Source organism: Coenobita brevimanus, chromosome 8, assembly GCF_032717465.1.
Source record: "Coenobita brevimanus isolate Jiangsu-jjx chromosome 8, ASM3271746v2, whole genome shotgun sequence".
Taxonomy (NCBI): Eukaryota; Metazoa; Arthropoda; class Malacostraca; order Decapoda; family Coenobitidae; genus Coenobita; species Coenobita brevimanus.
Genome location: NC_136961.1, coordinates 43,030,548 through 43,174,726, shown reverse-complemented (window position 1 = coordinate 43,174,726; position 144,179 = coordinate 43,030,548). Strand labels below are relative to the sequence as shown.

The following is a 144,179-nucleotide window of genomic DNA, read 5'->3' as shown; positions in this document are numbered from 1 at the left end:
CATGTATGAGAGGAGTAAGATGAAATGCTCTATAAACACTATATGGATGAAAATCATATCCACATCTGCCCTTCATTATCAGATTCAGGGGAAAAAAAATAATGCATGGAGTTAAGCTTCCATCCTATAGACTTCATCATCTGTACCATAGGCAGCCCCATACAGCATTGCTTTATAATACAGAAACCTTTGGAATTATAGGAATGTTTGCACATACAGTATAAATAGGCCTGAAATGCAAATCACTATTCTGCATTGTCTGTATGAGCAATAAACAGAATATTTTGGCAATAGTTTGTTAAAGTTTATGCAAATTGGAACCATATTTTTATAATGTAGTTGGCTGTGTCATAAGTACAGTTTTCCAAATCACTTAATGTTAATTGTTTGTAACTGCTCATAAATCAGATGTAAAGTGTTGATTTCATACCGTAAGTTGTACAGCTGCTCTGCTGCCATCTCAAAAAAGCACTAGCTCTAAGCAACATATATAATTAATCTCAGTATGGGTACATGACCATAACCCACAGACTGGAAAGGTGCATTACCATAATCCACAGACAGGAATGGGTATATTACCATAACCCACAGGCCGCAATGGCAACATTACCATAACCGACAGACTGGAATTGTATTTTACTGTATATGATTAAAGTAAACTGCTTAACTAACCTACTTGTACAGCACATATCTCTGTAAAATGTAACCTTATTTACTAAAGAGAGGTGGATCACTCTTGTAAAGAAGATGTATCTGGTACAAACGTATGTATATCTTTTGCACCCTTTTGTGTAAATATTTCCCCAGAAAGACAGCTTCTAACTTCTGCAGGGTGACAGCCAACTGAGAAGGGATCCTGAAAGACATTTCATTATAAAGGATCATCATGGCATTACAGACAAGCATTTTCAGGGATAATGATTGCTTTCATTTCCCAAGTGTAAAGAATGCATTTTGCTTCACACGTTGTTTTACAGATTTATAAAGAAAGCAAAAATTCTCACTGTTCTGATAAGTGACTAGATCCTTATTCATATATTACTGGCTTACTTTGGACTTGCTGCCTAGTTCCTAAAGAGCAGTTTCTGTATGACTAATTAACATAAATCTTAGACATTAATTTGAGCAGAATGAGGAAACTAATATACTGTAAATAGTGGCTAGGGAGCTCCATCACATTGCCTTGACTTTTTCACAACCTTATCAGAATACATTTTTTTTGCCATCATTGACTTTGATAGCTTGAAAGCAGCTCAGTACTAATCTGTTTCTGTCCATCCATCCATCCATCCATTTTTGGCCCATCAGAAGCATAGGCACTGACATATGGATGTGAGACTGTGGTGTGGCATGAATGAAAAGTCAAGACATAGAGAGGAGACAAGATAATAATATGACACATAAAAGGTATATAGTAAAAAGTGTGTTGACATGAGGGTCAAAAAGTGTTTTTAGGTGGTGGAGAGAATAGGTGTAGGGTATACAGTAAGTGAATCTGTCTGAAAGTGAGAAGCAGAGTACGTCAAGAAGGAGGTGTCTAGTAAATTAATCTAGGAGGAGATAGTTAAATTTTTGTTTTGAGTTAGTTTTAATCAAAGGATCATACAAATACTGAGACAGAAATGTCGAAGTGCTGAAGATATATTCAGACTGAGATCCAAGTTTATGTCAAAGAATTAACAGTCTCATCCTGTCTTTAAGAAGTTTATGTGTCCGCAGATTCTTTGTGTAAATGGGAGGCCTATGGCCAAATTTTAGATAAAGATTTGCTATCAGTTGAATACATCTTGGAAACATACAGTTAAAGTCAGATGAGAAAATTGGAAGACAGGGCTCTTCACCACAAGAAGCAAAGAAAATTTAATGGTGCAGAGTGCACTGTAACTGATAAGCAAATGTACTGTTGGAGTGGTATGCCAGGGGATCCTGATCCAGGGGTGTTGGTAGATGATGGGAGCAATAAATGTTACTTGGAAGTTTTAAGGTGCATACATTAAAGGGAGTTTTTCACACATAAATTTTATCCATTTTTGTTGTAAAAGGAGTCTTCCTGACCTCTTCCAAGCACCTTTGGATGTGACAGACTACTATAGTCTTCCTAAAGAGTATCCCCTATAAATCAGGATAGAGAGAAGAAGGCATCCCAGCATTCTCCCCAACATGAATGAAAAGGAAGGGTGACCAAAACAAAGCAGAACACTGGATATAGGTGAAAATATGCAAGGGGTCAAAAGTGATGCAACAGTTACTAATTAGAGATTGTGGAATGCTGATACTGAGGTTAAAACATATTTGGAAAAGTTTCCTAGCCTTTCTCTGGCTTCCTGGTGAAAGTACCACTTGTTTACTCAGCCTTTCACGGTATTGAGGTATGTGCCTCTTATGCCATTGAGTCAAGGTTGCCAAGCTGCGGGTGAGAAAGAAACTTCCCATGATTGGCTGCAACAAGTGATGGCAAATTGAAAACAGGTTTTTGTGCCATGCATTCCTCATTTCATATACTTCTTGATCATATGGAAGTCCAAGTCTAACATGGATCCTTACTGTCTGTTGTTTTGCACTAACAGGTATTATCATCCATTGCATGCTAGCCAGTAGGTGCTTTGAAGTCCCATACAGAAAAAGTTTAGTTCAACAGAAGCTAATATTATATGCTGTGGGTCTATTTCACATAATTAAATCATCAGTACTGAAGCTGAGAGAATTAAATTCAGGGAGAAAGTTGACAGATCCAAATGGATAAAAGGCATCTTTATTGCTCTAATGTTATTTATGTGCTCCAGTTGTGAGGTGACTAATGCTCAGTTATGGTAGTTGACTTTAAGTTTGTTAGTATGTAGCCATCATTGCAGTGTCCTGCTTGATAGTTACAGCCTGCCTTGTCTGCATCCTGCTTTCATAGAAGCTTTAAAAATATTTTTCTATTGTTTAAGTGTCTTTTATGCTTCATAGAATGAAGATGATGTGATACAGATGGATATTACAACATCTGTCTCTTATACCAGTCATTGGTTAGCCATGACAAATAATGGGCATTTTGTTAGCATTAAATGTTTCCTGCATCAGACACTAGATAGTTAAATCAGTAAGCAATTTTAACAGCTTTAAATGTTCCCTCATTCCTCCCCCCCCCCCTCGTGATGCATTTGTCGCAACAGTGAGTGATGACGAGGACTTAGTGAACACTGAGGAAGGTTCAGGAGTGCTTCTGTACCATCCCTTCCATCCAAGTAAGCAAATGGACTGCTCAGATTTTTTTAGCATTATCCATTTTACCTCTTTAGCACTAATTTTGTTGTACTGTACTGTAATAGTTTTTAGAGCATTTGTGTTAGTGGTGGCTTTATCATATAACACATCATTAACTTTGATCTAATGGTTCATAGCAGAAAAACAGTGTTGCATGTGAGACAGTTTCAGTGTGATTCATGCCTCACTTCACCATAATGTCTGCCGTTTCGTGAATAAATGTCTGCCATTTCGTGAATAACATCTGACACTACAGAGGAAGGGCGAGGTCTACGTGGCCCCCCTGGCCCCCCAGGACCCCGTGGACCACAGGGGATAGAGGGAATACAAGGACTGATGGGTCCCCCCGGAGAACATGGGGAATCAGGATCTCCTGGACTTCCTGGACTTCCGGGACAAAAGGTAGCAAATTTGAAAAAAATTTAGATCTCATGTTGTTGTATACAATAAGCTAGATTTTTAGCATAATGTATAGCACAGTTTAGAGTAGTACAGTACTGTAAGGCTGGTGGGGTTGTGTATGACATGAGAATTCATGCATTGCTGACATACAGTACTGTACAATGTACTATGTGTTAATCTCTGATTTTGTGCTATATTTTGCTAATTTGCTTTGGGATTTTGAATAGTTTTTGTTTATTTTAAACACAAGAAACATACTTATTTTATATCATTGAACTTTGACTATTGCTGGACTGTTTTGTTCAGCTTATGCACTGTGTCATACTCAAGGAATGTAGACAGTCTTACAGTAAAGTTGTTGTTAGTCCTAATCTCATGTGAGAAGGGACCCTTTAATGCTGAGGAATTCTTATGTTCATTTTACTAATGGTCTGTATATGGTTTAATGTTTGTTATAGGGTGAACCAGGGCAGCCAGGGAGCCCTGGCCTACGTGGTGCAGTGGGACCTGCTGGGCCACGAGGGGAAAAGGGTGAAAGAGGAACTCCTGGCACACCCGGCCAGGTGACAACCCTTGTGTTGCCGGATGGGACCAATGTCACTGTGGTTAAGGTCAGTTAGAGGTTAGAGGGCACTTCCTTCTGGTATCTGATTGACTAAAATTACAGAGAAAGTAAAGTATTGTATGTAATCACTAAATTACTTGTGTCTGTTGGTAATTATATCTTGAAGGTTTCATAAATATGGCTAACCAAATATTTACATGGGTTACACCACCAGAATGTTAGTGATACTGAAGGGATCAGAACTTTCATACTCATACACAAAAAGGCTCTTGACTGTTTCCTTCAGAAGCCACTGCAGCACTATGATGGACTTTATTCTCTGGCCGTTGCTTATTTTGGAAATGATGAAAAACAGAGGTATTCATAAAAGTTTTGAAATCATACATACATCCTGTTACTATTACACATAGTTTGCTATAGCAGCAGTTCTTTTCAGTGGAATACTATGCTGTATATTTTTGGCGTGTAACTACGAACACTCATACATACATCATCTAATCTCATAATTGTAGAAAATACAATTTGTATATACTGTTACTGTAATTGCTGTAGTGTGCTTACTTGTATGCCAGATTTGTTGGACTCTTACCCATTGTGGCTGCCTGAAATATCCAGGTACGGTGTACAGGGCTCATGGTCATTGTTTTACAGGGGGACAAGGGTGATCGGGGCAAGAGAGGAAAGAGGGGCAAGCGGGGACCTCCTGGTCCTTCTGGACCCACAGGGGACCTTGGCCTTCCGGGATGGCCGGTGAGTCAGATTAGATTGTACTCAGGTGAAAAGAAATTTTGGTAACTAGATATGATAAACACTTTTGATGTTTGTTTAATATGATTTTTAGTTACAGTACTAAGAAACCAAAACTTTCTAAATTAAGTATAATTACCAAAAAATAAGAGGTTTGATTATTATTTGATGTGTCGGATATGAAATACTTCACTTGCTATACGTGAGGCATAAATAATACATTTGACTATGATATACAATATTTCTACCCCTGCATGTCTGGTGATCAATCTAGAATGTTACAACTGTGAGTACAATTAAAACCAGCTGCTATAGAATGTGTTAAGTCATGCTCATGTTTATGTATTTTCTTTGTTGTAGTTCAGTCATTCATTCTTGTAGATACAGTAAACTCAATTATCCGTTGTAATTCAGACAAGTCCTACATCAAATAAAGTGAAATGCCGGATATTGCATAGTACCCCCCCCCCATCAGCCAGTTGACTACTGCATACAAGCCAGTTGATAGCCTCACATCCTGATATTGCATGGAACTGCTGGTTATTTCCCTTTTTGGCACCAGATGTTGCATAATTTTGCCGGATATTGCTTTAATAGAATCGAACCAAAAGCACTGGATATTGCTTTGGGCTGGATATTACAACGACAAATAATTGAGAGTTTACGTGTATACTGATGTTGCATTCATTTTGTGAAAGTAAGTGTAGCCATTAATTATAATTTTTGTGCATGTCTGCAAGTGGCATGGTGTGACAGTAAATGAAGATTAAGTGTAATGTGATACTTATGGAGTGAGATAATGACACAGTGTAATAAGCTGGTAAATGGTGAGAGACTTGAATTGATGGAAGAGTTTAAATAGCTCTGGGCAATAAATGAAAGAGAAAGAATGTAAATGTGCAATGGAAGTGGAAAGTAGAGTGGCTTAAGGAAGAAATATGACTGGTGCTATGAAGGGCTTCATATGAATGAGGGCTGAGTATGATGATTGTGGGACGATTTTATGAAAATTTGTTTATGCCTGCTTTTCAGTACTACAGTACAGTACTGTATATACATTCATGGGATTTTGTTGTGGCATGAACCTAGAAAGCAGCAGAAATTAGATGGATGTGGAATATTAGTGAGGCACTTATTTTAGACAAGATGAGAAATGGAGATATTCATAAATGATGTCGAGTTAGAAAGCCTGTTTATAAAACTGGGAAGAGAGTATTCTTGAATGGTATGATCACAACCAGGGAATGTATGTAAATTGAATGATGAAAGGAGTATAGATTAATGAGTTTAAATGTGAGAGGAGTCATGGTAGGCTGGGAGGAGGAAGGATGGATGTGGTGAATGAGTATAAGGAGAAGTTGAGGAAGCTAAGATTGATGGGATTGAGGCAAGCGAGTGATGTGTATACAGAGGTGCACATGATAAAAGGTTATTCCTCATTTTTTTATTTACTTGGAAAGCAACTGAATGACTATTAGACAAATTTATATGAAGTACACATGCATCTAAAGAGAGAGAAAAAAAAATACAGAGAAAAATGTGTTGATGGTTTTTGCGTGTGTGATGGAACCAGGATTTTGAGGGATGGTTTGGATGATATTTAAATAATTGGGTGGCCCATTTCAGTGGGTATACTTTTGTAAGTTTGTTCTCCTTTTATGTTTTCTAGTTTTTTGTTCCTGGAAACTACCTCATACTGTCTTTTAGGTGGGAATTGAGTATGTGATGATGGTTGTGAATTTTGGTGTACAATTTTGAAATATATTAATTTTTGTTTTGGATTATATTTTTTTCTTATTATGAATTTCTACTTTCTAAGATTTGCTGCACAGCTGTACTTATTATTTTAATTACCAGGGGGTGAGTGGACGTCCTGGCCCACCAGGTCCCCCAGGGGTGAGTGTAAAGGGTGAGCCAGGTCTGCCAGGTCCACCAGGCCCACCTGGACCACCAGGTCCTTCTGGACCCACAAGTCCTCCTTCAGAAGGAAGTTTCTTCAGTGGCATGATGGCAAGTCTTAACTCACAATTCAGTCCATATCATACATATTACCTCAGTATCGTGGTGGATTTTGAAGAAAATGTTCACATTTTCTTATTTTGTATATCACTGTAATATGAGTTTGCTGAATAAAATTTTAGTGAATTTGGTGTTGACAGGGCAGCAGCAGCTCTGATGTATCCCAGGGCCACACCACAAGTGCCCCTGTGCATGTGGGTCCGCCAGGCCCCCCAGGGCTGCCAGGACCACCTGGACCTCCAGGAGAACCAGGACCCCCTGGTATCCCTGGCACTCCAGGTTCTCCAGGACCTCCAGGCAACTCACCAAGTGAAGACAACCAGATGTACATCCCTGTGCCAGGACCTCCAGGACCCAGAGGGCCACAGGTAACCACTTTATTATGTTACACAAATAACACAGTCCCATCATCTCCACATGGATCATATAAAAATTGCATTGGGTGGCTGAGGACACAATGATGGAGGGAAAAATGATGTATAGTGATATGCAAGTGTACTAGGGTCTAAGGTCACTCTTATGGCTTTGTCAGGGACCACAGGGACCACCAGGCCTCACAGTAGAAGGACCACGAGGACCCAAGGGATCCCCTGGGTCACCAGGGCGTGGTGTTCCTGGTGAGCCTGGACCCCCAGGATCCCCAGGACAACCTGGCTTTGGCCCCCGGGGTGAGTCTTTGTGTTGTGAATCCAGCTTTTGTCACACTTTTCAATATACAGAAACATCATACCACTTGGTATGTTTCCTACTCTTTGTATAGTGGCTATTAATTCATTAATCCATGAACCCCTTCATTTATGATAATGTATTTTGTGTTTCATTCTTGCCGTTTCCAGAGTATTTGATGCAGTTGCAAAGAAACTTTTGGAACTGCAGGGTTAGATATAGCCTTGTTTAATCTGTTCAGTACAAGAGGTCTTTTCCTTGAATAAAATAATTTGAAGGTAGCGAGACTAAAATGAAATACATCGTTAGATTGAAGGGGGTTATGCAGAGTACAATGCGCATAGTTCATTAGTATTGCTTTTTGTCTGTTGTCCACAGTATTTTGCTACAGTAAGTTGCTAAAACTAGTTGCTTCTTAATGATATTGTTGAATATTTTTGTTAGAATTTTGTCTTGATTGTACAGCTAATAGTAATAAGTTATCCTGTTGGTAATGCAGCTGATTTTTATACACCTATTTTCCCCATCTGTGTAACTGCATTGTGATTTTTAATGATTGAGATTTCAAGTGTAAGTTTGGTTGCTAGTAAGTAATTTCTTCAGGTTTCTCTTTCAAGCCCAGACTATCTTCTCTAATAATTTGTTGTACTTCCTTTGCTGCCCTTTATTTGACTAACCAGTTTCTAGTGGGTCAGCTGCAACCTTGTGTCTCACCACCATCTTCTAACCAACAGAAGGCAGTTACGGTGGAATAGACAGGCTTAAGCAAATGACCGGACTCCTTGGAAGCAGAGGTTGTGTATCCAGTTTCCTTTTGTCATCTTTAATGCTTTTTCTTTGTCAAAAGAATTGGCTGATGTAACTTATGTTTTATGTAATTAACCCTCTTCAGCACGCTGATGCTTTTATCATTATGTTCTTGTTACCCTCATATGATTTTACGCAGCTGAGGTGAGACCTCTTTTAAGGGTGGGATTGTTAACCCGTATAGCAGTATGATGCCCTTATCATATACAGCATTCATGTTAAAGCCATATCTTGATATTCAGCTTACAGGAAACTTCTTTCAATGACAGAGTTGGGTTTGAGGTATTATTTGTGCCCAGTAATTTCTGGCACCTCTTGTACATCTGAGTGGGTTCATCTTGACTTTTGTTCTATTGTCAGTTGCTCTTGGCTTCAGAAATCTTTAAAATAAAAAAAAGCATTAGGAACAATAGTTCATTGCATTCACATAAATCCCAACGGTAATAAAAATCCTCATCATGGACTGTTATAATTGCATGGTATTATCATTGTAATCTGTTAAAATAATTTTAGCCTTCTAGTTATTAATAATTTTATTGTGTTTGGGTTGTACTGTATAAATATGGATGTGTCTTGCACATTATCTTTACACATTGTGTGGTGCTGATGAGGACCCTACTCATGGTTGCACTGTGCACACTGGGTAGAGCTAAACAGCTGTGGTGTCCACTTACACATGATGACACTGTGCAGAATGAGTAGAGCTAAACAGCTGTGGTACCCACTAATGCATGGTGGTACTGTGCACACTGGGTAGTGCTAATCAGCTGTGGTTTCTATTTATACATGGTGGCACTGTTCACAATGGGTAGGGCTAAACAGCTTTGGCGTCCACTCAAGAGCTAAAGCTTCGTATATTTCCTTGCACTCTGCCATAGAGAAGGACCCTGGTTTGACCCTTATGAGGCACTGTCTACCACAAGGGGGCACTGGTTCCCTGCATGATGTACTGGTATATACTGTACTTTACCAACAGAATGGTCCCCCCAGAAGCATTTGCTTACATGTGGTCAGTGGATCTGCTCAGCCAGACAGATTGGGGTTAAGCACCATCAGCAACAACACCACACTGTGTTTTCATTCATTTGTTACTGCATATATGCAGAACCTGCTGATGTCTTCTGGCTACCATTAATAATCTCTCATTAGTTTTTCTAACCTTTGTCTCCCACCCCTCCTTACACCTTATCCAGGTCCCCCTGGACGACCAGGAAAAGATGGGATGCCTGGGTTTGGTCTGGGCGGTGGCACCATCCGGGGGGCCATCACTTTCCCCTCCAAGACTGCCATGCTGAAGGTCAGAATACTTCCAGTGTCATGCAAGACCTGCATTGCCACTGAGACAAATTAAGATTTGTTACTGTTAGTTGTCTTGGAAAAAAGATAGAAGTGACTAGATTCAATGCAAGAAGAGTGTTCAGATGAAAGAGGAGAATGTTTTAAAAATCAACACATGAAGAGACTGATGAAGAAAAAAAAAAAGAGAGAAGTGAATGATGATATTTGAAGATAATGAAAACTACTCTGAAAATATATTGTATTTTGGAATGAGGTGAAAAAATTTAAAAAGGAAGGTGGAAAATTGTGTGAAAGTGTGAAGAATGAAAGTAAGAGAAAACTGACAAATGGAAATGATGTAAGGAACTGGTTCAACGAATATTTTGAAAGGCTAATGAATGAGAATTGTGTGGCCAAAGTTGCAACAAACATGATTAGTTGTAGTGGTGATGCATAAAAGAAATGGAGTAAGGAAGTTTGTGAATAATAGCACTGAAGAAAGTGCTCAGATGGTTTGGTCATATGGAGAATGGCCATAACAAGGATAGTGAATAGGATGTATCTGCGTAAGTCTGAAGATGGGAGGAAATATGATAGGCCAAGAAGAAGGTAAATTTTTCATTCATTCATTGCCAGACGCCATGTATCCCAAACGGGGTGGCCAACGGCTTAGAGTTAGTTGTTTTACAGGGAGGGGCACTAATCCTCCACCAACCCCACTTGACATGTAGGGATGCCAACAGCATCTGGTGTTCCCAGGCGGTCACCCATCCAAGAGTAAATAAGTATGTAAGAAAGCATGGAGGTTGAGGCAAGGTTTCTGACAAGGTTGAACTGGTTGGAAGAATTTTGTATGGAGGAGTGTATTGCAAGGGCTTGACACCCCAATTTTCCCCAGTGGATTGACTCTAGCTGTTAGATAATGTGAAGCATAGAAGTGATGGACGTTATACCTGTGAAGTGGAGTCAGGATTCAGGGAACTTGAATGGTGTGTTAATGAAAGTGTGGTCTTAATTGACCGTGTTGTTGATTAGTTCTCACTGTGTCAGTTGAATGATTCTGATGGGATTTTTTGTTACCTGCAGTGCATAATACCAGTGCACAACATTGTAATCCTCCATGATGCTTTTCTGTTAACTGCATTATTAAATTCTAAAATTTATTGTTTGATTATTCTGTATGTCACTTGACATTTGCAAATAAGCCATATATTAATATTAATTAATTTGGTTTTAAAAATAGCAAAAAGAAAAAAAAATCTTTTCTAGTTCAAGTTGCCAGTCTATATAGTAATTTGATATGATACTGCACTGGTTTTATCCCTTGTTATATGTAGTGTTGTTGCCTGAGTTTCAGATGAGTGAGATGTCGCTTGTGGGAACCTTAGCATTCCTGCTGGATGAAGAAAGCTTGTTAGTGCGCATCAGTACTGGGTGGCAGTATGTTGCGGTGAGTCCTGATAACACACAAACACTTTGACATAACTAAAATTTTGACAACTGATGGTTTATCAGTTTATCCCTTCAGATTGCTAACACTTAAGTTAAATTTTGTTGTATAGGTTGTTTTTAGTTTTATGAGGATGTTAGTGAATTTTAGAAGTCCTTAACCCCTACATGCTGGGGGGTTTTCGATGTTGCACGCTCCTCCCTACAGGGGATTTCATGATTTTGAAAAAAATACACTACCTCAGACCCTAATATCTGCCAAACTATAAAAGCTAGAGAAAAAATTAAAGATACATAAGACTTACCAACTCTTCCTCTTTCAAATGAAAGTATCCCCACATCTCCAGTTTGTCCCGTTGATGAGTAAGGAAAAGTTAAAGTTCAAAGGGTGGCAAGAAGATGCTTGTGGCAATACATGTCAACCAGTGTTGCTCCTCACCCAAATTCATGACTATACATGTCAGCCAGCTTGTAGGGGTTAATGACATGTCATATTAAAGCAGTATTATGTGCATAGTCTGTGAAGGATGAGCACATGATGAAGCATATTTTAAATGTCAGATTTAGCCATTTAATTAGGCTTTTTACATTCTTTCTGCATAGAGTGAACTTAAGTTAGAGATATTTTTCCTACGTCCTTCCGCCAGTGTGCAGTCTTTCATTTTTCATCAAATGTGAGTGCCATCAAATACTTTAGATAGGGTGATGTTTTAGGATGAAAGTTAAGATGTTGAACTGCAGTAAAGAGTACAGCAGGGAAGGAGGGTTGGAGGTATGTTGAGGGTAGTGAAGAGGATTATAGAAGTTAGCATAGATGTTTCCTTTCTAAGTCATTGCATGATAGTATTATGATCCCCACTCTAACATACAGAGGTGAAGCTTTGACTCAGTTGGAAGTATAGTGAAGACCAAGAGTAATGGATGAGTTATTAGAGAGGAGCACATGGAGATATATGGAGAGATGATTAAACACACAAGGAAGTTTAAGAAATGTTGTGGTGTTGACGTGGGTGTACTGAAAACTGTTGAGACAAGTACACCAAGATGGTTTGGCCATTTGGAGAGAATAGAGAATGAGAGATTGGTTGGGAGAGTGGATGTTAATGAGGTGGAAGGGTAGAGGGGTAGGGGGAAACCAAGGATGATACAGAAGGGTGTAGTGGAGAGGTTCTGATGGACAGCTTTTTTCACTTACATTCTTTAAGTACTGTTGCAGGTTACTGTTAGTATTATGTGAAAAATTTACTTATGATTTGTACCACATTTTTATTCAATGAAAATAATTAGTGGAAAGGAATTAACAGTAAACTTTTAGGAATATGATATGGCAATATTGTGATCATTAGAGTATAGAAGTGAAACAGATTTTGTTGGAAGCACACAAGTCAGGAGTGGAATGAATGGAAGTGAGTTATCTAAGAGGAACTTGTGGAGATACTTGGAGAGATGAACAAACAAATGGTCTTTATGTGGATGTACAGTACTTAAAAGTGTTAGGAGGAGTACTCTGAGGTGGTTTGGCCAACTTGAGCAAGTGGAGATTGAGTGATAGAGTAGGAGTGTATGAATGAGATGGTGGGAGAGAGTTGTAAAGGGAGGCCAAGAATGGTGTGGAGGGGCAGGGTGCAGAGTTACGTAGATGAGAATAGTGTGAGGGTGGACTGCTGGCAGAGAACGGGGTGATGTGGAGGTGATTTAGCCATCCCCTCCTCCTTGGAAGTAAGGGGTCAGGCTGTAGATAGATAATTAGGTAGATGAAGAGCATATAAAGTTAAGTACAGTACAATAGTGATAGCCGTAAAGTGCTGTGTTCATGTATGATATCATATCAAATCATCTGCAGTATTAATGTAATGAGAATACTGTGGAGTTCATAATGTGTCACTCATCTTACAGCTTGGCTCTGTTGTGCCACTTCCTCCACGTAGCACTCGGCCACCCACCACCACAACCACTACCACTACTACAACCACCACCACCACGACCACCACCACACCCAGCACCACCATCCAGGCCACTGCCCCAGCACCAGCCTCAGCCCTGCCGCCCAACAGAGTGCCCGGCCCCCCCCCATTACAAGTGAACTCACAGCACAATACTGTGGATGGACCCAGGGTGAGATGCAGGTGGTTCACCATGTTGTGCAGCACCTCATGGATTCCAGCCACTTACTGTATTTCATATCTCACACCTGATGACACTTTGGCAGTTTGCTGTCAATTGGTGTATCTGTATTATCAGTTTGTTGCCAGATGCTGTATCCCATAGTTCGTACGGGGTGACTGGCAGATGAACCTCTAGGCTCCTCTGTCACTGCACTGGATGATCTTTTTTCACATAAAATTCAAGTACGGTAATAAATAATTTTCCTTCAGAGGGAGTGCCAATTGCTTTTAGATATATTTCAGTTCTGTAGAATAGGGGGAAGTCACATAAAGTACAGTACACAAAAATATATCTGGTAGTTATATTACAGAATTTTATCATTTACCAAACAAATGTCCTGAAGATATTTTAATAAAGCTCCGGAAGAAGCTGTAACTTACATTAAGTGAGTTTGAGCTATTCTAATGAATGAATTTATGACAGTTGAAGTACCTTGAGAAAAGGCTATTTTTTGTACTTATGTTCGTACACAATAATAAGTACAGGTATTTGCCTTCAGTTCATATAGATGGCCCATTTACCATCATACAGTGATACATATGTATACATTACTCACTGATACACCTATATATAACATCCAGTGCCCATAATGTAATTAGAAAGGATGTCTCAGACAGGACTTGTTTAGTTAGCAGGTGGATCTAATTCATGGAGAGCAGTGACACTGATATACCATACTAAAATTGAATATCCAGACTGGCCATCAAGTCAGTGCTGGGATTTGAACCCAGAATCATGAGATTGCCAGTTCATGGCCTTACAACTCACCCAAACCTTCTCCAACAGCCACAACATTCCCATTAATAAGGTTTGTGTATTTCATGTCTTTCCTCAAGGGAGAGCTAACTAAGGTGAGGAATATGAAAAAAGAAAGTATTACAAAGGATTGGAGCCAGTAGATCAAGTGTTTGGCCATTGGTCATAGATTAATGCTGCTAATGTGAGCAGGGTATTAGGCAGGATGTAGGTGGGGAAGGCAGCAGGTGTGTCTGGGTTGAGTGCTGGAGTGCTGAAAGCCTCAGGTGATATAGGAGTGGGATTAGTTACTGACTTGATAAATACGATTACAGTACTGTTTACAGTAAGGTCCCAGGTTATGTCAGAGTTCTGTTCCTGAGATGTGACATAAGTCAGTTTTGTATGTAACTCAAGTTTCTGACTGTACATTGTACATTTATACCTTATGTCAACACATGAGTTACATCAGCGCATATGTGGACTTTTTGACCATACATCGTATACTGAATACAGTATATAATACACTTATGATAATAGGTATTAAACGCAGACTTTTGAACGTATGATTTTTATTGAGTAAAAAAGATATATCGTACTCCTGGTATGCCACATCACCCCTCAAGAGCCTCTCAGTGAGTGACAGTCATGGTGGTACTGGCACATGTTGTCGTTGTCATGGCAGTGGCTGTGGTAGGTGAGTTAGGCCACTGCATCCTAACTCTCCCAACACAATAGTCTACTTTGTCATGCCCTCTCAGATTCGACTGGCTGCCCTGAACCAGAGGTACTCCGGAGACATGCATGGTGTAAGGGGTGCTGATTACGCTTGCTATAGGCAAGCACGGCAGGCTGGGCTGCGAGGCACCTTCAGGGCCTTCCTTACCTCCCGCGTGCAAGATCTTGACTCCATTGTTAAATACTCTGACCACTCCCTGCCTGTTGTCAACATCAAGGTGAGTATACGTTACAAAGATGAAAGCTGTGATGCAGAGAGGGGGTATATCAGAATCAGAGAATACAATAAGAGGGAACAGTGATTTGCCAGAGCTAAAGAAAAGAGTAAAGGTACTGTATTTGTATTATGGTATAAGAAAGCAGAATATAAAAAATTTTATTCTAAAAAGTCATAGTGTGCCCTTAGGGAGACTGCTAATGATCGAGCAACAAAGGTTTACCAATTAAAAGTTAGGCTGGTTTGGTTGATTTTATTGTTGTTTGACATTAGGGAACAGTGTAGGGAAATGGTGTTATTTGGCACATCTTTTTCACTGTTGCCATGTTACTATTTTCCTATTTTTCAATATATATATATATATATATATATATATATATATATATATATATATATATAATTACACACACACACACACACACACACAGTATTTGTCATATGGTTTGTTACTGAACATTACTTTGGGATGTTAATATTGTACAGAATGATATACAGTATTTGGATCATCATAGTCACTCTTTTAAAATTTTGACTGTCAGTTCACATTATTCCTTTCAGACACCTCTTTTTCTGCCACTCATGGATAATTTTTTTTTTATGTTTTGGTTTAGTTTCTCATGAAAAGGGCAGTTTCATTTCAGTAAAAATGTATATTACAAATCAGTATTATATCAGAATGCATATGAAGTACATAATACTATATCCAAATGGTGGATGTGTAGAAATTTTTTATGTACTAGATTTTTTTTTGTGATGTAATACTGTGTGTACAGTATTGTATGCCAGAATCATTATCAACACAATACAGCACACAGTTATGGCCTGCATTTTTCATTCACAGGGAGAGGTTCTCTTCAACTCCTGGACCAGTATCTTCACAGGAACAGGTGGGGAATTTACTCAGAAGCCTCGCATCTTCAGTTTTGATGGCAAGGAAATTCTCACAAGCCCTGAATGGTGAGTGCAATAATTATGCTTTTTGGAAGATTAACTTATTCAAATGTAACTGGCAGAGTCCATATAAATTGTGTTTGGTTAGAAGTATTTAAGCTGTGTGTGATCATTTGGTTATATGGTTACCACACACCATAGTAAATGATGTCTTGGTTTACAGGAATCCATTTGGCTTGTCACTTATTGTAGGCACCTAAAGACAACACTACATCCAGTGACCACCCAGCATAGTAAATGTTCCCCTGATTTACAGGAGACCATTAAGTTTGGCCTGTCACTTTGTGTAGAGTCACTTAAGGGTAGCCCTGCTTAGAGGGAGTCAATGGTGGACACCTCCATTCACCACTGGATGTAAAACAATAGAGGACCAGACAAATGTACAGTATAAAACTTTACTGCCTGTGAGTATGTTCACAGTTTACTCCATCATATTTAAAGATAGTTAATAGTCATGAAAATAGAAGCTAAGGTGTTTTCCATTTTTGCTGTGTGACAAGCCAAATGGTTTCCTGTAAGCCAAGAAACCATTTGCAACGCTGGGTGGTAACCATATAACCAAATCATATGTGCTCCCTACGTGTCAGCAAGTGGGTTGGTGGAGGGTTAGTGCCCCTCCCCGTAAAACAAATTACTTAAAGTCAAATGGCCACCCCTTATGGGATTATGGCGTCTGGCAATAGATAGATAGATAGACTGTGTGAATACCGGTACCTTCTGTAGATAGCATTGCATACTGAAACTTGGATGAAGTTACCTTAGATTTTTGCTGTTGTTTTATTTATCACCTTGATATATCCATCAGCACAGCATTATGCTGTGGCTATGCAGATTTATAGAGCAGGGATAAATGACTGGTCATGCCAAACCCATAGTGTAAATGGCAGAGGAAAGGCAAAGGACCACTGATCTAAACCTTGGAAGTCTTGGTTACACATAAGCAAAATCATGTACACAGAATTTTATTTATATTGTGCTTCTTATATGCTATAAATTATAAACATCAATATATAAGCTTCCTAATAAACAAATACAAGCAGTACCTTGTAACAACCAGTTTCCACCATTACACCATTGATGGTATAAAAATACTTTATGCCATTTTCTCATCACTTAAAACCCTTTAACCCCTACACCGCGGGCTTGTTTACCAATGACTTGCGTGTGCTGCGGGGTTATTTGGGCTCCGACAGACTCTCAAAAAATATTTGCCAAAAATCAGTTATTAGTCCTAGAATAATAAAATTAAATATGCTTATGGCACATACCTTCAGCTTTCTCCTGGAATGATTGTTGAGCCTTCGTCGGTTACCGTAGGACTTGTGGAGACCTCTGAAGTAGGGTAACGAAGTCTCCACTTTACACTTCCCGACAACCCGTAATATGATTACCACAGCCAGATACAAACACTATAAACACTATTCTACAATTTTCAAGTAGTTTGGGATCCATACTCAAAAAAAAAAACACTGTGAAAGCAATGGAAATTACGAGCGCGTCTGATCGTCGCACTGGCACTAGTTCGCTCATGGTAGTCTGTCATTTATTATTCATAAAACCCCTCACACTTTATATTTCTATTACTATATAACACTTATATATATCTACAGTCTTTATCCATAAGTTTCCTTCAGTAGTATTAGTTTATTGTCACTGTAGGGATTCAATTTCTTTCAGTAAAATACGTAGCATTCACTTTCTCGTCCTGTATACTGGCATTGAGAGTGAATGTCACTTTCATCTTCACTCTCATAACTCATAGCATTCAGACATGTTAGAGTGAAACTTTCACTTTCATTACTCCTAGGGTATATACTCGTATTCTTATAATACTACTCATTTACATTTCTATTTACGTTCTCTATTTTATTTACGTTATTTACATTTCTATTTTATTTACAGTGTTATGCACTGTCACTTGAAATAACTTATAAAACTATTTTCCATTGTTCACGTATATTTACATTCATTACTTTCACTTGCTGTTTACACATTATTTACACATTATTTACAATTCCACTTGCACTGTTTTACTCAATAGAAAGATCGTAGTCACTCTTTTATCAATTGTCAGCCCTTTACCTCTTTCCACATGAGGTTTAGTAGGGGGTAAAGGTCACAGAGCCATTTGCATGGGGGTGAAAAAAGGCCTTGAAGTCAGCAAGATGAAACATACGTCCTCTCACTTCGGAAGATGAGAGTACACTGATAACGCAGGGCCAGGCCAGCTAGCCTAGAGGCCTGCTTTAGGGGTTATTCAGAGTTACCAATATTACTTCTTGAAACAGCTAAGTCTAGCACTGATATGATTGGCAGGAAATCTAGACAATACATTATAAATTTGGTAGTTCCAGGTGAATGTAAATATCATTTAGGCTTCTTCCTTCCCTCCTTACATGTATATTTATTACGAAAATAGATTAGAGGCCTACTTAGGAGATATATAATCAGAGCTACCAATGTTAAATCTTGAAACAGCTTTGTGTAGCACTGATATGATTGGCAGGAAATCTAGACAATACATTATAAATTAGGTAGTTCCAGGTGAATGTAAATATCACTTAGGCTTCTCCCTTCTCTCCTTACATGTATATTTATTACGAAAATAGATTATACGGCATATTTCAAGGGGAAAAAAACAGCGAAAATTAGCGAACGAGTGCACATGAGGTGTTGTCAGGTGATAATTAGCCAATTCCAGGTGTATGGCACTCTCACTTACCTGATTTCTTTCTTGTATATATTATTTGGTATAAGAATACGATATAGGGCTTATTTCAATGGATGAAATCAGTGAAAAATTCCAGGGAAGATTTACTTAGCGTAGCATGGCCGGGCAGGCGAGAGGATAGGGTAAGGGAGGGGGGGTAGGGAGGGGAGTCAAGAACGGGGAGAAATGGCTAAATTGTCAACAATGGATGGGAGTACAGATGAGATTAGGAGTGCTGACTAGTGTTGGACATTGTCAGTACTGATAGATGATACAAGCCCCCACTTGAAAGCCCGGGTGAATTCAAAATAACACAGAATCACAAAAGCGACGCCCCGCGGTATGATCCCTTGCTCCCAAGCGTCACGAAAGTGACGCCCCGCGGTTAAGGGGTTAAAGATTACAGACTTTGTTCAGACAGTCCAGCATTGCATTGGTATTTTTGAAAATGCACTTACCCTGTAAATAATATGATGCATTTTTATGGGATGGGTCAGGATCAGGAAGCATTTAAACTATTAATACATTATGTGGATGTATCTCGATGTAATGTATCTATTTCTTCATCATCCATTCCATTGTTGTCCCTCAGGAGCATTGGAGCCAGGAGCTATGCCACTGAGTCCAGACATTTAAGAGTGATCAGTCTCTCTTCTCTAAATGGTGTAATTTTGGACTGGTTATTTATGCAAAAAGTATCTTTCAGCATATATTGACTGATCCTACAGTATACCAATCTTGAAGCATTCAAAACAGGTAAGACTTCTTCATTTATTGTTAACATGAAGAAGCTGGAGAGGAATACCTTCATGTGATGGTACCAATATAGCCATGTAGTTGTGCTGCCTAGTTAAACAAACATCCTTCATCTCCCTCACTATTCTGTAAAAGGGAGATGATGGACTGCAGAAGGGTATCTCCAGCCTGCTATCCATCTAACTCACATCCAGATGAAACAGGTGCCACAGCAACAACAAAAACAACAGGAAAAAAAAAAACAAAGTTTCGTTTCCCCTCCCCTCCCCTGACTTACCCATCGACATAAGCACTTCACTTGCAGGCCACAGAAGTACGTGTGGCATGGGTCCACTTTGACGGGTGAACGTGCACTGTCTTCATACTGTGATGCCTGGAACACGGAGTCCCGAGGAGTGATGGGTCTGGCCTCCTCACTCCACAAGAACCGCCTCCTTGGTCAGGAACGCCTAAGTTGCCATAATACATTTGCTGTTCTCTGTATAGAAGCCACAAGCCAAGCTCATAATAGGCAGCGGCGGGAAACAGTAGCGGGTAGGAGGCAGGTAAGAGGAGAGAGATGGGTGGATGTAGGAAGCAACAGGGCCCAAAAGGACTTGAGTCATACCCAGAAAGATTATCAAGACCTCTTCAATTATATTAATTCCACTATTGATTTTATAGATGGAAGGAACTTTTGAATTGGAAAGAATAAGTACTGTAGATACAATTCTTTTCAACAGAGTAAGACAAGAATTTTTTTCATGTAAAAAAACAATAAACCTGAAATGATTAACAATACATGTGAACTTAAACTAAGATAGTGGATGATGGTTACTGATCTCAAGACAGAAAATGCTCATTAGTAAAAAATAATGAAGTAGTTAATAATATCATGAGAAAACTTGGCAAGCTGTACAGTAGTGCTTTCTTAAATTAAAATAGAAAGATGTCTTTGGAATGTGCTTAATATTGTGTTCAACATGAAATTGGACACATGAGCTATCTTGTCGCCCCAGTAATTGCCTCACCAATTATATGTGGTGAGTTTGTGGCAACACTGTCATTAGAATGCCTTGTGTTTTTGTTGATACATTTAGTTATTTGTGGATGCACCACATTATAGTAACTAATTACAGTACAGTAGTAAAACTGGCTTCTCTGAAGTTGTAAATATACAAACTAATATATATATATTTTTTTCTGGTCATTGTAACTCTGTTCATGGTGGCATTATTCTGCCTCCTTGTGATGGTGGTAAGATCTGTACTTCACATTTTATAAAGGTGAGGTGCATTATAGTGTATACCAGTGGTCACTTGTCTGCATCAGCAGCAGTGGCACTGGCTTCATACTTGAGGCAAAACTGTGGATGCCAACAGGAGCAACAGTACAGGGAGTGTGTTAGCTTATTTTGTGCTTGTGTCATGTCTTGTGCATTTTTGTAGCTCTTGTAATATAAGGTAATATTTATAGTAGTTTATATTTGTAATTAATGTAATTAATTGCAGTTGCATTTGCCATGGTATAGTGGCCATCTAGGACAATGAAAGGAAGTATGATTTATCATTTGTCATTAGCTTTTTCTTGGCCACATTTACTTTGAGTGACAGGGTTTTATGTCATTATGATGGGTAGTCAAACATAAAGAGTAAATGTTCATCAGTAGTATATTCAACTATGCTTTCCCTTTTTTTTTTTTTTTTTTTTTTTTTTTTTACTAACAGAATCTTCATACGTTCTATCCTTTTTAACATTATATTAGAAAAGCTTTCTGTGTTCATGTTGGAATATTCTTTGTGTGTTTAAATTTTCATATAAGTCTTGTAATTTTGCAGTATAATTATATGCAATTCCTGTAAGTTCTCGTTACTTTGACCCTCCTAGAATGAACCACTGCAGATTGAAAGAAAAACATTTTGATGTCTGAATTTAGAAAAGGGAGGGCTTGCATCACTGTTGCGTGTAAAACAAAATGCTAGAAAGAGATGAAACTCATTTAAAACAGTTTCATACTGAATAAAACTGAATTGCTGTTATGTTAAATATGATAAGAATAATACTGTATTAGAAAAATTTTGCACATTTTTTTGGGTGCATCAAGGAACTGTAGCTTACAGTATTTCCAAAAGGTTAATATTTTGAACAGCAGGTTGTCCTCCACCCTAGCAGAGAATATATACTGTATGTTATAAACATGATTCAGTACAATGATCATTTGCACAGGCAATTCTGTTAATACTACAGCATTCTTTTGCAGGTTTTGTGGAAATAAAATCTATTAGCTCCCGTTCATATTCAGCTCATCTCTCCTAGTTTATTGTATATAGACTCAAAAATAAATAAATCTTTGTTATAAAAAACTAAAACAGTTGAATGTTGCACAACATATTTACTATTTCATGGTTTGCAATTTGAGAATGCTGGAATACTGAGAGATCAGAATCAAGAGAACTTCCTGTGTGTTGTACATAATCACAGTGTGGTGCATCACCACTAGCAAGCAAACACAACACAGTCAGAAAAGTGTGAGAATAACCTAAGCCTGCATCTACTGTATATTAATGCAGTTGAAATTTATTCATTGAATTTCTTGTACTGGTATAACATAATTTAGTTGTGTAGTATGTTCGATCAGATACAATTTGTGTGTAGGTATGGTGTGTGAACCTTTACTTATTCACAGAAGTAATGCTGCAGGCAAGGAATCACCTTGTTCGAAGTTTACAAGAAAAGGGTGAAAATGTTTACATCTCATTCATTCTGTTAAAAGTACAGTACTGTGTTGTATCAATAGAGGTCTGATGTTTTCACCAATGTATTGATTTTACAACCTTACTATTTCTATGTTATTTGGAGTGTGGTGATCCTGTTTAAATTGAATTGCTTCCGTACGTGCTGCAATGAAATGAAAATGTTAAAGATATTTTCTGGCATTAAAGCTTTAATTAAGTTAGTAATTCAAAGTCCTGGTGAGAAAAAAACAAGTGTAACAGTAGGTCTTCATTATAAGTAACTTTTTTTTCTTACCTTTAAGGTGTCTGATAGTCTAATGGTTAGATTGCTCCAGTCAGAGTGATATTCATGTATAGTTTTAATCCCGAATAGGTGACTGGAGGTTTTTTATTGTTCTAATGCCACCAAGGGAAGTAGGTTGGTCATATACCCTTTTATGTACTGTACTACATATACAGCAGCCTAGCCCTTACATCCCAAAGGGGAAAGAATGGTATTGGCTGGTATTGCTTTTTAAGTCCTTGGTAAACAAAACAAAACAAAAAACCTTATGTTCCCTTGCTGTCTGTGCAGCTGATTTGGCAGTTTCCACAGATTAACAATATCAGTTATTCAGTTGTATATATAAAGTTGTGATACTGTACTGTATTGTGGGACACTTCACTGGCTTGTAATGAGGACAACCATTTACTGTACCCTAAGTTTAAAGGTTACTGATTGTGAAGAGCATTTATGTATGGAAAAAAGTATTCATTCTTTGTTCTACAGGAATTCCTCAGCTCAGTTACTTTTTTTTTTTCTTTTTGCTCTTGCTGTCTCCAGATTACTATGTTTGGTTTTGGAGAGCAGCCTAATAGTGAAGAAGTTAACAAAGGTTATCTGACCCCTCTCCAGTTCCAAAAGTCTCCTCTGAGCTTAATAGAATCATGAGTGGATAACAAAAAAATATTAATGATATAAACCCACATCTTAAAAGGGTTATTCTAAGTTTGGCCTCAAGTGAGAGTAGTAATGTGCAGTGCTAACATCCATTCATGTGTATTGTGTACCATATGAACTTTAAGATAAACCTGTGTATATGTCATTCATACAGGTACTAATAGGCAGTTGACTGTGCTGTACGTGTAGGTGTGTTTGTTAGCTTGTAAGTTCTTATCTCGAGTTAGGGTAATAATGTAATACTACATATCCTACTGCGATCTTCCAGTTTATGCATTAAGTATCATTGTGTGTGTGTGTGTGTGTGTGTGTGTGTGTGTGTGTGTGTGTGTGAAATAGGTTTAAGCATCATCCTGCCCTGAGACAACACCAATAATTTAATGTCATTCATCATATCTACAATTTTTTACATTTGTATAAGTACTGTACAGTATTAGTGATTTAATCTTTTATTTGTGTACTAAGCATTTCTGATAGGACCTTATTTTATGCTTCGTTCAAAGCTTAAATTTGTCATACCTGAGCTAAAATTTGTGAGAGATGAGTGCATACTTTACCATATAAATGATAATTCTCTTCAGGTATGTAAATTGAGTAGTTAAAATAGGAAGTCTAGTCATTAATAATATTATACAGTACCAAACTTTTTAAAATAAGTTTTTATTTATCTGTTAGTTGTTATGTCATGTAGGTACACTTAGCAGTATATCAAAATAATGGAATGGTTTCTGTTGTTTGATAACAGCATTTTTCCATCTGTTGCACTGTTTCTGCAGCTTTCATTTACATCTGTGCCTCCATGTTTCGCAAGAAACACTTAAAGATTTCTGTATAAGAATCACAAGCCCTGTAAACTAACAATTTCTATTAATAAACTGGAATCACAAAGGTCTATAGCTGTTGTTTCAGTATTATTCCCTCATTCAGCTAATGGTTACAGAGATGGATTGGCAGGGATCTTAGAACGCTTAATTTAATGAATATCTGTAGAAATTACTCTACACAATAATTAAAGACAGAATTTCATAATCTGTGGTAGGAAAGACAAATTTTACAGGATTACAAAATTTTCTATGGGTGAGTGTTGACAGGTTGTGCTAGGTGGGAGCACCCATCATCCACTCACTTCATGTAATACTTCCTCTCTCTCTCTCTCTCTCTCTCTCTCCCCAGTTGACTCTAAGTGACAGGCCAAATGGTTTCTTGTATCCCTGGAAACCATTTACTATACTGGGTGATTATAACCAAATGACACTAGTGGTTTAGTGGGCTAAGGCAGTCCAACCATGTGAAGCCTATATGGGTTCCATCTGAAGAGGGGTCAATCACCTCACCACAACAGCCTTATTCCTAGAATATTTTAGAGGTGTGTTATATTGCACTAATTTATTGTTGCAAGGATAGCTTGGATTGCTTTTGTGAAAAGTAAAGATATGACATGCCACTACTAATCAACCATGCAGTCCATGGTTGTAAAAAGTAGGCACAAATTAAAAATCGAAGACATAGAAAATAATGCAAAGAGTTATTGTTAATCAGTCCCAGTCCAGCTGAGTAGGCCCATCCACCATAGGCAGGAAACTCTGTAGGACTGTCTTGTGCAATGATATGATCCATTGCAGCTGACCATAGTTTGGCATAGGGGAAGTTGGAGGCTTGGTTTATGGCTAGATGTCACATGTGTGTTCACCCAGGAATCCATTAATCATGTCACTGTGTAGAGCCACCTGAAGGGAAAGGGTGATTAAAAAAAAAAATTATATATATATAAAAATATATATATATATATAAATATATATATATATATATATATATATATATATATATATATATATATATATATATATATATATATATATATATATATATGGGAAAGAAAGGCTGGGTAATACTAATGTGGAAAAAAATACCGTAAATAATGTTAAATGCATAAGGATATAATTATGTATTTGGGCTTATCGAGACTTATACTTGGTGTTTGAAATTTTTCTGTAGTACTCGTAGTTTCAAACTACGCGCCAGGGGCGGAGGAATACAGGAGGCCTCAAGAAGGTACATGGCCCTTACAGGGATCATTTAATTGTTTATAGAACGTGCAACTTGATAGATACCTTTAACATCATTAGAGCAAAGAACCAGTACATCAGTAAAGTTTTTTGTAGCCTCAAATCAAAGTTGGAGGAGGGGCAGTTAAGTCTCCCGCCAAAGAATGCCCACTCACACCAATAAAGTAGTAATGCATAACCATAACGTAGTTTTATGTTTAGTTAAGACGTATAATTATACTGAAGCGGCGTATCCTAACCTATTGTAGATTTATAAAATGATAATGCTATATGATGCCAGTATTATATGTAATGTGCGAGAAAAGTCGAGTGCAGATGGTGTACATATATGGTAAATTGAATAATAACCATTTGATCACAAGACCTTTATAAGATTTCCTGAATTATACTTCAGATAGCAAATGGGGTAAAAATTTTTTTATCCGACTGCATGTGATGCCAGTATTTTAATGTGTGGGGTCTGCTGAAGGTTTTCTGATCTCGACAAGGAAGAAGAAGACGAGGAGCCGCCGTGCGTCATGAGAAAAGTGTAAACAATACTATTCCACAATGGCTACAGCAGCTTATAATTATGTTGTTACTGCCCACAAGCCAACTGCAGTAACAGCATGTGCAACAGGTCAGTGCATAATCCAAAATTATTGAGTAATAAGTAACGGAGTTTCGTCGTAATGTGGCCTTGTACTTTTGTCGGCGGGCAGCGTCTCAATGTCACGATTATAATAGCATGTGCTTCATTATTCTGTTATTACAGTAGTAGTTACCTGGGTAAATGTACGCTTTACTTGAGGCAGTAGGAGGACCATACCAGTTCAATTCGTATTCCTTCAGTTTGTTTCCTCTATTTTTCTATTTTCAGGGTGGATAGTTACCTTTTCGTGATGAAAATTTTCCACCCTGTTATTATCATCATATTCCTTAAGCCATTTGTACGATTGTTGTTTCCGGCATAATGAGAGAAACTCACTCAAGATAGTCAGGAGGAATTTGTTCCCCAGTTTCTCAAATGGAGCTTTGGTCAGGATTAATTATTGGGTACAGTTAAGCTAGGTTATGGTTTATTTTTCTGATGTTGAAAAAATACTGTTTTTATCATGATTGCAGAGGGTTTTTAGTATGAGATGAAAGTACATGTTAAAGGTATGGTTATGTCAGATTTTTGGTCAGTATCAGCAGTATTAACTTAGAGTCTTGACATGCAAGTACCGGTAGCTGTTTACATGTACTGTCAGCTTTGTTACATGAACTTCAATATCTCACATTAAGGAAAGTTAATACTGTGTGTGTAAAATGTTATGATGCAGCCCCTAAAAGCAAAAGATGTGAATGAGCATTTGTGACATATTGCAAGATTAAGCAAATGTACAGCTTCCAGTGAGTATTTGACCTGTCCATTGTATAACAGTACTAAAAATAAGTTTTTGTTTCAACACAGGTCATTTGACATCTGACATCGACCTGAACCTGGTGGTGGCTCGTAACAATCGTGTAGAACTGCATCTTGTCACTCCTGAAGGGTTGCGTCCACTCAAGGAACTTACCATATATGGCAAAATTGCATGTATGCAGCTCTTCACTCCAATGGTATGTGAAAGTTTTACGTTGATGTATCATATTTTATCTATCTATGTATTGCCAGATGCCAGAATCCCGTAAGGGATGGCCATTTGACTTTGAGTTATTTATTTTGTGGGGAGGGGCACTAACCTTCCACCAACCCTCCTGTTGACACATAGGGAGCACATATGGTTTGGTTATATGGTTACCACCCAGTGTTGTAAATGGTTTCTTGGCTTACAGGAAACCATTTGGCTTGTCACTCAATGTAAAGCCACCTGTAAAGGAAAGAAAAGCAATAAGAAGTGACAGGAAAGATGGGAGAAATAGGAAGAGAGGAGGGCAGGCACAGAAAAAGAATGATAAAGGGTAAGGAGAAAGTAGGCAGCACTACATCAAGTGAGTGGATGATGGTCGCCACCACCTGCCACTAAAGTTGTATATGTATGTAGTTTCTATCTGGATCAGTATAGGAAAAAGTTAAGCTGAATATACTCATATGGTGATTGCAGAGAAATTAAAAAAAAACAAAAAAACAAGCGGTTACGGTACGGTACTTTAGATATTTCATAATTCCTCTAGGCTATAAGCAGAGGTCCCTTATAAGCTATATGAAATAATTACCAGTTGCAAAAATAATGTCAAAAATGTTATCATAGTGATAGATTAACTTTCAGGAATGATATGTAGCCTATATCTGGTCCAAATGAATATTTCATAGTTACAGTCCATTAAAGTAAAGCAATAAGACATCTTCCTACAACATTCATTCCCCATCACTGACCCTGCCTCTGTCTGCTACCCTTTCCATACCCACTGTTGTCACTCATGCTTCACTACATCCACTCATCCCACCATTGACCCTCCTCCTCTTGTTGATTCATCAGACAAAATAATCTAGCACTTCTGTGTATGAGCAAGGAGTGTCTCTGTTTCATGTATCTACAAGTTTACATTGATTTGTGTGTTTTTTTTTCTCTCTCTCTTTTTTGGAATGAACAGTATTATTAGGACTTAGCTTATGTCTGTATCTCCTGTAGTAGAAGAAATAAGGAAATTAATTTCAGTATTGTAGTTTCATAGTTTTTCATATGCCATAATTTTGTTGACAGGTGAAAGGTAGATAAAGAATTGATTTCTCTTATTGTTTATGGTAGGACCAAGGTGCTCATTTGTATGTATGGCAATATTTCAGAATGAGACAAAAGACCTCCTGTTCATTCTAACCACCCGTTACTGTGCTATGATCCTGGAGTGTGTGGGTGATGGGGAGCAGCTTGAGATTTTGACACGTGCCCATGGCAATGTTGCTGATAAGATTGGTGGGTTTTTCTCATTTATACCTGTTCTTAGGATTTATTTATGTCACCAGACTTAAGGATAGGTATTTTTTGGCTCTTTTGTAAGCAGAATGCAATTAAGGATAGATAATTCCTGACCTTTTTGTAAGCAGAATTAGAATCTTCCTCAATTTGTAGTATGTTGGTTTTAAAAATTTTCAGTAGTTTCATTAAAATATCTGTCTATGGGTAGCCACATGATGAATTAACTGGTACAGATTTCCCCCCCCCCCCCATAAGTATGATAGATGACATGAAAAGAATGTTTAAGTTATCTAGTATATTTAAGCTTGATTTAAAATTTTCTGAATTCATGAGTACGTTTAGAAATATAGTACCGTAGGTATTAGATTTTTTCACACAGGTAGGCTATGTTATGTGACCTATGAAATGAATGACACATGTTCTTTGGTATATTTTAGCTTGATTAAAATTTATATTCATTACTGTACTACTTATGGAAATATATAATTGGTACAGATTTTTTTTCCACACAGTAATATATGAGTAGAATTGATTGTTGTCTGATACTTTTGAGACTGATTAAGAAATGCATTCAGTACAACTTTTAGCATCAATTAATTATTTCCCACGAATGTAATATATGACATGTGAGTATAATTTTCGTATTGTCACCTACGTATGAGACAGACAAGTGGCTAATTTACAGTATCTACATTCATGGCTGCATATGAATATAATAGGTACACTCTTTCTCCTCCTGCAGGTATGGTATATGACATGAACAGAATTTAAATGTTGTTTGGGACAGTCTAGCTGGTGTGCTGTGTATAGTACAGTATGTGATATATGGGAATATACTTGTTTAGTTGATTTATAGAACAGTACTGTATTAATCTGTAGTATAGCATACTTTGCATTGTATTTTAGCAGATATGGATTTTTGTTGGTGTTTTTATGGTGAGGTAAGGTGTAGGGCTGTATTCTAACACATGTAAGATTTTCTGGCACGTTGTTCTAGTGCATTATTTTGTATGTTAAGGAAGATTATTCTGTGTGATATGCATGTATATTTTATAGGGATATTGATTGTATTAATGCATACAAGGGGAACATTTACATTTCCGTAGTGCTCTTTGGATAGTGGTTAGACTTAGCTAAAGTAGAATTGTAGATTTTTAATGGATTAATTTTTTTATTTGTTGTGATGCAGGAAAGCCATGTGAAACAGGAATGATTGCCATTGTGGACCCTCAGGCACGCTGTATTGTGCTACGACTGTATGAGGGACTCATCAAGGTCATACCTCTCGACAAGGATAATAATGAACTCAAGGCATACAATATACGGTGAGCCTGAGATGTCTGTCTCTGCATAAAAATAAAATGTTACATATGCAGGCCTTGTCAGTTAGGTAACATCTGGAGCTTCCATACCCCACATTCTCCCATATTCGTTTATTTTTTTAGTGTACCACATTAGAAGCTCTTCAGGCTTTCTCTTTCATATTACCCTTTGAGTTTTCTTTTTCATATTATTCCAGATAACTAATTTTATGGTTGGGAGTAGCAACCTCTGTGTTACCCCCCCATCCTGCACCCCCAGGAGGATGAGGAATCAAGGCTTTACTCAAACTTTAGAATGCCATATTCATTCATTTTTTATTTATTTATTTATTTATTCATTTTTTTAAAATAATGACAAACACTTTGTTTACAGAGTTGATGAGCTTCAAATACAAGACATTGAATTTCTGTATGGCTGCTCCAACCCAACGATCATTGTGATATACCAGGACACTCATGGGAGACATATCAAAACACATGAAATCTCCCTCAAGGAAAAGGAGTTTTCTAAGGTAATATATCTGTTCTTTAGTTTCATTCTCTTGCTGCTCTTTTTCAGAGTAGGCAGAATGGTTTAGGAGGTTGTTTTGGGCATTTCTATTCAATTCCTTTTCATTTCTTTCTTTACATCTCAGTCATTCAGCACATCAGCATGAGCTTGCATAATTTATTTACTGGGCCTTGAACTGGCATAGTGCTGGTGTAGCATTATAATCTGTCCCCCTGTCCTGAGCTGTCCATCCCCTACAGCGCATGCACGGGGGTTGCCAGATGCTGCCACAAATATGCCATTTGTACTTGGCTTTCTGTAGGGGAAACCTGATCGGAGCCTCTCGTCCTTTGTATACAGGCGGCAAATGGTCATTCCGGCTTCTCGTATCGTTTTTCTCAAAGCTTCTCGGGTAGTTTCCACCCTTAAATTAAATTAGGTTAGGCGGGAAGTTGTAAAAATTCGAATTTCTAGGTATGAATGAATGAGGTTGGATAAACATAGTTATAATTAATTATCTGGGGACGAATTTTGTAATCTATGTTATCCCTGGAGAGATCAGAGGTCAAATGGCATGTCTGTGGCGGCCTCTGGCAACTTCCCGCACATGCGCCGTAGGGGGCGGGCAGTAGGGGGACATTAGAATGCTACACCGGTACCCAATTTTGTGTGTGTGTGTGTGTGTGTGTGTGTGTGTGTGTGTGTGTGTGTGTGTGTGTAATCCCCCACTCCTCATTAGTTGCCATGTGAAAGGAACCCCCCCTCCACCCTATCCTGGTATTTTATTTAAGGGTTCCCAGAGATCCCCCTACTGCGGAGACTTAATCCTTTGAAACATACTGTATATATATGTTTTGTATGGATCATTGCCTGTGGGTTGGAGCTAAAAGCTGTGAAAATTTGAAGGATGATTTAAATGGATACACATTGTTTTTATTTTAATAGCTAGCATGGCATATGGTATGTCAAAATGGTGTTCTTTCTTCTGTTTTCATGAAATGTGCTCATGTTGACACCCTTATAGTTTTTTTATGTGTTACGATACCGTTGACATGATCAAGGTGTCTGGAACATGTTAATCTTTAAGGACTTACTTCAGAGTGTTTGTTGTAAAATGTTTGCTATGTGTTTTACAGATGCCCTGGAAGCAAGATAATGTTGAAACAGAGGCATCAACAATCATTGCAGTACCAGAGCCCTATGGTGGAGCTATTATCATTGGACAAGAAACTATTACCTACCTTACTGGCACCGCACATGTGACAGTGGCTCCGCCTCTCATTAAGGTATTTTTTTTTCAAGTGGTAAAGTTTGTACATGTAATGTGATTTGTATTTCATGTGTAATTATTTGTTATTTGAAGGAAAAAGCACTAGTAATTGCTTGAGTGGTGAGTGACAGTTTGGCCTATTTATAACTGGGCATGTTGCATAATGGTTCTGCTTCTGTTGATTTTTTCTGCTCTTTGGACTCGGCCTTGCCTCATTCTTGGATGAGAAAAGAGGTCAAGATGATTATGAAATGTTATGTTTTTAACTTACTGACCTCATAAGGAAAATTATTATATGTTGTATAGTTTATATTTGTTTTTTCTACGAGTATTTTTTGCTGTTATGTCTAACAGCATTTGGATTGGCCCTATCAGATAAGTATGTGTGAAACCATAGAACATGGTGAAATATTTTGGGCTATCAGATGGAGCCAGGATTCCATGGGCTTAAATGACGAGTGAATGAAAGTGTGGCCCATTGAATTGCTCAAACTTTGGCTGTTTGGACGTTGCTAATCCTCACCCTGCCCAAGGGTGGGAAAGGAGGGCTGGATGATGATGATGATGTCTGCTACTCATGTAAACAGAATTTGTTATTTCTTTCCTGTGGGCAGAGAGGAGGGGTTTTGGTTCATACATATATTTCAGGTAATGAAACTATTATTCATCATTATATATCATGTAAGTGACTCGTTTCTGTGGTTTGACAGACAAGCACCATTGTATGTTATGGAAAAGTTGATGCGAATGGGTCAAGATACTTGCTTGGGGACATGTCTGGCCGACTTTTCATGTTGCTGCTAGACAAACCTGAGGACTTCTTTGAGGCTGTGGTCAAAGTTGAGTTATTAGGTGAGTCTCCATCCGTTGCATCATTTGTCTTCATTGCTCATTGTTGCTCATTTTATCTTTGGCACTCATGCAGTATATATATTGATTTTCTCTTTGTTTTCCTAATTTGTTGAATGATGATGGTGTTTTGACAGGTGAGACTTCAATTCCTGAATGCTTGACATACTTGGACAACGGTGTGGTGTTTGTGGGGTCCCGACTAGGAGACTCGCAACTGGTGAAGCTTAACACAGAACCAGATGCGGGGGGCCAGTATGTCACAGTGATGCAAACCTTCAACAATTTAGGCCCCATTGTTGACATGGTTGTGGTGGACCTGGAGCGACAGGGGCAGGGCCAGCTTGTCACATGCTCAGGTAAAGCTTACCATTCATCATGGTATAGGAAAAGACAGAGAAGCCTTATAGTTATGTAATTTTTCTGTCTTATCAGTTGCTTATGAGCTAGCTCATATCTGTTAGTAATTAGTCCCTTTAGAATGAGTAATAGATTCAGGGTATTCATATGTATTGGGATTGGTTGGTCTGCACATCAAAACTATTTTTGCACTTGGTATTGAGTGCAGTATTGATACCTTTCATTATCATCATCATCATCATCATCTTTCATTATTCATTAGTGTATGGAGGAAAGTTCATTAACTTGCATTGAGCTCCTTGTTTGCCGCCATGGTGGCACCAATATAACTTTGCGGCTCTTCTGCCCGGGAGAAGGGCAGCTTCAACCTGCAGTCTACCAGGTTTGTGTTCAGATGATCCCAGGGTCACAAAAGCAGCAGTTTCTTTATTGTGTTAGGTGGGGGCACTCACCATCCACACACTTAGTGTAGTGCATTGGGTGTCTCCATTTCCTCTCTTCCATCCTTCCACTTCCGTCTTTCTTTCCTTCATTCTTTCCTTCTTTGTTCTGCGTATGGGTGACTTTACACTCCCTCTTCCATCTTTCTCTCCTTCCATCTCTCCTCTTCCTTCTGCTTATGGGTGACTGTACACTGAGTGACAAGCCAAATGGTTTCCTGTACACCAGGGAACCATTTATTACACTGGGTGGTAACCATATAACCAAATAATGGTACCTGGTGGCTTAATGAGTAATTATGGCACTCCAGTTGGATTGAGCCGGTGCAGGTTTATATCCAAGGGGTGATTGGGGTTTATTGCTCGCGTAATGCTCCTCAGGGATGAGTGAGACTGGTCACCCTCATCGTAAATGTAGGACCAACTTGCCTAGCCCTGGGCTCTTATGCTTCTCATGGGAATACATAAGATTGGATGATGGATGGATGGATAGAAAATGTGTAAACAAAAATAATTTTTTTTCTTGCAGTACAGTAAACCTTCTGTGATTCGGATTAATTGGGGAGAACCCTATGTCGAATTTTCCAAAAATTCGAATTATTGGAGCTCATGCTTGCCCCTATCCACAGATCACACCCACGCTCACTAAAACATGGCTTTTTCACAAAAGCATTGAACAGTACAATATATTATTACTTTATACTCAAAGAGTGCACAATACAATAAATAAAATAGTGTCAGACCTTGATAATGAAGTCTTGCAACACAGTAGTAGAGTACAATACACTTAACTGTACTGAAGGTACTGTACAATTCTTAAAAATTACATTTATTACTACACTTATCACTACAAAAACTGTTCACGTTCACTTATCACTCGAACACTTTTCGGACTTGTGTCGGTTAATTTGAATTTCTATCTGAATTTAAATTATTTGTCTGGTGGTCAAAAAAGATCTGAATTAACCGATTTCCAAATTATTCGGGTTCGAATTAGAGAGGGTTTACTGTATATGTTTGTGTTTGATTATTAAAGAGATTTTCAGTTTCTTCAGAGAATGTTGTGTTTATGATATCATGGTTAGTAAGGTGTTTACCCTGCTTAATAGTACTGGTAGTTTGGCAATATATGGAACCTATTGTTGTTATTATTATCAACATTATCATCATCATCATCCAGACCTCCTTTCCCCAGGGTGAGGAGTAGCAACGTTTAGACAACCTAAGTTTGCCCAATTCAATGGGCCATGCATCCATTGACTCATCATTCAAGCCCACGAAATCCTAGCTCCATCAGATAAGCAAAAAAAAAAAAATTCACCACATTCTGTAGCGTCACATATACCCATCTGATAAGAGTCAGTCCGAATGCTGTCACGTTAAAAAAGGGTGCCAAATCCCTGGTTATGTGTTTATTCGCACCAAATTCATGCAGCCAGCTCTGTCTCTTTTCAGTCCCATAGTCTCACCAACTGCCATATCTCTCATCCTCATGCTCATCCACTATATCCTTGCACCTTCTTCTTGGCCTGCCTGGCCACCTACCCCCTTCAAACTCGCTCAGATATATCTTTTTCACCACTCTATTGTCATCCATTCTCTCCATGCAACCAAACCATCTCAGTACACTCTCTTCGATTCTGGTATTATCATCATCATCATCGTCCAATCCTGTGGCGCCCCATGAGGAGCGTAGGTTCCATGGGCTAGGCAAGTTGGTCCTGACATTTAAGATGAGAGTGACCAACCTCACTCATCCCTGAGTGGCATTATATGAGCAATAAACCCCAATCACCCCTTAGATATAAACTTGCATAGGCTCAATCTGATTGAGCGCCTTAATTACCCACTAAACCACCAGCTGCCATAATTTGGTCATATGGTTACCACTCAGCATAGTAAATGGTTTCCTGGTGTACGGGAAATCATTTGGCTTGTCACTCAGTGTAGAGTCACCCGTAGGCAGAAGGAAGAGGAAAGAATGACAGAATAGGGAGTGTAAAGTCATCCCTAGGCAGAAGGAGGAGGAAAGAATGAAGGATGTATGGTACTTACCTGTTTTAAAGATTGAAGATTCACAAGTTTACGTTTTTATATTTAATTCATTTTTTATGTAATGAGACCTTTTTTGCCAGAACTGTAACTGTAGATATACAGAATATGTGTTTTATACTGATTTGAGTGCAAGGAATAAATTAGTCACATATTATTTTTCCAATTCTAGGGTCATTCAAGGAAGGTTCATTGCGAATCATACGCAATGGCATTGGCATTCATGAGCAGGCGTCTATTGAGCTGGTGGGCATAAAAGGGATGTGGTCATTGAGTGTGAATTCTCCAAACTATCACAACACAATTGTCTTGTCATTTGTTGGTTTAACAAGGTAAGCTTTTTTAAGTACTGCATAATTGTTGCTAAGTTTTTAATATGAAATTTTTACATTAAAATGGTAAGGACCATGTAAAGTGCAAAATGTTAAATCGAAGGTCAGATGTTCAGTACTGATTTCTTGAAAATGGATTACTAATTTAGATAATCTTTCATGATACTTGACTATCCAGCAGATGGGGGGAGAGGAAAGACACATGTTCCTTGTGTCTTGTTCATGCAACCAGAAGTAAGGGAGTAATTTGGTCTGGTAATCCCACTACCTCCAAACAGACAAAAAGTGCTACAGAAACTGATATGAGCTTTGATAGTCTAGCCATTGTTCCCCCTTTGATGCAAGAGGATAATGTAGGTTTGGCCGTTACTGTTATTTCTTAACCTGTTCAGTGTGTTTACATTCTCCATATTTAATTCTTACTAGCTCCAAGTGATTTTATGTACCGTAATTGAGGGGTGAGTTTGAGTTAGAGGAGTTATATATATATAGCATTTGTTAATCCCTTCACTACTAGGGGCTCTTATCATCATCATCGTCTAATCCTGTGTTGCCCCATGAGGAGCGTAGGAGCCCAGGGCTAGACAAGTTAGTCCTGACATTTAAGATGAGAATGACCAGCTTCACTCATCCCTGAGTGGCATTACGTGAGCAATAAACCCCAACCATTCCCTGAATATAAACCTGCACCGGCTCTATCCGATTGGAGCACCATAGTTACCCACTAAACCACCAGGCGACATAATTTGGTTATATGGCTACCACTCAGCGTAGTAAATGGTTTTCTGGTGTACAGGAAATAATTTGGCTCTTCATTTAGAGTAGAGTCACCCATAGGTAGAAGAAGAGGAAAGAATGGGAATAAATTTGCCTAGATGTAGCAAGATTAATATAAAAATTTGTTGTTGGATTGTAGGGACCAACACCTGTCTGTAGGCATTCCAGTCATCCTTGTCATGTTTTCCCCAGAGCAAGCAGACTAATTGCTGTATTTCTTAGTTTCTTATGAACTGCTATTTCTGCAATTCATTAAAAAAAAAATAATAAGTACCGTATATAAATTAAGTTCATCAGCCACACTGACGTGTGCAAGCATGTTGGAGCCTTTATAAGTGACAGCAAAATATAGATAAGATTTACAGTACAGTATTTTCTATGATGAATTTTAACCTGTCAATGTGACTTCATAAAGATCACAATTTTTTATGACTTTTTTTTTATGACTTGCCTCGTTTTTCGTGACGTTTTCATCAGAGTGCTGACCTTGAGTGGAGAGGAGGTTGAGGAGACAGATATTGCTGGATTTGTCTCAGACCAACAGACCTTCCTATGTGCAAATGTTCGCTATGACCAGTTATTACAGGTAAAGATCACTACCATTTTTCTCTCTCTCTCTCTCTCTCTCTCCTGACTCTGGACTCTACCTCACCTCATCCTTGAGTGAGAAAATAGGTATGGGTAATGATGATGATGGATGTTTTCATCTGACTGAAGTGGGCCACTTACAGCTTGAATACTAAGTCTTGGTTGTGTGAAATTAAATGCTGTACAAGGTTGAAATGAAGTCATAATTATGCTCCAGTCTGACTTCCTCAGATTGGTCAGGGATTTGTCTGGTGAAAAACTGACGTAAGTAATTGTATAGGTGTTATACATTTTCATCATCATCATCATCTAATCCTGTTTTGTCCCATGAAGAGTGTAGGAGCCAGGGGCAAAGCAAATTGATTCTGACATTTAAGATGAGAGTGACCAGCTTCACACATCCCTGAGTGGCATTATGTGAGCAATAAACCCCAACCATCCCTTGGATATAAACCAACATAGGCTCACTCTGGTTGGAGCACCTTAATTACCCACTAAACCATCAGGTGCCATAATTTGGTTATATGGTTACCACCCAATGTAGTAAATGGTTTCCTGGTGTTCAGGAAACCATTTGGCTTGTCACTTAGTGTAGTGTCATGCATAGACAGAAGGAAGAGGAAAGAATGAAGGAAAGAAAGACAGAAGAGGAAGGAAGGAAAGAAAGAAGGAAGAGAGGAAAGAGCAGTCCCCCGAGTGCAGCACTACATTGAGTGAGTGGATGGTGAGCACCCCCTACCTACCACTATAACATTATGCCAACAACGTATGGTGTTCCCAGGTGGTCACCCATCCAAGTACTAACCAGACCCAACATTTCTTAACTTTGCTGATCAGACGAGAAGCGGTGCATTCAGCATGGTTTGGCTGTTTTACCTAGAATAATTCAGTGAGTACAGGCAGTCCTCATTATTACAGTAGTAGGGGATGAATTTGGAAATACTGCATCTTTATTCATAGAGTTTGGGCTGGATTTTAGCAGTAACTGGCAAACCCACTTCACAGGTAGCAGTGGAATTCCCCTCCCCTCTTCTCTCAACCCTACCCCCAATATGAGCGGTAAGAACGTCGAGGGTAGAGTTGCAAGAGGCAAACCAAAAGAGGCCTGGGAATAGGTCATAGAGTGTTACCTCAAATGAGGACAGCCTGTAATAGTACCATATATTGGTGGAGGGGTTGCTTGTTTTCTGAATTGTGCAATTGAATATGGTGGTCTTTTCCCCCCCCCCTCCCTTTTTTTCCCTCCAATAATTGATCGTGTAACGTGATACCATGAAAAAGACCCTCATTAATCGTGGTGAGATACCACCATATTCCAAGTATAGTATTCCCTTCACTGTAATGTTGTAATTATCATGCAAATCAGCTTACGACCGAGTAATTTTATAACCTTGAAGGTAGTGGGATATGGTGGATGAGTGTGTGAGGGAGAAAGGTGTGGAAGTCGATGAGGCTAGGGCAGGGGTTCCCACCCTGGTGCTCGCGAGCTCCACTGTGCTCTCTGATGGTCTGGCAGTGCTCTTTCACAGTGGATAAAATCATGCTCGCGAGCACCAGCTCTTTGTAGGCCTAACTGCCGTATTCATAATCCCCTGTAAGACCATCAACATCATCATCCGTTTCTTTTGTATTATTTATGTGTGTGTATATATATATATATATATATATATATATATATATACACACACACACACACACATATATATATATATATATATATATATATATATATATATATATATACACACACTCACACACACATATATATATATATATATATATATAGAACTTACGCATACTAATTGGACTGCTTCTTAATACCCAAACTGTAAAATTATAGTGGTGCTGTCATAGTTATCCAGAAAACAGGTGGGTGCTCATCAGCTTAAAAAGGTTGGGAACCCCTGGGCTAGGGGACTGACAAGAGATCGAGCTGGCTGGATGAATGTTGTGAGAAGAAGTGCATGATCAGGAATTTGGCACCCCTTCTTAACATGACGGCGTCCGGATTGACTTTGTCGGATACGTTTATGTGAAGTTACAGAAGATGTTGAAAGTTTTTGGTGTATCTGATAGAGCCAGGATTCTGGGGGCTTGAATGATGAATGAATGGATGTGTGGCCCATTGAATTGGGCAAACATGGGCTCTGTGGACGTTGCTACTCCTCACCCTGCCCTAGGGTGGGAATGGAGGTCTGGGTGATGATGGTGGTGTTGACGATGCATGTTGGGCACCATGTATTGTTGTAAAGGTGTAGTGTTACTGCTGCTTTGACATGGGAAGGAAAAGATTGTAGTTACCCTGGTTACTGTGCTGTACCATATTTTTCTTATCTGACTAGTGTTACCAAGATCAAAGAACCATGAGCAGGTTCTATCTTCCCCATACAAAAATAGGAAAATTAGGATAAATTGATGATAATTGTAACTCTAATAGGTTAATGCTTCACAATGGTTCATTTTTAGTACTCAATTTTTGTAGGTAACAGGAACGTCATGCAGACTGGTGAGCGAGAGTAGTGGGCAGTTGGTGTGTGAGTGGCGACCTCCTGAGGGACGCAACATCTCAGTTGTAGCTGCCAATGTGAACCAGGTTGTTACTGCAGCTGGCCAGCATATTTATTATCTGATCATCCAGCCAGCAAATCTCAAATTAGAAGCGTATGTATCAGTCATTTTGTAGCATGTGCTTTGCATGTAATGTACTTATTGTTAATAGACATTATATCCATCAGTATGTTGTGGAATGGATAGTATCTCTTCACCACTTTGTGCCCTAATTTGCATTCTGTGGGACAGACAAGCTAAAAATGATTGCCTACTTAATGGATTAATGTACTTGCAATAAAAGTAGGCTGACAAAATTTATGTTGTCCCACATGAGACCATATCTTTGCTTCACTCAGGAAGTCTTGCTGTTCCAAAAAACTGATGATCTGCTCTATGCAAATTGTTTTAAACATATTATGGTTAGTTTCATTTTCAAGTTAAAAACATGCATCTGCTTGAATATTTTTTATTAATATTAAAAGCATATGAAGAGGTTGTTAATACTGAGACAGACTCAAGTAAGCATAGCACTTGAAACATGGGATGATACCTAGCAAGATTTTCGAGAAATCAGAGAGTGAATTATGATTTTCAGACAGACAACAGTAGAGCATGAAGTAGCTTGTCTTGACGTGTCACCCCTTTGGGAGGAAGAAATGGCATCAGTGGTGGCAGTGGGATTGTGGACAGATATTTCTGCACGTGTTTTGGCCTTACCCACATTGGAAGAGAATGCCAAAGAGTTCCTTGGAGGAGGTATGTATATAAGTCTTGTGAAATGTTTTCTCATTTTTAAAGACTATTTTTGCCTAACGACAAATTCTTCTATTCTGTGAAGGGAGATTCCCAACCAGAAGGGGTGAATTTCCATGATCAGTAATAAGTACAGCTTGGTAGAATGCTGATTAACCCATCATTATGTTTTTTTTTTTTTTTTTTTTTTTTTTTTTTTTTTAAATATAAATTCTGCAGCCTATCAAGGAGCATTACAAATGAGAGTTAATGAAAGCTATATCAGTTCTCTCCTAAGTGAAATAAAATCATGTGGCAGTAACAACCCTCTCAAAAGTAACATAAGGTTATATATTATTGGACTCAAGGGTGCCATAGATAGAAAGTAAAATTAACTGAATGGACAAAGGAACATATCGAATGAACAACCATTCAGTGTATATGAGAAACAATGGAGGGAAATAATATCCAGCGGTTACTGTACTTTGTACTGTAGAGTCCAGAATCATGAAAGAATCCAGTGAGCTAGATTCTAATTGTCCTCACCCCATGCAAACATAGAAAAAGGGTTCACACATTTTTAGATATGGTTCATAAAAGCCTTTAGGATTGAGCCTTTCTATTGCTGTCCAGGTTAAAAAAAGGGGTGCAGAGCTTTTCATGTGCATCTTCATATCTGCATCATCCTTTTCAGTCCTATGTCAATGCTTTTGCTTCCTTAGCTTCCATACCTTGAATTTTCACACATTCACTTATCATAACTGTCCTCCTTGGTCATCCATACTTCCTCTCTCATTCAAACTCACTCATGTATTGTAAGTTTTCATTGTCACTTTTTTTTTTTTTTTTCCCCATAAGTTTCCAGTAAATTTCCCTGGAAAATTCTGTTACCACGTATATAGTTTCCTCCAGCTTACAGTACCATTTGTATGGAAATGATTGTAAAACTTTTTAAATATACAGTATCTATAACTTATAATGAAGATTTCCTGTGTGCCCCTTTAACTTCCCTTTTCCCATTCATTCTGTACATGACTGTATTATGTATGCATTTTTTTACTCCTTGATCAACTGACTTTCGTACTCCGTGTCTTTGAGTGAGAGGCAAGTTTTGTAATGTGTACAATCCACAATCCTTGTATTTTGCATATCCCTGCATATTGTACCCTGTTGGTACTCTCTCCTGTCAATTACTTTGCTGCCTTAGCTTCCATACCTCACAGACTCACACATTTACTTACCATATCAGGATATCTCCTTTGTGGCCTTTTGTAACTTGTCCCACCCTCAGACTCACATAGACCCTTTTTCACCACTCTAGTCATTTTCATTCCCATTTAAGTAATCATGCCATCTAAGCACATTTTCCTAACTTCTGGTCAATAGCCTTTCCATATTTTACTTAGCTGTATAATGACTCCTCTGATTTGATGCACATAAAGATTAGCTGATCAGTGAAGCTATATTCAGTGTGGTAGTGGAGGGAACTATTAATGTATGCAGTAGTGTAAAAACAGGTTAGATTGCCATATGAAAGTAATGTCTGTTTGTGTTGTATAGTATTTATTGTAGATTATGGGTGTAAAGTGTTTATTGTGGAATAAGAATATCATGTAACTCATTTTCTAGTATGCCCGTCTTTATGCTCCATTGATATACTGTGTACCTTTTCTTATGTAATTAGATATCATCCCACGATCAATCCTTATGACAACATTTGAGGGCCATCATTACCTGTTGTGTGCCATGGGAGATGGTCAACTCTTCTACTTCATATATTCCCCCACTACTGGATACCTTGCAGACAAAAAGAAGGTCAGTTGCTTCTTCTTTATTTACAGTAGCTTTGTAGATTGAGACTTATTATTACTTGCAGAAATAATGTTGCCTCCAATTTCTACATTTATCATCATGATAACACTTATCGCATAGGGACACAAAGTTCTTATATTCACAGTAGTATCTGACATTTTTAGTGCAACATTGAACCAATCTCATATTATAAATAACAAAGACCATGTCAGCAGTGTTTTCTGTGATACACACATCTGGATGGTTGTACTTCATTTTTAGTATGTTAATTATATATACAGTACTGAGTTAATCACCTCTTCTTAGCCTTTACATTTGTTTTCACCATTTAATACCTTATTATCTTTACTGTGTCACCCTGTTTTCCAGCTATTCATTTGTCCATATGATCATGTACCATATAGCTGATGAATAATTGAAGCATTTCTGTTTCAGGTTGTTTTAGGAACTCAGCCTACAACTCTGCGAAGATTCTGTTCTCTTTCATCTACTAATGTGTTTGCCTGCTCTGACAGACCCACTGTTATATATTCGTCCAATCACAAACTAGTGTTTTCCAAAGTTAATTTGAGAGAAGTTACACACATGTGCCCTCTCAATGCAGAAGCTTACCCAAACAGGTAAGAATTTGGATAACCTAATATTGGAGGTACAGTCAGGGATAGAAGTTCACCTACAATTCCACTGCATTTATTTCACTCTTAAGGCATGTACATCAGTTTCTTCCTACACACATCATATCAAGAGTCAGTTATGGGCAAAAAAGGATAGGAAGCCTCCGTCAGGTAAGGAATATCGGTCAACTGGGAAGGAGCAGAGCAGAAAAACTGAAATATTAGTGCAGCTTTTGTCTCAGCAGATAGTTGAAATAGAAGTACCCAGTAAGTCAGACAGTTGATAAATGTAGCCCATTTCTGCACTACGCACCTCAGAGGTGTAATATGGGACTTAGTTTACCAGTTTTACCATATGCATTAGCACAGGAGAAATATTAGGTAGTGCTTATAATATGTTTGATAAATAATTGTGTCTGTGATCCCTAAGGGTAACGTATAAATTATTACACTTTTGTTATAACTTCATTTTATAGTAGTCATATTAATTCTTTTTTCTTGGTTTATTTTTAGCCTTGCCTTAGCCACAAGTGAGGGTATAACAATTGGCACGATTGATGAAATTCAGAAGTTGCACATACGAACAGTTCCGTTGGGAGAAACTCCTCGTCGCATTGCCTATCAAGAGGAAACTGAGGTAATTATTATTTACTGAATGGATGTTCTATACCAATATATCTTCATTATTTACTGTAAAGAGATCATATAATGACCAAACCCAGAAGACATTCTGCCTTGTGATACTGTGACATAGTACAGCGGCCTTTCAGTAGTACCAAGAGCTTTATTCCTTGAGAATATTAGGATATCAAAATTAGCAGTAATGAACTTTAGTATACTGTTATGTAATATAATTGTTTGCTCATAAAGGACCTTAAGCATCAAACCACCTCTCATTATTCTCTCACCATCATCTGAGAAGTAAGGGCTTGATAAAACAAGAGATAAAAAAAAGTGATGGAAATGAAAGTTTAGAATATAAGCAAGGAGGAAATGAAATATTTTTCCAGATAATTTGATACAAACCTAGGTGTGTTTTGTGCGTATAGCAGCATATCATATAATACATAGTTTAAAGTCTCACCTGCTGTCAGTTGCATTTGGTGCTGGTATGGTATTGTCAGATGGACATTGTAATGTTCGTAGCAAAAGTTATGTGGTCGTAGTTTTAGCCTCCTGTGCAAAAAAATTAACAGTCGTTGAGCAGATCAGTGCTGCTTTTATCACTAGGTTATGAGGATAACTTCTCTGTTTTCCTTTTATTGTAGGATCCTACACATCTTTCTGAAGTGATAGGAAGTTAGTCCTGGATGATGGTGGTAATTTATACCATACACTCCTAGGGGTTAGTCATAAAACAAAAATAATGCAGGTGGTAATTTATACCATACACTCCTAGGGGTTAGTCATAAAACAAAAATATTGCAGGTGGTAATTTATACCATACACTCCTAGGAGTTAGTCATAAAACAAAAATAATGCAGTTAATCATAAAACAAAAATAATGCAGTGTTGTGTTGAATTTAAGGCTTATCATGCTGTAGACTGAGTTACTTATATGACTATACGGATTATTGCCAATCCAGAATTTGTGCTTTCAGATAACGCAGAGTTATTGCACAGTCCAGACTGGTTGGATAGTTATGCCAAAAATGTGTTGTTACAGACTTTTGGTGTGATAACCATGCGCATGGATGTGATGGACAACAACGGCCTGCGCATTGGTGATGCGTGTGCTTCCCTGGGTGCCCACTCCTCGTCTTCTGCCTCCACTACTTCTAGCCTGCTCAAACCCCCTGTCCAGCCTCCCCCTGAGCCAGGTCAAGAGGTGGAGACACATAACCTTCTTGTCATATCCCAAAACACCTTTGAAGGTAAGAAGAAGAAAAAATTGAATTACCTATAAGTATCATTGTTATTACCGGTACATACCTGTGATTTTATGATAGTCCTATATTTCTTGAAGTAGTAAATGTTGCACACCTAATAATAATGTTTTTCTTACGTGTTGACTCTATAGTACTGTGTTACAGGTTGATCATGGTAAAAATTCTCAGGATTCTGTCTCTTTCTGTGTCTCTCTTGATAGTTCTACATTGCCATAGTTTTCATCCTGGGGAGTACGCCCTCAGCATCTGCTCCACTCGTCTAAAGGATGATCCAACCATCTATTATGTAGTTGGCACTGCTCTTGTCAACCCAGAGGAGTCTGAAGCCAAGCTGGGTCGGATCATTCTGTTCTCATTTGCTGACGGCAAACTGCAGCAGGTGAGTTTTGTGTGTGTGCATGCGTGCATGCATGCACATACCAATATATGTATATACAGTATATATACATACTGTATATACAGTATACCGTATATAATTTATGTGACTTTGGATCATTGAGATATCTCTTATAAGAAAGAACGTAAATAAATGTAAACTCTGTTGATGGATGATGTTTGATAAATTTAGTCTTATATCAGTCTTTATGCTGCTACAATGAATGTTGTTCTCATAAATCCCTTCCATTATGACACCTGCAGTGCAGTTCACACACACATCCTTATTCTGCCCAGTTCTCTTATACAGGAAATAAATGGTATTTTCAGTCCATGTACATTGCTATTCATAGACAGTTTTTCTTGGTCCGTCACCCTATCCAGTCTTTCAAACTTCTTTCAAATGTGTCTTCAGGTTTTATGAAATTAACTTCTTGATTATGGCTTTCCTTTGCCTCTCGTAGGAAGATAACGGCATTTGTTGGGTTTCTGTGTATGATGCCTTCTTCCTTTTTAGTGGCTGAAATATTGATGAGTGTGGGTTGAGAGAGTACCATATTGCATTAGTTAACATGATAAGGTTTGGTTGTGCATAGAAGAAGAATGAACTGTGTTTAACATTTCATAATGTACCATATTACAGTACTGGTATTGCAACAGTTGCAGAACTCATTATCCTTTCATGTGTTGTGCTGTCACTTGAAGTCAGTGCTTTTATGTAACAGTTTCCTCCTGTCTTTATCATGAATGCTTGCATTGATTTTATATTTACATTTATATTAAAGAGTATTAAAGAACAAGATTTACTATGGAGGAAATGTTCTTGTCAAGTTAAGGCAAGAAATTTGAAGCCATGAATGTTTAACAAATGATAGTACAGTATGGCCATTTTTCCTGGACTTGTCAATTTACAGCTTTTGTTCCTCTTCTGGATATTACTGGTATCTATCCCATTGATTAATGGGAAATAAAGTTTGGGTGATGATCGGAACTGATTAACCCATTAACTTGTTGAGCTGCTCAAACCTTCCACTAAAAGCTTCATTTTGTATCTGCAAATTGTTAGAGGCTTGCTAGAAGTCAAGGTCATAAAAAGTGGTTGAGAGTGATACGACAAGTATATTGGCTGGAGGTGTGTAATCTTGCCCTAGATAGGCACTTAATACAAAACTATACCGTAGTAAAAATGTTTGTTTTTTTATGATATTACTGTATTTTGATAAATGACAAGCCTGTGTTAATAAAGCAGGCCATTCATTCAAGAAAACAATTTGAATATTTGAAGCCTCCTTACCCATTTCTTTCATTTGATTCATGTAGTCAGTATGCCATGTAAAAGTCTGATGACTGTGACCATGAATCCTTTATATTCAGTGCATGATTTTTCGTACTGTGCAGTATAGATACACTCCTACTATGTTATTTGTTGAACTGATACAGTGTAGTATTCTTTAATTTCCATTATTGGGAATACTTTTGCTGGAGTTCAGTATGTGTTATGTTTATTTTGATGACTCGCAGGTTGCTGAAAAGGAGATAAAGGGAGCCTGCTACTCCCTGTGTGAGTTTCAGGGTAAACTCCTGGCATCCATCTCTAGCACAGTAAGTATTTTTTTCCTTCTTCATCTTTTCCTTCCCAGTCATTAGATTTGCTCCTAAGGAGTAAGTGTAATATGTGTAGAGTTGATAGATAAGATAAAAACCATTCATATTTTTTAAAAGTAAAGGGATAGAGAAATCTGTTGATATAAAGGTAAATAAAAGTGTGCTTGGATTGTATGATCATATAGAGAAAGTAGCTTACTGAAACGGGTGCAGGTGAGTTTGAAGATTGGAGGAGACATAACAGGTAAAAAAAAAATGATTTGAGATCTTTGTTGAGTAAAAACCTCCTTCTCACAAGGTGTGATTTTCCTAGCTCTTTCAGCATTTTCTGCCACATAGTAGCTATGAATGGATATGATAAGTATGTGTGAGATGAGGTACAGAAGTTAAGGAAGACAAGGAACTGGAAAAAATGTAAATGGATGAATAAATTATGTTTGAAGATGTACTTGCAAGTTTGGAATGGAGAAAAACTTCCCATCTCTCGTCCCTTGACATACACAAATGCACACACACGTGGATGGTTGGTCCTTTCAGAGATTACCCATTTTATATTTCCATTGTTATACAGTACAATCCCAGCTATCCGGTATCCAGACAAACGGAATACTCAGAACAATGGGAAAATTCAAGGGCTGGTAAAAATGTCAGTAAGTTATAACTGTGCGTTAATTTGAATGGACCGCCAAACCGCCATTTGATCGTATCACACGAGGCTGGGTGAAGTCAGACAAAGCGAGGTGAAGACATTTCTGGCTAATGTAAATCCCTAGCAAATCCTCTTAACCACCCCTCCTGTCCCCCTCTTTCCCCTACTTGAATTCAGTCATCCTCCACACCCTCCAAAAATCACCAGTCTGCGTTTTGCCACCAGACAGTAAACAAGCTCTCTTGCTATTGTGTTCCTCTGATAGACGGTAATTTGTACACTCCCAAATGCCTAAAGTGCAAACTAAACATAAGCGTATCGTGCTTACCTTGAAACAGAAGCTGGACATATGCAACAGACTTGAAAAAGGCGAACATTATAAAACACTAATGGCTGAATATAAATGTTAATAGGAATGAAAGTTTACTTTGTTGGAAGAAAAATAAATAAATAATATGCCTGCATTTCATACGTACATCATTTATTTTATTTTCTGCAAAACAGCTGAGTGGCGGGTGAGGGGTGGAGTGATGGAGGTCAGGTGGGGAAGAAGAAGAACAGTCAGAAACGTAAACAAACTCACGTGGGGGCACAGGTGTCGTGATAATTCTACAGTGCAGTCTTAACACATCATCAGTTCACTAATAAATGTTCAAGCTCTTATTTCTTTATTTTTCAATTTTTATGAGTACAGTACATATAATGAATACAGTAATTCGGTAAACAAAGGACTGGTGCAATTTGCAGTACTGAAAATTGCTAGACATTGCACGCACGTCCGTTATGACCATGGTGTGTGTTTACAAGGCAGTTTTTCAGGCGGAATCTCTTAGTGTAACCCCTAATGTGACTGGTGAGTACCTGAACTGTATTTACTGCTGTGATAGCCTATGTATAGATTTGACTTGAAAATCAGAAATACGGGAAAAATCTGTAACCGGGAAGGTAAATTCCCCAAGCCACCCGGTTAACTGGCATTGTACTGTATGTTATTTTTATAATCTGTTGCCGTACTGTACAAGTTTTCTTTCTAAAAGGGTTGCATTGTTCTTTTATCTGAAACTCAGTCAGTAGGTTGTCTTAGTATATGGTACATACATACAAACACAGAGAGATATACAGTATATATATAATGCAACCCCTAGATGTGGCCAGGCAGGATGAAATTGATGTATTGCTTAACGCTTGGTATTGTGACTGATCTTTTCTTAGGTACGATTGTTTGAGTGGACCAATGAACGAGAATTACGACTAGAGTGCTCACACTTCAACAATGTGGCAGCATTGTGCCTGAAAACAAAGGGAGATTTTATTCTGGTGGGTGACCTAATGCGATCCATGACGCTTCTCCAGTACAAAACCCTTGAGGGAAGCTTTGAGGAAGTACGTATTATTATTACTGTATTGTAATTGTGTTTGTTCAGTACTTGTAGAAACTTAAAGGTGATTGTCTTCATGAAAGCACCAATTATGTAATTTTTTTCTGGTAACTGTTGACAAAGTTGTACCTTTTGCATTTTACATGTAAAATTGCTTTGCTAGAGTCAGTTTTATCAAACAGATATCAAATATATGTTAATTGCTAAGAGAAGGTGAATGTAACTAGTAGTTGAAATCCATGCCACACCTCTGCTCTGAGTATGAGAGATGTTTATGTATTGGTTCAATTTATGAATGAATTTCTGTCTAAACCTTCATATTATTATTTGTTAATTGCAAAATGCCTTGTCTTACAGATTGCACGGGACTATGATCCCAACTGGATGACAGCTATTGAAATATTGGATGATGAACTATTTCTTGGTGCAGAACATGCTCATAATTTATTTGTCTGCCTTAAAGACTGGTAAGATGTACATGATTTTTTTTTTTTTTTTTTCCCACTAATGATTTCCATGCATCCATTGCATTTTGTTGTTCTCAAAATAGGATATGAAATTGTTCACTAATAATTTTCATGCATCCACTGCATTTTTTTGTGTCTTTGGAAACAGGGTGTGATATTTTTCACAGATAATTTCCAGGCATCCACTGCATTATTATTATTATTATTTTTTTTCATTGAAAATAGGTTAAGGATGATGATGATTAATTTTCAGTGGCTTACATCAAGGAACACAACTGAAACGCTCATCAAGCATAGTCTTATTACATTCAGGGTTCTTAAATTTGGTGAACCAAAGTATCTTGCTGAATTGTTCCTATCGGCATGCCCAGGTGTGATGTTATGCAGTGAAGATGATTCCTTGCATCTTGGCAAGCCTGGAGCCATTCACCAGTCATCTTTCTCTGATCGTTCTTTTATGTATAGAGCCCCTAGGTTATATAATAGATTGCCATTGTCCATGAGAAAGCTCTTCTTTTGAATCCATTAAGAGACAGCTGAAAGCCTTTTTCTTTTCAAAATGCCACGACCTGGAGAGAGGTACTGTGGCGGATGATTATGGGGTTTAATTATTGCCTCTTTTTATTTATTTTTATTTTATTTTTTTTTCCCCACTGATGAAGTTTGTATTGTATATGAGAGTTGTCACAATTCTTGTAGTGTAATTGTAAAAAGAATGTATATGTTTATGAGCACAAGTAAATTCCCAATTGAAGAACTGGCACTTTTGAGAAACAAAAGACCAGAATATTATTATCATCATATGGACCTCCTTTCCCACCCTAGGGCAGGGTGAGTAGCAGCAATGTCCAGACAGCCCAAATTTGCACAGTCCAATGGGCCACGCTTCCATTCACTCATCATTCAAGCCCCCAGAATCTTGGCTGTATCGGATACGCCAAAAACATTCACCACGTTCTATAGCTTCACATAAACGTACTTTTCTTTATTTATTTTTCATTAATTTTTTTATTTTGAGGGATTAGTCACAACTCTCCCTTTCTGCAAGTTCGGCTCCTTTCATCAGGACCCCCTCCTTCCCCCCCCCCCTTTTTTTGTTTTAAGGCTAATTTCGATTCTGCATTTCCCAACTGTTAGTACTTCTTCAACCGTTGCTGCCTTTCCATTTATAAACTTTTCACTGCTAGGCTCAGTTCTGCCTTTTATTTGTTCTTGTGAACAGTATTGCATTTTGTATGTATAACAACCCATGGTGATTGTTTTGCTTGTAGAGGTATGACAAGATTTGGTGGTCTTAGGACTATGAGAGTGGCAGTATGATGTTGCAGAGAAAATGGATTTAGGTATAGTGGTGGAAAGGGTATGCAGTATATGTGTGTGGAGGAAGCTTAAGAGTGTATTTTATGGAGTCTTCTTTTAAAAGATTTTTCATTTTTTCTTAGTGCTGCAACATCTGATGAAGAAAGACAGCAGATGCAGGAAGTTGGGCGGTTCCATCTTGGAGACTTTGTTAATGTGTTCCGGCATGGAACACTGGTAATGCAAGGTGTACCTGAGGCATCCACTGTCACCCAGGGTTGTGTCCTCTTTGGTACTGTTCATGGTGCTCTGGGTCAGTATCAGTGTTGTATGCTACTGTTTAAAAATGCCAAAATATTTTCATACTTCTACCACCATTCACTGCCGTAATGTTTTTTAAGGCTAGGAATAAACTTGAGAACAGAGTTTCAGGGTTCTTTCATTCTTATTCATCCCATATTGTTCCATCATATTTTCTTTTTGAGTTTCTTAACTGTTTGTCAGGTAATTTTCTGCCATAAAACTAATGCATTTATACCAGTACTGTTATCCTTATGTGTGGTTTTCAGAAAACATTTTTTATTGTTGACTTTTGTATCTTTCTGTAGTTGGACCAGTGAATAACTTATGAGACTCATATTGTGTAGGAAAGGAATTTCCACGCCGATAATTGTCAACAGTTTAAGTTTGATATTAAGGCAAAACTATACCTTTTTCAGGACTGGTAACAAGCCTAAACTTGGAGCTGTACAACCAGCTGCTGGAAATGCAAAAGCGACTTGCTCGAGTAATAAAGTCAGTGGGAAAAATTGATCATGATTTCTACAGAAGCTTCAGGTATGATCTGCACCCTTTTTATGGAGGGTGCTTGAAGTTTGGTGTGATGGATACAGGTACTCTACAGGGATATTGTGTTAAATGCTTTAATGATTTAGTTGATGTTTTATTATTTGTTTTGATTCACTGATTTTTCAGTATACACCTGTAGAAAATATCATGCAAGTAATAAATGAAGAGTATATTAGATGTTTTATTATTGATGTTATTTTATGAGCTAAAATGTGGTGGTGCAGTCAGTTTTGCAGGTTTTGTCTCTCTGAATTGATAAACAAGCATAACCAGGTAGCTACAGTGAAGCTTGTAACATCCATCCATCCATTGCCAGACGCCATGTATCCCAAACGGGGTGGTCAAGCGCTTAGAGTTAATTGTTTTACAGGGAGGGGCACTAATCCTCCACCAACCCCCCTTGACACGTAGGGATGCCAGCAGCATCTGGTGTTCCCAGGCGGTCACCCATCCAAGTACTAACCAGACCCAACATTGCTTAACTTCGCTGATCGGACGGGAAGCGGTGTACTCAACGTGGCATGGCATCTAAAACTTAATTTCTAAGAGAACAGTTCTCATTAATTTCACCGTTCTGGTATTTTTGCATGTTGGAGCCTTTGTTAACGATACATTGATGCTATACAACAAAAAGCTATGGTTTATTTTTTTTGTTTCATTTTGCTTTTAAAGGCTCCAACATGCTTGCATGTGTTGGCCTTGGTTGCCTAATGGCGGCTGTCCATGCTGCTCAGTCTCTGGCAGCTTCCCTATTCAGTCCCTTATCCCTGAGGTCAAAGTCAGTGACCTTGTCCCAGGTCATTTTCGGCCTGCCTTTCGCAACCCTACCCCTCACACTGCACCCCATTGTCATCTCTCATCCTCTTCACATGCCCAAACCATCTCAGTCTAGCTCTCCTCATGACAATGTCAGTGCACTCCAGTCCCATCCTACCTCTCAACTCTTCCATTGTAAACCTAACCTCCCCCAGGCCTCACTCTCCAGGGTTCACTGCACATCCACCTAATCACTGTCATTTCTGTATGTTTGAGCCTGAAATATCCTCTTCCTTTACTGCCCAGGTCTCACTGCCATATAGCATTACACTCCTAACATATGCTGCATACAAAGATCCCATAGCACAGAAGGAGAGCACTCTTATTATAAGTTTTTCTTTTTACAGCACTGAGCGCAAGACCGACCGGTGTGAGGGTTTCATTGATGGTGACCTGATTGAGAGCTTCTTGGACCTCAGCCCAGATAAGATGAAGGAAGTGGCTCAGGGACTTATGGTAAGCAATACTTATTACTTTTGTTTATCTAACAGTGTAAATACAGTATGGTAATTCACATCACCATTTCTTTAAGGTATTGTTGAAAATGAACGTATCTTACATTGGAGAAAGATGAAAAGTACTGTTAAGAGAAACACAGTAACAATTTAAATGCACTAGGACCACATCATCCTTAAGGGTTTGTGTCATACCACACTTGCATTTACTTATTTTGAGAGTGTGAGACAAGTTTCAAACCACGAGAGACATTTAGTACCTAAAGTAAAATATCAGAAAGATCAGAAAAATTGCTGTTCCACTAGAGGTATCTATGTATCCATCTATTGCCAGATCCCATAATCCCGTAAGGAGTGGCCATTTGACTTTGAGTTATTTGTTTTATGGGGAGGGGCACTAACATTCCACCAACCCACTTGTTGACACGTAGGGAGCACGTATTGTTTGGTTATATGGTTACCACCCAGCATTGTAAATGGTTTCTTGGCTTACAGGAAACCATTTGGCTTGTCACTCAATGTAAAGCCACCTGTAAAGGAAAGAAAAGCAATAAGAAGTGACAGGAAAGATGGGTGATATAGGAAGAGAGGAGGGCAGGCACAGAAAAAGAATGATAAAGGGTAAGGAGGAAGTAGGCAGCACTACATCACGTGAGTGGATGATGGTCACCACCACATACCTGAAAGGTAAAGGTTATTAAAAATTCATGTCCACTTAAGGAAAAAATTTTGAAAATTGCAAGTCCACTCAGAGAAAGCATCAGAAAGCTGCCCCTAACTTTGTCATTTTTGGTCTTCATATGCCTCAGTTTTAAATTTTTGTGACTCAGATGTAGTGTTCTCATCATCTTGGTATTTTAATGAGAAAAATTGTAGTGATAATAACATGTACTGACCAAATACAGTACACCCTGAATCTAATGAACTAATTGGTACCAGACCCTTGACAAGTTGATGTTAAAGCCGAACACCATGCTGTTCGCTGGTCTCCCAGGCGTCGTGGCTTTTACCGAACAAAAATCATTAAATATAGAGCGTCGTTCGGCAGTACAGCCATACATAATAACATGCAGCTAGATGTAAATGGCTCTTTCTCAATAAATGCTCTTTTTATGGCTTCTTTTCGCAATGCTAGTCACCCAGAGACTGATGTGGCCTTCTGTGAGATGGGGAGGAGCATGCATGTGTGTGTGTGTGTGTGTGTGTGTGTGTGTGTGTGTGTGTGTGCTTGCGTGCATGTAGAGACATCATGTTGATAGGTGTTTCCCGAGCATCAATTTGTTTACTGAACAAAATTTGTTAACTGAACATAACATTCAGCCAGCTCAGGGTGGTAATTGAAGTTGAAATTTGGTAAAAGAGGGTTCAGTATATGAAGGGTTTACTATATGTGAATATGTGTGTGTGACTTTGGTCTGTATACTTTTAACCAAGTAACACACTGGCAAGTATACAAGTTGAGTTTGGTTTGGTGCTAGTATAATCACTGTCATCATATTTGTTATAGAAAAATGATTGAAGTAATGTTATACATAACTTGTCTGAGATGGAATATTTATATAATAAAAGAAAACCCTGCTCCCAGTGATGAAACAAATCATTTGTCCAAAACCACTCGATGACATAACTTGCTTCTGGCACCAAAGGTAAGTGAGGAGTTCCTTCATGTATGTTTTTAAGCCTTGTAGAGTGAGTAGTTCCTTTATACTTTTTTATTTATTTTTATTTTTATTTTTTATTTTTTTTACATAAAGTGATAGGCTCTATGACTGTTTTTAAGTCCTGTAAGTATTCAGTTTCTTGGTCTTGTCTCTTGTCATATTTATGAAAGTGATATACTGTAAATAATGTCAGGACCAACTTGCCTAGCATGGGCTCCTATGCTTCCCATGAGGCAACACTAGATTTGATGATGGTTTTATATATATATATATATATATATATATATTCCCATGAGGCAACACTAGATTAGATGATGATTTTATATATATATATATATATATATATATTTATGTTCACTATCATGACTGGAAGAGCTCAGGTTCACTTCCACTCAGTTTTTTTGCAGGTCAGGTTCAGGCCCCATAAATGAGGGTCCTTAACTTATCAGCTTACACATTTGCAAATTCTGACTCCATGGTGTCTCACACCCACCATACACTCATGGATACAGAGATTTTGTGTATTGTGGAAAGCGTTGTCAATATCGTCATATGCTGCAGATGTATAATGGACTTAGTTGCTTCTTGTTTTTCAATACGATAATATTTTTGTATACATCATTAGGACTGTTTCTGAACATTATTTTAGTTAATCTCTGAGGTTAAGAACATTGTTCACCTTTTCCTTTGTATCATGGGAGGAATCTAAAGGGTTGGGAGTCAGAGGTGAGAACTTTTGTCAGTTTCCTTGTCTTATATTGGTGTAGGGAAGTGGCAACTCCAGTCACCATCATTCATGTTGCAGACAGCCTCATAACTCATAAGACAGGAGAGTGAAAGTTTGTTAATGTAACCTAATTTTTCATCTCAGCTTCATGCACTGGTAGAGACAGTAGCTGAATTCATGATCTTGAGAAGGATTGGATAATATTAAAGTAAGTCTTTGTCAAGATACAGGTATTAAAAGTAGCTTATGTTCTTGTTTTGCAGATTAATGATGGTTCAGGGATGAAAACAGAGGCAACAGTGGATGATCTAATTAAAATTGTAGAAGAACTTACAAGAATTCACTGATGTGTGAGAATGCAAGTTTCTAGAATGAACACAGTGATAACTCCTGTACAGCAGAATCGTAGGTCATTGGGCATTTTGCTGCAGATGCCCTACATGTGAAGCTAATGGTAGGTATGAGTCTAAGCAGTGCAGTATACAAGCCTTTTTAGATATGATGAACTGGTATGTCAATGAAATGACCTTTTGTTGTGTTTAAACGAGGTGCCGAGAAGATAAAGGCAGTGATGTTACATTTGTTTGTTGTCTGACTGGCCTACCACTGCTGCACACACACACACACACACACACACACAGCTTGTCTTGTTCAGTGGAATGTGTTTTGTGCATTATTTATATAAAACATGCGTTTGTTTTACCTTAAAGCTGAAAATCTAGTTACCTATTAATCCGAACAAAAAAAGTGAGACCTGTAATTGAATGCATAGTAACTTTTTTTATTTTTTATTTTTTTTTATTTTTTTTTTTTTATTTTTTTTTAAGATTCAGTTGGTGGCTAATATTTGTATGATCTGGTTATTTAAATAGTGTTTTTGAAGATATACATTAATGGTACTCTGTCTGTCTTTTATTATGCAGTGTTAAAACAAGGAGAATTATAGGTCCAGTTTTGTTTTATACACCCCGCCAGGCCACATCAAAACTGAAATGGAGTTTGCCAGAGAGTATTGGTCCTTTCTTGTGACTAATATTTTTTTTTTTTCCAGGTTATTTACCCTGAGTTGGCTACTTTATGTAGCAGTGTGGAAGATCATTTTCCTAGTTAAAAGTGTTTTCAGGTTATCATCATTGTTGTTTTTGTTATTGTCCACTAGACTGAAACTACAGTACTAACAGGAGATAATATAAACTGAAGTTGGCACAAGAGCATTTACACTGGAACCTCTCCTGACCTGTGCTCACACATGCATTTTTGGCAAAAATACAATACTAAAGCTTCCAAGGCAAGAGTCATCATACCAGATGGCTTAACTCAACCTAGAACTTGCTGTTACTAAAAAGTATATCGAGTTTTGCTTGGGGAATTCAAATAATTGAAAGCTCTAAGAGTTTTTTATTGAAATAGAGTAGTAATTCTTGTTATCTCTCAGACATGTGCCTCCCACACTTGCATGCATTTGTGTGCTTCTTTACTTGCATACACACAAGCACCCACAACATTTATTTAATGATCATTGCCTAAACTGTTGCGACAAGAGCATTATTGTATTAGAATAAACCTAAAATACTTTATTTGATCAAGATGCCATTGAAAGGACTGGTGAAGTACAGGTGGAAGAAAGTATGGCAGAGAACCAGCTTTGTTCAGTTCTGGTAACTTTGAAGCAAGTCTTGCCTTGGGAAGTTAGGGCAGAGAGAGTAATTCTAAGTGTGCCTTTTCCTGAAGTGTGTGAATAGATGTTCAGGGATGGTTCTTACTGTGAGTGCTCGTGTTGTCGTTAACTGTGATTACTGCTTGGCTGACTTTGAATTTCACTGATAATCCAATTTTCCTTCACAAAATTCAGGATGTTATTTACTGGTATTATAAGAAGATGGATTTTTTTTTTTTTTCCAGGAAATTTATGAAAGTTAAAGTTTCATCCCATATTTTAATTGTTTCTTATTACCCAGCATCATTACTAGTACATTATTAATGCAGGGACCCTTCAACTGTTTCATTATGATGATGCTTATTGAAATGTTTTTCTACTTCCACTAACTTCTTTTATTCATGTTATGAGAAGCCTTTTGTATGATGGGTATAATGAATGTGACATCTCACCCTCAAGCTTAAATAGTCTTTTCTAAACTAAATAAGAGCTTCAGGAGATAGCAAGAATAAAAGATTAAGGCATCATTGTAGTGAAAGGGTTCAGTAATAGTTGGATAACTGCAGCTTGAAGTAAAGAAATAATGAGGTCACATATAGGTGTGGTTATATTTAATCACTGTTTCACTTTTTAGGCCAGAAGCTGCATATCACTGAAGTTAACATAAGCAGACATTGAGTTTGAGCTACAGTACCTTCAGACATTTAATATATAGGTAGGTATATGTGTAGAAGTGTGAGTAAACATTTGGATCTGTTATGATGTTTTTACCCTGTACTGATAAAAGTGATGTCCCCTTACTGCTGAACAGTTACCCATTAGAATCAGTAAAAAAATGAATATTTACTGTATAACAGATGTCCACCCATGGAAGTGTCCCCAAGCTGTGCCCCATTATAAGTAGATTCATACATACATACATACGTACCTGTTCATGCATGCTACATACCCTCTTACCACATAACTTTTGAAGCTTAAAAAAAGCTTCCTTACAGCACCACATGACAATAAAAGTGCCACTAGTGACAGACCTACACCGTCCTAAGCATACACTAAGCAGAGTAGAACTTTAACACTTCATTTCTTGCCATTTCATCCATTTATTACATCCATTCAGCATTCTTATGTATCCATTTAAATTGTCATAATGCAAAATTAGAAACACATGGTTTGTGAGCAAATGCGTGACGTTTCCTAAAGTTTGCTTCTTTTTAAAAACACAGTATATATATTTGATTATATTTGTAACCCATATTTAAGAAGGAGAGAGAGAGAGAGAGAGAGGCCAGAAGGGATGTTCAGATCAGTTTGCCCCATGGCTCTGTTCAGAGCTGAACAGAACATGTGCTTATACTGGGATGACTGTTTTGGTGTCTGGTGCTTCCATGCCTGTCATTTGGTGGTTTCCTGTCCATCTTTTTACACGTCCGGGTCTGTAAAGTGATTTTGAAGACAAAATAAAGAATCTGAAAAGATGTCTCGAGATACCAAGTCCAGATTTTGTACATGCTAGGTAATTTTTAGGCTACTTGCCCCTAAAATATTGGTGTAAGGCCATGGAAGTGAAGGTTGAGGGAATGAACAAGAGGAACACCAAGTAAAAAGCAGAAAGATTTCAAACGTTCCCTTTGGGAAATTTAAAATTGTTAAATGGTACTTTATTGTAGTAGTAACTAATATGCTGTATCATCAGCATACAACATCTCCCACAGAGGTCCTTTTCTGAAGTCACGTGAGAAGGCCTCAAGTACCATGACACACAATAAGGGGCTCAAAACTGACCCCTGATGCACACCAACATTCATAGAAAACTCACCACATGAGTCACCATTCACCCTTACCTGGGTGCGAGCACCCACATACATAGCCATAACCGCCCTGACCAGCCACTCCTCGATCCCAAGCTTTCTCATTGTCCACTTCACCATCTCTAGGGACTTTGTCAGAGGCCCTCTCTAAATCAACAAAAACAAAGTACAGTTCCCTTTTCTTTCCTATATATTTTTCTTGAAGCTGTCAAACAATGAATATGGCATTAGTGGTTCCTTTGCTTGGCATAACCCAAACTGCATTTCATCAATACTCTCTCTCTCTCTCTAATCATACTTTCTAGAACTCTCTCCGTTATTATACACACACACACACACACACATATATATATATATATACAGGGATGAGTGAGGCTGGTCACTCTCATCTTAAATGTTAGGACCAACTGCCTAGCCCCGGGCTCTTACACTCCTCATGGGGCAATGTAGGATTGGATGATGATGATGATGATATATATATATATATATATATATATATATATATATATATATATATAAAGTGTGGTAGGTGAGGGCACTCACCATCCACTCACTTGATGTAATGCTGCTCACTGGTGACTACTGTTTCCTCGCTTCCTTCCTTCTTTCCCTCCTTCCTCTTGTCTTTCTTTCATTCTTTTTTTCCTCTTCCTTCTGTCTATGGATGACCCTGCACTGGGTGACAAGCCAAATGGTTTCCTGTACACCAGGAAACCATTTACCATGCTGGGTGGTAACCATATAACCAAACTATGATGCCTGGTGGTTTAGTGGGTAATTAAGGCGCTCCACTGGCATTGAGCCTGTGTATGTTTATATCCAAGGGGTGGTTGGGGTTTCTTGCTCACGTAATGCCACTCAGGGATGTGTGAGGCTGGTCACCCTCATCTTAAATGTCAAAACCAGCTTGCCTAGCCCCAGGTTCCTGTGCTCCTTATGGGGCAACACAGGATTAGATGATATATGTATAAGTATAAAAATGTTCTGGGTGTAATGGTCTAGGGAGCTTCATGTAGTGTGCTTTAATTTTGTTGATTAATGGGTAGAAGAGTTTGTGTTTGGATGATATGGTCAGATAGAGAGGATGAATATATGCTTATGGCTGGGGTGGTAAAAAGTGTATAATTAACCCCTTCAGCCAAAGATTCTCTCATTAATTAAAATCATACAGCAGTAGTCTGTACAATATAAAATTGTACTAGAGCTGAACAAATTAAAGGAGACATTTCTTCTACCCAGTGGATCTTTTGTAATCTGCATAAAGTGTTTGGTGGAGGCCATCCATGCATTTATCCATCATCCACTCCTTTATTGACCCCATCAGGAATGTAGGGACCCTGGGCTAGGCTGCTCAAAGTAAGAAAAAGGTGCCCTTGGCTTGAAGAGTTAAGTGATGTTGAAGGTAGAAGACATGGAAGGTCAAATTGAAGATTTCCTGACACGGTAAGTGAGCTAGTGAGAGTAAAAGTACAGTATTAGAATTTAATCACTTCAGTTCCATGACATTTTTCTATTTTTTGCTGCCTCCAAGTGATTTTATTCAGCATAAGAAAGACGTTTGATAGTGAAGAGGTTAATGAAAGCTGTATGTAAACACTCCAGGTTAAAAATTACATAGAGCCATCTGAAGGTAGCCAGAATAAATTGAACAATATGTCATTGGTCTGAAGTGGTTACAACTGACAAGGGTAGACTCAGTATAATGAAATACTGTAATATATAGATGACAATAATTGCATCCATTTTGACTTAACAGTCGACAGTGCTTCTACTCAACTGGAGCTGAGAGAGAGTTAATGGTACACTGTATGTGAATAATGTCACCTTTGAAATGGTGCTGAGAATTGTAAAGACGAATGATAGGTGAAAGGATGTATAGGCACTGTAGAATTGTGCTCTTTTTTTCTTATTTCTGGATCATGCTTACCCCAGCGAGATTGCGTTAGGATAATGATGATGATGGTTTTAGTCCCTGTATATGTGAGATAATTTAAAATATCCATCTCAATCCTTTCAGTATAAGGGACACCATTTTGAGTCTGTGCCATCCCTGCACAGTAAGTGCTACCATGAATAATGATTTAAGGTTGCATGGGATATTGTATTATAAAGATCAGCAAAAGTGTTCAGTGAGTCCCTCTCACACCCACTCCTTAATTGCTGTCTGCCACTTCATAAATTTCACTGTTTGGCCCTCATTCATTATGTTCCCCAAGTGCTTGGGCTGGTGTGATTTGAGGGGGGGGGGGGATGCAGGCAAGCTCAACAGATGCTGACAAACATCAAATAAATACAGCATTAGTACACTGCAACACATACACACACATCAAACTTTGATCTCACGCTTTGATATTTACCTTTTGTTCTCGAAATCCCTTAATCTTTGGCTTATCTTGAACCCTTCCACTGAGTTCAGTATAACTCAGATAAAAATTTCAAAGTTGACCTTGTCATATGGCATGACCTTTAAACCCATTGTTCTAAACAGTAATCGGCCAAGCTCTTGGCTTACCTACCATTCCACCAAGTTTAATCCATACCAGATCAGAACATTTTGCTTCGTTCACACATACACAGGTCAAAGTTTGACCTTGCTTTGTGACCTTGACCTGTAGCTGTTCTCAAAATTGATTCTCTGTACAATATTGCCTTACCCTGAACCCTTCCACTAAGATTGGTTTAAATAGAATAAAAACATTTTAGTTGACCTTCAACCTATTCTTGAAAAGAGATCAGCCACGTGAGTGACTGTCAACCCCTCTCACGAAGTTTGGTTAAAATCAGATCAGAACTGATCGAGAAAGTTCACTATGCTAGTCCCTTACCGACAACTTATTCTCTAACTTTACAAAATGACGGTAATGGATGGAGGAGCTTGTCAGTATCTAAAACTATATGCATGGGAGACAAAACTGGAGCCAAATCATGGAAAATGTTAGTATTGTACAGTGCTGCATCAAATTTTACACGTGCTCCGCCGCACACACACACACACACACACACACACGTACGAAGACAAACTTTGCAACCAAGAAAACGAACAGAATATTTCGGTATTGGTTACAAGCACTCAATTTATAGAAGAGAGAGGGGGGGGGGGAGAAGAATGGTTATGGATCGTGCAGGATGTGATAAGCACGCACGGCATGAACTTGCTGCAAATCAAACAGCCGACATATTCCCTTGGTATGTCCTGTCTCGCTGGTAGATAACAACTCGATCAGAATTCTTTTACTAACCAAACTTTTCAAGGTAATGCATTTTAATGAACTTGATATATTGTTTAAAAACCTCTAAGTAACTGAATGACGGTTATATCGCAAAATTATTGTACGAGAGTGAGCACGAAAGATTCCCGAGCACTTCTTGAACATGTGAATACGTTGATTTTTTCCTGGTTTCGTACAAATAGTTTGAGCACGTGGAGAGAATGGAGAATGACAAACTGACTGTGAGGTGGAGGGGAAGGGGAGAAGGAGACCGAATATGAGGTGGAGGGATGACATGGAGAGGTATATGAGAAAGGATGGTCTGAGGAGAGCGAGTTTAAGGTGGAGAGATCAGGTGGAGTGGCTTATGAAAAGAGGGTGGAAGCTGAAGAGATGGCAGCCTGATGGCGGAGGACAGTGTGACGTGGCCACCCCTTCCGGCATTATGACTTCTGGTCATAGATAGATAGGTTCATCCAGACAGTCTTATTCAGCTCAAGAAAGACTTTTGAACATAGTCTCCATTGGCGCTGTCAGTCTACAGTGACACTTAGCCAAAACACTCTTCTTGCTATCTTCGGACAAAATTCTAGCTTTCGTTCCACAAACGTCATGATCAGTTCTACAGTAGTACGATGGTGGTTATGTCATTTGCTATTTGAAAGTCTTGTGGTATAGAAGCGTTTCATATTACGGCAACACCAGAGGTGGGTCAGTCGCCGGTGGTTGGGGAGGGGGGGTGGGAAGAATGGAGATCGATTCCCGGATATGGATGGCAGTAATCTAGTGTTGTGGGAAAGGGAGCATGTGTGGGTTAGCTTCAGCAAGTCACTTTATTCATCCGCGCTTGCAAAGCAAGAGCAGGTCTGTGTGTGTGTGTGTGTGTGTGAGCGAGAGAGGGAGAGAACAATATAGCTCAAATCGTTTCTATAATTTTTAAAACCAAATTTGGCGGAGAGGTAATGTGAGACAAGGAATTAACTTTTTTTTTTTTTTTTTTTCCAGAACAGTAGGTCAGAAGTAAGGTTCATATTCAGGCCAAAGTTTGGTCAGCTTAAAAGTTTTGTATACCTTCAAGGTAAAGCAAGGATAAAGGGATTCGATTTGGAGAACCCAATCGTTATGGTCACAGAAAATTTAAAGGTCACTGGGCGGGGTCAGCTCAAAAATTTGTGATCTGGTTTGGACCTAAACTGATGGAACGATGAAGTAATTTGATACTGAGAATAAACGGAGGAAGTGCAAGGTCACAGGGCAGTCAAATTTTCGGCTTGTAGAGCAGTAGGTTGGCGCGTGTGTTGCACTCTGGAGGCTCCTCCTTGTTTCTTCCAAGTTCTGTTTCTTATTGGTTTTGGTGTTGGTGTTCTCGTCCTTACTTATAATCGTTGTCACGGCCACAAACCATTTCTGGGGTGATTGGAATGAAAGCTACTCTTCATTACCCCCCCCCCCCTCTCTCTCTCTCTCTGTCTCTCATATTAATGTTTTTGAATTGATATTTTAGTCCGAAAAGTGTAAAGAGGTAGACGAGTAACCACCAAGAGACGGGAACAAAATACCTCCCCCCTCCCCCCCCCCAAAAAAAAAAAAAAAAAAAAATCAGCCCAATATAGGCACGTTCTTTTTGGCTTCCACCGTATTTACCGTACGGAGCAAGTTGGATTCGAACGGGTCCTTTGGCCTCAGTGTTCTGTGGTATGTTCGTTTTACATGAGTTACATATAGAGGGAGAGAGGGAGAGGGAGACCGAGGATGAGGTGGAGGGATGGTGTTGAGAGGAGGGAGTGAATTGTGGGGAGGGCAGTCAAATGGTGGATGACAGCGACTTGGAGGCGTTTTGTCTGCAGCCACCCTTTGCGGGATTAGGGCATCGGGCTATAGATAGATAGGTAGATAGACATAGGAGCAAATATACACCTGTACATAAAAAGCAAACTTGGGGAAATGTCACGCCTTTGCACGTAAATGTTGCATCTCTGAAATTTTATCCTAACATCTTCAGACTACCTTATTCAGTGTCCTGATGGGTGACGAGGGAGGAGGGAAAGGGAGGGGGGTGATCGGTTTGGGAATTAAGGTAGGGGAGGAGAGGTGCGGTGGGTGCGTAGCTTAATACTTCCGATGGACTTAGTATGATGTCTGTTTTCATTAGTTAGTTGTGTATTTTGTTCTTTGTTATCTGTAATTTCCTCGTACTGGGGTGAAAAGGGAGGGAGGGAGAGGAGATCGATTAGGGAATAGATTGGGGTAAGCTGAGGGAGGGGAGAGGAAGGGGGCCATGCGTGGAGAGATATATTCCCAGAACTTTAAATAATACGACTTTTTCTTTTTCTTTGTTTATGTTTCGTTCTCGCTGTCCAACTACTTAATTTACCGCACAGCTTCGTGGAAAAAATAAGTGATATGGGGGATCGATTCGGGAATGAGGTAGGGAAGAGGTGGGGACGGAGGGGGCATGCGTGGGTTGGCTGGTTGGGTTGGTAGTGAAGGCAGACGCGCATTCCATTCCCGGTGTGTCTACGGGAGTGTGGCACCGTCTCTTACCCTCAGCTTGCACCTGTACCGCCACCCGAACCCACGCCAGCACCTGCCACACGATCGCCAGGTCAGTTATCATCACGTGTCTTTGGCAGGCTAGGTTGTCGGGCAGCAGTTTCTTGGGTTTTGAAGGCTTACTGACATCTCTTACGATTTTGTTTGCATATTATCATTAGGTTTTTATCACTGGGTTTATTTATCATTAGGTTTATTATCAATAGGTTTATTTTGGGTTTTTATCACTGCTGTTATCATCAGTGCAGATATCAGTATTATCTTTATCATCGTCATCATCACCATTATATTATCACCATCGCCACCACCAACACCATCATTTTAAGCAGCATTATCTTCTGTGTTACAAGTAGAATGGATAGGTTGCAGAAATTAGAAAAGGAACGATTTAAAAAAAGATTACCAGTAGCCTACTTGCAACGTTGAGTGTAATGGCTTGTACGTTTATTCATTCATCACCCTCTATGTTGCATCTTATTATTCGCTCTTCTGCTATTTATTCTTCACCTTCCATCTTTCCCATCTCTGTATGGGGTTGATGTATAGTCCGTAATATTCGCTTTTCCGCAATTTATTCCATCCATCTTTCCCGCCTCAGTATAGGGGTGATGTATAGTTCTTAATATTCTCCTCTATGTTATTTACTGTTCATCTGTCTTCCTCCCTTCTGTATGGGGTCGATGGAGATGCATGATTAAGGAACCCAAGTCAATTGCCATGAGCCCCCGTTAAAAGGTACCCAGTCAGCCTCTCCACATCTTCTACACAGTTTGGATAAACAGAGCAGCGTAATTAAGTTCCATGTGCAGAAATGAGCGTAAGGAAAGGGATGTCAGGAATCTTCGAAGTTTACGGGACAGATAAAGGAAATCTATTGAATACTTAGTTCGTCGGATAAGTTACGAGTCGGAAAAAAATATGTTGAATAAATGTGGTTATGTTGGTAAGTTGGAAAAAAAAAAAACATGTAAGTCACGAAAGTATTATTATTATTTTTTTTAATGTCTTGGATAACAGTGAAAAGATCGTGGGCAAGATGTAGACTGACAAACACTTATAATCAGATCCCATTCATCAGGCAGGACGTAGGGGGATAAGAAATTATAGAATCCCCATATTCCCTCTTAAAAAAAAAATAAAGCTTTCGAGCGGAGACTAATTAGGCCTATATCATTTTGTGAATTTTAGTTCCGTGTCCAGCCTTATGGGGGAGCGTTTGGTGGCACGTATGTCGATGGAGAGTTCGTTGCCACACGTCAATATGGTTAGAATGTCACGTCATGTAGGTTGAGAGAACACGTGGAGCCGAGCGGGTATGGCCAGGCCGAGGAAGCATTTACCTTCGATCTTATCCAAATTTTACGATTAACAAATTTCCATAAGACAGTATTACCAAGTCGTTTTGTTTGGTCGTATTTTTTCGCTATAATATTCACTTTAATTTGGTTGTGGACAAATTTTAAATAAGTTATCGTAGTTGATAAATATGGAACCAGCTGTACCAGGAAGGGTGGCTGGGAAAAGAGGAGGAGGTAGAGTCAGATTCCAGAGATTTCGTAACACATCTTTGGTTTCAAGTAAAGAAGTCCTACCAGCTGAAGTGGTAAGGGCGAAAGCATCCCTGGCTGTGTGAATGTGGTCGCACTCATGGATCGTATTCTTTGTGGTTTTGAAGATTTCGTAACACCTCTTGCTTAGTGACTTATTATGCACATTATCGCCTTAATATTCTCTTGTATGATATAGTGGTCGGCCGTATGGATCTTATTGTAAGTGGCTGAAGATTTCGTAACACCTGCTGCCTATCGATTTATACTGCACATTATTCCTTCGAAGCCTCTTGTGTGATATTGATCGCTACTGTCTCGGTCTTTTAAAAAATAGGTAAGAGACAAGAGAATTTTAAAGTGTACTATGCAAAATAAATCGCTAAGGAAGAGGTGCTAGGGTGCCTCCTGATCCGACGAGAATACGGGACGTGGTGTGGGCATATCTACATCCACCACAGAACGTCAATCACTGCCCACCAGATATTGAACGCCTCGGATTCCAACTGGCAGCCCGTTCCCGGATAACTCACCATACCGACCACCTCTCAAACGGCTCTGAAATTTTGATGATGGGCTGATAGTTCCTTGAGAGGGTCGGGATACTTGAGGGAGAGGATGCATTACTAAACCCCTTTTACCCTAACGTGGACCAAAATTGTTATCTCTCCACCTCGAACTCTGATCTGTATATTTTATCGAACAACTTTCAATCAGCTTTGAAATTTTGATGATGAGCTGTCGTTTTTTTTCATAGGGGGTTGTGACGGAGATCCCTAGCCCCTATTACCTCGGTTGATGGTCGTGTAGTCGAATTTAAGGGTCCATTTGACTAGTAACCAAGGAGATTCATTCCTGCCTCACAACAAAGGCTCATCAGTTTTCATGCAGCCACGACTTAAGTCCGTCAGGTAAGGAAGCTCCCTAGCACCTCATCCTTCGCGATTTGTTTTTGGATACGGCTGGTTAATATCCTTTTACACATTATCTGTGCAGAGTATGGTGCATTAGAATGATTTATATAATACGGCTTTGGACAGTAAGGTGTAATGAGCAAAGTAAGTTGCTTAGGAAAAACTCTGAGATGAAAAAAGACTCTAACGTACATACCATAACGACTGGAATTTAAATATTGAACCTTTTTGTGCGAGATATTCTTTTTAATTATAATCTAAGACATACGCAATTATACGTGATTACAGGTTCTGCATTACGTAACTTTTGTAATGCTTTCTTGCTGTCTGATGGCTCGTTTTGCCTCTCCCTGAAGCTTAGCGATGATTTCTCCATAGGCGGCCATGTCCTCGGTTGTTGTGGTGTCATCTGTGGCGTAGTTTTGCTTCGGATTCCTGAATTTCGGGAGGGAATATCTTACCAGGGTTGTCGTCGTGGTAGGAATGGTTAGCAGGGGTCGGTGAGGATGCATTTATACCTGGGTAGAGGTGAGGAGGTGCATGAAGTGAGGTAGAGGAGGTGTATTAGGTGAGGTAGAGGAGGTGCTTGAGGTGAGGTAGAGGAGGTGGATGAGGTGAGGTAGAGGAGGTGCATGAGGTGAGGTAGAGGAGGTGGATATGGTGAGGTGGAGGATGTGGATGTGGTGAGGTGAGGTAGAGGATGTGGATGTGCTGAGGTGAGGTAGAGGAGGTGTACGAGTATTAGGTGAGGTAGTGGAGGTGGATATGGTGAGGTAGAGGATGTGGATGTGGTGAAGTGAGGTAGAGGAGGTGGATGAGAAGTGGTATGTCAAGGTAGAACACAGGTCGATATGTCCTTGAGTAGGTGAGTCACGCCAGAGGGGAGGGTGAAGGAAAGAAGGCAAGAGGAAGGAAGGGGAGAGCGCGATAGAAGGAGAGAAAGGAAGGAAGGAGGGAGAGAAAGAAGGGAAATAAAAAAAGAGGGAAGAAGAATTAGAGGGAAGAGAAGGGAGGGTGGAAGAGGGAAGGGGGGAAGCTAAAGAAAGTAGATCTAAGGACTAAGTTGTCATAGAAATAAAGAAAATAAAGCAAAAAGTTAAAGAAAATAGGATAATTGGAGGGGACGAAGATTGAAAAACTTGGGAGCAGAGAAAAGGCTGGTGATTGAGCTTTACCACCTGGTGCGAAAAATAGAGAAGTTTCGGGGCATTTTAAAAAGTTAAATGGGAAAGTAAAGTGGTAAAGCCCTTAAGGTATATTTGCAAAGTAAATCGGTAAGGAAAATGTGATAGGAAACCAATCAAACCTGAGAGTATAACTGCTCTTAAATTGCCATCATCGTCTTAACATCATCCTATCAGTATTTTCGCTGGGTACGCTCCAGAAAAGACACACACACACACACACACACACACACACACACACACACACACACACACACACACACACAGTGGTAACGTTCTCGCTTGCCATCTGGTAGACGAGAGTTCGCGCCTCGCTCAGGTTGCGAAAAGTTTCACTGACGAAGTGGGTGGTTACTGTCCCCCTTGAGCAAGAGGACGGGTGTATGCGTGTGTGAAGGTCACAGCCTTGCCCTTAGATCGGACTATATGAGCTCCCAGCTCCCTTCCGGGAGGGTAAAAGCTGACGATCACGACCATCAGGTGATCCTGACCGACCCGGTGAATTACACACACACACACACACACACACACGAGAACTATCATTACAGTCCCCAGCGAATATGTGCCTCATCACCCTCCGTTCAGACCCTCGATATTCTCCGCCCGTCAACCAACACAGACAAACAGCAAAAGACGTAGATAAGGGTGCCCCAGTGACCCTGCCCGTGACCTCCAATGACCACTGTTATCTCTGCCATCCACACTGGGGGGCTGGTTGACAAGACACGCGGGATGTGGTCGTTGTTATCAGCACTGTAATCTCCCTCACGCTGCCTCTGACGACAGACAAACTGGCATCGATCCTCTCTGTATTATAGCTTCCGTGTGGGTCACAGGAGGGCGGTGTTCTCGTGGGCTTTGTGGTTTCCCTTGCATTCCTTCCTTACTTATTAATCCAGAGAATTCGATGACGTGTTTGGGAACTTATGCACCCCTGAAATATTATTGATTTCCCCCCCTTTTTGTGGTTACTCAGTTTCTGGAGGAATATTCTCATTACCGCCGTGGCACTCCTTTTTCGGCCACCCCCAGTTAAGGCATAGCTACTCCGTGGTCACCCTACATTCAAACACAGCTTCGCTCTTGAGTTTAGGGGAGGCATCTTCTAGTGATGGGGTAAATAAAGGCTGTATTTGACCTCGCCAGGTGGATAAGTTTCTCCCGAGCTGAGTAGAAACTATGTCTGGTGGCAGCAAAAATGAAATGAAAATAACGTTCGCGGGCTTACTGTGTTAATTGTGTTGTACAAGACCTCAATTTTCTAGCATATTATTTTTATCCACTTATATTTTTTATTCACTTATAGGTATTTTTATCTTGGCTACGACCAGACGGTTTTTTCAGCTGATGGACTCTGTTCTCAAAAGGGTTAATGTTCCTTGCCAAGAAATTGATTGGTAAGGAAGAGATGGAGGGAATATTAGTAGTGTATTTAGAAGAGATGGTGGGAGATAGTGAGGAATATCATTACTCTATTTGAAAGAGATAGTGGGAAATATTATTCGTATTATTAGGATGAGATAGTGAGGAATATTATGAGTATATCAGAAAGAGTTAGTGGGGAATTTTATTAGTCTGTTTGGAAGAGATTAAATGGGGAATGTTTTAAGTATATTATTCGTATCTTTGTAATTTTGCAAGGTTATTTTCTGAATCGTGTACAAGAGCTTATTAACGTGCCATATGGAGGAATAACATGGAGAGGAAGATGTGCCAGAGAGCCAACTAACTGGACGAGAATACGGCTACTGTCATGACTTGGGTTAGTTATAATATTAAGTCCCATGGGAGCGTCACGCTAGGACCACACAGCACAGGTCACTGGGGCACGAGGTTTACGAGTCTGACCTCTTCCAAGATCATGACGCTTCCTCTATTATTTTAGTCTAACTTAACAACCCCAAGGTGATTTTATGGAAGGTAGGACAGGCATATGGTTTTGTAGAGGTTGGAAGTGATCTCCATTAATCTGCACAGCGAAGGGACGTTTTGCATAAGCTGAGTGGAATATAAAACACGTGCTTGGATGGAAGGAGTTGCTGAGTTTGCTTGCAGCCTTAACCCCTTCATTCAGTTGACGTTTTTTGTATGTTATTTTTGTTACTTTGAGCTTTTTATTTGATTTTTCTTCACCCGACTGGAGAATATCCAAAGCTGAGGGATTACTTATAGCATTAATTCACCCTTTCACTGCTAGAGACCCTTCCTAAGTAAAACAAAAAACGTCTGGAGATGGGAAGAGTAAAGTGAAAGAAACGCACCAAACTGAAGACGCAAAGGAAAGACGTCTCGTATAAATGTTGACCCTTTGAGCCCGAGGACGTCTTCTGTACTTCATGTTTGGCACCTCCAGACGATTTTTTTCAGTTTAGGGATAGAGTCTGGTGGTGAAGGGGCTAAGGCTAAATCTACCCTTTCCTCTTCGAAAAGTCTCCCCAAGGCTGAATATAATCGTCTGGGAACATCAAGAAGCGTTGTATATTCATGGATACCGACAGACGATTTTAAGTTCAAGGAGTGTGTTCTGGTAGTGAAGGGGTTAATTAAGGGTAAATCCAACCTGTCCTGTTCGAAAAGCTCAATATAACCGTCCCTTAAGCTCTGTGTAATCGTCTGCACCAAGGAGATGCCACAGGATTGATGGGGTTGGTTATTTCTGGTGTGGGTGATGGTTCAGGCTGGATTTATTTACTGCCAACGAAGGCGTGAAGCTTATCTTGGGGAGCAGCCTCAGTAGATGGTGAATTGCAAGCTAGGCAGTCGAGCCGAAAATAGGAACATTAAATCAGAATTATAATCGTATCTACGGGGCAACACCCAGCCATGATATTTCCTCATAAATGGGCGAAGATCAAGAGGCAAAAAAAAAAAAAAAGTCAAAATGAGCTTTTATAGACACGTGCAGTTAGGGTTGTCTGTTGGAAATTAACGACCCAAAGAAAGAATTTTTATATATGACTGTTTCGGACACTCGTAAGTGGGAGAAGGTTAGGAGGCAATAAAACTTTCACAGCAGGCATTTATAGATGAACGTGCAGTTAGAATTGTCATTTGGAAATTCATCCTCATGGCCCCAAGGAAAGCATTTTTACCTATGAACGTGTGGGAAATCATAGCTGGGAGAAGGTTAGGAGGCAGGAAAGCTCTGTCAGTGAGCAGTTATAGATGAACGTGCAGTTAGGGTTGTCTGTAGGAAGGTCGTTTTTATTGAACTGCCTTAGGAAAGGTTACGTACAGTCGCGGTCAATTATACTGGTGCACTGGCGAAATGGCTAATAAAACATGTCACCGTATTGGACGGGTTTATGGGAGATTGTTTAAAGCACCTAAACAACTCCATTACAAATTTACAACTCCTTTACAACGAGGGGTCTCATAATCTAAATTAATCAGTTGAGAGTCTTTTAATCTCACAGAAAAAGAAAAAGTGTGATAGAAGGGGGAATGAAACCTATCGTAATTATAGGCGAGACACTTGAGATACGAGTGCGAGGAAGCTGAGTGACGTGCGATTCCCGGAAGGAGGATAATTAAGTTGTATTTCAGTGCACAGGGACAGTGACAACTCAGGTGGATAGATTTTTTTTTTTTTTTTTAGTGTTATGTGGAAGGTAAATTGCTTAAGAAATAATTATCAGTATCAATATCATCTTAATCGTCATCATCATCATCATCATCGTCGTCGTCGTCGTCGTCGTCGTCTTTATCATCATCATCTTAATCCCAGTTCCAACTACTATTAATCTCATCACAAGCAGAAATCTCTCTTAAATTTAATAGAACTGCCTAAGTGTAGCAAGAATGACATACAAAAGACGTCCTCGCACTGAAGCAGTTATAAGGAGGATGGGACAGGTAGATGGGACAGGTAGAGAGGGATAGCTAGTAGGACGACCCCACCCACTCTCCCACCAGACTCTACTCCCCCCTCCCCCTTAGCCGGAGAGGGGGGGTGAGGGTCAGGGTCTGGTTGGTGAGTCACAAGGCTGGGGATTTTTTTTTTTGGGGGGGGGAGGGAGAGGAAAGGAGGAAGGGTGGAGGTGGAGGAAGCAGGAATTGAGGGAGGAGTGGACGTAGGAGAGGATGAGAGAAGGATGAATGAATGTAAATAGATACTATAGGAGGCTTTAGGGCAGGGAGGGGAAGGAAGAGGGGAGACTGAGAAGAAATAGAGAGGGACGGGAAGGGGAAAGAAAGAAGGAAAAAAGAGTAGAAAGGAAGGGAAGGGGAGTAAATTTTGAGACGACGAAAAATGTATTGGTATCACGTGAATTGGAACTTGATGTGAAAGAGTGAATGGAACCAGTATACATGATTGTTGTAATGTGGAAAAGGAAAGTCTCGGAATTACCTGTGACAGTGCATTGTGTTCTGGTTTATGTTGCATCCATCATCATGAGAAGCATAAACTTCGTGACATTCGAAAAATAGAAAAAATCATGTAAGAATAAAAATCTCAAGCAGGAACAGAAATCATTTGGTAAGCAGAAAATATAGAAAGCATCTCTTCCCCGTTGGTTTATTTTGCTTACCTTACTGCTGTCTCGTATCCCGCTTGTCTTTTAATTCATAGGTTAGATTACCTACCTTGCTTTACCTTACTGCTTTCCTGTATCCTTTATGTCTTTTTATATACAGGATACATACCCTGCTTTATCTTACTCATCTCCTGTGTATTGTTTTTCTCCATTTACAAGATATATTGCAGAGGAGATCGGTAACAAGCCATATAATATTATACGTTGCTAAGGAGGTGTTTCGTGCCATTGTAACGGAAGGGAGAGGATCCATAGAACACTGTTGAGGGAGACAATACTGTGTTATAAAGGGTCGGAATTCCAGAGTAAACGGTGCCTCTTAATGGCGGGAAATTGGATGTAATTATGATGACTAATAGCTTCGTGTCTCCTTCTTACGGTGCCGTGATGTGATTAGGTGGTTGAATTTTAATTGCATATAGTAATTGTGTTTTTGTGAAGGTATGCTGTGTTTGGTCTTTGAAATGCAATTACCCGCAGCTCCCCCCCCCCCCTGTCTCTCCCTCTCTTTCTATCTGTGTATCCATCGATCTATATGTCTATCTGTCTCTGTGCACAAGTACCGTATGATGATCTTTCGTCTAACTGAAAAAGGAGACGAAGAAGATATAGACGCATTTATCTCCAAACAGAGGCCATCCTCGCCCTGAGTAGCAAACTTTCATAAGCAGAACAAAGGAGGTGAAACTTAACGCGGCCACCTCCCACACCAACCACGTCCGTGAGAGAGGCAGCCGGTCCTATTGCCTCCCTGTTTTACGGTCTCATTACCACGGTCACGTCACTGGCTTCTGGCTGTGGTTATGACCAGTGTGGGATTAAGCCAGTCAAAATATACCGCAATGAGATGAAAGCGTCCAGGACAAAGTGCGCGTTGCCTTCTTGGCGACCGGGTTCCGCCAAAATAAACACCGTCGCAAAGTGCCTCTCACTGACGCCGCTCACATACATACTTAGGACGCCGCTACCCTGCCTGAGCCTCACTGTACACAGCCAGATATTTTACCCAGATTCTGGTAATTGATCTGGATTTTAAAAAGATATAATGCAATGAAGATTTTCCTTTGACACTCTAGCGTGAACAATTTTTCTTTTTCTTTTTTTCTTTCTTTTTTTTGCCGCAAGACTGTAGATACTAGTTATTAAAGCTCTGAGTTGCCTCATAATTTTCCTAACTTTCCCACCTTCTTCCCCCAGTTAACACACGTCATTGTCCCCCTTCCCGGTGGTTGAGTTCCTTATATTGTTCCTCACTTCCGACCACCACACCCCTCCAGTCTCCTCCCATCCTTCTTCCATAGACACTCCGTTCCATCAGTAGCATATCACTTACAGATCCTTTCGATGTCAACAGGGGATATGAGCAGATTATCACACACACACACACACACACACACACACACACACACACACACACACACGGCCACCCTTTTGCCTATGTCATATATACCACACCCATACAGACAGGAGGGTGGTCTTTATATATAACGATTTTTTTTTCTTTTTTTTACAAAGACAGGGGGCAGCCATGTGGGTACAGCTTGAATCGATACCCACGTTTTTTATGGGGCTGGGCGTGGAGTACAATTTTTTTCTTTTCCTTTTTTTTTTTTCTTTTTATTACAGGTGACACAGGCAGGAGGGCGGCCGTGAGAGTGTGCCAGCCATGTCCACGCCTCTCTTCACCCGCCTCAGCCTGCCGGAGGGGCTGGAGGAGGTGGTGGAAGGGCTGGCGAGAGAGATAATCAAGAACCAGTACTCACAGCCCTACGACATCTACAGCCACGCATGGAAGTATTTCTCCGATCTCCTCGCCCGACGCAAAGCTCACCCAGGCAAGAGTAAGTGTTGCCCTCCTCTCTCCCGCAAGGTACGTGAGGAAGAACACGTGATTTAGAAAGTGGGGTGTTAAACAGGTAAGTAAGTAGGATAGAAAAGTTAGGGAAGGAGGGAAGGATTTTTTGGATTCCCTCCTTCGTATGCTTGTCGGTTAAGAAAGCTCCCTAACACCTTTTTCTAAGCGATTTATTTTGCTTAATACACCCTACTGCCCTAGTCTACGTCATGTAAATCCCTCAAGCATCACCATACTTTGCACAAATAACGTACAAAAAGATATTAACTCTCCATATCCAATAATAAATCACTAAAGAAGAGGTGCTAGGGAGACTACTTACCCAACGACTGTACCTGCCTTGGTCATTCTTACACAGTGTACGTAAGGAAATAGTTAAGATATTCTACAAGTATAGTGGGAAAGCGAGATGTGAAAACCGAGGAAGATGTGGAAACTAAGGAAGGTAGGCACTGACAGAGGATTGAAATGAATGGATAAAATAATGTATCAAGATTTTTTTTTTATTCATGAAAGAAGGAACCAAAGGCCAGGAGCCCGCAAGATTGTTCCCTCCAAGAAAAAAACAAAAACAAGATGACAGAGCTGCATATGATAGGGATTTGGCACTTTTTTCATGTTTGTTTTCAGTTTTCTTTTTTTCTTACCCGGTAGTTGATGGAATGACACGTCGGAGGTGAAAAGTATATAGAAAAATTGTTTAGAGATCGTTGTTACCTTGAGTCAGTGCTGTGTGTGTGTGATAGTGTGACCCATTTTTCACTAGGCAGAATGTTTGTTAAGTTTGCTTTTGTAGATTCGTTTTCTTTGGTGGGAACTGAAGTTAAGATGATGATGATGATGATGATAATGATGGTGATGATGTTAATGGTAGTGGCGGTGATGATGTTGATGATGTGGAGTAGATAAGTTAGCTGCAGGTATGTGAGACAGAAAATTTGTGAGAAAGACGATGGTTTAAGATGAAGATTAGCTTGAAAGTTTTATAAAAGGATTGTACGTGTTTTTAAAAGTTTGCAGGCGGTCTGTGTCGTTCTTAAATCGTCTCCAAATCATTTTCAGACCTAATGAGAACTTGCTACCCCAATCAATAATCGACTGGTTTAATGGCTTCCCTAATTAATTCGACACCCTGAGAATGGAAAGGAATTATTGACTCGTAATGAAAGTCTGCTACACTAATCAAAATAATAACTGAGAATGCCTTGTTCATGCGAGACTCTGGGAATGTAAAGCAGTTATGTATCGGGACTGTTGGTGCCTGAGTTGACAAGGGTGCGTGAGGTGTTGCTTCCACTTGCTTGCCAGGTTTGGGTAGGAACGGTAGTCGAGTTTAAAAATAGCTGAAACGTAGTATAATTTATTTTCTGAGCTGCCAGTTCCCTGTGTCCAGCATTGTGCAAGCTGAGGGGAACGTTTAGCCTAATATTTCATCTCTCGTATATCTCACTATTCACTGCTGGGTAATATTCGTGAGCTGAGGGAGGCTTGGGATGTTTTTCTGCTCAAAGATGTTTCTCCTTGATGCGATGCGTCTGGGAGGAAGGTGACGGACGTGCCCTAAGTGTGAAGTAGACGCAGAGGATTAGTAAATGAACTTCATCCTTTGACTGTACACGCAAAAGGAAAGAAAAAAAAAATAGTACAGGGTCTCTCGGGTTTGCTGGGTATGAAGACTAACACATACCTCAGACGCAGGGAGGTATAGCCAGCTGCTGAGTCGCGGATGATAATAGCGATCCACTTTTTCGTCGAACGATTATGAAAGTCGAACATAATACTCCAAATGTATGCACTGGCTCCTTATTACTGGGATTCATATGTCATTGTTCACTTTATCATTATTCATCGCAAGCAAGTGGATCATTATTTATGTCCACAACTTTATTTCAGATCAACAAACATTCTGTAACATACCCTTTTCTGTAATAAAGTAAGCACGCGTCACTCTCTCAGTAACTTGCATCTCACGAAACATAAAAATACAAAATGTAATGTTTGTAAATCACTGGATGGTCTCTGATTCACAATGTATCGTCCATGTTTCTGAATTTTGGTATGGTTAGGGACACAATCTTTTTTTCTTTTTTTGACGGATGTGCTGCCATTATAGAAGAAGGGAGTTAGGCCAACATGTTTAGAGACAAGAATGTGTTGAAGGGTGAGGCTTGGCCAGGGAGGGTTGGTGGGTGGATAGGTGGGTAGGCAGGTGGGTGGGCAGGTAGGTAAGTAGGTAGGTAGGTGGGCAGGTTGGTAGGTAGGTAGGTAGGTGGGTCGGTGGGCAGGTGAGTAGGTAGGTTAAATAAGTAGGTAGATAGTTAGGTAGGCAGGTAGGTGTATGGGTAGGTAAACTCGCTACATGTCTAGCTAGGTGGTTGGGTGGGCTAGGTATGTGGGTAGGTAGGCCTGTCTGTAACTCTGCACTGACTCACTCCATTATGCAACCAACCCCACCCACACCCACCCAGTCCTGCCAGTTGCGCTCCCACACGAGTTATGCTCAGAACCCAACACTACCCCAAGGACGTCACCATTTTTTTTTCTAATACTAAACATTCTCCTTGAAATTACGAGTACACCCTGGTAGTGATAGGGTTGATGGAAGGTATATTTATTCCTTCAGTAGAGAGGCATATGAGAGAGAGGGTGTAAGTTGGGGGAAGGGCAGCGATATGGCAGGGGACAGGGCGACATAGAGGCGATTTGTTTGTGGCCACCCCTTACGGGATTAAAGCGTCTGGCAGTAGACAGGTAGACAGAGATGGTTTTTACAGTATCTCTTGGGCTTAAAACCATATGGAGAAGGCAAGAGTGGCATGAAAAGGGGTTCTATTACTGAAGGGATCAAAATAATGAATGAGGAAAGTAAGACCTATTATTTTATGGTACACACGGGACTCCTGTGTTTATTCAGAGGCCGTGCAGAGTGTAATCAGCAAAAATATAGGGAGGCTTGACACGGTCTGTTTTCGTCCCGTACTTGTGACCAAAAAAAAAAAAAATTTCTTCCTCCTCGCCACCTCGCAATATAAGATTTAAGTTACGACAGTCAGTAAGGAATGTGAAGTACAAGGACGATAGTAATGTATAATAAGCAAAATAAATCGCTTAGGAAGAGGTGTTAGGGAGTCTCCTTAGCTGATGAAAATACGGGTCATGCGTTATGTTTGAGGACGGTGTAAGGATGCTTTTATTATTATTATTATTATTATTTTTTTTTTACTATGTGTCGGTGGAGCCATATGGACGACCAGTGAACATGGCCACAAACTATTCCCAGCAACAGCCGGGATAGAACCCGTGACCGCACAATCCTCAGCCCACACCTCTAACCACTCCACCACCACCTCCACCAACCCACACCTCTAACCACTCCACCACCACCTCCACCAGCCCACACCTCTAACCCCTCCACCACCACCTTCCCCAACCCACACTTCTAACCCCACCACCACCACCTCCACAGCCCACACTTCTAACCCCTCTACCATCACTAGCCCACACCTCTAACCCCTCCACTATCACCAGCCCCCACCACTAACCACTCCACCACCACCTCCACCAGCTCACACCTCTAACCACACCACCACCACCTCCACCAGCCCACACCTCTAACCACTCCACCACCACCTCCACCAGCCCACACCTCTAACCACTTCACCACCACCTCCACAGCCCACACCTCTAACCCCACCACCACCACCTCCACAGCCCACACCTCTAACCCCTCTACCATCACCAGCCCACACCTCTAACCCCTCCACCATCACCAGCCCCCACCACTAACCACTCCACCACCACCTCCACCAGCTCACACCTCTAACCACTCCACCACCACCTCCACCAGCCCACACCTCTAACCACTCCACCACCACCTCCACCAGCCCACACCTCTAACCACTTCACCACCACATCCACAGCCCACACCTCTAACCCCACCACCACCACCTCCACAGCCCACACCTCTAACCCCACCACCACCACCTCCACCAGCCCACACCTCTAACCCCTCCACCATCACCAGCCCACACCTCTAACCACTCCACCACCACCTCCACCAGCCCACACCTCTAACCCCACCACCACCACCTCCACCAGCCCACACCTCTAACCACTCCACCACCACCTCCACCAGCCCACACCTTTAACCCCTCCACCATCACCAGCCCACACCTCTAACCACTCCACCACCACCTCCACCAGCCCACACCTCTAACCACTCCACCACCACCTCCACCAGCCCACACCTCCAACCACTCCACCACCACCTCCACCAGCCCACACCTCTAACCCCACCACCACCACCTCCACCAGCCCACACCTCTATCCACTCCACCACCACCTCCACCAGCCCACACCTCTAACCCCTCCACCACCACCTCCACCAGCTCATTCCTTGATGCAAATGTACTGGACCGAGTAACCTGGGTGAGAAAGAAGCCGACAAAGAAAAAGGCGATAAAAAAGAATAACAGATGACAGTTCCAAGTGCAGACACAGACGCACACGCAATGGTATGCACAGAAACGCACATGCAGAAGTGTACATATAGATGCGGGAATAGCTGGAGCTTTGTTAGAGAGAGAGAGAGAGAGAGAGAGAGAGAGAGAGAGAGAGAGAGGTATGGCAAGTTATTATTATCAGGTGAGTTGGGGCTGTGTGTGCGTAAGAGCTCTTCCTTTATGGCTCAAGAATGTGTATGTGTGTGTGTGTGTGTGTGTGTGTGTGTGTGTGTGTGTGTGTGTGTGTGTGTGTGTGTGTGTGCTTCTTTATGGCTGAGGAATGTGTTTATGTATATGTGTGTATGTACTATTTATGGAGCAAGAATGTGTATACAAATGCGTGCCTGTATGTGTGTGTGTGTGTGTGTGTGTGTGTGTGTGTGTGTGTGTGTGTGTGTGTGTGTGTGTGTGTGTGTGTGTGTGCTTCTTTATGGCTCAGGAATGTGTTTATGTATATGTGTACTTTTTTTGGAACAAGAATGTGTAAACATATGCGTGCCTATATATATATATATATATATATATATATATATATATATATATATATATATATATATGTGTGTGTGTGTGTGTGTGTGTGTGTGTGTGTTTCTTTGATTTTTGTCGTGATTTCTGGTGCCACATATTCTAGTCCCAATGCCCACGTTCTACTACTACTACTGCTACTACTACTACTAATAATAATGGCGTCCTGTGCCTTAAGGGTTAAAATTCCAATGCTACCTGCAGAGATTTGTCAGTTCCTCCTAATTTACTGTACCTTCTCGTTCTACCTCTCCACTCCTCTCTTCTTTCCCTCTTCTTTACCTTCTCTCTCTCCCACCCTTTCTCCTTGATTATTTCCCTCCTTTCACCATCCTCACAGTGTACTTACCATCTCATCTCGTAGCTTATCTGCCTGCCAAAGTACCTACCTACCTACCTACCTACTTACATTCTTACCTTCTAGTATGTGCAATAGCCTACGTACAATATCATCCTACCTACTTATTTCTCGTTGTACCTGTCTACCCACCTACATACCTACCTGCCTACCTCCTTTTCCCTATCCATTCCATCTTTTCTTCACCTCACATCGTTTCCACCTCCCTTCCTCTTTCTCTCCCTCCCTCATTCTTTTCTCCTCTGCCCATTTTCCTCTCCCTCCCTCCCTCCCTCCATCTCTCAGCTCTCTTTCATCTATTTTGAACTTGGTTGTGACGTAAGATAGTGTGCTTCCCTCCCTTCTCTCTCTCTCTCTCCCTCTTATTCATTCCCTCCCGTTCTCTGCACCTCCATCCTCTTTTCTTTCCTTTTTTTCACTCTCTCCATTCCCTCCCATCTTCTCTCCTTCCCTCCACTTTCCCTCCTTCTCTCCCACATTCCTCCTCCTCCTCCTCCTCCACTTTCCTCATCTTTTTCTCCCTCCTTACACACACACACACACACACACACACACACACACACACACACACACACACACACACACACACACACACACACACACACACACACACACACACACACACACACACACACACACACACACACACACCATTCTTTCCCCTCACCCTCTCATCCATAAACGCAAGAATACTGTTTTCCGGCTTTGTGTAATACCTAGGCTCGTATTCTCGTCAGTAAGCTCCCTAACACCTTTTCCTAAGCGATTTATTTTGCTTATTGCACCATATTGTCTTCCTCTGTGTTACCATCCTTCCAATATGGCCGTACTCTGCCTCCCGTTGAAGGTTTTACTGGTGTGTGGATGAATGTGCGTATTTTTAAATGGGGGTAATACCAGGCCATTGTGCTTGAGTGGTATTACTTCATTCAGGCAAATACCAGACCGTTGTATTTGTCTGGTATATGGATGAATTATTTGGATTTTTATTTAGAGTGATACCAGACCGTTGTATCTGGCTGGTATATTGGCAAACTTGCATTTTTTTCTTCATTTTCAGGCTAATACCAAGGGATTGTGTTAATACCAGGGGACTGTGTGTGTGGTATGTGGATGGATTTGTGTATTTTTATTTTGAGTGATACCAGACCCTTGTGAGCAGCTCAGAGGAAATCTTAGAAGTTAGATGGTTAGAAGCTTTATCGACTAATCCCTAGCTTATTTATTTTATTGATTTATTTTATTTTTTTTATTACGGTTTCCGCAACCGTTTATTCAAGTTGAGGAGTGATCTTGTGTATTGAAGTGGTCTTTGAAAATTCTCTCCAACACTTAACAAGCCTCTGAAAATATGAGAGAGAGAGAGAGAGAGAGAGAGAGAGAGAGAGTAACGACCTCCGCTCCTTAACCTTGTGCGGTAAAGAACAAGGAAGAAAGAAAAGGAAAGTGAATTGTCAAGGAAGTCGAGCAGAACACCCCTAAAATTCGAGGACGCATCATTACACCTGCACGGGCGAAGCGAGAGCCGGTGTTATGTTTTGCTTGACGTTGTGTGTGTGTGTGTGTGTGTGTGTGTGTGTGTGTGTGTGTGTGTGTGTGTTTGTGTGTGTGTGTGTGTGTGTGTGTGTGTGTGTGTGTGTGAAGAGAACCGTAACAGAAGAGTGACGGAGACGCAAGAAGTGGAATATATACGTAAAGAAAAGGCAGGAAAAATGATAGTAGGATGATAATGATGATGGTGGTGGTGGTGGAGGTGGTGATTGAGGTGGTGGTGGTGATGATGAGAATGAAGAGAAACGTGACAGGAATTACGGAGATGGAAAAATATAAAAAGAAAAACTGCCGTGCTGAGAAGGTGGAGGAAAGACAGGAAAATAAGAAAAGAAAAAATGGGATGTTGATAAGATGAAGGAGAGTGGATAGGAGACAGCGTGGGGAAGGGGCTTGAGAGACAGGAAGGGAAATGTTTGATCTGTGAACCTACTTAACCTCCAGACGCATCTTCCTTGCACCATCTGATATCTTCTGTTGCTTGCACCGTCAGACGCAGGGTATATGAGAGTAGTGCCGGATATCTCTCTCTCTCTCTCTCTCTCTCTCTCTCTCTCTCTCTCTCTCTCTGATCGTTGTACAGTAGACAGACATTATTTATTTATTTATTTATTTATTTATTTAAACTTTTCGACGACTTCGGATTACGTCACTGGTTTCGTCAACACTGTCCACCATTTCTTTGGAAGTTTGCGATTTTGCGGAGAGAAATATTAGAAAGGCGATGTGCTTTGTGCGTAAACATGAATGGCGTCAAGCGAGACCTGGAAATCATAAGAACAAGATTTTTCAAGACCATGTTGGAGCCTACGTATAGTGTTATCGGGTTATACTAGTGTGTGTGTGTGTGTGTGTGTGTGTGTGTGTGTGTGTGTGTGTGTGTGTGTGTGTGTGTGTGTGTGTGTGTGTGTGTGTGTGTGTGTGTGTGTGTGTGTTTAGATTAATACCACAAATCTCAATTCACGTATATTGTTCACAGTTTTGATGCTTTTATTTTATTTTATTTATTATTATTTTTTACACTTTGAGGCACTCCCTTGTCTTCTTGTCATCCACCGTAGCCTTACATGCGTCTTTCCATCCTCCTCACCGTGTCCCGTGCCAAATTGCCCATCACAAGATCAGCAGCTGGTGCACCAAGTGAGGAATGTTTGCCTGTCTTGTGTGTGTTGTAATGTAAATATACACTTTGTAGCAGATGAACGAGGAGTGAGAATACTGAAGCACGTTTATTGTTATGATTCCTAACCCCCTTCAGCGCAGTTCAGGCCTAAGTGTTGTCAGATTTGAGGATTGATTTGACTAGTAACCAAGGAGACTCACTGAATTTCAAACGATGGTGTAGGGTTCAAGTTGCCAGTGACTCAATACAGCATAATTTTTGGTACATTGCGGGGTGTGGAAGTACTGTTTGAGATGCCCTAACTTTAATGCTTCTTCACTCTACACTACAGTTGAAATACGGAATGTTTTTATGAGGTATGTGGCCGTCAGCTTCAAATTTACTCTGAATTATATATCTCTGGCGATGTTTATGAGGATGAGTCGATGGTACTGTGGCGCAGATTGGTTTATTTTCAGGCTCCGTGGATGAGGTGAGATTTGTTAAGCTGAGTGAGATGATGGCCAAGAGAAGCTGTCAGGTGTGTGTGTGTGTGTGTGTGTGTGTGTGTGTGTGTGTGTGTGTGTGTGTGTGTGTGTGTGTGTACGCTTCACCAGCCCTACAAACTGACTCACCAATTAACCCCCAACTTGCATAACTAATTAGTAGTGTCATTAAAATCAACTACCTGTCTGACATTGATTTATTGATACACTTTTTTTTTATACCTTCAGTACGGTGATGTATTTTTATTATTTTATTCATCTGAGGTAGTGAGGGGATTAATTACACCTGTATCTAATCTCTCCTGTGTTAATATGCAAGATAAATCGCCTAGGGGAAAGTGCTACGAATTCTCAGCGAACGAAAACACAGGTGGTTATGAAAGCTAGACACTCCTTTGGTTTGTACTCTGCCCTCGTTAGAACCACATCTCCCAGCTGCTGTACCACGCCCCTCGTGCTGTACCCTCTGCTGTTCTGTTCCATTCTGCTGTACCACACTCGTTGCTGTACCTTCCTCTACCACTGTGCCATTCCTCAAGTGCTGTACCATCCCTCACTGCTATACCCTCTCTTATTCCTGTACCATATTCCTACGGCGTACCATCCCCTTTTGCTGTACCGTGTGGCGTGCTCTGGTCTCCCCCAAAATACCAACCCACCCACCAGAGCCAGTACACACCACCCCAGCGCCCTCTCGACTCTGCTGCTTGATGCCAGAGTAAATATAACAAGGGAAGACTCCTGTGATATTTAGCTGTGTTGACGAGGGAGCAGACATCACCCCACCCTACCTTTCTTCTACACACCTTCGTATTGTAATCTCTACGTTGTCACAGTGTAGATTACTTGTTACTAAGATGGGGTAGATTAGGTTAAAATTAGATTAAGTTAGCCTAGGTTGGGTTGGGTTAGATTAGGTTAGGCTAGGTTAAGTTAGAGTAGGATATGATTAGTTAGGTTAGGTTGGATTATGTTTGGTTAGCTGTGTAAGGCGGTATAAACACCACTTCATCCTGCCCTTTCTTACACCACCACACACTGTTACCGCCAAGTTGTTGCTGTGTGCGTAGATAATTTGTCACGGATCCAATTGAGATCATATTTTCTTACAGGAGAGTCATATCGTGTGTCGGCAGCTGAATTTGGTACTTATAAGGGTCAGATTAGATTATTGGATTAGACTGTGATGTTGATGGAGACAGGGAAGTTAGCAACATCTTTTTTTGTGTGTGTGTGTGTGTGTGTGTGTGTGTGTGTGTGTGTGTGTGTGTGTGTGTGTGTGTGTGTGTGTGTGTGTGTGTGTGTGTGTGTGTGTGTGTGTGAAGAGAACACTGTGAGAGGGATAACTTTTGTGACTGGCAAAGTGCTACGTGGGAAATAATATTGGATTAGGGGAATTATGATCACTCTGATAGACTGAATGACTGGATATGATAGTGATGGAAACAGCAAGGGCAACAACGTCAGTGTGATATTATGAAGAGAAAATATTTAGGAGATAACGATGATGGTGGATAAGTCAGCATAAGATATAGTTAGGAGGTGATGATGGTGATGATGATGATGATGATGATGATGAAGATGAGGAGGAGGAGGAGGAGGACTGAGTAAGATAAGCACGGTGGTGGAATCAGTATGGACTTAACAACTTCCATGTGCTGTTTTGAAGTGGAAATCGCAAGAGTAAGTATGGTGTTGGGTAGGGTGATGGAGCAACAGAGAGGCCGGAGAAGTAAGCCCCTCCATTCTTGCAACAGGCGGGAAGGGCACCGTAAATAAGAGAGAAGGTAAAAGTGAGAGGGGCGGTGAGGTGAGGTGAGGGGGCAGGATGTAAGTGAGGTGCCCTTCCCATCTGTGACCTGAGGCTTTGGTTGTTGTGTCTCTCTGACCTCGCCCATGACCCCACCTGCCGTCTGCTATCTGCCCCAGTGTTATTCTCCCTCCCCTCTATGTTATCTCCTCCCTCGCTGTGTTATTTCCTTCCTCCCTGTGTTATTTTCCTTCCCCCTGTGTTATTTCCTCCCCCCTGTGTTATTCCCCTGTCCCCTGTGTTATTCCCTTGCCCCTGTGTTATCTTCTTCCCTCCTGTGTTATTTTCCTGCCTGTGTTATTTCCCTGTCCCTGTATTATTCCCCTGTCCCCTGTATCATTCCCTTGCCCCCGTGTTATCTTCCCTCCTGTGTTATTCCCCTGCTGTTATGTCCCTTTTCCTGTTTCCTGCCCCTTATGTTATTCTCTTGCCACTGTGTTATGTCTTTATCCTCTGTGTTGGTCCCATCCCTCCTGCCATCAGCCTCTTACATTCCTGTCCCTTGTCTGTTCCTCATGTTCAGCCCTCCCTTTACCTCCAGAGTCACTAAATAAAGTCGCTTGGTGACGTTCTGATTAAAATAAAAAATAGACATCGTGGTGAATGGGTTAACCAGTTATTAACATTTTTTTTAAAATCACTGCTCGTATGTGATGTGAAAGCGGTAAAAGAAAATAACTCGAGAAATTACCGACATTAAGTTGGAGAAACGAGAGAATGAATGAGGTGGAAAGATCACGAGGAGAGAGCTGGAAAAGAAACTAGGAATGCGGAGGAAAGTAAGGAATAAAACTGAGGAAGTGGAGAGGGTGGAGGAAAAGGTCAGGGGTAGAGGAATTCTTGGGCCTCATAAAAGACGGCAGTTTACAGATTTACCAAGATAATTTTTCACTGTTCACTGTTTTTGGTGTGTCAGTATCACAGAGAAAGAGTTGATGTCGTAGGTTAGATAAAGTTCGGTTCGGTTCGGTTCGGTTAAATTAGGTTTTGTGAAGTTTGTTTTGGTTAGGTGAGGTTACGTAGCGTGAAGTTAGATCATGTTCGGTTTTATTAAGTTAGGAGAGATTAGATTAGGTTAGGTAAATTATTTCCTTGACATTTGCCGTCATCGTTTGGACTCCACTCAAAAGGAGAAAACGGAAAAATCGATGTGTGGTGTGCTGTGCTGTGCTGTAACTTAGACTTAGCATAAATGGGGAGGGGGAAGCGATGTGTGGTGTGGTGTGGTGTAAAGGTCAAAATGGGAAACGTAGATGGGAAAGGGGAAAGTGATGTGTTGTGTGGTGTGGTGTAACTTGTAGACAATAGAGGAAACATGGATTGGACAGCATTCTCTAAGTTGCTCGCTGTTTAAGCACACAATTACCTCTGTTAAGTGTCTTCCTGCTGTCACGCACCATAAACCCAGCACTCCACGTCACACACACACACACACACACACACACACACACACACACATTTGGGTTTGAGGTGATGAAAATGATGATATTACTGATGATATCATCTTGGTATGAAGATGTTGATAGTTGTAGTGATGATAATGATGGTAGTGATGATGATGATGATTGATGAAATGTAGAAATCACAATACAGGAAGGGGCAAGGGTGTGGGGAAACAGAGAGAGAGAGAGAGAGAGAGAGAGAGAAGGGTTAATGTGGTCAACACAACAGGTGCGTTATTACGGTAGTGGTGAGAGGACAGGACAGGTATGCGAGTGTGTGTGTGTGTGTGTGTGTGTAAGGAAAACACACACACACACACACACACACACACACACACACACACACACACACACACACACACACACACACACACACACACACACACACACACACACACACACACACACACACACACACTCCTTGTCTACTGATCAGACACGTCTTGTGAGAAGTATGCTCAACCGCTTCACCTCGATTTTGTCATACAGTTTATTCTTGCTATCTCCAGACTAATTTCCAAAGCTTAGGGGAGACTGTCGTAGTGAAGGGATGAAGAGAACTATTTTCTTAACCTTCTTAATATGAGAAGTTGTAAGCTGGCTAAGAGCTTCTGAAACTGTACTCTTTTTACTCTAGCTTGGCCTAAAATTACCACTTCTCCATATTGAATGCTGAGTTTTAACATTAACACTAGATCATGATGCTGAGTAACCAAAAAATGTTCTATAGTGGATGTAGAACCGTATTAATGTCTTTCCCTGCCACTGAGCTACGTCCAATAAGCTGCAAAAGGACGAAAATCTGGACCAAGTTAAGATGAAAGGAGTACAGTAAGAACGTGTATAAGGACATGTCTCCGTACTGAAGGAGTTGATCGCCCATAGAGTGAATGCGGGACGAAATAGAAATATGCCGCAAAAGGACGAAAGTCAGGGCCAAGCTAAAGTGAAAGGAATGTAGCAAAATACGTGAATAAGAGACCGTGTTCGTACAGGATGAGTTATTTATTCCTACATTGACTGGGGGGAAGAATTGTGCAACAGAGACTATTTCTTCAGGCTTGTGGTTGAGTGGAGCGTTACCTGACCTAAAAAAAAAAATAGGAGTTGAATATAAGTACTTGTAACTCCAACGCAGTAATAAGGGAAAATATGTGAAACGTGTGCAGATGATTTGGCTATGAGGAGGGGTCAGGATTTCCAAGGCTTGAGTGATGTGTGATTGGTTTATGTGGCCTACTTTATCTTGGCACGCTGTTGATAGTTCTGCTTGTATGTTTTATGTTTTTATGTTTCTGGCTTCCACCTCGAGCAGTATTTAGGTGGGAATTAAGGTTGAGACGATGATGATGATGATACATAATTTCGTAACTAACGTTATCTTTTTCAGGTACGAATTAAAGATGTGAGTATGATGATGATGATGTGATGATGATGATGATGATGACGACGACGTAATCGCTTAGAGCTGTGTTCGCGACAGGTGCAAGGACATTTTCTGACTTTACTAAGAATTAATATGTGTGTAGATATTCTTACTTGTGGTACTTTCGGTTGCTATATATATGTATCGACCATATCAGATACTTGTACGGTTGATTTGTGTGTGTGTGTGTGTGTGTGTGTGTGTGTGTGTGTGTGTGTGTGTGTGTGTGTTTGTGTGCGTGCTCAATATCCAATCGCGAAAAGTTCAGAAATTCCAAGCAGATTGGTTTAGGTCCCTTTCACCGGATGTTGAGAAGGAAGGAGCTGACAGGGTGAAGTGTGGGGGAGGTAGGCATAAGTGGAGGAAGAAGGAGGAGGAGGAGAAGGAGAAGGAAGGGGGAGGAGGAGGAGGTGTGAAGTAGTGTGGAGAGAAAATAAGAAAAAATATAAGGAAAATAGGAAGAAAGATGAGGGAATGAGGAAACGAAAAATTAAGTATAGAGGAGGTCGACATAAGTGGAAGAAGACGGAGGAGGTGGAGGAGGTGGTGTGGAGCAGTGTGGAGAGAAAGCAAAGAAGTGTGTAAGGAAAATAGGAAGAAAGGCGAGGGAATGAGAAAAAGATAAATTATGTGTGAGAGAAGAGGAATGAGGCATGAAAGAATAAGAGACAACGAGAAAGAAGGAGTGAAGAGGAAGAAGGAAGGAAGGATCTGAGAATGTGAGGAATGTTGATGATGTAAGATAAGGAAGCAGCGAAGATACAAGGAATGAAGAGTGGTTGACGAAGAAGTGAGGAGGTGATGACTAGGACGGTAAGACGGAGAGAGGAATGTTGGAGCGTGAGAGTGAGAGAGTGGATTGCTGGAGAGTGAGAGTGAGAGAGTGGAATGCAGGAGAGGGAGATTAAGAGAAAGAGTGGAATCTTAGAGAGTGAGAGTGAGATACAGGACTGAGAGTGAGGGAGGGTATGATTCAGAGTTCATGTGAGTTGGTTGTAGAAGTCAGAGTTAATCCTGGTTAACGCCAAGTGACATTACCTTACATAAAGTAGATAGATAAATAGATAGACAGACAAATAGACGAGTATGCAGGAGGAGGAGGTAGGTGCGGTAAGGAGAGAGGGACGTACGAGGTAAGGGTGGAGGAGGAGGAGGCAAGGTATGGCGGTGTTCAGTTACCTGGTGGAATGTGGCAGCCAGTAGCAGTATCAACACCTGACTCATATACGCACAGGTAAATTGGGCATCACTTGAAGCTGTTAATTTTGTCAGTACCATGGCATATTTTGAAGGTAATTTTGGTACATGTTTTTAAGTAAATTTTTGCTTTATCCAAACAGTTTAATTAACTTTAGGGAAGACATTTTTAACTGGTTCGGTTTGACATAGATTACGTTAAATCCTGCACCACTAGAGATGCTTCTTAATATGGATAATCTTGTGTTGATAGTCTGATTAAGCTGCAAAAATACGTCTTCGGAGTTAAGAGGTTGAGCAGGCACGGAGCTTGCTAACATCGTCTGTATATTTTTTCCCCCGTGTTTATAAAATAGTAGGCACCTGATAGTAATTTTAGTGGTTAAGTGGTTGAGTAGAAACATAAATAAATAAATAAATGTGTGGCTTAGAAGTGAACTAGATATAAGTGCTTCGGCCCCAAATTGGAATAATTACAACAGACTTTATTTGTTTAGCATCTTACGCACGAATGGCTGTGGGTTGGTATTTACATTATAATTTACGATAATTTTTCACTCGTAACTAACATCTGGTTTTACGCACTCCTTCCCTTGTCTTTCTCGCAATATATTTCTCTTTGTTTCGATTGGTAATTTATTATAGGCTTGTTTATGAATCTGTGTCCCTGTTTGGCACTATATTGTCGTTTGAATAGGTCTCTTCGTAGTCTTTATCCCTTACTGATATATTTCTGTGTACTGCACCTTAATAGTGTCTTGGAAGGAGGTAGAAGAAAGCACGGGTGAAACAGAGTGTATTGTATGTTGTTTTTGTGTCTTAACAGCGACATAATATGCGGAAACATACCAAGTGAGGTGAAACGAGAAAAATAGAACGCCAAGGAATATGCGCTTCGAAATACCAGGAGCCAAATTGTGTGCGTAATGGCGAGAAGTGCAATATTGTGGTCATGGTACGTTGTTCAGCCTTCGTTTTTTTCATTGTCCATGTACAAGACGACATTGAGTTGAAAAATGTAAGCTGTATCGCCGGAGAGAAGATAGTGGGAAATATCAGGACCCAAGGAGTGTGTATGTAGTGTAAGTTGCAGTAATGGTGGTGGTTGTATGTGGGAGAAAGCGTTAAGATGGTGATGGTGGTGATGATAGTGGTGGTGGTGGTGAAGAGGCAGAATATGACACCGCCGAAGAGACAGTGTGAAATCTCATGCGGCAAGGTGTGTGTGTGTGTGTGTGTGTGTGTGTGTGTGTGTGTGTGTGTGTGTGATAATGATGGTTGTGGTACGTGAGGGGGGCTGTGGTGGATAGTGTGGGGGGGCTGTGATGAGGCCAGGACAGGATGTGGTTGTGGTGTCGCCTTGCTAGTGGACAGGGAAGGCAAAGTGGCAGGCAGCTGTGGAGGGGCGGCCGTGATTCCAGCTTTTTCACAAGTCAGCATTCAGGATGGAGAGATGGCAGTTTTAGGTCAGGTTAAAGTAAACAGGATATAGTGTATTTCTGCTGCCGCCAGACGACTTAAGAATCCACACGTCACGTTTATTTGTCATGAGTCAGTTGGGGTTTCGTGTGTGTGTGTGTGTGTGTGTGTGTGTGTGTGTGTGTGTGTGTGTGTGTGTGTGTGTGTGTGTGTTGCGGGGGACGCCTTAGTTAGCGTTATCAATGTCTGTCCCGCATCATTTATTCATTTCCTACCCCTGCCCACACCAGCATCCTGAGCCGTCCCTGCAGCACATAAGATACCCCCCAATATTATTTTCTAGTGCAGCGCTATATTCGGACCACCCTGTATAGTGAATGTAGCCCCTGAGCTGTGGGTTACCTGTGTGTAAGTCAGCGTGGCGCCATAGGTAGGCTGGGGCAGTGATTCAGGAAAGTTCTTAAATAATTCTTGCCATAAACAGTTTTCAGTATCAGGGATTTTTCGTCAGTAGATTTTTTTGTCGTATTATTATCAGTAGAATTTTTTTTTTAGATCGTTTTCTTTTCGTTATTCATCGTAATTTGTTTTCTGAATTGCTTATACGCAAATTAAGATTAGCAGAGATCATCTATCGGATATTAAAGCATTCTTATATACTTGTAAAACTTTAGCTTAGACTTTATGCATACCAAACAGGTAATCATGTACACAGCGTAAGTTTAAGCGAGTTCATGAATACGGTCCCGGCATTCTTGTAAGCTTTGGGAGGATTTAAGAATATGACTCCTGGCTCCGAAGGTGGGGTGGTTTCAAGTTGGCGCCCGGTGTCAGAGCTCCGCCAGCCTCTTCACAGCACACACCCCGCCACCACCCGAACCGCGCACGTCACTGGCATCTCACCCACGCATATCCTAACCCACAGCACGGATTTTTTTTTATTTAATCTGGCGTTCATCAGTCATTTTTCCTTAATCTGGGGAGAGGACTCAAGTAGTGAAGGGATTAATGAAGGCTATTTAGTTCGAGAAGTCGCCTCGGAAGTTGGATTAAATTTGGCCCCAACAAGAATAAATTAGAAATGATGTCCACGGGTTGAAGGGGTGAAGTTTAACCTGATTTATTGTGCTGCGATGTGAAGTGATGTTGGAAGTGGTGTTAGAAGTGAGTTAGTGTGAAGTGAAGGAGTATGGGTGAGGAGTGCGGGGTGGCCTTCACACATGTAGCCTCCCTCCCTTTCCCTAGCCAAAACAAACAGCTTCTGAACCAAGCCAAGCAACCCACTGGCAAAACTTGATGTATGGGACGCACGACACACAACAGCCACGCAGATGTGCAGTGTGCAAGACCTGTGAGAAAAAAGTTAAGTTTCCATTGTGAGAGAGAGAAAAAGCACAGACGGTGAAGCAGAAAACGGTGGTAGTGGAAAATGGAATGATGTTAGAAGGGTAGGAGAGATAAGGCACAAACGGTGAAACAGAACAGTGATTTGAACAGTGATATGGTGTAATTAGGAGGAGAGTAAGAAACATACAAATCACAGTCGGTGAAACAGAAAGCATTGATAGGCGGTGGTGTAGTGAAAGTTATTTGATTATTGCGATAAGGGAGTAACTTGTAAACGTCCACCCGCCTCCAAACTCAGTGGCAGGGAGTGGGGCTCGAACCCACTCCAGAACGTCCCCCCGAATGCGAGACCAGTACCATACCGACCGAGCCACAGTGTCAGCCAGTTGTTCCCAGGGCAGGTAGAAGGACGGAGCCATGGGGTGCGGATTGTCCAAACCCAAGGAGGAGGTGAACGCCGGTGAGTGTGTGTGTGTGTGTGTGTGTGTGTGTGTGTGTGTGTGTCAGTCAGATTTTTTTGTTGGTTGTGTTTGTGTGTGTCAGAGTCAGATTTCTGAATCGGTTGTGTGTGTGTGTGTGTGTGTGTGTGTGTGTGTGTGTGTATCTGAAAGGATCAGATACAGGGTCGTGTTCTGCGTGGCTCTGGAGAGTTCGTAACACCTCTTCATTAGCGAATTATTCTGCACATTACACCTCAGTATCCTTTTCAGTATTATTGATGCAGACTGTCGGTGTTAAGATTTAAGATATAGATAGATAAATAGACAGAGCCTACAGGAGAATGTTAAGGTGTAATATACAAAATAAATCGTCAAGGAAGAGGTGTTAAGAAGCCTCCTTTACCTTCAGTAACCCCTAGATATAATTAAGTTTCCCAATGGTAGGTAACATCGTCTGGCATTAGTCGGAGTAAATAAATAAATAAATTGATAAATAAATAAAGTCGTCAGCCCCAGGTGTACGAGAGGGAGGGAGGGAGGGAGGGAGGAAAGCCTGAAGGGAGGGTGGGACGAAGGGAGTAAGGGAGAGAAACAAGGCTAAAGGGAGGGAGGGAGGGACGGGAGGTATGTTTAGACGCAGGGGAAAGTGTAAATATCAGGAAAAAATATACGAGATAGGGGTGAGTGTGAAGAAGGGTTGAGAAGTCTAGAGGGAGGAAAGGAGGGAGGGAAGGAAGGAGGGAGGGAGGAAGGGAGGGAGGGAAGTGTAGAAGGAGAGTGGTGGGGAGGGAGGGAGTGAAGGAGGGCAGGAGGAACCAGTTGGTGAGACAGAATCGTGACTGTGAGAACGTGGGCTCCCAGACACACACGTTTCTCCCTCCCTGCTTCTCACTTCCTCCATTCCTCCCTTCTTCCCTCCCTCTCCCCTCCCTCTCCCCTCCCTACTTCACTCATAGAAGACTAACCGCCCTGCCCTGCCCTTCCCTTCCCTTCCCTTCCCTTCCCTTCCCTTCCCTTCCCTTCCCTCCCTCCTCCACTCCCTTCTTCCATTATTCGTTCTTTCATTCATTCATTCATTCACTCACTCACTCAATCCGCCTCTCCAGCCCTCCTTTCCTTCCTCCCTCCCATCTTTCTTCCATCCATCCATCTGTCCACTTATTCTTTTTTCTTCCCGTCTTTTTTTCTCTCTCTTTTCTTCCTTCCTCCCTGCTATCCGTCGTTTCTTCGTCTTCTTTCTTTTCTTCCTCTCCTTCCATCAGTTTATCCAGCCATCATCCCTTCCTCTCTCCCATTCTATCGGTCGTCTTTCCTCCTCCTCCTCCTCCTCCTCCTCCTTACCTTCCATCTCACCTTCGTTCCCGGCTCCTCTGATTTCAGTCTCACCTTTCACGCTTCCCTTTCAGTCTCTGATTTCTCTCTCTCTCTCTCTCTCTCTCTCTCTCTCTCTCTCTCTCTCTCTCTCTCTCTCTCTCTCGTGTGTGTGTGTGTGTGTATTTTAAGATGCACATAAATGCCTTTGTAATGAAACGACCCTATCATATATTCAGTATGGACGGTGGGTAAGAGCGCCGAAGCTGTGACATGTGGAAGAATGTGGCACATAGAGGAACTGCTAAGCCTAAAGGAACGGGTTGTCTAATCTATGGCCACAGTCGGAAAGCATTAAAAAAAAAAAAAAAGAAAGAATGGCGAGTCTAGTGAACGCGCAAGTCGTGTTTTTTTTTTTTTTTTTCATTTCCTTTGTTTTTCCTTCATTCATTGTCTCTTTAAAAAAATATATGTAAATAAAAAAGGGTGCCAGTCGATTTTATTCCCGTCTAAAAAATACTTGTTAGTTATATAAGAGATTAATTAATGGTCACTAGTAACCTAAATAAACTCCTCTGGAGATAACAAGAATGAAGGCGTTATGATGGTACTGTCGTGGTTAAACACACTACTCTTTTCACTTTAACTTGGCCTAAAATTGCCATCTCTCCGTTTTGAATTCTGAGGTGTAACAGATGATTGATGGCAGAATATGATGCTAACCACAAAGAGGTGCTGTGGAATGATGTAGGGTCTTTGCAGTGCCTTATTCTGACACTGAGCTATGTGAAGTAAACAGTAAAAGGACGAAAATCTTGGCCTTGTTAGAGTGAGTGACGTGTGGTTATGTGTCCAGCCACAGCTCTCACACTGCGGTTTATCTCCGGGGAGCTTTTACCCACCACACTACAGGAAGCTCACCTCAGAGACTGCGTAGCTCCTGCTGTCTCTACGGCTTGTATTTTAGTAGGATGAGGAAGCTTACTAACACCTCTTCCTTGGCGATTTATTTTTCATCTTATGCCATACCAGTCTCTTATATCATATTTCATCCTTTGTATTATCGACACAGTTTGCATAAATAAGATAAACGCAATTATTAAAATGTAGGACCCAGGATATTGTCCTATGCTGCTACTGAGCTGTAACAAGATTTTTTATGCTTGTCACAAAGAAGTGTTTTTGGTAAGTGTTTAGAGTCGTCGTATTGCCTTAATTTTTTTTTTTTATCTAAGTGAAATAAACTGAAAAAAAAAAAAAAGACGAAAATCCGCACCAAGATAAAGTGAATGAACTCTAGTCACGTACGGGATAATTTTTTCAGGGTTTTTTGTTTTACTTTTCCGATCTTCTACGTATCTCATATATATTACCTGGAAATAGGGTCAGGATGATGATGATGATGGTGGTGGTGGTGGCGATGATGATGATGATGATGATGATGATGGCGATGATTTATTTAAAGATTTAGGCGTAGTTTGGGTAAGAAAAGTTAGATGAACGAGACAATCCGATGTGGAGTGAGATGGCAGTATTGTGTGGTGTGAACAGTGTGTGGTATAGCAGTGTGTGGTATGAACAGTGTGTGGTGTGAACAATGTGTGGTATGAACAGCGTGTGGTGTCAACAGTGTGTGGCATGATCAAGGAAGGCACAACAGCTGAACAATCTTAAACAACACGAAGCATTTTTCTCTTTTCGGCGACAGTCAGTCCGGCACGAAGGCAAATCTACCGGATGGAACAGTAGGCAGACAGGCAGGCAGACAGACAGAGACAGACAGGCAGAAAAGTAGGCAGAGAAGCAGACAGGCTAGGCAAGAAGACAGAGAAGGACGCAGGCAGGGTGAGGCAGAAAATTAGGCAGATAGCGAGACAAGCAGACGTGCAGGCTGGAAGACAGATGGCAGACAGGCAAAACACACACACACACACACACACACACACACACACACACACACACACACACACACACACACACACACACACACACACACACACACACACACACACACACACACTGACGGATGGGCATACAAGTGGGAGAGGTATGCAGACAGGGGGGCAGTGAAAGCAGACAGCGAGGCAGGAGATATAGAGAATATTCAATGTGTCTGGGTTAGGCAGGGACGTAGGTGACGCACGAAGGAAGGGGGGACAGGCAGGATTAGGTAAGGCAGGAGGCAAAGAATATAGGAAGATATTAAAACCTTAGGAAAAGAAGACAGACAGGTAACTAGGAAAACAGGTAGGGAGGCAGGCAGACAGGTAAGGAGGCAGGCAGACAATTAGGGAGACAGGCAGAGAGAGAGAGAGAGAGAGAGTGTGGGGGGGGACAGGTAGGGAGGAAACAGACAGCATAAACATCATACAGGTAGGCAGACGGATAGGTAAACATGACAGCAACTTTCCCTCTCGTTGAACACATGGCGTCACGTCTCGTACCCTAGGAAAAAATATATATATATATAGATAAAAAATAATTCCTTTCGTGACCTGCCATTGTTTTTTCCTTGACCGATACATTTTTCCAGTACGCTTGTGTGTGTGTGTGTGTGAGAGAGAGAGAGAGGGAGGGGGGGGATGGGGAGGGGAATAAAATCTACGGCACTGTCACGTACGATTAGTGATCCATCGGAACATTTTTTTTCTTCACCCTGACACCTCTTTTGTTCACCCCGGCACCTGACGATTTTACTCAGCACGGGAAAAAAATACTAGCCATTTACCCTTTTTTTTCTAACTGAGGACGCATGTGTTCAGTATATTTTTGCTGCCACCGGACAATTTGTTGTTAGGTCAGGAGGGAAGTTTTGTTACTCTGTTTTTTTGTTTTTGAAATGGTGGGGCATTTTTCTTTTTCTTTTTTTGACAGTGTGGGGCCATGCACAGCCCTCATTAACCCCTTCAGTTTGAGAGGCCTTTCCTGACTTGAGAAAATCGTCTGTAGATAGCAAGAAAGACTTAGAAATATATTGCAAGAAGGAAGTCAATCGGTTCATCCCTCCAGTTCGCTGATGTACCCTATTCTACTACCTCCAGACGATTTTATTCAGCTTAGGACACCTCCCAGGCACTGAGGGGGTTTATGAAGGCTGTGTCTAACCCTGGCGAACGTCTTAAATGAAATCGTAAGAAGGCAGTCAGCAGGAAACGCATCTTAGGAGTAGAGGTGTTGAAAAATTACCGCGATCCGCCTGGTTGCTACTAAGGTATTTGGGTGTTATATGCAGTGATGGGTAGGAGGGGGTTTGAAAGGGGTGAAGCGTGCCAAGAGAGAGAGAGAAGGGGGGGCGGCGGGGTTGGAGTGTAGTCTAGGGTTAAGTTTGGGGAAGTGGATGGATGAGAGACTGAGGGAGAGAGGAGAGGATGAGTGATTGATGAGAGAGGGAGGGGGTAGGCTGGGGTTCAGTTTAGGGAAGTGGAATGATGATTGATAGGAGAGAGAGAGAGAGAGAGAGAGAGAGAGAGAGAGAGAAGAGTTGAGGGTGTGGGCGGAGGGAGAATGAGAGGATAATGAATGGAGAAAGAATGAGTAAGATGAAGGAAAAAGAAAGGGAGTGAATTATGTTTACAAAATGAATGGCATTAGAAAATAAAAATGAATAAAGCCCAGAAAATGAATGAAAGGCGGTGGGAGCGACTGAGATATAGAAAATGGATGGAGGAAGAGAAGGTGGAATGAATGGGGTACAGAAAATGGGAAGAGGGAGAAGAGATGGAGTGGATGGAGGAAGATATGATGGAGTTAATGTGGTACAGAAAATGGGTGGAGGGAGAAATAGTTCATGGAATGGTTAATGATGTTGGGAAGGCAGGAAATATATGAGGCAGAAAATGATTGATGGGAAAAGTGAAGCGAAAAGTGAGAAATGCGAGTAACGGGACGGGGTATTCCATTACTGAGATACGTACATATTTATTTATTTGTGTTTATATTTTTGAACTGATTTTAGTGATGTATATAGGTTACACAACTAAATTTTAACATTCCTGAAACTTTTTGCATTACACCTTAATTAGTACCTGGTATGACTTTATATTGGCTGAGTTTTACCTGTCTACTGGACTATGTTCAATAAAGCATAAATATTTTGAGAGACAGGGATGTAAGGGGGAGCGAGACTAAGAGGAAGAGAGAGGAGAGGAGGGAGGGAAAGAGTGAGAGAGACTAAGAGGGGGTGAGGAGAGCACGACAAGGAGCGAAGTCATAGAGCCACCTGTGAGAGTGACGCAAGGGGCTCTATATATACCTCTCTCAACCTTGTGCCCCCGCCAGCCCCGTCACTCACCCCAAACATACGGCAGCGAAAAAACACTCGTACACGCTTGGAAACACAACGCGCCCACCCACCCCATATTTTTAATTATTCTAAGCTTACGTCGGGTTTAAGTATGCTTGTAAATATGGTCAGTTGCGTATTTATAAAGTCTAGTTTTAATTTGTTTTAGATAGATTTTGTCTGTGCTCATATATGTATAAACCTCGTGAGCCCTGGTTTTGTTTAAGTCAATGTGGATACGATTGTCTTCACTGTTGTATCTATAGAATGTCCTAAGATGGTGTTTAAGATTGTTGTGTATATGTTTATCCTCACTCAAACATTAATCATATCAGAGTAAATGTTAAAAAGAAAACAACAACAACGAAGCGATCTGTGGTAAGAGTTAACTTTTATTGGTTCTTATTAGTCGTGAAAATGAGTTAGGACCGTTCATAAATTACAACCTCCTCCTCAAGAACTGTTGGCTTTGTTGGAACTCTTATAGCTGTGTTGTTTTACCCCGTACCCATCTTACAGGACGTGAAAAGTCTTAACTCCTTCCTCATCCCTACCGGCACACGATTTTATTCAGCTTAGGACTTCCTTGTCTTGTCTGGGGATTAAATGTCTCCGTAATCCTTTCAGCGCGTGAGAAATCCCAGCTTCTTTGTTTTTTGCTACCGCCAGTCGATTCTAAGTACCTTACGAGTGCCCTGTCAACGTCCAGTTGGCGTGGTCCACGTTTATATATTTATTTATTTGTATACTGTTTTGTTTAATGCATTCGACTTCGGACATAGGTTAAGAGTTTAACCTACGAACTTGTGATCAGTACTCTTTCTTCTTCTTGTTTTCTTTTTTTCTTTTCGAGGAAGTGTTGTTGCTGGCTTTTTTGGTGGTGGTGGTTGTGGTAGTAAGGCACAGGACATATGGTTGGCTGTGGTGGTGGTGATGGCAGCGGTGGTGATGCCGCAAAGGGTTATAAACAAACAGGGTACTCAGACCTAAGATACACACTAACACAGATGCCCTGCACGGCTGAGGAGTCACGGAAAAGAAAGAGATAACGACACGTCACTGAAGACCGCCAAGAGTAAAAACAGTACAAGAATTTACTAGTACATTCACTGTACACCGCCCCAGCGTTGTCATATATTCACATCTACAAGTGAAAACATGTGAGTGAGAACTTCAGTATTTATATAGAAAAACTGGAGCTAGAGTGATCGCTAGGGGCCTCAACAAGTCGACCACATACCCGTACAATAAGCAATACTTTTCTTCCCTCTACGTAAACATAACGCCTTATATGGTACCTAATCAGTATGGTATTTACATTGCATTATATCTGTAAATTAAATAAAATAGCCTTATGCATAAACCGTATACAAAAACATGGAATTATCTATGCTGAGCAATAAAACACTGGAACAGGTCTGGAATGGCTGAAAAGATAAATGCGCATCTCACATGTAGTACAGAATTTTTAAACATGTTCTGTCATCATGGTTCAAAAATTACCGGCCAAAACGGGAGGTTATTCACACATTCACATTTATTATTATTATTATTATTATTATTATTGTAATACGGTCGTAAGTGTCGAGGTGCTGAGTTAATGTGTGTGGTGATTGATTGTGTTAGGGGAGGGGAGGGATATGAAGTAAATATATGAATGCTGAATGATTGTGATGTCACAGATGCTGAGTAAAGAAGTAATACTAATATATGGTAGGGTGCTGGTGTTGCAGATGCTGAGTAAAGATGCAGTAAGATGTAAATGGCTGGGTACTAAGTAAATATATGGGTGCTGAGTGCTGATGTTGTTACAGATGTTCATTGAATATGTGAGTGACGAATTATTATAGTAAACAGAAGCGCCAGAGTGCTAAGTAGATATTCGAGTGCTAAGTAATTATGTTTTCCCAGATGCGGTTAAGTAAATGGATGCTGAGTGCTTGTGGTGATACGGATGTTGAGTAAAAATGAGTGGCGAGTAGTTATAGTTAAATGTATGAGTGCTCAGTAATGTAAATAATCCAGCGCCTTTTTTTTTTCTCTCCAGATGCGGTGCCCTACGCTGCCCCTGGTGGTCGCCGCCGCCGCATCTCAGGCGGCAAACAGCAGGACGACCCACCACGCCAGGGGAGGAGGGGCGCGCCGCTGGGAGCCGCCATGGTCTGTCCATGTATCCTGCCTCTCTCTTATACTCGTTGCCTTCACACAGTTATCTTTTAGATCATATTAATCTAGATTTTGAGGCCGTATTCGAGTGGGTTTAAGGAGATTCTTTAATAACTTTTCTTTAGTGATTTATTTTCTGTATTCCTCCTTCATATTCTCTTGTGGTGTCGGAGAGGGACGCCTTCACGCGGTGACACCAATATAACCAGGCGGCTGAACTGCGTAGTTATACAAACGTCCCTCTTCTCCCTCCCTGTCTCCCGAAAGGAGGATTGTAAACTGCAGGAGGGGGTTGCGTTAGCATGCAGTCCACAGGATTCACATTTCAGACGAACCTGGGACTACAACAGCAGCAACAGTATATTCTCTTTTATGTTACTTATGTCAATTTAATGTTCTAGGATTTATGAACATGCCATAAGTAGTCATTAACTGGCAAGGAGTATATATTAGAAAGGCCCATGACGTGTATTGTATTTTATTCTGAAAGGAGGATGGTGGATTGCAGGGAGAGGGGTACTTCAGCCTGTAGTCCACTGGGTTCACATTCAGATGAACTACACCTTTGAATCTGGCGACATAATTTTTCGTTTCATTCTTGCTGCCATCAGATAACGATAGTCAGCTTAGGAGAGACTTTTCGAGGTGGAGAGGTTCGATATGTCCCTTACTGACCCCTTCACCACTAAAAATCCTTCCTAAGTTGGATATAATAGTCTGGAAGTTGTGATGAACTATGATTTTAAAAAGACACTGGCTTCAAGGGCATAATACTGTCCTTCATGCATTGTAAGTCACAATTAAAAAGATACTTGTAATATACAGAGGAATAACAGAAGTGTAATACGTAAAGTAATTAGCTAAGGAAAACGTATTAGGGAACCTCCATTGCCCACGAGAACACGGAACTAATTTCCTTAACAGTGACTAATTACAAAAATGCAAGTGACACAGAAGTCATGTTTTTACCTAATACTAGCTGTTTGAGTTTTTCTTTTTAATAACCTAGATTTCTAATGGTAGCGTTTTCTAGCAGTTTTTTTTTAGCAGCATAAAGTTGATTATCGTTTGGGACCAAGATAGTTCAGATTGATTCATAGTGCCGTTAGCAGCTGCTCTGAATTAGTGTTTAGGAAGCATGAACTGAAGTAGTTTTAGTGTGAAGCTTCTTGGTAGTTTAGTAGCTTCACGTCTGACACAGTAACACAACATAAGAATTACGACCTGATTATGAGCTTTGCCCTTAGACATGCCTAGTATCTCCTGTGACAGTTATACGTCCACAAGTTCTAGAGGAGATGAGGGTGGTGAGGGAGGCACTGACCTGCTCTCCTCAATCCACACTGACCCGTCACACCCTCAGAGCGCCTTGCCCCTTTAGCAGCAGTCCTCACAGACCGACTCGAGGCCAACGTAGAGAAGCTGAACGGTGTAGCCAGTCTGAAAGATAATTTTGCCTGATGTTACATGGTTCGTCATCGCAAAACTTTCCTGCCCCATCCAGAACCACACAACACCACACTTCCCTGTAGATCCAGTGACTGGCAGAAATGAACCTCCCATTTGGTCAGCTCTCAGAACTTTAGCTGGTCAACACACACATACACATACCTTTGTCCTGGCTTGCTGGTTGCGATTGCAGGATGGTTGACCCAAGCAGGCAGCTAGTGTAAACAAAAGGACAGGCAAAGCAACTGCAGATAATAACAGAAAGGATGATTGCAGTGTACGGATGAGGGTGAGTGTCCCACTGAAGGTATAGATGTTGGTGCGCGAGGATGCGTGTCTGACGTACCGTATGTCGTTGTCCTAGGTCGCGGGGGGAGCAGCGCTGAGGAAGAAGGATGGCGGGAAGAACTTGGGTCGGGCGGCCTCGCTGGAGCATGACACCCGGCCCCCCAGACGCTCTTTGCTGGCCGAAAGCAAAGAAAAAATGAAGAAATCTCTGTCACTGGACCGTCGCAACATGCACGGGGACGGTGGCGAAAAAACTAGGGAATCAGTCTTTAAAAGTCGGAGAATCAAGAAAAAGTCTGAAGCCAATAAAGCGAAAGACGAAAATGCTGATGGTGTGGCCTCCACGGCTGTTATTGGAGGCGTGGCAGCAGCTGGAGCAGCTGCAGGAGCGGCTATCGCCATGAATGGTGAAGAAATTGTATCAGACGCAGTGGAAGAAGCCGGAGATGCGGCGGTGGATCTTATAAACGGTGCTGATAATGGTGTGGAAGCACTGCAGGACGGTGTTGAAGAAGTAGGTGAGGAAGCAGTAACAGCAGCAGAGGAAGTGGCTGATAATGCTGAGGCTGCAGCCCAGAATGCGCAGGGCGATATTTCAGATAATGTCACGGCAGCTGAAGAAGAGGCGCAGGATAATGTTGCTGAGGCTGCAGAAGAGGTACAGGAAGCTGCTGCTGATGCTGCAGAAGGAGTGACAGATGATGTTGCTGTTGCTGCAGAAGAGGTGACAGATGATGTTGCAGCAGAAGATGCCACTGCCGCTGCAGCTGCTGCAGAGGTGACTGATGATGTTGCTGCTGCTGCAGAAGATGCAACAGATGATGTTGCTGCCGCAGAAGATGCGACTGATACTGTTGCTGCTGCTGCAGAAGATGCAACAGATGCTGCTGCTGCAGAAGATGTGACTGATGTTGCTGCTGCTGCAGAAGATGCGACTGATGATGTTGCTGCTGCAGAAGATGCAACTGATGCTCCTGCTGCTGCAGAAGATGCAACTGATGCTGCTGCTGCTGCGGAAGATGCAACTGATGCTGCTGCTGCTGCAGAAGATGCAACTGATGCTGTTGCTGCTGCAGAAGATGCAACTGAAGCTGATGTTGCTGCAGAAGATGCAACTGATGCAGCAGAAGATGCAACTGATGCTGCCGCTGCTGCGGAAGATGCAACTGATGCTGTTGCTGCTGCAGAAGATGCAACTGAAGCTGATGTTGCTGCAGAAGATGCAACTGATGCAGCAGAAGATGCAATTGATGCTGCTGCTGCTGCAGAAGATGCAACTGATGCTGTTGCTGCTGCAGAAGATGCAACTGAAGCTGATGTTGCTGCAGAAGATGCAACTGATGCTGCTGCTGCTGCTGAAGATGCAACTGATGCTGCTGCTGCTGCAGAAGATGCAACTGATGCTGCTGCTGCTGCTGCAGAAGATGTGACTGATGTTGCCGCTGCTGCAGAAGATGCGACTGATGATGTTGCTGCTGCAGAAGATGCAACTGAAGCTGATGTTGCTGCAGAAGATGCAACTGATGCTGCTGCTGCTGTGGAAGATGCAACTGCTGCTGCTGCTGCAGAAGATGCAACTGAAGCTGATGTTGCTGCAGAAGATGCAACTGATGCTGCTGCTGCTGCTGCAGCAGAAGATGCAACTGATGCTGTTGCTGCTGCAGCAGAAGATGCAACTGATGCTGCTGCTGCTGCAGAAGATGCAACTGATGCTGCTGCTGCTGCAGAAGATGCAACTGATGCTGCCAGTACTGCTGCAGAAGATGCAACTGATGCTGCTGCTGCTGCTGCAGAAGATGCAACTGATGCTGCTGCAGATGATGCGACTGATGCTGCTGCAGAAGATGCAGCTGCTGCTGCAGAAGATGCAACTGATGCTGCGGGAGAAGATGCAACTGATGCTGCTGTAGAAGATGCAACTGATGCTGCTGCTGCTGCAGAAGATGCAACTGATGCTGCTGCTGCTGCAGCAGAAGATGCAACTGATGCTGCTGCTGCTGCAGCAGAAGATGCAACTGATGCTGCTGCTGCTGCAGAAGATGCAACTGATGCTGCTGCTGCTGCAGAAGATGCAACTGATGCTGCTGCAGAAGATGCAACTGATGCTGCTGCTGCTGCAGAAAATGCAACTGATGCTGCTGCTGCTGCAGAAGATGCAACTGATGCTGCTGCTGCTGCAGCTGAAGATGCAGCTGCTGCTGCTGCTGCTGCTGCAGAAGATGCAACTGATGCTGCTGCTGCTGCAGAAGATGCAACTGATGCTGCTGCTGCTGCAGAAGATGCAACTGATGCTGCTGCTGCTGCAGAAGATGCAACTGATGCTGCTGCTGCTGCTGCAGAAGATGCAGCTGATGCTGCAGAAGATGCAACTGATGCTGCTGCTGCTGCAGAAGATGCAACTGATGCTGCTGCAGAAAATGCAGAAGATGCAACTGATGCTGCTGCAGAAAATGCAGAAGATGCAACTGATGCTGCTGCAGAAGATGCAACTGATGCTGCTGCTGCTGCAGCTGAAGATGCAGCTGCTGCTGCTGCAGAAGATGCAACTGATGCTGCTGCTGCTGCAGAAGATGCAACTGATGCTGCTGCTGCTGCAGAAGATGCAACTGATGCTGCTGCTGCTGCAGAAGATGCAACTGATGCTGCTGCTGCTGCAGAAGATGCAACTGATGCTGCTGCTGATGCAGAAGATGCAACCGATGCTGCTGCTGCAGAAGATGCAACTGATGCTGCTGCTGCCGCTGCAGAAGATGCAACTGATGCTTCCGCTGCTGCTGCAGAAGATGCAACTGATGCTGCTGCTGCTGAAGATGCAACTGATGCTGCTGCTGCTGCAGAAGATGCAACTGATGCTGCTGTTGCTGCAGAAGATGCCACTGATGCTCCTGCTGCTGCAGAAGATGCCACTGATGCTGCTGTTGCTGCAGAAGATATCACTGATGCTGCTGATGCTGCTGCAGAAGATGCCACTGATGCTGCTGCTGCTGCAGAAGATGCCACTGATGCTGCTGCTGCTGCAGAAGATGCCACTGATGCTGCTGCTGCTGCAGAAGATGCCACTGATGCTGCTGCTGTTGCTGCAGAGGATTCCACTGATGCTGCTGTTGCAGCAGCAGAAGATGCCACTGATGCTGCTGTTGCTGCAGCAGAAGATGCTGCCATTGCTGCAGAAGATGCCACTGATGCTGCTGTTGCTGAAGCAGAAGATGCTGCCATTGCTGCAGAAGATGCCACTGATGCTGCTGTTGCTGCAGCAGAAGATGGCACTGATGCTGCTGTTGCTGCAGCAGAAGATGCTGCTATTGCTGCAGAAGATGCCACTGATGCTGCTGTTGCTGCAGCAGAAGATGCTGCCATGGCTGCAGAAGATGCCACTGATGCTGCTGTTGCTGCAGCAGAAGATGCTGCTATTGCTGCAGAAGATGCCACTGATGCTGCTGTTGCTGCAGCAGAAGATGCTGCTATTGCTGCAGAAGATGCCATTATTGCTGCAGCAGAAGATGCTGCTATTGCTGCAGAGGATGCCACTGATGCTGCTGTTGCTGCAGCAGAAGATGCTGCTATTTCTGCAGAAGATGCCACTGATGCTGCTGTTGCTGCAGCAGAAGATGCTGCTGTTGCTGCAGAAGATGCCACTATTGCTGCAGAGGATGCCACTGATGCTGCTGTTACTGCAGAAGATGCCACTGATGCTGCTGTTGTTGCAGAGGATGCCACTGATGTTGATGCTGCTGCTGCAGAAGATGCAACTGATGCAGTTGCTGCAGAAGATGTGACTGATGCTGCCGCTGCTGCAGAAGATGCAACTGCTGCTGCTGCTGCAGAAGATGCAACTACTGCTACTGCTGCAGAAGATGCGACTGATGTTGCTGCAGCTGCAGAAGATGTGACTGATGCTGCTGCTGCTGCAGAAGATGTGACTGCTGCTGCTGCTGCTGCAGATGATGCGACTGATGTTGCTGCAGCTGCAGAAGATGTGACTGATGCTGCTGCTGCTGCAGAAGATGTGACTGCTGCTGCTGCTGCTGCAGATGATGCGACAGGTGATGTTGCTGCTGCTGCAGAAGATGTGACTGATGCTGCTGCTGCTGCAGAAGATGTGACTGATGCTGCTGCTGCTGCAGAAGATGTGACTGATGCTGCTGCTGCTGCAGATGATGCGACTGCTGCTGCTGCTGCTGCTGCAGAAGATGCAACTGATGCTGCTGCTGCTGCAGAAGATGCGACAGGTGATGTTGCTGCTGCTGCAGAAGAATCTACTGCTGCTGCTGTTGAAGCTGTGACTGATGATATTGCTGCTGCCGCAGATGTGACTGATGATGTTGTTGCTGATGTTGATGAAGGAGCTGCAGCAAAGGACGCATCAGAGACAGTGGATGGTTCGTTTGACACCGCAAAGACTGTGGCTGATGTAGGTGCTGATGAGGTGGAGGAAGCTCTCAGCCTGGGACAAACATCACCCGATAATGATGTTGCTGCTTCAGTGGTCGAGGGGGTCGAAGATGGGGCAGATTGCGGTTCCGGTGAGACGGGAAGTGTGTTGGACAGTGCCTCAGCTGCAACACAGGAGGCTCATGGCACTGTGGCCGAGGCTGTGTCAGATGTAGTAAGTGATGCCACCAACGCAGCAGGAGATGAAGCTGCAGAGGGAGATCAGGTCAGCGAGGTAGAGGACGGTGGCGTAGGGGACGTGTCATTATCGGAAGATCAGCAAAGCACTCAGCAACTGGCAGAGGTCGGTGAGGTACGTATATCAAGCCCTCTTAGTTGTGTATTGCCATATATTTTAGCGTTATAGGCAGACTTGAAAGTTTGGGCAGTTTTAGAGTGGGTATGACCTTGTGCTCGTTCTGTGCATGGTTGGTTGTGCGAGTAACAGCAGTGTATTAACCTATTAACATTTTCTCCACCCAAATTTTATACCACGTTCAGTGGACTCCCAGTTTTGCATGCCAGCTTTAATTCTCTTCATTAGTGGATGTTTTTAAATACACATCTCATGATTGAAAATAAGATTAGCACTATTATACCTACTGTAAATCTCAATTGTGTTATGAATTTAGAAAAAACAGATAAAGCAAAAGAGTGCAGTACGTGGATTATAAGCTTCTGTCGATTTGTACGTGTATAAATGGTTTCAGTTTTTGGCCTGTAGTTTTACATTTTATCGATTTATTATTATTATTATTATTATAAGCATGGAAATTTCTCCACTCTTAATTTTTTTAACTACATTTCATCACTTGGATTTGCATATCACTCGTACAGAATCCTGATATTATATTCTAATGTAGATCCTTCTGGTGTGTGTGCGTGTGGTGGCCGTGGTGTATGTGTGTGTGTGTGTGTGTGTGTGTGTGTGTGTGTGTGTGTGTGTGCGCAGGTGGAGGCAGGTGGTGTCGTGGGAGTGGCTGCTGCTAGTGCTGCTGTACTGGCTGCCACCTTCATCGCGGCCACCACCTATACCCCTCCCCCGACCCCTCAGTCTGTGCGTAGCCTCCACACCACCACCACACCACACCACACACCACCCTGCCTCATATACGCACACCAAGGCACTAGTATCTAAAGTTGAAACCATAGATATTTTTGCACAGCGGTAAATTGCTCTCCTTTTACCACGTGTACTATCGGCAGTAACTGTCCTGTCGCATTTCTCTTTCCTTCTCCATGGACTTTGGAGATAAATATGCGGAGAATTTGACTGTTTTCCCCACCGCACCCCACCCGTCACCTTGTAATTCGTGTACTGTACTCTGTAACTTTGGAAGATGCTGTAACTAAGCACTTGTAATATAGTCGTCAGCCACAAAAGCTGGAACTGTCACCAACCTGCTGTACTTAATGTAATGTTATGTAATGTAATGTCAGTCACAGACGCTAAGTATCGTATCACTATAGTTGTCTTCATCATCATCATCATCATCTCAGAAACAGAATAGGAACTCCAGTATGCATTAAAATATGTATGGAAAAGAGAACTACTCTATCTAACCTTATGTAATAAAAACTTCAAAATTATTATACACAAAATGGAAGTATAATATTGTATAAAGAAAATAGTAGCGATTGCAGATAGAGCTCAGAAATAATTATAAACAGAAATTGGGGATCTAGTACGCGTTAAATTCAAAGATAAATCAGATACACATATTTTTGAAAATGTTATGCAAGGCAATAAAGGCGGGTGTACTGTATAGGAAAGATTGGTTAGAAATAAATAAAACTAATGCATAAAAGTTCATATAGCAGAATGCAGAGATCGAATACACGCGAGAATCACAGAATTTATGAAGTTTACGTTTGTTTTTTCGTTTTTGTAATATTTTGACTTTCCCGCAGGAGGGTGAAGCGGGAGGAAGTGACGTCACAGACCAACCCAACGCCGAAAACGTAAGTCACAGGGTAGTTTGAAAAAAATAATAATAATAATAATAGTCTCTATATCCACATTTACGCTAATTAATCCATTTTATTCCCTCTGTTAACTAGCTTTAGGTCCTAGTTGCCGAGTTAGTAGCTGCCTTCTCCCTGTACACCTCTCTGTACTCTATTTAATGCTTTCTTAATGCTTCTTTACCCTCCTGACGATGATGGGCATATATAAAGAGGTTTAATCAGTTAGCTGTAGGAATTTGTGAGGCTCCAAAGTAATAACAGTTTAAAATGCGAAATAAGAATGGTAAATCTTTGGGAAGACGACTATTTTACCCTAGCTATTTATTCTTACTCTTTACTACAGCTGTTTTAATCCAACGACAGTATTTACTTTTATTATTTGCTCTAACTGTTTTACTCTACCTATTTTACTCCAGCTATTTTACTCCTAGTATTTACTCTTACTTTTTCTTTTTTTTTTTAGCTGTTTACCCTACTTACTCTTACTGTTTACTGTAGCTATTTTTCTCTACATGTAGGTAAGGGTTCTGCTTTTGGAAAACCTCCTGAAGGGTGAGGATTATATAAATCTTTTACCGAGCTTCGGATTAACAATCAAACCTTGAAATCAATGTTATAAAAATTTGATTCGATTCTCAATAAATAAATAAATAAATACATTGATAAACTGATAAATAAGGTTGCTGATTTCTTTGGAGCCACACCCATTAGTCTGATATAAGCTGATCATATTGCTGTTATGAATTTTGAAGTGTTTCTGCTGCCAACAGTGCTACGGAGCTGCTAAATATGCTAACAACAATGACACTGAACTGCTCAATAAGCTAACAAAATGATGCTGTGGAGTTTAATATATATTTTTAATCGTACCATACATGTTGCCAGTGAGACCTGCTCTTCTCGTATAACATTTTCACCCCTGAAGCAACATAATGTAGCCGTATTTTCGTTGGTTCAAAAGGCTCCCTACCATGTTTTCTTGTGTATTTTTGTATATATTTCGTTAATACTCTGTTGTTATTTATGCAGGTTATTTCATTATTAGGAAACCATAAATAAGAAAATATTATGGACTAATAATGTGCAAAAACATACCTCAAACAGACGGGAGAACGGGGGTAGACGTGCGAGGCGAACCACCCCCCCCTTCCCATTTCCGGCGAATCATTCATTACTAATAAAAGAACAGGTTATTTACCAGAATGAACACAGTGAACATCTTACCAAAAATTTATCACAGAATCATTTCAGTGATTATAAAAGGTATATTGAAAGTGTATTTTGATCTCCTTAAATGGATAAAGTGGTCATCCCTTTAGGGATCATGCCCCCACCTCCATTTTCCAAACAGTTGGATCTGGCCCTAACTAAGGAAAAATTGCAAATACACTTGAGGTTACGAGATTACTACTCCATGTGCCTTTTCATTCCAAGTACGGTGTCGAGATCGTTACATCCCATCTCGGTAGACCCCTCTCCCCCCCAAAAAAAAAAAAAAAAAAGATGGCAGCATGTAAGACTATAAAAAGGCACGAAATTCGCAGGTATTAGGCGTCTATCACAGTCCCCTATGTTAGACGAGTTTTCTCTGCACGGTTTTCATTGTTGGCAACAGAAAATGACATAGTCTAGTCTTGGTATAAAGATTAGTTTTACCTTAGGTCCTACTAACAATATCCTGAGCCATTTCAGCTTTTCTGTTAAACCATTTAATCAACCCATATGACAGGTTCTTGTAGCCTAGCAGTTTGTTCTCCGTCTCTGCCCAACTTGTACTGTCTCATGTTCATCTAGTTGGCATGTGACATCTGAGCCCATTTTTTACATAATCTGTAACTAACCTTGTTATTTCTGCTGCCCTCTGCCCTGTGGTGAATGCTGGAAAGTAGTAGGTAAATGGTGACTCCGCCCTGTGCTGTAGAACTCCAGAACACCGCTTGAGATGAGACCTTGTGTTCTCTTCACCCCTCGTAGTGGCAATGGCAGTCCTTGAGGCCGTAAAGTAAACACATTCCTTGTCAGTAGCAAATAGGATCACTGGTACTAAGTAGCTGCAGTTTAGTACTGGGGTACCATGTTACACAGTTAATCAGCCATATAATACTGAAAAGCAACTACCTGGCCCAGAGATGTGTTAGTGAAAGTGTAATTATGTAATCATGTGACATGGCCAGCAGGATGGGTAGCGTCTTCATGCACACCAGATTCAACACACGTACCCTGAGTGGATGAGTGGGGACCATAAGCTTGTGATCCCGCTTCGATTTTATTTATTTATATATTTGTTTATTGCGGTGACTATATAAATCAGCTTAAACACTCAGAGGGACTGCAGGTTTATACAATTTGACACTTCCATTGCAAATTGTCCCACCTACCTTTTGCAGGATCGCAGTAGTATGCAATTGAGATTTGTAGTTCATATAAGTGCAAAGTTAAGTATGTTGCAGAGTATACAAGTGATTTTGCCTGTTCTTGCTGCCAGTCTCACAGTCAAGCATTTAGACGATGTGTAAGTAATTCGATCATTAAGTGAATCAGATAGTTGTTTAACGAGTAATTAGTCAAGTGAACATTCAGGCGATAGTGTTAGTGAATCATAGGGGTATCAGTCAGTTGGTTGATCTGTTAGCTAGTCACTCGATCAGTCATTAAATCGGTTCATGAATCAGTCAGTTACACGATGAATCAGTGAGGTATCCAGTCAGTCAGTTAGTCGGTCAGTCAGTGAAACAGTGATGTCCAATCAGTCACTCAGTCAACGAACCATTCACTGAGGTATCTTGTACTATGCCCTTTTTACTCTAACTTGACCTACTCTTGCCGTCTCTCCATTTGCGGTCTCTCCATCTTCAGTACTGAGTTGTATTATGGGATTAACACTCAAATATGGTGCTAGTTACGAAAAAGTGCTGTAGAGAGAATGTAGAGCAGAAGCATTGTCTTTTTCTGCTGCTGACGTGCGTGATCTAAGCTTCAAAAGGACGAAAACCTGTGCCAAGTTAGAGTAAAAACAGCGTAGTATTGATGTAGGCAGGGTAGGCGAGGGTGTGACTCAGGTGGTGTTCAGGAGGTATGGTGGTTGTGTTGTGTGTGAATTATGGTGGACCCGGGACGACCACCCCAGTCACTGTCGTCCCTGTGTGTGCGTATGAGTATGTGAGTGTGTGTGCGTGTGTACCATTGAACCGCTTTACTTGTTTCACAGGGACCAACACGACTCGTACCATGTGGCCCTAGTGCTGTAAAAACATAGAGCTTTGCTTCCCTAAACCAGCTGGTCACATGTGCCGACCCAGACACTTATGTGCAGGAGATGTGCTGTTGCTGTTGTACGTTGAAGCTGTTGTGACGGCAGAGTGCTGTTAAAATATTTACAAAAGTCACTTGCATACGCAACCATCACAAAGCTAATAGTAAGAGAGCAGCTTTTATTATTATTATTATTATTATTTCAAGCCATCAGTATTTAATATGCCGCTTTATTTTCATTATTGTTCCATGAAACTGTGGAATAAGTGTTTTTATATTTTTATATAAGTACATGCTGTATATATATAGTGCATAAACAAAGACCCTAAGAAGACTACCCCTGAGCAACAACAGCAGCAGCACAACCTCCACCTACTAGGCTTGTGTATAAATGTGTAAATATTGTATATAGTGTTTGCACAATCGACCAAGGGCGGTGTGATGTGATAGGTATCGGTAAACACACAAGATGTAAAACCCGAGAGGTGAGTGAGTGTGGCGGAGTGCACTGGGTCTGTGTGGGGCGGTGACGGGCCTCTGCATACCATCCCACACTGTTCACTCACACTACATCCTTCTCATACTTCGGGACAACCTCCAGCACTGTGGCCTCCAACACACACACACACATACGCACACACACACACACACACACACACACACACACACACACACACACACACACACACACAGTCAACACGTACAGATCAAAAGGAATGGTGTTGGGACAGTGGTTGGGTGACCTTGGCCTTGATGGTGGTTGATTTGAGACGTTGTGATCAGTCCAATCCCCATCACTACTACCACCATCACTACTACTACCACCATCACTACTGCCACTTTCACCATTATTACCACCATCTCCACTACTGCCACTATCACCATTACTACCACCATCACCACCACTTACACCATCATCACAAACACTGCCATCGTTATCGCCACCAACACTACCACCACCATTACCACTAATAACACCACCACCATCACCACTACCACCATTACCACTAACACTACCATCACCATTACCGCCATTATTACCACCATTTATTATAAACACAGCCATTACCATCACCCCCACCACTAACACTTCCTTAACCATCACTTCCACCTTCATTACTATCACCACCACAAACACTACCTTCACCACCACAAACTACCACAATCACCACCACCAACGCTAACATCACCACTGACACCACCATCACCATCACAACCACCAACAAACAAGACACCAGCTCTTTCTCCCTCACCACCACTATCACCACCAACACTTCATCCCTTCACTGCGATGACGTCTATTTCTGTTTCATCATTGCTATCCTTGTACTATTAAATTTAACTCAGGATAGGCCGCTCGTACTGAAGGGGTTGATGAAGGATGTCTCTAACCCCTTCAGTTCAAAAGGTCTCCCCTAAGCTGAATAAAATCGTCTAGAGATAGTGAGAATAAAATTGTATCTGCGTCATCGGGCTGAAGGGTTTTCATGGCAACCATTTAAAAAAAAAATCCAAAGACCCCCCCCGGGATACGTTCGCGTCCGCACTTCCACAGGCTTCGTGACACCGTTTCCCTGGCGATTTATTCGTCATATTACACCTAAATGTTCTCTCGTATGTTAGATCGTTTTAATGTCGACATAAGTTTGCGTTGATGACATACAAGAGGATAGTTAGGTGTAATGTGCAGCATAAATCGCTAAGGTAGAGGTGCCCGGAACTCTCCAGACCCACTAAGTGTACGACACAAGGAACAGGTGTCGGATGAATACACCAGAACACCGTAGATCTGAAGGCTGAGATACTTGTCCAGCTTGGGAGTGTACCGTGGTTTTAAGACAGTCCTTCTGCGTTTTACCGTCTCATGCCCACTCGTCCCTTCTCCCCTCTCGGCGGATCCCTGCTGTAGGTCCCACGCCTGAAGTTACAGAGGCGCGAATCGTCTGGCTTTGGCTTTAGGAAGTTCTTCAGAAATGTAAAGGAGGATATCCAGAGCCTCATGTCGCCGCCCTCTGATCGCAAATAGTGGCGCGGGAAGGGCCCACCACCACCACCTCAACTCACTGCTTCCTGCCGCCACCAGTACTGTGTCGCACCGTCAATGTCACACCCATGGAAACTTGCTACATTTTTTTATTTTTTTATTTATATATTTATTGCACAGAAGAAATCACAGTCACCAAAATCGATCTCGTTTTTGTTGGCACATGTTTTTAGCCACGAAGATCACCGTCACCAAATTCAGTCGCATTCTCGCTTGGCCTAGTGGACTTCGCAGCTCCTCTTCTTTAGCGTCTTGTTTTTGCTTTGCCAACCCCAGTATTCCCTCGTATGATGTTTGTAACTATTTAATATCGACATATCTTGCGTCAGTCTCATACCAGAAGATACGTAAGCAATGTGTAAATTATATTTCAAGTATATTTCGCCTTGGAAGAGGCGTTAACGAAATCTCCAAAGCAAACGAGATTACGGATCACATTGACTCCCAGTAACACCAGTCGTAACACCTTCAGTACGATGACATTTTTGCTTAATTGCTGTCACCGGACGATTTTATTTGACTTAAGACTCTTCGTAATCAAGAGTTTAATGGAGTTAGTTAAAATCGTCTGACAGCAGCAAGAAATGACTGAAAATGGTCATCGTCCTAAGGGGGTTAATGTCCGGCAGTGAGAGAGGACGCCTTCCTAATTATCATCTCTTAAAATCTTTCCCAAATATCATCTCTGGAAATCTCTCCTAAAAATAATCTCCACGAATCTTCACCATCCTCTTGTCGTAGCAACTGTCTATACCGTCTCCTGTATCCCAGAGAAATCCCAGTGGAATTTCAGTGTTTTTCTAAGAATGCTACACTGGAGTTGTAGTACAGTACTAACGGATAGGAGTTCCCAGAAGGCCTTGTCTCTCTGTGTGGCGCAGCACGTGGGTCTGTCAGTCCGATTATGCTTGGCTTGTTGCACTTAGCAACACATCCCCGTGTATGATTAGTTTATAATTGTGACGCCTTAATATTATCTTGCATATCGAAATTATCATCATAGATAACGTACAAAAGGATGCTTAACAGGTTAATGTATCTTAGAAAAATCTTTTCAAAATGAAAAGGTTGATACTCCCTCCATTACCCCTTAATTACGAGGGGACCCTGCTAAGGCGAATAAAATGGACTTGCAGAAGCAAAACTTAAAAAAAATAATAGCTTCCACGAACTGAAGAGGCTAAGGTATAATACGCAAAGCAAATCGCTGGGGAGGATATGTTGCGAAGTTCCCAAGCCAAGGACAATGTGGCCTCATAAGAGCACACGTCCACGTTTGTCTGTTCGTGTTATGTTGGCAGTAACACCACGTATTCGCCGTGTGTGCGTTTGTGTGTTTGTGATTCACTGTTCCATGTGTTTTCGTCTCAGCGGCTGTTCGTCTGTTCATGTTCGTGCCAATTTTGGGCTTGTGAATTTTTCTTTGTCAGTCTTCGTCTTTTCATGTTTGTGTCAATTTTAGGTATGGATATTATTTTTCATCACCCAGTGAGTGTGAGCAAAGTGGAAGTCAGTACACAACACGCGAATTCAGGATGAGTGAATGGTGAGTGAAGGTAACGTACTGTCTGGTGTTACTATGAAAAATATTCATGGACAGAATGATGAGTGAATGATGAAATTAAAGTGACCCGTGCTGCAGCTACGGAAATATTCACGGATAGGGATGATGAATGAATGATGAATAATGCTGGCATAATACAAAATTAAGTGGTGTTTTTAGAAGTTTATATTTGGGGTCGCTAAGTAAGAATAAGGGTCAGTATTAAATTATGTCCCTCTCTTATAACCCCTTCACTGCGAGAGGCGTATATTGAGCTGAATGAGATAATGTTGGGTTGTACGTGTGTGTGTGTGTGTGTGTGTGTGTGTGTGTGTGTGTGTGTGCAGTCTTACCTTATTTTTTATTTGAGTGATCTTACTTTTTTGTGTCGTGTGTGTGTGTGTGTGTGTGTGTGTGTGTGTGTGTGTGTTAAAATAGTGTTGCGTGTCGTGTCTATGTCGTGTGTGCGTGAGATGTCGTGTAAACCTCAGGGTATTCTCACAAGCGACTGTACCCAACGTTCTCCTTGCCTGACCTTCTCATGCACCACTACTGATATTACCCAACCCCAGTTACACAGATTAGGGGCATTTTGCTGGCGATTCGGTTTTCGTCGAGTTATTGTAATGGAAGGTTTATTTGTGGGTGTATTTCTGTGTATGTTGGGTTATTATTATTATTATTATTATTATTATTATTATTATTATTATTGGTAGTAGTAGTAGTGGTAGTAATTTTGTTATTATTGTTTTCTTGATTTTGGTTCTCATTCTCTTGGAGGGAACATTTATGGCGATCTTCTAGCCTTTGGTTTCTCCTCTGCATTTAAAATATGATGTAATTATTATTATTATTACTGTTACATTATTATTATTATTATTATTATTATTATTATTACTATTATTATGTGATTTGGGGTACTTGTATTTCTGCATATGGTAATTATTTTTCTCTTGTATGCCCACTAGATTACTGCCCATTGGTGTTTGAAGATAGATTGCGTGATAGATTGTGATAGTGTGATAGATCGTGATAGATTGTGTGATAGATCGTGATAGATTGTGTGATAGATTGTGATAGTGTGACATCATGATAGCTTGTGTGATAGTTACTCAACCCTGCACGAAAGACAAAAATCTCGCCAAGTCGTCCTTTTCAAGTTTATTTTTGGCGTGGTGAGTGTTTGTGATGTCTTTGTCCTGATTATTCTTATTCTTCTTCTTATTATTATTAATATTACCTACCGAATGATGTTGCTGACTTGTTGTTTTTACTATTATTATTATTATTAGCGACTGATGTTACAAATTCTCTTCCTACGGTCCCGATGTACACATATCCTGAAGCTTTGTGGAGAGAGAGAGAGAGAGAGGGGGGGGTTATAATGCAATACTATGTGCTACTCTGTGCCCCCACTCTCTCTCTCTCTCTCTCTCTCTCTCTCTCATAGGCTTACACACTATCATGTATATTTTCCCTTAGCATATGTCACTTTGCTCCTTAGGCCACGATTTTACGACGTATTTCTTCCGTGATGTCCTGTTGCTGCCTCCTGGCGATTTTGTATTTATGTATTTTTATTTTTTTATTAATTATTTTGTTTTATTTATATTATTATTATTTATTTATAATTATATTTATACTGTATTTGATTTTTTATTTATTTATTTTTATTTATTCTTTCATTTATTTATTTATTTACATTTATTTTCATGTATTTATTTTGTATTTTATTTTTTTATTTATTCATTTATAGAGGAAATTTCTTTGCTGTAGGGGGTTGATGGAGGTTATTTTCCCAGCCTCTCACCAATACACGTCTGTCTGTAGCTTAAGAAAATCGTCTGGCCGTAACGCCGTGGCACAGGCGGGCTTAAAGACGATTTTCTAGGGGCCATCTAACCCCCTAGCTGGTATACTCGTCGGTTAAGGAAGCTCCCTAACGCCTCTTCGATAGTGATTTATTTTTGGTTGGTTAACATCCTTTTGTATGTTATTTATGCAGCTGACGATATGTACCAGAATGTGACAGTCAGGTGTAATAAGCAAACTAAATAGCTTACGAAAAGGAATTAGGGAGCTTCCTCAACCGAATGTAGTATATACAGTCGGAGACAAAAGTTTACCAAATGTATCACATAGTCTACTTTTCACTTTTTTTTTTTCCTATTCCTGAACTGAGAGAGACTTTTTTGCTTCGCCTGTGAATTATTCTCTCTGATATGATGCGTCAGGGAGGAAAGTGAAGTAGACGCAGGGAAATAACAGACACAGTAGAATAGCAGGTAAACTTTTGTCCCACCCTGTAGTTCCCTGAGGTTAGTATTTTCGTCAGCGTGGAACGGTCTCAAACACTTTTTCCTTAGCCATTTATTTTCCGGATTCCTACCTAAATCTTTCTGATATCGGTATAGTTTAAGTATTATCCAGGAGATTTTTTACCTGCCACATGCAAAGATAAATCAGCAAGGAAGAGGTGTTAAGGTGTAAGTGGTTTTGAATTTGTCGTACACTGGAGATAGAGTGGGTGTAGGTGGGTGGGAGGGAGACACAGGTTAAAATTTGAATTCTTTATTTTCCCTAATGTTTTGGTTACACAGAACCACCAACCACTCATCTTCAGAAAGAAAGAGAGAGAGAGAACGCTGAGGATGGGTTATGTTCAATCTCTAACCTGTCTTTCTCCCACCCAACATTTTCTCTAGTCACAATGGATCATCTTCAGGAGTGGCTGATATATTCCTTTCACTTTAACTTGACCCACAAATTCCATCTCTCCATCATGAGTGCTGAGTTGTAACCATGTATTAACATTAGACTACGATGCTTATCACGTACTTTGGAAGGGTGGTGGACCTGTAGCATTGTCTTTTTCTGTCACTGACCCACGTGAAGTAAGCTGTAATAGGACCAAAATTTGGGTCAAGTTAAGGTGAAAAATGTATAATTATTTTCTACGGTCGAGCCGCTTCCCTACTAACAATCTCACATGTTCATTTTCAAAGCGTACAGTATATATATAGTAAACAAGGGAGCCTGGAATTCCACTACAGTAACTTCAGTTGTTGGGCGCCCTGTTCTCCTTAGTTTAGGAAGCTTTCTGGCATGTCGTCATTAGCAACTTTTATCTGTGGCTGCAATCTGTGGCGTCATTCATTATCATTCGGACCTCTTTTCCCACGTAAGGATGGGATGTGGTAACCATGCTCTTATAAAAAGATACCTAATCACAAGAAAATGGTATGGTGTAATCTGCAAAGTGCTAGAAAGCATCCTACTGTAAGCTCGGTGATGTGCTGGTTCCATCCTTTCACGATTTTTTTTTTTTTAAGCTTCCAGTTTCGCCAACGGAGTGCTGGAATTGTAGCATTGTATTCGCGCTAGAATTGTACTAACGTTGTTCTGCTAACTGGAATATCCGTACGCAGAGGGCCACAAGGACCAGGCTCTACCCCTCTCACCTCGCTGTCAGGAGAACTCAGATTTGTGTAATTTCGTGGCCGTGAATTATTGACGAGTTGAACTGTTAATACTCACACAGAAGTTATGCATACCACATAAAGGGCATACATACATTGAGCAGTTTCATTCTCAAATATAATTGAAGAAACAGCTCATATTTACAGTGTATCTATCTTTGTGAAAAAATTTGCCTAAGTTTTTATCAAAGGAAGTAAACAGTATTTAAGTTTCGCCTGGCTGCCAAATTATTCGTTAATTAGATAATGTGTCATGACTGGCAGTGGTTCACATGTCGGTGGACATAATCTGTCAGTTACAGTGATGTCACGAGAATGTGCAGTGCATAGGGCATTTTGTTGGTACTAAGTTCACGCTTGAATGTGATAGTTGTAAATGACAGGCTGCAATACTTGTTGACTTATGTGGACTGCAGACAAGCATTGTCAAACACATTCACTAATGTCATCAGGCAACCCTGTGGACGACTTGTACCTTTCTTTAATCAAGTACTTCTTGTTTCCTTAAATTAGTACAAGCACGCATCAGATTTTTTGAAGGTGGTTTCCTATGGTACGCAGCCACATATGTACTTTAGACCAAAGTAATGGGCTTTGTTTTTAATAAACAGCTCTGCACATTCTGCCCTCCGACAGACGTGACTGCTGCCGCAGAAGAATTACTTCTTTGGGTGATAGATTATCTAAATAATGGCTACGTAAGCGGCAGAGCAAAATATAAAGAGTCATTCCTTAACCATGATAATTTCTGTTTAAGAAAACAGGCATGCAATAAATACAGCCTGCATTGTTTCATAACGATTTTATTTGAGAATGAAACTGCTAAGACAGTTTGTATTCACCCTGTATTTTTTAATGAGAAAATTCATTGGTCGTCAAAATGTTCTTCACACACGAATTCACAACTCCTCTAGTTCTCCAGAGGGTCGAGTAATGAAGAAACAAATCATGCAGCGTTTGCTCACCCTCAGCAGAGCGATGCCTCCTCCAACCTTCATCCAGACGCCAACCCTGCAAGTGTCACCCAGCCTTTGTCATCACCTAGCGACCACCTGCCTGAAGGAGGACCACGGGGAACCATCCAAGTGGAGGATTTTGAGAACCAATCTAGCAGTTTAGAGACCGACCTGCAACAGGAACTTGGGGTTGATGTAACGCCAAATGAGACTGTAACAAACACAGAAACAGTGACAGGAGGCCAGGACACGAGAACTGGAGATCATGTTGATGACCACGATATATCAGTGAACAAAAATATAGACCACACGAATATGACAGCAGATAATACTGAGAAAGATGACACGATTACGACAAATGTAAAGGATGATGAGACTGTAGCAGGTGAAGCAAATATTTATGACAAAAACATAATAGGTACTGATAGGGATGTGAATGAAAAAGAAGTTGTTGTTGTTGACTGGGATGCCATGTGTATGATGAAGGATCCCACTGACACAAGCAAGAGAGGTAACAACTCCAGTGACAAGGATCAGACCGATGACAAGGAGTTGGCAAGTAATGATATCAGTAATTATAAGGATGTGACAGGTGTTGATGTTAGTGACAAGGCAGTGACAGGTCCTAGTGACACCGACAAGGCTATGCTAGTTGATGATACCAATGATAAGAATGAAGCTCAGGCCACAGAAGGGGAGGACGTAACAATGGGAAAACATTGTGATGACAAGTATCCCACAGACGGTAACGAGAAGGGTGTTACTGGTGATGATGACACAGGTCCCGCTGGTAAAAATGATAAGGATGTCAATATTATTAATGACAAAGATGTCACTGCCGGTAATGATAATGATGTCACGGATGTTGATGACAAGGATGTAGTGAGTGGTGATGGTGACAGTAATGACAAGGAAAATACTGGTAGTGATGACAAGGATGTTACTGTTGATGATGACAGGGATATCACTGGTGTTGATAACAGTAATGACAAGGATGTCACTGGTAGTAATGACAGTAATGACAAGGATGTCACTGGTGATAATGACAGTAATGACAAGGATGTCACTGGTGGTAATAACAGTAATGACAAGGATGTCACTTGTGTTGATAACAGTAAAGACAAGGATGTCACTTGTGGTAATGACAGTAATGACAAGGATGTCACTGGTGGTAATGACAGTAATGACAAGGATGTCACTGATGTTGATACCATTAATGACAAGGATGTCACTGGTGATTATGACATTAATGACAAGGATGTCACTGGTGGTAATGACAGTAATGACAAGGATGTCACTGGTGGTAATGACAGTAATGACATGGATGTCACTGGTAGTACTGACAGTAATGATAAGGATGTCACTGGTAGTATTGACAGTAATGACGAGGATGTCACTGATATTATTGACAGTAATGACAAGGATGTCACTGGTGGTAGTGACAGGAATGACAAGGATGTCACTGGTGTTGATGTTAGTAATGACAAGGATATCACTGGTGTTGATGTTAGTAATGACAAGGATGTCACTGGTGTTGATGGCAGTAATGATAAGGATGTCACTGGGGATAATGACCTTAATGACAGGGATGTCACTGGTGTTGATGGTAGTAATGATAAGGATGTCACTGGGGGTAATGACAGTAATGACAAGGACGTCACTGGTGTTGATAACAGTAATGACAAGGATGTCACTGGTGGCAATGACAGTAATGACAAGGATGTCACTGGTGGTAATGAAAAGGATGTCACTGGTGGTAATGATATTAATGACAAGGATGTCACTGGTGGTAATGACAGTAATGACAAGGATGTCACTGGTGTTGATAACATTAATGACAAGGATATCACTGGTGTTGATGTTAGTAATGACAAGGATGTCACTGGTGTTGATGGCAGTAATGATAAGGATGTCACTGGGGGTATTGACCTTAATGGCAAGGATGTCACTGGTGTTGATGGTAGTAATGATAAGGATGTCACTGGGGGTAATGACAGTAATGACAAGGATGTCACTGGTGTTGATGGCAGTAATGACAAGGACGTCACTGGTGTTGATAACAGTAATGACAAGGAAGTCACTGGTGGCAATGACAGTAATGACAAGGATGTCACTGGTGGTAATGACAGTAATGACAAGGATGTCACTGGTGGTAATGACAGTTATGACATGGATGTCACTGGTGGCAATGACAGTAATGACAAGGATGTCACTGGTGGTAATGACAGTAATGACATGGATGTCACTGGTGGTAATGACAGTAATGACAAGGATGTCACTGGTGTTGATAACATTAATGACAAGGATATCACTGGTGTTGATGTTAGTAATGACAAGGATGTCACTGGTGTTGATGGCAGTAATGATAAGGATGTCACTGGGGGTAATGACCTTAATGACAAGGATGTCACTGGTGGTAATGACAGTAATGACATGGATGTCACTGGTGGTAATGACAAGGATGTCACTGGTGGTAATGACAAGGATGTCACTGGTGGTAATGACAGTTATGACATGGATGTCACTGGCAGTATTGACAGTAATGACAAGGATGTCACTGGTGGTAATGACAGTAATGACAAGGATATCACTGGTAGTATTGACAGTAATGACAAGGATGTTACTGGTGGTAATGACAGTAATGACAAGGATGTCACTGGTGGTAATGACAGTAATGACAACTATGTCACTGGTGGTTATGATAGTAATGACAAGGATGTCACTGGTGGTAATGATATTAATGACAAAGATGTCACTGGTGGTTATGATAGTAATGACAAGGATGTCACTGGTAGTAATGACAAGGATGTCACTGGTAGTAATGACAAGGATATCACTGGTGTTGATGACAGTAATGACAAGGATATCACTGGTGTTGATGACAGTAATGACAAGGGTAATGACAGTAATGACAAGGATGTCACTGGTGTTGATGACAGTAATGACAAGGGTAATGACAGTAATGAGAAGGATGTCACTGGTGGTAATGACCTTAATGACAAGGATGTCATTGGTGGTAATGACAGTAATGACAAGGATGTCACTGGTATTGATGGCAGTAGTGACAAGGATGTCACTGGTGGTAATGACAATATGGACAAGGATGTCACTGGTGTTGATGGCAGTAATGACGAGGATGTCACCGGTGGTAATGACCGTAATGACATGGATGTCACTGGTGGTAATGACAGTAATGACAAGGATGTCACTTGCGTTGATGGCAGAAATGACAAGGATGTCATTGGTAGTGATGACAGTAATGACAAGGATGTCCTTGATGTTGGTAACAAAGAAGTCACTGGTGTTGATGACAGTAATGACAAAAATGTCACGGACAGTGATGACAATAAAGACAAAGATGTCACTAGTGTTGATGACAGTAAAGAAGATGTCATTGGTGTTGACACTAATAGCAAGGATGTCACTGATGATATTAGTAAAGACAACAATGTCATTAATGTTAATAATGACAAGGATGTCACTGATGATGTTTGTAAAGACAAGGATGTCACTGATGTTAATAATGACAAAGATGCCACCGGTGGTGTTAGTAAAGACAAGGATGCTATTGATGTTAATAATGACAAGGATGTCACTGGTGATGGTGACAGTAATTACAAAGATGTTTCTGGTAGTGACTGTAATGACAAGGATTTCACTCGTATTCTTGACAGTAAATGTGTGAATGTCACTAGTATTGACAGCAAAGATACTGATGTCGCATATGGTATAGACAAAGATGTCACTGGTACTGATAACACTAATGACAAGGATGTCATTGGTCGTGATGACAATCAGAAAGATATCACTGCTGTTGATGACAGTAATGACAAGGATGACGTTGGTGATGATAACAGTGTCACAATTAGTGATGGCAATAATGTTGGTGATGACAGGAATGTCAGTGGTGTTGACAGTAATGACAAGGATGCCCCTGGTGGTACTGACAGTAATGACAAGGAAATCCCAGGTGTTGACATGAATTCCAAGGATGCCACTGGTTGGGATGACAGTAATGACAAGGATGTCAAAGTTGCTGGTTATGACATCCAAGATAAGTCAGACATTGACAAGGAAATAACAGATATTCACGATTGCGTAAAGGACGTAGATGCTGTTGATGCCATCACTGACATAGATACGACTGTGAATAAAAATGACATGTTAAGTTCAGAAGATATGAGTATGACAAGAGCTGATGTGTCAGACCTGACCACACCACCCCCTACGCCAAACCTGGCACCTCCTGTCCCATCCACACCTTATGGCCGCACCTACACCATCATTAAGGAGGAACGTGAGAATGAGGTGGTGTCCAGCTATCACAAGAATCCAGACAGTGGACTTAATTTCCAATGCACGAGTGCCCGGGATGAAACTTCCGTACTGAATGGTAAGGGTACCCACCTTGAGCGTCTGGACCCTCACCACCTGAAGTCACAACAGCAGGATTCCAGCATGTCAGCCTTGATGCTGGAGAGTGCATAAATGACCACCAGTGAGTTGACCGCCACTGCTTAATGAAAGTCGGGTCACCAGCGTGAGGCATCTTGTATTATACACCCAAACAACAGCATCATCAGCCAGGAATGAGGCTGGGTCACTTGATGTAGCCTAGTCATGATATGACAGCTTACAGGGTGCTAACATGATCGACACTTGTTGACTGCACCACATGACCAGAAATAAGGACAGAATATGCATTTATATCAGTAAAGTTGTGAAAACATTGACTTGCACCGGCAATATCATCTGCCTGTGTTGTCTCTGCTCCCCCAACTCACTACATCCCCCCGTGTTGTTCAATGTACAGTATATGTTGCTCACCCAGCTCTAATAACTCACAGGATGCATTTTACTGAACGATCCCCCACCATCTTTGCACTTCCCAGCACATCACTATGTGAGACGTGGATCACTTTATACAGTATGTGGAACTGCTGATATCAGTATGTCTAAAATAGAGAGTTAAGATGAAAGCAAAAGTAAATTGCCGTACAATATAAATTTAATATATCGACGGAAGAGACTATTTGAATTTTGCCAAATGTTTTATCTCCCCAATTTTTATTAAATATTCCCCCTTCAATTAATACACAGACAGAACAATCACACTATAATATTAATGCTGTATAAAACCAACTGCATTGACTGTATTTGTATGGAAACTAAACGTGATCCTCTCACGTGCACTTCCCCTGCAACTCCTGTAGCACAGAATCTTTGGCTTTCATTGTAATTTCCTCATAAACATATAAATTAGTCTAAGGATGGAAATATTGATGGTTGAAAATCGGGCATTAAATTTAGGTACACTCGTATAAATATTCCCTGTGACGGTAAAAATGTTTTGTTTTAATTTATATCAATATTGTTTTCTTTCTGTTTCAACAAGTTTCATTCAGTCTGTGCCATTGCATAGTGTGTGCGTGATCTTATTCTTACATCCATCGTTCAGTGTTGTAGTGCATGTATATAAAGAAACTGCTTGTTGTGCTTGCATCAGTGTTCGTGTGGTGTCTGTGTGCTTTTCGTCACTGATGTATGTTATTTTCGCACTTGTAGCCAACTTGCTAAAAACGTATCAGTTTTCAGTCGTGAAGTGTTATCATCAATTAATTGTCAACGTTTCAGAACAATGCTAAAGTAATTGCTCCTTATGCTTGTAAAATTCATGTAATTTACTGCCATTCATCAAACATAATTTAAAATAAAGTTAAATTCATTGTTTCTAAAATGGTAATTGTAGCTTACTGACTTCGTGAAATTTGTAGTGATACATTAATGAATAAATGTATTACAGATAACTCAAGAAAATGAGAGAGAAGCAGCAGCAGCCACCAAGATTCAGGCTGGGTTCCGAGGGTATCAGGTGCGGAAGCAACTACAGGCAAGAAAATCTGAGGAAACTGCGCAACAGTCAGAAGCAACCAACCATAAGAATATCAGCACTGGTGAAAAAGATGCAAGTGATCCTAGACTACAAAGAGCAGCAGTCATAATCCAGGCAACATATCGGGGTTTCAAAACAAGGAAGAACATGAAGAACATACGTGATTCAAAAGTGTCAAAAAATATGAACACTGACAAAAATGTAAATGATCCTAATGTCGAGAAAGCAGCAACAGTGATTCAGTCTTCTTACCGAGGTTTTAAAACCAGAAAAGACTTGCAGGATTCCAAAGGAGAGGATCTTAAAGTTGAAGAGTCTGAGATAGATATAGATCTGAATGATCCGGAAGTTGAGAAAGCAGCAACAATGATTCAGTCATCGTACCGAGGTTTTAAAACCAGAAAAGACTTGCAGGATTCCAAAGGAGAGGATCTTAAAGTTGAAGAGTCTGAGATAGATATAGATCTGAATGATCCGGAAGTTGAGAAAGCAGCAACAATGATTCAGTCATCGTACCGAGGTTTTAAAACCAGAAAAGACTTGCAGGATTCCAAAGGAGAGGAAGTTCAAGCTGAAGAGGCTAAAATAGATATAGATCTGAGTGATCCGGAAGTTGAGAAAGCAGCAACAATGATTCAGTCATCGTACCGAGGTTTTAAAACCAGAAAAGACTTGCAGGATTCCAAAGGAGAGGATCTTAAAGTTGAAGAGTCTGAGATAGATATAGATCTGAATGATCCGGAAGTTGAGAAAGCAGCAACAATGATTCAGTCATCGTACCGAGGTTTTAAAACCAGAAAAGACTTGCAGGATTCCAAAGGAGAGGATCTTAAAGTTGAGGAGTCTGAGATAGATATAGATCTGAATGATCCGGAAGTTGAGAAAGCAGCAACAATGATTCAGTCATCGTACCGAGGTTTTAAAACCAGAAAAGACTTGCAGGATTCCAAAGGAGAGGAAGTTCAAGCTGAAGAGGCTAAGATAGATATAGATCTGAGTGATCCGGAAGTTGATAAAGCAGCAACAATGATTCAGTCATCGTTCCGAGGTTTTAAAACCAGAAAAGACTTGCAGGATTCCAAAGGAGAGGATCTTAAAGTTGAAGAGTCTGAGATAGATATAGATCTGAATGATCCGGAAGTTGAGAAAGCAGCAACAATGATTCAGTCATCGTACCGAGGTTTTAAAACCAGAAAAGACTTGCAGGATTCAAACATAGGTGATGTAAAACCTGACACCCTTGTATGCGACATTGACATGAATGATCCCAACGTTCAACGTGCAGCTACAGTGATTCAGTCTTCATACCGAGGGTTTAGAACCAGAAAAAAGTTACAGGATTCCAAAGAAAAGGCAGCTAAATTTGAAGAACCTAAGGCAGATATAGATCTTGATGATCCTGAAGTAGAAAAAGCAGCTACCATCATTCAGTCTTCCTACCGTGGTTTCAAAACCAGAAAAGATTTGCAGGATTCCAAAGGGGAAGAGCTTGAAGTTGAAGAGCCAGAGATAGATATAGATCTGAATGATCCAGAAGTCGAGAAAGCAGCAACAATGATTCAGTCATCGTACCGAGGTTTTAAAACCAGGAAAGACTTGCAGGATTCTAAAGGAGAGGAAGTTCAAGCTGAAGAGGCTAAAATAGATATAGATCTGAGTGATCCGGAAGTTGAGAAAGCAGCAACAATGATTCAGTCATCGTACCGAGGTTTTAAAACCAGGAAAGACTTGCAGGATTCCAAAGGTGAAGAAGTTAAAGCTGAAGAGCCTGAGATAGATATAGATCTGAATGATCCGGAAGTTGAGAAAGCAGCAACAATGATTCAGTCATCGTACCGAGGTTTTAAAACCAGGAAAGACTTGCAGGATTCCAGTAGAGAGGATCTTAAAGTTGAAGAGCCTGAGATAGATATAGATCTGAATGATCCGGAAGTTGAGAAAGCAGCAACAATGATTCAGTCATCGTACCGAGGTTTTAAAACCAGAAAAGACTTGCAGGATTCCAAAGGAGAGGAAGTTCAAGCTGAAGAGGCTAAAATAGATATAGATCTGAGTGATCCGGAAGTTGAGAAAGCAGCAACAATGATTCAGTCATCGTACCGAGGTTTTAAAACCAGGAAAGACTTGCAGGATTCCAAAGGAGAGGAGCTTAAAATTGAAGAGCCTGAGATAGATATACCTATAGATATAAATGATCCGGAAGTTGAGAAAGCAGCAACAATGATTCAAGCATCATACCGAGGTTATAAAACAAGAAAAGACTTGCAGGAATCTAGTAGAGAGGATCTTAAAGTTGAAGAGACTGAGATAGATATAGATCTGAATGATCCTGAAGTCGAGAAAGCAGCAACAATGATTCAGTCATCGTACCGAGGTTTTAAAACCAGAAAAGACTTGCAGGATTCCAAAGGAGAGGAACTTAAAGTTGAAGAGCCTGAAATAGATATAGATCTGAATGATCCTGAAGTCGAGAAAGCAGCAACAATGATTCAGTCATCGTACCGAGGTTTTAAAACCAGAAAAGACTTGCAGGATTCCAAAGGAGAGGAAGTTCAAGCTGAAGAGGCTAAGATAGATATAGATCTGAGTGATCCGGAAGTTGAGAAAGCAGCAACAATGATTCAGTCATCGTACCGAGGTTTTAAAACCAGAAAAGACTTGCAGGATTCCAAAGGAGGGGATCTTAAAGTTGAAGAGTCTGAGATAGATATAGATCTGAATGATCCGGAAGTTGAGAAAGCAGCAACAATGATTCAGTCATCGTACCGAGGTTTTAAAACCAGAAAAGACTTGCAGGATTCCAAAGGAGAGGATCTTAAAGTTGAGGAATCTGAGATAGATATAGATCTGAATGATCCGGAAGTTGAGAAAGCAGCAACAATGATTCAGTCATCGTACCGAGGTTTTAAAACCAGAAAAGACTTGCAGGATTCCAAAGGAGAGGATCTTAAAGTTGAGGAGTCTGAGATAGATATAGATCTGAATGATCCGGAAGTTGAGAAAGCAGCAACAATGATTCAGTCATCGTACCGAGGTTTTAAAACCAGGAAAGACTTGCAGGATTCCAGTAGAGAGGATCTTAAAGTTGAAGAGCCTGAGATAGATATAGATCTGAATGATCCGGAAGTTGAGAAAGCAGCAACAATGATTCAGTCATCGTACCGAGGTTTTAAAACCAGAAAAGACTTGCAGGATTCCAAAGGAGAGGAAGTTCAAGCTGAAGAGGCTAAAATAGATATAGATCTGAGTGATCCGGAAGTTGAGAAAGCAGCAACAATGATTCAGTCATCGTACCGAGGTTTTAAAACCAGGAAAGACTTGCAGGATTCCAAAGAAGAGGAAGTTAAAGTTGAAGAGTCTGCGATAGATATAGATATAAATGACCTGGAAGTCGAGAAAGCAGCAACTTTGAATCACTCATCATGCCAGGGTTTCAAAACCAGAAATAATCTAACAAGCGAACTTACAGCAGGGAAGCAAGAAGATGTACATTGCACAGAAAATGTTTCTTCCCTAAACACTGATGTCAAGAAAGAGTTTGGAGATAATGATGATGTCAGTTATCTGGGTTCTCACGCACTCCCTGTCAGTGATTCAGACAGTTTAGCACATGAGACATCAGTTAACAGTGCCAATATCTGCATGTATTCAATAAATGGAATTGACAGTGGTGTTATAAACAGAGCAGCAACAAAGATACAGGCTACATACAGAGGTCACCTGGCTCGTAAGAGACATAAAAGAAAGGTTCCAGGTAAGGCAGCGTCTTCATCCTTGACAATGAAACATGGTGTTCAGGAGCCAGAAATAATAATCACGAATGTAGACACCTTGAGTGAGGACAGCGATGAAACACGGGAGGGAGCAAAGGTCTGCACTGACAGTCTAGATGTGTGGCAGCAAGGAGGTGACAGTGAGTGGTCGAGTGTGTCTAGCAGAGAGGCTAGTCCTGTAATGGATAGGCAATATACCACTGCCGAGGAGGAGGCACTTCACCGTGCAGCCACCAAAATTCAAAGTGTATTCAGAGGCTATCGAACAAGGCGGGAGATCAGCGGTCACACAACAAATGGTCCGTCCAGAAGCTGTAATACCCGTAGAAGGTGCTCTGCAAGTCTGGGACGAAAAGACAAGGCAGCAACACGTATTCAAGCACTTTACCGTGGGTACAAAACACGTAAAGGTCTTAAAAAAGCCAAATGTATGACATCAGTTGGGAAACAGAAGCAGAACCTGGTTGAACTTGAAGGAACACTGGTGAGTCAGAAAAGGAATTATGCAAGAAGGAGAAGTTCTGCAGCACGAAAAGAGAAGGCAGCAATATGCATTCAAGCACTTTATCGTGGGTACCAAACCCGAAAGCTTCTAAACAGAAAATCTAGTAAGGGGACCTCTGGAAGAGAGGAGGAAGATTTAAGTGTACAAGATGGAATTCAAATTAACAAGAAAGAAAGTGCTACCTCTACTAATGATGTTACTGATCCTATTGAAAGTGCTGATTTGATGAAGCTGACGAAGGCTGCTGTCACACTGCAAGCAGGAGTTCGTGGATATCTAACTAGAAAGCATCTAGGGAAGAGGAAGGCAGGGCGGCGGGAGGGCAACAAAAGCAAATTAGCTCCAGATGCAGCTGCTACTAGAATACAGGCAGGATTTAGAGGGTACAGAACTCGCAGGGCACTGAGGGAAAGCGCAGCTGTGGCTGCTGCTGATCCAAGGAAGGAGCTGAGAGGAGCTTCGTAGCTGATCTAATGTTCATTGCGTACATCCCCTCCCCCACCACACACACACACACACACACACACACACACACACACACACACACACAGCATCGCACTTTTATTTCATATACAGTATACAGAAAGCACGAAACATCTGTTACAGAAGGTCCCCAGACAGATGACATGTACTGTGGTTACTGTACTCAAGATGAGTTAGTACTGTAATGCGAGATCTCGCTTGTATTTGAAAGATAACTTGACACTAACCTTCGAGTTGTACTGTCTTAATGTTTGTTGTGCATCTTTTTTTTTTTTTAATTAATTTTGTACGTGTATTTCATTCGCGGGTGAGAAATACGAAATACGTGGCCCATCACAAGTTAATAGGCCGCCTACAGGAATCATGTGAATCGCAGCATAGTATCTAAAAACTCACAGGATCTGACAAAATTTAACGATGCTAGGTGGCACATTTACTTCATTTATTTTTTATACATGTAAATTCCCCCAGAGTGTAAATTTTTGAACCGGGAAGAGTTTTTAGCCCATGCAGTCAGGGTTGACACGGTACGGGCATGAGCAATAGTCGCCGACGCACCCCCAGCACCTGTGGCGATAGGCTTTGTATGAATCCTTTTTATGTGATATGAAACAAAAAAGAAGACGAAAGAGTATGAGAAGAAAGTATTCGTTATGAAATCCAAGTAAGACAGGAATATGGAAGGCAAGGCATAATGCTGGCACGGGGAGGGGGGGGGATGTCGGCTATCTTCTGCTCATGACTACACCCCGTTTCTAAAAAAAAGCAGAAGTGGCCACAGAGTGATTTAGTTAGTTGTATCTTTTTACATGGTTATATTTCAGTACTGGTCTTGAAATATATCAGTTTATGAAATCTGAATTATTTGCCATTAACTGCATATCGCTTCAGCGCTAATGTTTTGCATCTTAGTTTGCTAAAGAAGGGGTTGCGAGTTAGTAAATAGCACATCTTAAAACACACACACACACACACACACACACACACACACACACACACACACCATGCAAGAGTGAAATGGCTTGGAATATCAGGGTATTTTTCAACCACTCAGTATTACAGGAAAGCAAATATCGATGTAAGTAGTTTCCCCTTTTGCTGCCTCACTCTTTGCTGGGTATTTTACTTAATGATTTTGCAAGAAACAAGATGCTTCCTCCAGTGTATCTGTATCCTAGATCAGGGTGTTTCCATATCCTAGCGGCGTCATCCTTTGAATTACCGTAATAGATTAGGGTAAAAGAAAGCATTTCGTTATGCATCCTTTATTACATGAGTACATTAAGCTATTTGCATCATTTGTTGCATGAACACTTACCCTGATAAGAAAGTAGTATATGATATTAATCCGGTATCAAGAATAAAAAAAAAAACAGGAAATAATCTCCAGATTCAAAAGGAAAATTGTGCTTTTCTGAGCAAATAATATCGAGAGCCTTGTGGAATCAGAGCAGGTGAACTGCAGTCATGACATGAAATTTATCTATGGGTGGTTGATGTCACAGCTAGAAATTAAATTCAAAGTCTTTGAATTTTACCTTCTAGTTAAATCTTGTACAACCATATCGGATTTTAAGGATGCTTGTACTTTACCTTAGATAACCCTTTCAGTACAGTGATTATGTATTATTCTTGCTATCTTCAGAGGGTTATATTCAGGTAGGGAAGTACTCTTGTAACTGGAGAAGGTAGATATTTGCTTCATTAACTCCTTCAAATTTAAGATCTTTCCGAAGTGGAATAAAGTCGTCTGGATGTAGCACGAATAAACAAAAAAGGGTAATTGGATTGAAAGGGTTAAGCATATTCAGAAATTAGTCATCGGAGATAGAAAGACGATGGTGATGATGCACCCACGGATGGGGGCAGCTGTGGAAAGATGGAGCCTGTCACGTAGATAGAGAACTGTAGTGAATCTGACGGTCGCATTTTGTGTGGCTTTGGATACTTCGTTGCACATTTTCCTCAGCGATTTTATTTTGTTGCACTTTATTATGTGCTTGTGTGTCACTGATATAAATCATGTTGGTATTAAATCGCGATAACACACAAGGTGATAATAACCTGCGGTAAAATGATGAGCTACGAAAAATGTGCTACGAATCCTGTTATGACACCAAATTGGTGTACCTAAGGTTAGTCTTGCTATGTAGATGATGTAATGCAATAACTTGATAAGGATAAATGACCGATAAGTGATTTAATGAAGATGATAGTGTGACAAACATGGACGATATTATCCTAACATTATATTTGTACTTCTTTATCACAAAATATGTTACACCACATTATATAGAACGTGCTATTACACATATATATATATATATTTATGCAAACATTAATGAACGTTTATATATTTCCTATTACGTTTCAGTTTAGGTATTTGTGAAGCATTGTATAAGAAGAATAATACGCTTGTTCCTAATATAAAGTATACATTGTTGATATGTAGTTTAGTTATACCGTATATGTTTATTTATATGTGTTTATGTTTATAGAAGTACTGGAGAGGGATGCCTTCGTGAGAGGACATCGATATAACCGAGCTGCTCCGTTGCCTACTTATACAAACCTCCCTCATCTCCCTCCCTATCCACCTAATAGAGGAGGGTGAGCTGCAGGAGGGGAGCTTCAACCTCCAGTCCAGCGGGTTCACATTCAGACGATCCTGGAGTTACAACTACTACTGTATTACTGTGTTGATGTAATGAAGGGAAGGTTTAAACCAGTTTGTCTTATTTTGGTGTTTTGTATCAGTGTTGTGATTTTTTTTCATTGTCTTTTCAGTCCTGTTTCATTGCCTTTTTTCAGTGTCTTGTCTCACACTGGTATCATTGTCATCTTTCAGTCATGTTTCAGTGCCATGATAGCTCAAATACACTGATTTTGTGTTTGTTGCTTCCTCACAATCGACACATTTTCAGTGCTGTACCTTCACTACAAGGAGAAGGTCCACTGTGAAAGACCGGACCTTCTAAGAGGGAGGGTAGCAATCAGAATTAGTTTTTCCCTATACTGGTGAAGTATAAAAACGCAGAAGGGGCGTCTGTAAATAAGAGTACTGTATGTGCGTGTTGTATTTGCAATGTTTGTGTTTGCTGCACTGGAATGGTACGCCTACATGCGGTAACGCCGATTCACCCTGACGGAGGAAGCTACCTGGATGCACAATCGTACCTGGACTCGCCCCCACCCTGTATAAGGAGGACGGTGGACTGCAGAGTTTGTGTCCTGTGGTTCGCTGGGTTCACATTCAATTGAACTTAGGGCTGCAGCTACTGGTTGTGTGTGCATCAGTGTGAATTTATCATAGGTGTGGGTCAGCAAGGTGGGAACATATACTGTACAATCATTGAAAGGTCATACTACCAGCACACACTTTAAATGTTCGCCAGGGCTTGGTTTTCGAATCCTAGGCAAGGGGAACACGCAGTTTGCAGGACGAGCACTGTACCACCGATCCACCGTAGCCCCAAATCTCCAGTATGTGAGTAGAAGTCATTTGTGCCAGCGATCAATACATCTGTTCCTGACTGAAGATATAGCAAAAAAGAAAAATTACAGAACCTATGGGTAACCTTGCTTCTTCTGTTGACTGTACAAGTATGGTGTTGAGACCCACGCCAGGACGAAGGAGAGTGGACGCCTGCATGGGCTGAAGGACGCTTAGAAGTGATGAATGTAGGTTACGGGATTGGCACCTAGGATGTGAGACAACCGAAATTGAGGAGCACGTTGCAGTGATGAGTTCTGGAGGTGATATGAGGGTACACTTAGCAGAGGTCACCCACTCGAAGCGATACTCAATACTGAGGGGCATTTAGACGTGATGAGAGTGTAGGTGATACGAGGATCACCTAGCAGAAGTGACATTCGAGATTGGCGGCACATCCATGACACCGACCACAGGCACAGTAGGTCCCCAGGGTGCACTGGCCTCGCTCCCACCACTCCTCACCACACACCTCCCCGGGACCCTGAAGGCAAAGACACATTAAAGTTACCATACTATAAACAGTCAGGATTTTGAGTTGGTGGGGATCTGTTCTGATGCAACATAACTTCAGGGGGGATGTGTTTCAGAATATCAACTCTCCTTTAACCTGGTATTTGTAAATTGTGGGAAACTGGCAAATCAGCTTTATAGGAAGCCAAGGAACTTAAAGCAATTGTTCTATATTTCCTAAATTAAACTATTGTGAAGAGGATGGAGGCTGCAAGAGGTGTGTGTGTGTGTGTGTGTGTGTGTGTGTGTGTGTGTGTGTGTGTGTGTGTGTGTGTGTGTGTGTGTGTGTGTGTGTGTGTGTGTGTTACATTACCTTGGCACACACAACTTTCCTGCACCAGTCCCGCACCGTCCCATACTTGCAGGGACCCACGGGCTGCGTGCTGTCCTCGGTCTCGCAGCGTGGCGCTCCCAAAGTCTCCCTACGCAACACACAAATCGAGAACAGTGTACATTAGGAACTGAATTTTTTCTTTAATGCAAACTGGACATCAGCTAGGAAGCTCTCTCTCTCTCTCTCTCTGCTCATTTATGTGTCCGATTTGTTGGTGTGCGTGTGGGGAGGGGGGGGGGTGCATCCTACTCTAAACATAAGCTAGGAAGAACTTGATACTCCCCTCTGGACATAAATTAGAGGCCCATTCCGTAGGCCTGATGCATCACTTACGACACACCAGCATACTGTGATCCCTAGCAACTCTCACACTCCTGGCACCAATGCCCACTATCGTTACTGTGATACGGATATCGCATTCAGATCCTCTAAGAACTGCTCGGGTTAGATACAGTGTCAGTATACCCCTTCGGTACGAGAGGCCTTTTCAGCGTTGAATAAAATCCATCTGGTTGCAGCAAGGATACTAAAAAAGACGTCATTCGATTGAAGGAGTTGGATGAGTAATAGTGTCATTCACTTCACGGCTCACACACACCACAAAGTCAGGAGACAGGACGTGTGTGCTGGGCTTTCCCCAGGTCCTGTTCTCCCCACTTACCCTTTTTTAATCAGCCCATACACCACTGACCGGGCTAATGTATGGCCCGGCCTGCACTATATGTGCAGGGAATCTTTCAAAAAAAAAAAAAAAAACACGTCGATTACGTACTTCTCTGTTACTCTTGTTATCTTCATATTCTTTTTTTCTGAGACTAAGGTAGATTTTCCGGCATGTAGACGTTAGGCATTGCCTTCATTAACCCTTCCACTACCAGAGCATTCTTGAATCCAATCGTCTGGAGAGGAGAGAGCAAGGGAAAAAAAAAACAGCAACTCCGGATTGAAAGGATTCTTATTCCGATGACGTAAGGTACTTTCAAATATTCCTACCACCACCAGATTTATTTTCTTACTTAGGACAAGACTCTAGTAATCAAGGGGTTAAGGAAAATAGAATCTAACATCTCCAGATTGCCCATGTGACGATGATTTGAAGGTAACTGTTACACTTTGTTGACCTACGTAACGGCGATAAAAATGATCTGTTAAGCCTTAAATAATTTGTATATGCCAATTATTTGAAATTTGTTTTGAATTGCACCAGACGAGCTAATTAATTTGATCAAAATACTATAAGTTGGAGAGGGGGGGGGGATGCTTCTATTTGGGCGTCGTAAGATATTGAATATATCGCCAAGGAGGCGGTTGGCATCATTTGTTTGTAGGGACAGCCAGGGAAACGATACTCATACTTCCATAATAATTATGAGTAATTATTTTGCACTCATACGCATATATGATGCGATATACAAACCTGTAGCCCATTATATACATTTTATTACTAGTTCTGATGTGTTACATAATTGCTCGTGCTTGGAGAGCGAAAGTGGTAAGATTTTGTCCAAGCGAAGAGCATGGTGTCAAGGTGACAAACAGTAGATGGGATAGACTTCACAATTTTCCAACATTTCTTGACTATTACAGTGCAGATTACTTCCTGTTTATGCTTTTCAAAGTTGTACTTGTTCAGCTACTCGTCCACTGACCAATATTTAGAGATATATGATTCAGGTGAAGCAGCGAAGAACTTACCGACGCCAACTGGCAGATGTGGTAATAATGAGTATGATGGCCGCTGATCAGGTGTTCGTCTTGTTGGTACTGTTTTATTTCTTTGTGTGTTGTGTTTTTCATGATAATTCCTGGAACCGAGTGCCACCCAAAAAATCGCCAATATCCCCTGCACGCCGCAAGGTAAGTGTAGACACTGGAAACAGTAGTTTATTTCCTAAATGCCGAAAACCAGTAGTCATGCGTGTTGATGTTTACCCCGTCCCTTTAATTCCGTTCACTACTTTAACTGCGTATCGGAATGCTATTACTATTCATTCACAAGAACAGTATTTAACATCAGCAATTTTCCATCTCATTTCCCTGCACGTGTAATTGCTAGACCTCTTTGTGGTTGGTGAGCATGGTGATTTTCCGTGTTTTGCACCAACCCACATGGTCACCAGTACGACGCCGTGACATTTCTTTATTATTGCTACTACAAGACGATTGTCAGCTTAGGATAGACTTTTCGGATTGTAGGGGGATAAATATAGCTCTTATCGTCCTCTTGAATATGAGATACAATCGTCTGGAGGCAGCAAGTGTTGTCATCGTAGGGATGGTTTGAATCAGTATTCCAGTTTGTCATTTATTATTTACTTCGGATTTGCTAAGTGTACTCAAATAAATGCCTTCTGTATTTGACACTTCAGTCCAATGCTGTAATTTTACATTTTATCCCTTCATCTACCAGACAATCTTATTCAGTTTTGGACAGACTTCCAGTAGTGAAAGGGTTATTGGAAGCTCTACTAAGCCATCCATTTCGAAAAGTGTGTCTAAAGTAAAATAAAAGCATCTGGTGGTAGCAAGAATTAAATATATACTTCACGTTGTAAGGTTGGAATAATGCAGTGATTTCAAGGCTATTAAGTGCATTGTGCTAAATCTTTTTTATACTGTATATTTAGTTGCGGTAATTCTGTCATTCACTCCAAATTTCCCAACCTTATATTGTACTGTTGTGGTGGTAAATGTTAGTTTCATTTTATTGTTGTCGTGTGTATTCCAGTATGTTATGTTTATTATCATTATTTAGTGATGCCAAGCGTATTACTTTATACTGTATTCCATTGTTAAGAATATCTTTTAGTCCCAATGTTATGTAGCCTTTTATCGTGTATTCCGGTGTTGTCAGGTGTTTTATTTATTCCAGGTTTTTCATGCCTGTTACCGTTTCACCAGAGTTATTAATCTTGTCATTTTGGTGGTGGCACATATTGTCTTTCATTCCTTTGGCCAGTCTGTTATCATATATTCTGGTGTGGTCAGACATTTATTCCATTTTGCCAGACTACTGTAGTGTTTATTCCATTGTTACCAAACATTTTTTGCTTATGTTAATTGCAAGATGTATTTCTGTTTATTCCAGTGATGTCAAATCTTGTACGTTTCAATGTAGCCAAACTTTGATCAGTATTACCGTGCCAAATTTATTATGTTATGTCGTCCATTGGTGCTCAGTCACATTATTTCCGGTATTACCATTTTTTTAAATCATGTATTCCAGTGTTGCCAAGCTCTGTACATTTGATTTATAAATTCATCGATTACTGCGGTCAAGCGATTTTACTCGGAAGAATTATTAACATGAAAAAGTTGACTCGTCCCAGTATTATACTGTGGAATAAGTGAAGATGGCGCACATTTGGGGACAAGCGACAAGAGTTCCCCTATATATTTCTGTTTGGCTTCTCCCTTTCCATCAGCTGGCTAATATTCCTTAGCTGTAGGAGGCCAGGTAATTGTCCGCTGCACAGTTATCATCATCAGGTTTATGATATGTCAGTGAAGAAAGTGACGGACATGCCTTAAGTGTGAAATAGTCGCAATGCGGTCGTACAGTAGACTATTTATGATGCGTCAGAGAAAGTGACGGAAATGCCTAAAATTGTGAAGTAGACGCAGTGGAATAGTCAAGAACGTCAGAGAGGAAAGTGGCCCACATGCAGTACCCACAGTAAGTGTGACGTATACGGAGGGGGAATGCTGGGTGGGGGAGTGACACGAGTTAAAGTTTGATTTCTTTATTTTCTTTAACGTTTCGGACTGCACTGAACCCATCTTCAGAGTCATCAGGTTCTGTTTATCCCGAAACGTTAGAGAGAATAAAGAATTCAGTCTTTAACCTGTGCCTTTCTCCCACTCATCATTTCCTCTTGTAATGATCATCTACATGTAAAATATTCGTTTCGGAAAACTTTGTGATTTTAAAACTGAACTGTAGAGGCAGTGCACAGCAACAAGGCGTGGTGGGGCCTTACACAGAAAAACGTTGTCCAAGGTCTCATCCACGCTTAAATTTTGCTCCAGCCGCTGCAGGTTCTGAATTTAGTGTTGTCGCTACCGCCCTGCCCGCATCATCCCTCCTTCACTGCTGCCCATACCATCACACACACACACACACACACACACACACACACACACACACACACACACACACACACACACACACACACACACGTATACTAATGGTAACTAAACTAGGCAAATACACATACAGTACATGTATACGCAAGCACTCTCACGCACACATAAAGCACACACACGCACACATATACAGTACATGTACAGTATTCTCAGTGCTGGCTGTTGAATGTGAACTTGTATGCATGTTTTCAGTGTCATTGTTTATGTGCCGTATGTATGTACGTGTGTGTGTGTGTGTGTGTGTGTGTGTGTGCCATTCATTGCTAACTGGATGTTGGGGTGTGTTTGACTGTGCTTGTATTTTTGCCTGTAGTGTGTGTGTGTGCGCACAATGATCGCATCATTGAGTACATGCATTTGTTTGCTTGTGTGTGTGTAATAATTATGCGTACCGTAATAATCAACAGCCACAACATGCATCTCAGGGTCAGTAACCGACATATGAACGCTTTCAGTTTGATGACGTCTTTTTCATCTTATTCTTGCAACTATCACACTTCATAAATGAGCTTAGGAGAGCTGCCTAGAGGTGATGGGAAGAAAGGAACATCCAACCCCTCCAGTTCGAGAAATCTTGAGATGAATGTAATCGACACAGGCTTCATTATTCGCTTCAGAACGAAATGTCTGTCCTAAGATAAATAACCTCTGAAGGCAGGAAGGATATACCAGATAGAGGCAGTTCTGTGGGAAGTGTTAAGATCAAGTAAGAAGGCGAGTGTGAGAGGACCGTAGCCAGCTCAGCAGCTGAAATATGAGGGCCTCTTGTGTTATTTGGCAATTGTGTGCCGTTTGGTTACATGCTGAGGGTGCGAGAGGAATGTAATACCGCCATCTGTTTGTAGTTTCGCAATAAACAACACGCCAATTTACTGCGATGCCGTCTTTATTATTTTTACCATCAGATGAATGTAATCAGATGTCATACCGGGATCTGTTTGTAGTCGCAATAAGCAACAGTGCCTCTTCAGTTCCATGCCGTCCTTATTACTGCGAGAGCCAGGGAGAATATTATTTAGCTTAGAGGAGCTGTCTTTATTGCCACTCCCATGGATGATTCTGTTGAGCTTAGAAATGTTGCATTGACATTACTGTGGTTCCGCAATAAACAACTCTGTACCCATTAACTGCGATGCCGTCTTCATCACAGCTACCACCAAATATGATACTGAGATAAGAGAGTAAATTGTAGGATTTGTAGATTCGCATTAACAGTCCACCTCATATATGCTACCGCTAATGATTATTCTGTTTAGCTCAGAAGAGGCGTTATTGTGGCACTTGCTGGTAGTTGGATTTTGGCAACTCTGCCTCTTAAGTATGGTGCCGTCTTTATATTTGTTACCACCAGATTATTTTACTCAGAGGTGTAATAGATGCTTTTCTATTGTTTCGGTATGAGCACCAGTCTACCCCTTCAATTTAGTGCCGTTTATATTACTACAATACTACTACTGCCACCACCACCACCACCCAGAAATGTTCAGAATGGTTTTACTCTGGAGGCGTGAAATGAATATAGCAGCGGTATCTGTCTGATGTTTTGATAGCTATTAGCAACACACTCATCCCCTTCAGTCCGTTGCGGTCTTTATTATTGCCTTTACCTCATGATACTCTTCAGCTTTGAGGAGACGTTCCATAGTCTCCATTAACCCCTTCAACAGGATAACATCTTTTTTTGCCTGTTACTGCCGGATTGAGTCGTGACAACTCTAGTATTTTATTCCAACCAACGCGCGGCTCTTTTATTGAGCTGAGACCGAATCATAATAGTGTTAATACTGGTACTGTTAAGCCTCTCTTGGTCGGGACAGATCGAGTGTTCTATTCCAGCTTATTATTCAGTTGAGAGTGAGTCAAAGTCCGCCCAGTCCTGAGTGATAAGAAGAGCGAACAGATTTAAATTTATTTATTAATTAACATTCTTCGCTTACCTTTTAGTACAAACTCCGACTCTCTACGGAATGATGTTGCTGAAGGCCAAGCAAGAATGAGTACAGTGTTAAGTAACTATAAAGTGACAACTATAGGTTGGAAATACTGATGTTGACACAGTAGAGCAGCGATAAAAGGACAACCAGGATCACACGAAAGTACGTGAGGGTGGGTGAGTGGTAGTGCTAGAACAGTGTCCGTATTACAAGGAGTCAGAGACCCCATTGTGAGTAGCACTGGGGCATTCGTAGCACTTCTTTATGGGCGATTTATTTATCTGTCTGTCTATTAATATTTGTCAATATATGTATCTTTCTATCTACCGTATTTATCTGTGTCTACTTATCAAAATCTGTCTGTATAGTTGTATTGCATGATATTTTCTTTTATATGATTTTTCGACATGGGTTCTCTAACTAACATGCAAGAGGATAAACAGATGTGATAGGCAGAATAATTAACTGAGGAAGAAGCATTGCGAAATCTACAAAGCGACTGAAATACGGCCATGAGGAATTGGGGAAAGAGCGTGAGAATAGCCCGCTCTCCCAGGCGCCCCCACTCCCTACCCAAACACCCACCCCCCTCTCCAACCCCAGATGTCAGGATGAAGTATTGACACAGACTATCACGTACTAAACCAGAGAATATAAAGGGGACGATAGCGGGTAAGTCAGCGGTACCGTGGGAGAAGGGGTGAGATGTGGGACGAATTTTAATATAGCCTAGTATTCCCTGACCTGTCCGGCCACTTGCCTGATATTTCAAAAGCTCATCACCGTCACCACCCTCTTCACCATCATCATCATCATCATTCCGACATTTCAGAAAAAACCATCATCATCATCATAATCATTATCATCTAAATTGTAACCCCTACATTATGGTGACATCTTTTTTCTTTTATTCATGCCACCTCCAGACGATTTTGGAGAGAGTTTTCGAAGTGGAGGGGTAAAGCCATTCTGAACCTCCTCAGTACTTTGTTTTCCTAAGCTGAATAAATTCGTCTGTTAGCACCCGGAATGAATAAGCATATCTATCTATCTGAAGCCAGACGTCTTAATCCGCTAACAGATCATCTCCATGGTCCCCTGTCCCCTGCCATTTCGTTGCCCTCCCTCAGCTTACACCCCTGTCTCTCATACCTCTCCGATCCAGCTCATCCTCGGTCTCCCCTTTCCTCTCCCCCCTCATAGTTAGTGCGTCAAGGTAGTGCAAGGTATTTCCTTATGTACCGAGAAAGATTAGGTGACAGTATCCAAAAACTAGAATAAGGAAAAAAATGTAGGAGATCTGTGTCCAGTAAAATGACCAGCACACGATTACCCACCCATCATTCAAACCTTCGAAATACCGACTCCACCTTACAAGCAAAACCGATCTATATATATATTTTTTTTCTTAACATATGCGCAGAACATAAACATATATATCTGTGGGATAGTTATACCGTCGACTTCCAGGTAAAGAAATAAAACTGAGATAAACTGTCAAACTTTTCATATATCAGTACATCATCATCGATCGACCATCCATTTCAGTTACTCTTCAGTTTCTTAGCTTATTCAGTTTCCATGCATCTTCCCTCTCTCTCTCTCTCTCTCTCTCTCTCTCTCTCTCTCTCTCTCTCTCTCTCTCTCTCTCTCTCACACACACACACACACACACACACACACACACACACACACACACACACACACACACACACACACACACACACACACACACACACACAATATCCAAGCATCTTCCCTCTCTCTCTCTCTCTCACACACACACACACACACACACACACACACACACACACACACACAATTTCCATGCATCTTCCCTCTCTCTCTCTCTCTCTCTCTCTCTCTCTCTCTCTCACACACACACACACACACACACACACACACACACACACACACACACACACACACACACACACACACACACACACACACACACTCACCTGAGGCAGATGACGACAAGAACGGTGATGAGTCGAATGGCCGGCTGCATGGTGATGGTGGGTGGTGGTGGTGGTGGCGGCGGTGTGGTGGTGAGGGGGGGGGGTCAAAGGGCCCTGGGGTTGCACAGGCTGGAAAAGAGAGTAGGCTGAATTATTTTTATCCCGAAGATCCTTGTTCATACAGCTTAGTCGATTTTACAATAAGCCAAATTATCTGTCAGTTATCAGATATAGTCATGTTTTTGTAGCCTCTTTGAACGGTGATTATCGTTTTTGTGGTTTTGATTTTTTTTATTTGTTTTTCTTGCCGCTGTTCTGTAAAAAAAAAAAATTGTTGTAATATCTTGCATCCTGGAAAGATTAAGAACCTGAGAAGTTGTGGAACAGTAAAGGAATAAGAAACTGTGAGAGCTTGACAACAGAGAGAGAGAGAGCAGGGTTTATTATCATATACTAAGGTGTTTTTCTCGTTTAAGTTCTGTTTTTTAAGTTATTCTTACGATTAACTTTTTTTTTTTTGTTGCCTTACCTGTTGCCACCGTGTACGTGACCTTTTTCAAGTGCATGTTTTACCTGAGGGCTAATTATTATTATTATTATTATTATTATTATTACCGGGTATTTATAATTGTTATTAGTAGTAGTAGTAGTAGTAGTATCATCATTTCCATAATCGGTTTCGTTATTATTATTATTACTTTTTTATTTTAAATTTAGGGGTAGGTAGGGAGGGAGGCTGGGGAATGATAAGGAGAGGTAGGGGCCTGCCACGGCGTTTATTTGGAGTCACTGTTATCTTATCTCCCATCGAAAGTTCACCTCGTTGTTCATGATGGATGGTGGCTCTGGAGGGCTTTATCAGGAGCTGTGTTTGTGCTAATTGTGTTGTTGTTGTTGTTGTTGTTGTTGGAGGTGGTGGTGGTGGTGGTGGTGGTGGTGGCTGGTGATTGCTGATTGTATATAAAGTGACATATAATGTTGTTCTTGTGTTGTTGGCTGTTTGAAGCTGTGTGTATGGTAAATATGTCTATTTTTGTTCTTTTTGTTTACTGATTGCTGTTTTTATTTGAGATTACAGTATATTTATGTTTTGTGGTAGGTGAGGGCGCTAACCATCACATTACTGAATATAGGGCCGCCTTCTGGTGACTTTGCGCTGAATGAAAACCCAAATGGTTTATTGTATCCCAGGAAACTGTTTATTACGGTGAGTAGTAACCATATAACTAAGTGGACGCCTGGTGAACTCTTGGGTTAAGGTGCGCCAACTGGATGTGTTCAGTAAGAGTTTAAGTTCGAGGGTGGGTTGGGGTTTATTGCTCATTCCTCTTCAGTGTCTGGACTAAGCCTACCCTGTGTCTTCGTACGTATGGAGCAGAAAAGGACAATAAACCGTGTGGATATAGCATGGGATTCAATGGCAGTAAAGGAGTCAAAATCCCCCCTTGAGCTGAGTAAAATCCTCTTAAAATAGCAGGTGATTTAGTGGTAGTGAAGGAGTCGAAATCCCCCGAGTTTAATCCTCTTGAGATGGCAGAGGATTTAGTGAGTTAGTAAAGGTGTTAATGGTAGTAAAGGTGTAAAAGTCTCTCCCTGAGCTGAATAAAATCGTCCTAGCAACAAGGAGAGAGATGGTGGTGGTGAGGGGAACTGTGTCTCACGAAGGAGGGCGTGTCCAGTCATCACACAGGGCGCCACTATGTCTGCCTCGCCCCTTCACTACGACATAGCCCTCCTTATACTTATTAAAATCTCCTAATGGTAGCCGGAGTCATCATCATCATCATCATCATCATCATTACTACCACCACCACCACCACCATCATCATCATCATCATCATTACTACCACCACCACCATCATCATCATCATTACTACCACCACCACCACCATCATCATCATCATCATCATCATCATCATCATCATTACTACCACCACCACCACCACCACCACCACCATCATCATCATCATCATCATCATCATCATCATTACTACCACCACCACCATCATCATCATCATCATCATCATCATCATCACACCTTGATTCCACGTTACCCCTTCAGTCCGATAACATATATTTCAGTCTTACCATCATCGGTCAATTTTCCAAATCTCGAGGTAGATTTTTGGAAGTGGCAGGCTTAGATACAACGTTTATTAGCCCGTTCAGTACGAGAAAACGTTCCCAAGATGACAAAAAACGTTCGTAATCAGCAAGAATAAACCACCAGACGACGCCACCGTATTGAAGGGGTTAATATATGGCTTGGGAAATGTTTGGAAATAGAAAAAACGGAAAATGCAAAAGTATTAGAAGTATCATAATTTTTCGCTGGTATGAAAGGAGTGGGTAGAATGAGAGAGAGAGAGAGAGAGAGAGAGAGATTTGGAAATGGGAAAAATGGAAAGCGAGAAAAGGAAGAGAGGTATCATATAATTTTTCGCTGTTGTGACCTTCTTGTCGCTATTATGAATGGAGTGGGTGGGTAGAATGCTAGAATTTTAAGAGAGAGAGAGAGAGAGAGAGAGACGCGAACTCTCATCAGAAGCACTGCCATCATCTTAACCCTAGTTTAGCTCTGTTCTTACGCCATTCCCACTCTTACAGATGGGTCGCGTAAGAGCCAGTATCACTAATGGATTAAGTAAGATCCAGAAACAGGGAAAATG

General features: G+C 41.0%; 4 protein-coding genes, 1 non-coding gene and 1 pseudogene across 6 annotated transcripts in view; 3 read left to right on the top strand and 3 right to left on the bottom strand.

Moving 5' to 3' along the window:
• Positions 1-23,281, top strand: part of LOC145407803 (uncharacterized) — a 131,127-nt gene extending 107,846 nt beyond the window's left edge. The window contains exons 22-38 of the mRNA XM_080278665.1: positions 3,159-3,230; positions 3,506-3,651; positions 4,110-4,262; positions 4,868-4,966; positions 6,821-6,973; positions 7,123-7,350; positions 7,515-7,650; positions 9,649-9,752; positions 11,091-11,183; positions 13,079-13,134; positions 13,234-13,297; positions 13,981-13,983; positions 14,185-14,199; positions 14,845-15,039; positions 15,880-15,995; positions 19,760-20,000; positions 23,264-23,281. Of these exons, the coding sequence (XP_080134791.1) occupies positions 3,159-3,230; positions 3,506-3,651; positions 4,110-4,262; positions 4,868-4,966; positions 6,821-6,973; positions 7,123-7,350; positions 7,515-7,650; positions 9,649-9,752; positions 11,091-11,183; positions 13,079-13,134; positions 13,234-13,297; positions 13,981-13,983; positions 14,185-14,199; positions 14,845-15,039; positions 15,880-15,995; positions 19,760-20,000; positions 23,264-23,281 (1,892 nt within the window). The remainder of the gene's footprint in view (positions 1-3,158; positions 3,231-3,505; positions 3,652-4,109; positions 4,263-4,867; positions 4,967-6,820; positions 6,974-7,122; positions 7,351-7,514; positions 7,651-9,648; positions 9,753-11,090; positions 11,184-13,078; positions 13,135-13,233; positions 13,298-13,980; positions 13,984-14,184; positions 14,200-14,844; positions 15,040-15,879; positions 15,996-19,759; positions 20,001-23,263) is intronic.
• Positions 23,282-25,659: 2,378 nt separating this feature from the next.
• pic (DNA damage-binding protein pic) lies at positions 25,660-56,830 on the top strand. 2 transcript variants are annotated; one of them, XR_013898449.1, is made up of 25 exons: positions 25,660-25,794; positions 26,611-26,759; positions 27,928-28,054; positions 29,247-29,382; positions 29,753-29,891; positions 31,006-31,155; positions 31,850-31,991; positions 32,126-32,347; positions 35,013-35,172; positions 36,427-36,535; positions 39,020-39,198; positions 39,683-39,843; positions 41,504-41,634; positions 42,067-42,251; positions 42,759-42,882; positions 43,912-44,119; positions 44,335-44,513; positions 46,031-46,111; positions 47,976-48,146; positions 48,500-48,609; positions 50,052-50,221; positions 50,628-50,745; positions 51,921-52,029; positions 54,680-54,870; positions 56,708-56,830. XR_013898449.1 is itself a non-coding variant. In XM_080276975.1 (24 exons), the coding sequence occupies exons 1-24, from the start codon at positions 25,725-25,727 to the stop codon at positions 54,761-54,763; spliced, it is 3,414 nt and encodes a 1,137-aa protein (XP_080133101.1). In that variant the 5' UTR covers positions 25,660-25,724; the 3' UTR covers positions 54,764-56,830. The 2 variants fall into 2 exon arrangements, 1 of the variants encoding a protein (XP_080133101.1); XM_080276975.1 differs by having other exon boundaries at positions 54,680-56,830.
• LOC145408727 (5S ribosomal RNA) lies at positions 37,294-37,412 on the bottom strand (annotated as a pseudogene).
• LOC145409033 (5S ribosomal RNA) lies at positions 51,172-51,290 on the bottom strand. The gene has a single exon (XR_013899040.1). It is a non-coding gene; the product is annotated as a 5S ribosomal RNA (ribosomal RNA).
• Positions 56,831-73,487: 16,657 nt separating the features above from the next.
• LOC145407795 (uncharacterized) lies at positions 73,488-132,038 on the top strand. Its single transcript, XM_080278659.1, has 4 exons — positions 73,488-73,667; positions 98,947-99,059; positions 107,145-107,195; positions 124,279-132,038. The coding sequence occupies exons 1-4, from the start codon at positions 73,493-73,495 to the stop codon at positions 129,109-129,111; spliced, it is 5,172 nt and encodes a 1,723-aa protein (XP_080134785.1). The 5' UTR covers positions 73,488-73,492; the 3' UTR covers positions 129,112-132,038.
• A 518-nt stretch (positions 132,039-132,556) lies between these two features.
• On the bottom strand, positions 132,557-141,563 carry LOC145405706 (neuroparsin-A-like). The gene is made up of 3 exons (XM_080276972.1): positions 141,511-141,563; positions 133,449-133,557; positions 132,557-133,106 (listed from the first exon to the last, which is right to left on the bottom strand). Exons 1-3 carry the CDS (start codon positions 141,558-141,560, stop codon positions 132,987-132,989), a joined length of 279 nt encoding a protein of 92 aa, XP_080133098.1. The 5' UTR covers positions 141,561-141,563; the 3' UTR covers positions 132,557-132,986.
• Between the last annotated feature and the right edge of the window lie 2,616 nt (positions 141,564-144,179).

Excerpts from the sequence above, each read along its gene's own strand:
- pic (XM_080276975.1), top strand. The coding sequence starts at position 25,725 with ATGGCTACAGCAGCTTATAATTATGTTGTTACTGCCCACAAGCCAACT. Across the intron at positions 26,760-27,927 it reads TGCAGCTCTTCACTCCAATG|AATGAGACAAAAGACCTCCT; the intron begins GTATGTGAAAGT and ends GCAATATTTCAG. Across the intron at positions 44,514-46,030 it reads CTGACGGCAAACTGCAGCAG|GTTGCTGAAAAGGAGATAAA; the intron begins GTGAGTTTTGTG and ends GATGACTCGCAG.
- LOC145407795 (XM_080278659.1), top strand. The coding sequence starts at position 73,493 with ATGTCCACGCCTCTCTTCACCCGCCTCAGCCTGCCGGAGGGGCTGGAG. Across the intron at positions 99,060-107,144 it reads CGCCGCTGGGAGCCGCCATG|GAGGGTGAAGCGGGAGGAAG; the intron begins GTCTGTCCATGT and ends ACTTTCCCGCAG. Across the intron at positions 107,196-124,278 it reads ACCAACCCAACGCCGAAAAC|ATAACTCAAGAAAATGAGAG; the intron begins GTAAGTCACAGG and ends AATGTATTACAG.
- LOC145405706 (XM_080276972.1), bottom strand. The coding sequence starts at position 141,560 with ATGCAGCCGGCCATTCGACTCATCACCGTTCTTGTCGTCATCTGCCTC. Across the intron at positions 133,558-141,510 it reads CTTGTCGTCATCTGCCTCAG|GGAGACTTTGGGAGCGCCAC; the intron begins GTGAGTGTGTGT and ends TGTGTTGCGTAG. Across the intron at positions 133,107-133,448 it reads GGAAAGTTGTGTGTGCCAAG|GGTCCCGGGGAGGTGTGTGG; the intron begins GTAATGTAACAC and ends CTTTGCCTTCAG.